General features: G+C 45.2%; 3 protein-coding genes and 1 pseudogene across 6 annotated transcripts; 1 reads left to right on the top strand and 3 right to left on the bottom strand.

Annotated features, from left to right (window-relative positions):
• Nucleotides 1-26,043: 26,043 nt before the first annotated feature.
• Nucleotides 26,044-41,082, top strand: P2rx4 (purinergic receptor P2X 4). 2 transcript variants are annotated; one of them, XM_026386021.2, is made up of 12 exons: nt 26,044-26,696; nt 30,314-30,461; nt 32,997-33,068; nt 33,177-33,249; nt 33,792-33,888; nt 36,936-37,016; nt 37,120-37,261; nt 37,357-37,493; nt 39,480-39,573; nt 39,701-39,766; nt 40,003-40,098; nt 40,557-41,082. In XM_026386021.2, exons 1-12 carry the CDS (start codon nt 26,563-26,565, stop codon nt 40,581-40,583), a joined length of 1,167 nt encoding a protein of 388 aa, XP_026241806.1. In that variant the 5' UTR covers nt 26,044-26,562; the 3' UTR covers nt 40,584-41,082. The 2 variants fall into 2 exon arrangements, with proteins under 2 accessions (XP_026241806.1, XP_026241804.1); XM_026386019.2 differs by having other exon boundaries at nt 33,177-33,258.
• Nucleotides 41,083-46,819: 5,737 nt separating this feature from the next.
• On the bottom strand, nt 46,820-89,808 carry Camkk2 (calcium/calmodulin dependent protein kinase kinase 2). Of its 2 annotated transcripts, XM_026386066.2 has the most exons (17): nt 89,726-89,808; nt 73,833-74,358; nt 68,774-68,821; nt 67,662-67,715; nt 66,994-67,045; nt 66,502-66,635; nt 64,464-64,500; nt 60,912-60,933; nt 60,674-60,762; nt 59,344-59,543; nt 58,732-58,785; nt 56,565-56,638; nt 56,385-56,472; nt 55,159-55,287; nt 50,961-51,061; nt 50,487-50,529; nt 46,820-47,114 (listed from the first exon to the last, which is right to left on the bottom strand). In XM_026386066.2, the coding sequence occupies exons 2-17, from the start codon at nt 74,298-74,300 to the stop codon at nt 46,944-46,946; spliced, it is 1,764 nt and encodes a 587-aa protein (XP_026241851.2). In that variant the 5' UTR covers nt 74,301-74,358; nt 89,726-89,808; the 3' UTR covers nt 46,820-46,943. The 2 variants fall into 2 exon arrangements, with proteins under 2 accessions (XP_026241851.2, XP_026241852.2); XM_026386067.2 differs by lacking the exon at nt 55,159-55,287.
• A 9,249-nt stretch (nt 89,809-99,057) lies between these two features.
• LOC144253653 (V-type proton ATPase 16 kDa proteolipid subunit c pseudogene) lies at nt 99,058-99,936 on the bottom strand (annotated as a pseudogene).
• A 542-nt stretch (nt 99,937-100,478) lies between these two features.
• Anapc5 (anaphase promoting complex subunit 5) lies at nt 100,479-139,405 on the bottom strand. 2 transcript variants are annotated; one of them, XM_026385995.2, is made up of 17 exons: nt 139,106-139,405; nt 135,329-135,408; nt 134,096-134,205; nt 133,047-133,239; nt 127,585-127,651; nt 124,232-124,333; nt 122,248-122,438; nt 116,639-116,720; nt 115,924-116,013; nt 114,211-114,392; nt 112,989-113,124; nt 109,109-109,183; nt 107,967-108,088; nt 107,416-107,523; nt 107,193-107,340; nt 101,458-101,620; nt 100,479-100,805 (listed from the first exon to the last, which is right to left on the bottom strand). In XM_026385995.2, exons 1-17 carry the CDS (start codon nt 139,310-139,312, stop codon nt 100,594-100,596), a joined length of 2,268 nt encoding a protein of 755 aa, XP_026241780.2. In that variant the 5' UTR covers nt 139,313-139,405; the 3' UTR covers nt 100,479-100,593. The 2 variants fall into 2 exon arrangements, with proteins under 2 accessions (XP_026241780.2, XP_026241781.2); XM_026385996.2 differs by having other exon boundaries at nt 114,211-114,353.
• Between the last annotated feature and the right edge of the window lie 3,778 nt (nt 139,406-143,183).

Genomic DNA, 143,183 nt, shown 5'->3' with positions numbered 1-143,183 from the left:
CAAGTACTCCTGCAGGCACGTGTGTCCTCTGAGCTGTGAGTGTGCCCGACTAATAAATGGCTGCCATCTACCTGTCCAGCATCGGGCGTTGTTTGCTCGGCTCCCCCAAAACCCCAGGGAGGGTCCCTCCTCCTCCTCACCAGTGGGGTGAGAAGAGTGATTAAAACATCCTTGAGTCCAGGCCAACCAGGAGCCCTCAAAAATCAGAGGCTGGGCCTGCCTCTGCCCAGGCACTGACAGCACACTCCTCTCTTCTGAATGGACTTGGAAACCACTCTCCTCTTGCCCCTTTGGTCTCCTATTTCTCAGTCCCAGAGGGTTATGAATCACGTTTCCTAATAAGTGAGAATCCACAGGGAGGATTCTGCCTTCCTAACATCCTGGGCTCTTTTAATGAATTATCAAGGTCTCGCGAGCCTGAGTCTACCTGCATCAGAGGAAGAGAGGAGGTGGCCGACAAGGTGACTTGCCATTTTAACCAAGTAAACTGTTTCACTGGACCAGCTTGGATAAGGGTCAATGCAAACTGACAGGGCCTGATGACAGCCTGTTAGTGTGGGGTCACAGGGGTTGACATTTTATTTCCTCCAGCAAATGAGAAGCTCCCAATGGCCAAGAACTCATCTTGATTTTGTGTCCCCTATATACCTATGTGAACACACAAGTACAGTGGACACTGGACACAGGCCTCCTGGCTCAAGTCCTGGCTTGGCCACCTAGCATGGAGCCTCGGGTGGCTCATCATGTCTAACTATGTGAGCGTTTATTATCTAGATGGTGCCCAAAGGCCACTAGGGAGCTGCAGACTCATACATCTGGCCAGCTCTGGATATTCTACTCAAATAGTTTAGAGGAATCTCGAACAGGCAGGAGAGAGAAAGCACGGTGTCTGCTCCTTCACCCCACCCTCGTATGCGTGTCCAGAACTTGCAAGTCGCAGTTAGTAGTACAATTGCCATTGGCTCAATTTCCAACCAGAAATGCAGAGCACAGCACCGCCATCCCCCTCCTCCTCCCCATTCCATCAATATTATCAGTTCCTTCAGCAAACACTGACTGACACCCTGGCCCTGGGCAGTGCTAAGGATAAAGAGGAGAGCAAGCCAGGCCCTCCCTCGCCTAGTGGGGCAGACAGCAATCCATGCGTAAGGAAGTGGGGTGAGGATGGCCAGAGACCAAGAATTTCACGGAATGAGCAGTGCATGACAGGAACGATGGAGTTACCTGGTTCAGGGTCAGGGACACTTTCCAAGGAAGGGACCTTTATGCTAGATGTGAATATCAGGAAGGAGCCTGCTGTGACAAACTGGAGGAAGGGCATTCTGGACAAAGGGACAGAAAAGGCGAAGTGGGAAAGAAATGAGTGTGCCCCAGGAACAGTGAGATGCCAGAGTGCCTGCATGTTTAAGACATGGTCCCTGCCTTCTAAGTCCCGCTGAGGGCACGGGCATGGTGATCTTCTTACTGCCTTGTAGACTACATGATTCCCTGTCACCAAAACAGAAGCTCAAAGAAAGGTGAAATCCACACAGTCAAGCATGATCTCGGCAGCTCTGGAAAGCCTGTGAGATGTGAGCGCAGCCTCACCAGCTGAGGAGCCCGGGACATTCAGCAGGATGGGCAGAGGCATGTCTAATAGGCCAGCAGCACAAGCCAGGCCCAGAAATAAATGGCAGAGTAAATGCTGAGACCATACATGGACCAATTCTGCTCCAGGCTGGGAAAACTGTGGACGAGGGCTTAAGAGGGACAGACTAGGAAACCTTCAAAAGAAAAGGGCTGAGGTACTCGAGCCTGTTACAAAGTTGCCAAAGGTCATTCCTGGGCTGACAGGGGACTGGAGGAAAGCAGTGATTTCAGACAGCCGTGGGGATGATGGTCTATCAGAAGTCTGCTGGGATCACATGGGAGTGACTGGTGAGCCCCGTGGACCACTAAATTAGTGTTAGTGATAGAGATGAAGGGAAGAAGCTGGAAAATTACTTTTAAAACTTCCCAAAAGTCCAACAGTAAGAAGTTGGTTAAATAAATGAAGGCACTTCCACGTAACAGAGGAGTACACAGCTATTTAACATGATGCCACTAAAGGGCAATCAGGATGTTCGAGGCAGAACACAACACAATGACCCTTCTGGCTTGAGGAGACTGTGAGCCTTAATTAGAGCTCTGTTTTTCTTATTTGTTTTGTTTTTTAAATTTCCTGCAATGATAGTTGTTAAAAACCTTTAACCCTGAATGCACAATTAAGGAAGACGAGAATCACCTAGCTCCTCATTGAAATATATCATGGATAAATACAAATCAGTCATTCAGAGATGTCAGAAAAGGTTAGTAGCATTTTCTAAAATCCAGAAAGTCAACTTAAAAGCCATCTTTTGAGTTTTCCCCTTTGTGATTTGGGACAGGTAGCTCAACAAGACCTGCCATGGGACTAGCACTATATTTCTCTTCTCCTTAATTGTAACAAATATATTTTGAATACAAAATCTAATGCTTGAGTTTGGCAGTTCATCAAAAGGTTGAGCACAGAATTGTCACATGATTCATCAACTTCATTTCTGGACATATGCCCTGAGGAACTGAGAGCAAGCAAATAGGGACCTGTAGCTGAGTGTTCATAGCCGCATATGGACACCAGCCTAAGGGTGGAAACAACTCAACAGATGAAGTCCATCCACAGAGTGGAATGTTACTTGACCATAAAAAAGAACAAGGTTCTAGCTGGGCACAGTGGGGCACAGCTGAAATCTCAGTTACCTGAGGCAGGAATACCACAAATTCTAGACCAGTCTGACAGCAAGACCCTGTCTCAAAATAAAATTTAAAAGAGGTGGGGATGTAAGCTCACTTGGGGAGTGCTTGCCTAGCAGGTCCTGGGCTCAATCCTCATATCCCACTAAAAGAAAAGAACGGGGTTCTGAGACATGCTACGGCATGAATGAACCTTGAAAAAATGCTAAGTGAAATCAGCAAGATACAAAAAAGACAAATATGGTATGATTTCACTGATATGAACTACCTACCACAAACACATTCAGAGAGGCAGAAGGTAGAACAGAGATGATCAAAGGTGGAGGGAAATGGGTTGGGAGTTGCTCTTTTGTTGGGAGTTACTATTGTTGTTTTACAAACAGGGGATTGAACCCAGGGTCACTTGTATGTTAGGCAAGCACTATCACTGAGCTACATCCCCAGCCACGACTTAGTATGGTTACAGAGCTCCTGTTTGGGATGATGAGAAAGTTCTGGAAATGGATAATGGTGATGGTTGTGTAATACTGTGAATATATTTAATGGCACTAAATTGTATACTTTAAAATGGTTAGAATTGTAATTTCATGTCATGTACATTTACCACACTTTTTTAAATTAAAAAAAAGAAACCCTTTATTGCTTTGACAATTGTGAGATTTTGACATTTTATGTGATGAGAAAAAGATACTGTTTTGCAGTCTTTTGGTCTGTCTCAATTGCAGGCTTGGGACAGTTTGCTGGTCATATTTCCTTGTGTCCTTAAGGCATATTAACATATCTTGTTAAGAAAATATTCCAGAAACCCCACATGACCAGAAAACCAGGAGAATTTGCCAACAAGAAGGCATAAGCCAGTGGGTGATGGGTATAAATCTAACCTTTGGCTTTCTTAGGGTGAAACGCAAGGCCTGACCCTGCCTGAGGCCCTGACTTTGCCACCACTGCACTATTTCTGCTGACCCGAGGGCAACAGGTCTGCATGCAGCTTCAGTCAAAGTGCTAAAGGACGAGGACATGAAGCAGGCTTGCATGTGGGAGGGTGCCAGCCCCTGTGCCAGCCAGAGTTCGAGGATTGCCCAGCAAAGCCCCTGGACTCGGCCTTTGCTTGCTGTTTCACCTGTGTTATTAGCTCCCATGTCACCCTGAGAGCAATGGGGCTCTGCCTCCAAGGAGGGTGTGTGGGAAACCTGCCATCGCGGGCAACTTACTGGTAATTACTGTGAGTACTGTGCCAGGTGGAGGCTTTTGAAGGTGTCACAGAGGCCCCATCAGAAAAGGGCTGGAACAAGTTGTCCTGGAAGGGAAGGTGGCACCTAAGGGAACTCAGCAAGGGCTGAAGGAGCTGCCTCACAGAAGCAGAGCCAATGTGGACAACAAGCAAAGGGCAAGAGACTAGACAGCAGAGAGCTTTAGAAGGCAGGGTATCCCTGTGGGAAACCCACTTTAGGTAAGCTGATCTAGAGCGACTTGCAGAATAAGTAATGGATGGGGGTGAGTGGGTTTTGCTTTACAAAGGGACTCATAACAAGGTAAGAGTCCTTTCAATAGCATTTGAAAAATTATAAAAATCAAGTCTCCTTTTTTAGGACCTTCTCTACCAAAGAGACAGAGGGATGTTCACAGCCCAGCTAGGAAGCTGAGACCACTCTAGAACTCATCTTATCTTTCCTGTTTGCCAAAGAAAAGGATTGGATACTCTTAATCCCAAGATGTTCTCTTCACTGTATAAAATGAGATCAGTGTGTACTTGATATTAAGCTCATGCAAACTGCTTAGCATACTATCTAGTAAATGGATGCAGTATGTTAGGTAAAATCAAAGTCCACGCCATGACCTTGAAGGCCCAATTTGATCACCTCTGACTACTCCTCAGGACCTCAGCTCACACCCCTGCTCCTGACCCACTATGCTCCTTTCATACTGACCTTCTTTCTCTTCCTAGAACATATCAAGCTCTTCCCCACCTCAGGGCCTTTGCATTTGCTATTCTCTCTGCCTGGAATACTTTTCCCTGAGATTTTTCAGGAAAAAAAAAAATGGCTCTTTCCTGACATCCAGCTATCAGCTCAAATACATCTTTTTTAAAGAAAGCTATCTCCAAGCTAACAGATACACAGAGAATTCAACACCCAGCCAGGAAGTCCCTTCTCTTAGAGTACACATGGAACATTTATACAAACAGACTTGCATGTATTTCCTCAGTACATCCCCACATATATTATGATACAGAACAGGTTATCCAACCACAGAAACTAGAAATAGATTTTAAAATGTTGGGAAATTTACTAGATACATTAGATATTGCTAAATGTCTCTTGGAAATATCTAGAACAGAACAATGAAAATGTTACATGTCAAAACTGGTGGGAGGTGGGTAAATAGCACCTCAAAGAGAGTGTATAGGGGCTAGAGTTGTGGTTCAGTGGTAGAGCACTCGTATCGCACATGTGAAGCATTGGGTTCAATCCTCAATTCCACATATAAATAAGTAAAATAAAGGTATTGCATCCATCTGCTAAACTAAAAGAAAAATTTTAAAAAGGGAGTGTAAAGGGCTAGGGTTGTGGCACAGTGGTAGAGTGCTCGCCTAGCACATGTAAAGCTCTGGGTTCAATCCTCAGCACCACAAAAAATTAAGTACTGTGTCCAACTACAACTAAAAAAAAAAAAAAAAAAGGAGGAGTATATAATATTATATACATTTGTCAGGAAACCAGAAAAGTCAGAAAAGAAATAAGTTAAGCATTCAATCTAAAATACTGGAGAAAGGATAATACAACCAGCTGGGAGAAATTTGAGGAAAATAATAAATATTAGGGCAGAAATCAATGAGATGCAGAATACATGAAACAACTAACAAAAGTCCTATGAAAAAAATCAGTAAGTTGCAAGTCTTGCCAGAGATGTGTCTCAGAAAAAGAAAAAAAAAATCAATAAACTACAGAATTAAAAGACACAGCACAACTCTAGTTAAACAGAATTTTTTTTAAAGACTATTACAAACAATTGTGCTAACAAATTCGAGCAGCTTCCTTGACTGCCCTCTTCCCTTCATTGTCTATTGTTGCCTCTTGGCTTGGAATATAAGCTCCCGAGACAAGGACTTTGCTTGGCTCACAAATAAACACCAAGCCCCAAGAACGGAGTCTTGCACAGGTTCAGCCTGAACAGCTACTCATGAACGCAAGGGTCAACGTCCCCAAGGAGCTGGCGCTGTGAGGCCAGATAAGTCCTTCCTATCGAAGACTTCTGATTGTCTTCATTGGATCTGCTAAGGTGGAAGGACGCCTGCAAGCCAGACCTGAGAGGAATGGATCTGATTGAATCGATGGCTCAGTGCTACCCCGAGGCTACTGCTGGAGCTATTCAAAGAAACTAGAAACTTCTGCTATGTAATTTTACATAACAGGAAGAAAAAAAAAGAGAGAGAAGAGAGAAAAGTGTCATAGAGTGGGTAGAAAGAGGTGATGGGAGGGGAAGGGAGGGGAGGGAGGAATAGGAAGGGTAGCAGAATACAATAGACACTAATATGGCTGTATGTATAAACGTGGCTGTAAAACCAATGTGATACTGCAATCTGTACACGTGGAAAAAAAAGAATTCATACCCCACTTGAATCAAATGTATGATATGTCAAGATCATTGTAATGTTTTGAGCAACTAATAAAAAAAAAAAAGAAGAAGAAACTAGGAACTTCTGGCTCAGTGAACCACACCTGTGCACACAGCCCGGTGTGAAGAGAAAGAAGAGAAACGGTTTGACAGTTCCTCAAAAATTCAAACAAAGGATTATCAGATAATCCAGCAAATCCACTCCTAGATACAAACCCAAGAGAACTGAAAACAGGGATGCAGAAACCTGCACACTCATGTTCACAGAAGCACTGTTCACTACAGTCGAAGGTGGAAACTGCCCAATGTCCATCAGCAGGTGAAAGGATAAACACAATGTGATATGTTCATACAATGGAGTATTATTCAGCCACAAAGGGGAAGGCGTACTGATCCATGCCACAGTGTGACGAACCTCCAAGACAGTATGCCCAATCAAAGTAGACGGACACAAAAGGTCACGCATTTTATGATTCCATTTATAGGAAAAACCCAGGGTAGGTGGTTCCAAAGAAACAGAAAGCTAGGGGCTCAGGAAAAGGTTTGTGAGTATAAGATCTCCTTTTGGGGTGATAAAAATGTTTTATAACCAGCAGAGGAGGCAGCTGCATGACACTGTGAATGTACCAAATGCCACTGAACTGTTCACTTGAAAATGGTTAATTTTCTACTTAAAAATTTGTTGAGCCAGACATGGTGGCATATGCCTGTAATCCCAGCAGCTCAGGAGCTGAGGCAGGAGGATCGCAAGTTCAAAGCCAGCCTCAGCAAAAGCAAGGCCCTAAGCATCTCAGTGAGACCCTGTCTCTAAATAAAATACAAAATAGGGCTGGGATGGGGCTCAGTGGTGGAGTGCCCCTTGGTTCAATCCCCGGTACTCCGCCAAAATTAAATTTGTTGAGAATAGATCTTATGTCAACTCTTGAAAAAAAATTAATAAAAAGGTTAATTTTATGTTATGTGACTTTTACCTCAATTGAAAGAAAATTAATAAATGAAGAGTAAAGTAGTACTAAAACCCACATTTGGCCAGATTACTTGAGTGTTATAATCAACAGCTAGAGCTCAATATTACTATCCTAGAATAAACTGCCATGACACAAGAATAAATCTTGAAATTTTCCCCAAGAGTTTAATTATTACTTTAATTTTATTATTATTTTACAAACCAATTATTTCAATTTGACTTTTCTCATTTAGGAGCATTAACTCCTTAGCACCATCACCCGCTGGACCGCTCCTGGGATGGCTCACGTGAACATCTGGATACTGAGGAGACGCTCTTCCAAATGTTCTAATGTGGCACTAAGAGGTTTGGTTGGTTGGCTCTGCCAGGATGGGACATCCCTGATAATGATGTGGCCATTTGCTATGACTGTTATATGTTCCCCCAAAATTCAGGTGTTACCAAAGTGATAATATCAAGAAGCAGGGTATTTAAGAAGGGATTGGGCCAGAAGGGTACCTCTCTCATGAATAGAATTGAGCCCTTACAAGAGGCTTCACACAGCATGTGGCTGGCTTGCCCTTCCAGCTGCCACTACTCCAGCACTCAACCTTCAAGGCGCCATCTTGGAAGAAGAGAGCAGCCCACACAGATCCTGCCAGCACCTTGACCCCACACTTCCCAACCTCCAGAACTTTGAGAAATAAATGTCTGTCCTTTAAACTACCCAGACTGTGGTATTCTGTCACAGGAACGCAAGTTTTCCTTTCTGCTAGACTGTACCTGACCATGGTAAAGACCTGCTTCTTCTTCTAACTCCATACTTGAAAACTGGATTGATGGTGATGATGTAATTTCATTTAAACAATCCAACAAATTGAAAGCTTTGCACCCTGCTTGAAGATATTTTCTGAACATTTTCAAAAGCAATTTGATTTTTTTTCATATTTTAAATTTCAAATATCTTTGTATCTATTGCATTATAATTATTATGTATTCAAAAAAAATCTCTCCTATGTCTGTCAATTGATTTTTCTATCAAACTGTTGGAAAGTTCCTAGATATTACTTTGAAAATAAAAGTTTCCCATCAATTTTTGCTTTTTTCTATTTTAACAATAATAAATCTAAATGGTATAAACTACTGATAGGCTTTCAACATATAAAGTACCTAAGAATATATTTTTTTCCCACTGCAGTTACAACTAGAATGCTCACCTACATTAGAAAGTGAATGTTTATATATGGAAGAATCTAGTGACAAGCCTTCCTTACATGGATGCTCTGACTAGCAATGACAGTTACTTACATGATGCCCAATCACTGCTCTCCCACAAGTTCAGAGATGCCAACACTGAGGTTGAAGCAGACATGTGACTACTTGACCTCCAGAGGCTGAGTCCAAAACCAAAGCCAAATGGCAGACTTGGGCCAATCAGGGGCTTAGGCTGATTGCGTTTAGTCGCTGGAGGCAGGCAGGGAGGAGGTGAGCATTCTGCATAATTCTCAGGGTAGGAAAGAGGCAACTTTTACCCCTCAAGTGACCCAAAGAAAGTGGCTGCAATTTGTCATCCTTCTTCCCACTGAATTTCCTGCTGGAGAGAGTGGAATTCACTGGGTGGAAAAAAATAGAAAAGGGGAAGTAAACAAAGAAAGGGTCGGGGTGCTGTGCTTCACAAACACTTCCTGCTGGTTGTGCTGAGAAACTGCCTACCAGGCAGCCTGTACAACTCAGCACAGTTCCAGTCACATGAGCCTAACACTTGAGAGTTATAGAACTACTCAGAGGACAGTGTTCTGTTTTTTAACAGCTCCATTTAAGGGTAGAAAAGAATTGGGAAAACACCCTAGAGAATGCTTTGTGATTTGCTTATGTGAACTTAGATGTTATTCTTATCAATAACACCTCAATAGTTTGGGAGGCTGAAGAGTCTTGGGACCCTTCTCTCTTCAGAGAAGACTAATAACAACTATCATCCACTATTTTTGCATGGTGGATAGAGGGACACACGGTGAACCAGGAAAGGTGAGGAAACTTGCAGAATGTTCTATTGGAACTAATGAGTTTGAGGGTTTTTTTGTTTGTTTGTTTGTTTTGTTTATACCTTTATTTTATTTATTTATTTTATGTGGTGCTGAGGATTGAACCCAGTGTCCTACACGTGCTAGGAAAATGCTCTACCTCTGAACTACACCCCAGCCTAAGGAGTTTATGACTTGACTATATAATAGGATTCATTGTACTACTCCCATACAGGTGGTCTTCAAAACAGAAATTGCTATTCAGAGCCAAAGAAACCTGGATCTCCCATTGGCTAGGATTGAGAGCTGCTGGAGACTGTTTATTTGAATAATAATTCAGTAATTGTGGAGGAATGAAAGATCAACATATTAACAGTCTATGTTCCATTACAAGTCACATAAAAGGCATGCCTCTGACTCCTTCTGTTGTTTTGTTTTGATTAAACTTCCCATAAGTTACAACATCACAAGAAATGTAGCTGTAGAGGCCACATTTCTTGGAAAGCCCCCCTGCTTCTTGCAACAGCCCTTTATCCTAGCAGATCCAGTTCAGGTTGAGTTGGTCCAGGGTTAACTACCATCTTGAGGGAAGTGTGGATGGGTAAGAGGATGAGGGGTGGGTGTTCACAGCTCTGGACCCCTACTGCCATATGCCTTCCTGAAGCCAGTCAGCTTAATCCTTCTAAAGTTGGCCAGCTCATCCCGTTTGCTCTGGACTTTCTCAGGGTTAGCACTGGAACCCCATAGCCTAGGAAACTTCTGGGTCACTGACATACCAGATGGCTGATGACCTGTGTGTTTACTTCCCCTGCTTGAAGCTGTACCACATACAAAAGGCAAGCCTGAGTGGCATTAGTCCCTCTTCCTCTTCAGGCTGTCACCTGTCATGGCCTCAGTCTTTCTACCATTGACTAGGATTTGAACCTAGTTACTCCAAAAAGTCATTAAGAATGAGGTGAACATTTTTATACTATATTTAAAAAATCTTTATTTTCCCATTTTTAAGAGGAAAATGTCTAAATTCACATGAATTAAAGTTCTTTCTTAAGCTGGCACTATAGATTCCTGTTGAAAAGTTAAGTATGCATCTATTTCCATCTTATTTCTATCTTATGAAGGTAGACAGGCTATTTTGAAAAGAAGAATTTCAATTAGAAGATAAATTGAAGAATTTCAGACATACAAATATGTATATTAACTCAGTCTTCCTGACTTACAGCTTCTAGATGTTTTTCTATCTCTTTTTCATACACATCACATTTGAGAACTAGTTACTACAATCCTATAGGAGGAGTTCTGAAATTTTGTACAGGTATTTTAACTATGGTTAGAGGGTGTTCAAGCACTTAGGTAGGGACCAGAGATATATTCCACGCATGAATTGAACATCCTGCAAAAAGAAGGGCTATCCTATATTCGGCTCAACTTTCTTTCTTTTTTCTTTTTTTTTAAGTTTTTTTTTAACGTTTATTTTATTTATTTATTTTATGTGGTGCTGAGGATCGAACCCAGTATCTCACACATGCTAGGCAAGCACTGTATCGCTCAGCCCCAGCCCCAGCCCCTTGGTTCAACTTTTGAATGTCCACCAGACATTCATGTTGGTTTAAAACAAAACAAAACAAAACCCCAAAACAGCTTTTTCAACTTATTTAAACCTACAACCTAATTCCATTTAATTTTAGTCACAAATGTAACTATCACAAGAATTTATAACTATCATATATGTCCCGGAAGTGCTATACTATGTTTTGTTCAAAAATTGATAAGAAAAAAATTCAATTAAATTTTTTAAAAATAAAATAAAAAACCCAGCAAACTTAACTAAGAACTGTTACCTTACTTCAGGAAATCACATCACCAGCAGCAATATCACATTTAAGTCATTAAGAAACATCATATTTATGTCACCAAAAAACACATTTGTAACTGTTATACATGAAGTTATTAAGTGCAAATATGTAACACAGTTTTGAGGATTTTCTTTTTCTTTTTCTTCTTTTTTTGCATTAAGCATTGAAACCAGGGGCATTTTTACCCCTGAGCTACACTTCCAGTCCTTTTTTGCTGCTGCTGTTGTTGTTTTGAAGAGGGGTCTTGCTAAATTGTTGAGCCTGGCCTTGAACTTGCAATCTTTCTGCCTCAGCCTCCTGGGTAGCTGAGATTGCAGGTGTGCATCTCCATGCCCATCTTGGGATTATTTTTAACTAATTTAGACCCCAATACTTTGAAATGGATGGGAGACCTATGAAATATAGAGATGTTCCTAAATTTGATTAAAAGGGTGTTTCTTAAATGTTAATAAGCTTAAAGAGAAAAGTAGAATACTACAATATGCTACATTTTCTGTAACAACAGGGATTGATCTCTCCCATTTGTGTGCTTTTCTCTCTCTCTCTCTCTCTCTCTCTCTCTCTCTCTCTCTCTCTCACACACACACACACACACACACACACTAAAGTATTTGCAAAAAGAAATCCCAAAAGGATAAAAACAATAAAAATGGCAACCACTGGATGGAGGGTGACAACAGAATGGCAGGAATGGCAATGTAACTTCTCTGAACATCTCTTTTAAATAGTTTTAAACAAAATAAAATCTTTTTAAATTAAAAATAACTTTGAATAGTTTGCCTTTGGAACTACATGTTCAACAAACTGAGTAAAAATCATATGTAATTTCACTATACAGTATTGCAATCCTATATTTAAAACATTTTTGTAGCTTGATGAAATCTGTTGTGCAAATCACAAAAATTATTAAATTTCAGTTACTCCTAATTTTCAGTAACACCACTCACTCACCATAGGGCTAATGACCTCCCCATTACCTCTTATACTCAGTCTCTTCCTCCATCCATCCTCTATTCTGCTTTGCCTATCAAAGGATGTGATCTCTAAAGTTTCCTTATATCCTAGAGACTGAAGGTTGAATGTGCTGGGATTTCAAGGCACAGTTATAAAAATAAGTCCAGCTTATCTGCAAGAATATTATCCTTCCCATTTTTTCTATTTCAGTAATCTACAATCCCTCCCACCCACAAGGTAGGAGGAAACATTTGCAGCTCCTATATCTCATGAAGGACTTGTATGTAGAGTATATAAAGAATATTTACAGCTTAAAATAAAAAGACTACCCGATGAAAAAAAAATGGGCAAAAAATCTGAACAAGATAGATAAAGAGCCAATAAACACATGAAAGGAAGCTCAACATCATTACTCATTATGAAAATGCTAACCAAACATGTATCTACACATATACACACACATATTTTAAGTACAGGGACATTACATTTCATATTAATTTATTTGAGGACAACTAAAAGGATGTTAGAAAATATTTACTTTTGCAGGGAACAGTGGTGCACATAATTCCAGGTCCTATAATTCCAGGACCCTAGAAGCTGAGGAAGGAGGATCTCAAGTTCAACAAGGCCACCTTGGGCAACTTAGTGAAACCTTGTCTCAAAATAAAAAATGAAAAAGGCTGGGAAATGTAGCTCAGTGGTAAAGTGCCCCTGGACTCAATCCTCAGTAACACATACAAATTTTTATTTTTTTTAAAGAGAGAGAGAGAATTTTTTAATATTTATTATTTAGTTTCAATGGACACAACATCTTTATGTATTTGTATGTGGTGCTGAGGATCGAACCCAGCGCCCCGCACATGCCAGGTGAGCGTGTTACTGCTTGAGCCACATCCCCAGCCCCACACAAACAAATTTTTTTAAATTTATTTTTACTTTTTAAGAGATATTGGGTCTGCTGGGTGTGGTGGCACACACCTGTAATTCCAGCAACTAGGGAGGATGAAGCAGGAGGTTCGCCAGTTCAAAGCTAGCCTCAGCAATTAGTGAGGCACTAAGCAACTCAAGTGAGATCCTGTCTCTAAATAATATACAAAAAAGGGATGAGGATGTGGTCAGTGGTTAAGTGTCCCTGAGTTCAATACCCCGTATCAAACAATAAAAGAGAGAGAGAGAGAGAGAGAGAGAGAGAGAGAGAGAGAGAGAGAGAGAGATTGGGTCTGACTTTGCAGAAGAATTCAATTAATCAACAAATATATGAAAAAATGTTCAACATCTGTAGCAATTAGAGAAATGCAAATAAAAACTACACTGAGATCTCATCTCATCCCAGTCAGAATGGCAATTATCAAGAATACAAGCAACAGTAAATGTTGGCAAGGATGTGGTGGGACTGAAAACTGATGCAACCATTAAGGAAAGTGGTATGGAGATTCCTCAGAAAATTTGGAATGGAACCACCATTTGACCCAGCTATTCCACTCCTCAGTTTATACCCAAAGGACTTAAAATCAGCATACTAGAGGGACACAGCCACATCAATGTTTACAGCAGCTCAATTCACAATAACTAAACTATGGAACCAACCTAGGTGTCCTCCAATAGATGAATGGATAAAGAAAATGTGGTATATGTACACCATGGAATATTACTCAACCTTAAAGAAGAATGAAATTATGGCATTTGCTGGCAAATGGATGGAGCTGGAGAATTTCATGCTAAATGAAAGAAGCCAATCCCCAAAACCAAAGGCCAAATGTTTTCTCCGATATCTGGATGCTAATTCACAATAAGCGGGGTGGAATACGCTACAGAAGAATATAGGAACTTTCGATTAAACAGAGAGGGATGAAGGGAGGGGAGTGGGTATGGGGATAGGAAAGATAGTAGAATGAATCAGACATTATCACCCCATGTGCATGTATGGTTACATGACCAGTGTGATATAGAATACTCCATTTTTGTATGATGTGTCAAAATGCATTTTATTGTCATGTGTAACTAATTAGAACAAATAAAAAGAGATATTGGGTTTGACAAGACTGAGATCCACTGATCTAGCAGGAAACACAAAGATGATTATCTGATCAGCATTTGACCTTTTAGAGTCAGAGTTTCGTTTCTGTGTTTCACAAAATATTCAGTCAAGGACTCATGGAGAAAAACAGAAAATAAATTTATTGATGCATTGTAATGATACATAATAGAATTCACAATGCTATATCTGTAAATGCATGTAGTGTGATCAGTGTCCTTCCCCAGCACCTTCTCTTTCCCTCCCCTTCACCCTCCCTCATCTTCTCTACTAATCTACCTTCTATTATTATTATTTTAATTAGTGCATTTGAATTCATATATACATTAAAATTTTTAAATATTTCTCACTTTTACTATCTCCTTGTTCTTTATTGAGATGTTCTATTTCTGGGTGTACAGGTACACATATATTTGCACATGCATCTGTCATTATGTTATAAACTGATACATTTCACAATATCTGTATGCCATATAAATGAATCTTACCTTTTTAAATGCCTAAACACGTAAACAATTTTTGTTGAAGACATTCAGGAACAAAGAACATGATCTCGCTGGGCTCTTATGGCTAAAAGCCATTGTAACACACATCAGTCTTTAATCACAATGCCACAGCTCTACAACCTAATGAAGCCTTATGAACAGTTGGGTCTGTCAATGCTGGCCTCTCATGGTCTAAATGGTCCTAGACTGATAAGCTTTTTACAGTTCTCTGCTCTGCTTTTTATAGGGACTTCATTCTTTTTATGGGCCATTTGTTTATTTATTGCTGCTCTTAGTGGCCTCTGGAAATGCCTCTCATTTCATTCTGACTTCCTGCATTCACATAAACATTTGTTTTAATGACTACACTACTGGTGACATTTTTTTCCCATATTTTTTATTGGTGCAGTATAATAATATATATCCTTCTGGTGACATTTTTCATCTGTTAGATCCGAGCACCACAGATGTGGTCTTTTCAATTCCAAGTTTCAAAAGGTACCAGTGTAAATAAATAATAAGTAAGTCTATGTTATTATTAAGGAGTTATCTCCAAGGCAAAGGTGAGCCAGGGGTGCAGAAACAGGAACTGGAAAAAAAAAAAAAAGCAGGATCCCTAGAGGCCCTTTTCTTAACCTCACTCACCTCTGCAGCTCTTTGTCCATCTCTTCCATTTTCTCTTCTGTAGTCTCTTCTGGCTTCCTCATGAGCAGGATGATTACTGTTCCAGTCACCTGCAGAGAACAAAGAGCTGCTTTAATCACAATGCCACAGCCAGAGAGAATCAGACTGGCTGGGTTTAAACCACAGACTGGTTGCCACCTGGTCTAATCAGCTATGGCCAGGAGGATAATGTTCATTGTTTTGTTACCAAAGTTTTATTACCAACTTTCTTCTCCCTGTTTACTGCTACTAGGGAGGTGTCAATCACATGCTAAAACATTTGCTCTTTTAAGATGTACAGTTCAGCAACTATCACTGCTGTTTCATTTCCAGAACATTTTTCATCACTCCAAAGGAAACCTCCCACTCATTAGCAGTCATCTCCCATCCTTCCTTTCTCCTGGCCTCTGGCACCAATAATCTACTTTGAGTTTCTATAGATTGGCCTGTCCTGGATATTTCCTATAAATAGAATCTTACATCGTGTTGTCTTTCTTTTTTTTTTTTTTTAATATTTATTTTTTAGTTTTCGGCAGACACAACATCTTTGTTGGTATGTGGTGCTGAGGATCGAACCCGGGCCGCACGCATGCCAGGCGAGCGCGCTACCGCTTGAGCCACATCCCCAGCCCCTCGTGTTGTCTTTCATCTGGCTTCTTTCAGCATGTTTTCAGGCCCACTCATGGTGTGGCATGGATCTGGACTTATTCATTTTTGTGGCTGAATAGTGCTCCAATGCATGGACAAGCCACATCTTAGCCATTTACTCATTAACAGACATTTAGGCCATTTCCCCTTTGGGGTTATTAAGAATGTAACTGTGAACATTCAAGTCTTTATATGAACGTATCTTTAAGTCTCTGAGGTACAAACTTAGAAGTGGAATTGTTGGCTGCTATGGTAATGTTTAACATTTGTGAAAATTATCAAATTGACTTCCAAAGCAGCTGCACCACTGTGTATTCTCCAGGGATATGTAAGAGTTCCAGTTTCTCTACACTCTTGCTATCTTTTTTTATTGTCCACCTGTTTATTTATTAGAGCCATGTTAGTGGGGATGAAATGATAGCTTGCTGTGATTTTTGATTTTCACTTCCCTAATGACTAATAAGATCAAGCATCTTTTCAGGTCCTATTGACCATTTATATATCTTCTTTGGAGAAACATTTATTGAATTAACTTCTGCCCTTTTTTTAAACTGGGTAGTCATTTCATTGGTGAGTTGTAAGAATTCTTAGGGATTTAAGGTATTAGACATTTATGAGACAGATTTGTAAATATTTTTTTCCCATTCTCTGGGTTGTCTTTTTACTGTCTTGACAGTTTCAATGAAGAACAAAAATTTTATTAAACTTTAATAAAATAGTACAATTTTTTCCTTTAGTTACTTGTGCTTTAGGCATCCTATCTTAAAAAACAGATCTTTGTAATCTAAGGTCACAAAGATCTGCATCTTGTGCAGATCTTCACTGAAGAGTTTAATAATTTGAACTCTGATATTTAGGTCTTTAATCTGTTTTGAGTTAAATTTTTTATGTGGCAGTAAGTAGGAGTCCAACTTCATTATTTTGCATATGAATATTCAGTGGTTCAATGCCACTTTTTTAATATTTATTTTTTTAGTTGTAGTTGGACACAGTACCTTTATTTTACTTATTTATTTTTATGTGGTGCTGAGGATGGAACCAAGGGCCTCGCACATGCTAGGTGAGCACTCTACCACTGAGCCACAACCCCAGCCCCCAAAGCCACTTGTTGAAGTCTATTCTTTCCTCATTGAACTATGTTGCACTTTTATTTTTTATTTTTTTGCACCTTTATTTAAAGACTATTTCTATTAGAACTAAATTCCCAAAGTTGTTCAACAACTGACTGCACTCAATAGAGCAAGCAATAAAAAAGCAACTAAATGAGATTAGGATATGTACATTTGAAAAGCCACGTAATCAGTTCCTTGTATTTTTTATACATACCATTATACTGGCTAGTATAATGGATATGCTGATTGGGTTATGCCAAACTTGCCAAAATGTATACTTTAAATGTATGCAGTTTATTGTTCATCAATAATACCTCACTAATGAAGTTTGGTTTTGGTGGTGGCATTTCCAGCACTGGGGATTGAAACAGGGCCCTGTGCATGCTAATCACTGAGCTATAATCTCAGGCCCTAAAGTGATTTTTTTTTAAAAAAAGGTAAGCCAAAAAGGATGGTGCATACCTATAATTCCAGCGGCTGGGAAGGCAAGAGGATCACAAGTTCAAGGTCAGCCTCAGTAACTTAACGAGGCCCTAATCAACTTAGACCCTATCTCAAAATAAAAAATCAAAAAGGACTGGGGATATAGCAAGAGTGTAAATTAAATATTTTATTTCCCTAATCATTTTTTCAGGATCAGCTTCTTGGGACTCGTGATGTAACCAATGAGTGATTCTTGAAAACTTTTATATTTCTTTTAACTGATCTTGCTCCAAAATATAAACAAACCACTTGAATTCAGGATTTATAATGCTGGGGTTAACTCATTACTATGGGATAAATATTAATGAGGGCTGGACATGTGTTCCGATTCTTAAGGAAAACCATTTTTAAGTCATCTCTCAATGAGGACTTAGAAAATGGACTAATCTTTTTCTACATAGAACTCCCAAGTGCACCAGCCATTTTGGCAGAGACTTCAGCCATCTAGCACCTCCATATCCCTAGCATCAAGAACGCTGCAAGCACACAGCATGCACTTAAATCTATCACCATCTTTCCTGGGACCATTTTGGATTGAGACAGGTGGCATCTTTGTTCCTCCTTCTAATTTAACAATTCTATGTACAGGGGCAGATGCTATCTTTTGAAAATTTTCTTACTAATGCACCTTTTTATATTTGGAAAACATGGTGGTATGGCTTAGGAATCTTCCATCCAAATAGTGAACAAAAATTTCTGTCAAAAATTTTGTACAGAATCTACAAACTAAAAAGCAATTGGACTTGGGATGGAGCATCTGCCTAGCATGCACCAAATGTCAGATTCAATCTCCAGCACTGGGAGAGACCCAGGAAGTAAACACATGGGAACATTTAGGGGAAGCATGGCACACTGTTTGGAAGAAATAGTGCATTGATTTAAAATGATCATTATAAGTCTACAGTGACATGGAAATTGGGAAGTATGAATCGGAAAATGAAAAGGACTTTGATTACAAACTAAGAAATTACCTGCTAGAATTTGCACTGCATGAAGACAGGATGTTTTGCTTGTTCTGTTCCTGGTCAGTACCTGGCACCTGGAAGATACTTATTAATATTTGTTGAAAGCATTAGTGAAACTAAATGTTAAACATTTCTGAAAACAAAGCTGAAGGTGTAACAGTGGTCCACTTTATCTTTTGAATATAGCCCTCCTTGCTCTGAGTCTTATTTTTAAAGGGACCTGTGCTTTTCTCTCTTCTCCCCTCTTCCCCTCCCTAACATGAGGGAGACAGTGTTATCTTTTCTTCCCTTAGTTAATTGTCCTTGAACACACCCATTACAGGAAGGAGATATCTACCAGAGGATCTAAGAAGTGAATTTCAACACACCTTCAGGTTGCACCTGGGATCCCCTGTCAGGACACACCTGGAATGTGGCCTTTTTTGGGGGGAGGGGGTGGGGACAAGGATTGAACTCGGGGCACTTGATCACTGAGCCACATCCTCAGCCCTATTTTGTGTGGTCTTTGAATAGCTTCTTTTAAAGCCCAGTTCTCCCTGATAGGCAGAAGCATAGCCTCAGGGACAGGAGATCCCTGTGTTTCTCCTTTGCTAGCAAAGCAATAAATCTTTTTTCCTTTTTCTCAAAACTATATCCTCATTATTAAATTGACGCTAGGAACCAGGACCCAGCTTTCCAGTGGTTACAAAGGGAAGAGACAAACATTCATGTGGAAAACTGTAGTCCCAAGGCAGAACTATGGTGCTTCCCTGCTTGCCCTCTATTCTCCAATTCTCCCTAAAACTGTTCTCCGTCCAAGGATGGCCACAGGAACACCTCTCCTGGCCCTGATACTTTCTCCTCCGACCTGCAAATAAGGAAGCATGTGACTTGGAGTAGGGATGTTGGTTTGGCTTCAATTCCAGCAGGAGTATTTTACTGGGCATGAGGTTCCAGCCTGGGGCTCTGAGGACACCCAATACTTAGTCTTTTCCCCCAGAGGCTTAGAAAGCAGCTCTGCCCCTATATAGCCTCCTGGTAGGTGCTGTTCTCTACGCCCTGGGTCCTCTATGGATGTCACTTTTACCTAGGTCACTAAGGGATCGGCCGTTGCCCCTGAAAGAAGAACCGATGTGAGACAAATCATGGGAGAAGTTCCACTTTATTTCAAAAGGCTATGTGCTTATATAGATCTAAGGATAGGAGCCAGGACTTAGGTAAACGACGGGGCACTTGTTTATTGGTAAGTTCTTCCAGATGTCAGTTCCGGAGCCTATGAAATTAGTTCTTATTGGGCTGGGTTTTCTGCCAGTGTAATTGAAAATTGGCACCAGTGGAAACAAAGACACAGGAAGAGAAGCTGCCTGGGCACCATATTAGATAGGGCATATATGACCAACATTCCCTCCTCTTTTGTGTTGTTTTTGGAACAGGGACGTCATTCGACTCTGGCTACTTCCTGCTGAGTAGGGGTGGTGTGGGGCATTATCCCTGGATGGAGGAGGTCATTGGGGTTGGTCACCAGCCATTAGGTCTCGTAACAAGGGCTCCAGGAAACATCGGGAGCGCCAATGTCATGTCAAAATAGCGCTTCCAGTATTTCCTAGTGTCCCTGTCATAAGGGGTGTCACCAGCACCTGAAGAAGATCAGAGCAAACAAGAACAAGATGAAGATAAGAATTAAAACAAAGGTCAGTTTTCGGCGGGAGTTCCATGCTGGAGGATGACAGAGAAGAGGCCAAGGGCCATGAGGAGGCTTAAAAGGACATAAAGGCTCAAAAATCCCGGTTGACAGGCTAAGAGATCCTCTGCCATCCTGGATTTTTGTCTCCCGCTGTCCGATGTCCGTTGTTTTTCATTGTGCCTGGTAGTAAGCTTCAGCACTGAATGAGCTGTTCTCTTGAAGATATTCGGGGTTCATCGGTCATCAGAGGCTGGTAGTTCCTAAGCAGAAGCTGGTTGAAAGTTTGATTAGAAATATTCTGTAATTGGGTTTTAAGGAACTTCATTATGCAGGGCAAGAGAGAGCAAAAAAGGAGTATCCCAATAAGGGGCCCCAAGAAAGGTAGCAAGTACGTGGCGAGAGAAGATTGGAAGAACCCTGCTATGGGATTAGGGGAGGTAGTTTTGAGCAATTGGGTCGATAATTCCTCCAATTTAACAACATTCTTTTTTATTAGCCCAGACTCATTGATATAGTAGCAACATTCCTCTCTAAGGAACAGGCATGAACCCCCTTTTTCTGCAGTGAGGAGATCAATCGCCCACAGGTTCTGTAAAGCCACTTGTGCTAATGAGGAAACCTGCCGCTGCAAGGAGCCCAGAGATTCAGCAGTGGTATCGAGCGCTTCTTGCAGTTTTTGTTGAAGGTCATTGGATGCCCATAGAGCATGACCTATAGCTCCACCAGAGAGTCCGAGACTCGCCACTGAGGTTGTTAATGTGAGGCCTACCAGAACCAGCAGAAAGACTGCCCTACTGGTGTGAGAAGGTGGGACCAATTGTTGGAATTCAAAGACAGCTGAGGAACTACAGTAACCAAGAAACAGGTGCCAGAGACATTGGTTGTTGCGGAGGTGGGACAGGCCTCTATCAAATTAGTTATGAGAGCCGAATTAGTGATCATATTACCTTTGGTGGTAAGTAGACCTCGCTCCTTCCAGATTGGAGAATGGGATAATAGAATATGGAAGACATATTTTGAGTCAGTATAAAGGGTGAGGGATTTGCCCTGCACTAGAAGGCAGGCACGAGTGGCTGCTACAAGTTCAGCCTGTTGGTTGATGGTTCCTGAAGGCAGAGCTTTGGCTTCTATAATCTCAGTGGCCGAAACAATGGCGTATCCAGAGTAATGAGTGCCATTTTGCCTAAAGGAACTGCCGTCAGTGAACCAGATAAGGTCGGGATTGGTGAGTGGTCCCTCAAAAATAGAAGAATGACAGGGGAGGAAATCATCCAAGGTTTCTAAGCAATTGTGAACTGGAGCGTCAGGTGTGGAGGTCATTGGGAGCAGGGAGGCAGGGTTCAGTGTAGGGCAAGAGAGGAATGTTGGGGTTTTCCAGAAAGGAAGTGAGGAGTGACAGAACTCTGGATGGCGGAAGGGTTTGAAGGCCCTTATAAGCTAAAAGATCCTTCAAATTGTGTGGGGAATGGATAGTTAAAGGGGCCCCAAAAGTCAGCTTAGAGGCTTCTTTGTGTAAGATTTGTCCAGCAGCCAGAGCTCTTAAGCAAGGGGCCCACCCACGGATGGTAGGATCTAATTGCTTGGACAGATATACCACAGGTGCGAATGTAGGCCCATAGGTTTGACCCAAGACCTCAAGTGCTTGTCCCCCTTTTTCATGGACATATAGATGAAATGGTCTTGAAAGATCGGGAAGGTGAAGGGCAGGTGCCTTTAAGAGGAGTTGCTGAAGTCTGAGGAAGTGGTGGGGGGGGAGGAGGCGAGAGGTTCACCAGGGGGTCCCTTTACTAGGTCATACAAGGGTTTGGCTAGAAGAGCATAATTTGGGATCCAGGCCCTAAAATATCCTGCTAGTCCTAGGAATGACAGTATTTCGGCTTTCGTATGAGGCACCGGAAGATTAGAAAGGAGTTGCCTCCTATCTAGTGTTATTTCCTTTTTTCCCAGTGCAAGGCGAAAGCCAAGGTAGGTGACAGTAGACTGGGAAACCTGGGCCTTGTGGGGAGACACCCTATACCCCTTATCTGCCAGGAAATTGAGAAGCTGGGCGGTGTGGGATTGAGACTTTTCCCAAGAGGAACTACATAGAAGAAGATCATCGACATATTGAAGGAGGGTAGGGGTGGAAGGATGTGATGTCCTGGGCAAGAACCTGGCCAAAGAGATGGGGACTATCCCTGAATCCCTGCGGAAGGACGGTCCAGGTAAGCTGACGAGAATGGCGGGTGTGAGGATCAGTCCATGTAAAAGCAAAGATATTTTGAGACTCTGAAGACAAGGGAATAGAAAATAAGGCATCCTTTAAATCTAGGACTGAGAAGTAGGTAGTGGTAGCAGGGATCTGAGAGAGAAGGGTGTAGGGGTTGGATACTAGCTGATGAATGGGGACCACGGAGGAGTTGACGAGGCGAAGGTCTTGAACCAATCCATAGGACCCATTGGGTTTCTTAACTGCCAGAATGGGGGTGTTGAAAGGAGAGTGCATAGGCCTGAGATACCCCTTCCGTAATAAGTCCTGGATGATGGGTTCTAACCTGAGGAGGGCTGTGGTTGTAAGTGGATATTGTGGTAGATTAATGTATCTTGAAGGGTCCCATAAAACAATATGAATAGGACTGCATTTAGCCACAGAGGGTGTAGTTGTGTCCCAAACCTCGGAGTTAACTGGTTTAGATAGTCATGGGAAAGTGCATGATGGATGTGTATCTGTCCCTAGGATCATCATGAGGAAATGAGAGGCGGGGGAGGTGAGGGTGATATGTGAATGGTGACCTTCAATAGTGAGAGTATGTCCCTTCCCAGAAGGGGAATGGAGCAATGGGTCATAATGAGAAAGGAGTGTGTTAAGGATAAAAGGGATCCCTGCATATAGCATGATAAGGGAGGAGTTTTTCGAGGGAAAATCTGTTTACCTCCTACCCCGACAAAAGGAGTTTTTGAAGGCGTGGTAGGGCCCCAATACTCCCTCAAGACCGAAAAAGTGGCACCAGTATCCAAGAGGAAGGTAATGGAGCGTCCATCCACCAGGAAGGTGACCCTGGGCTCTTGCTTCTTGATGGTTATAGTTGGGAGGAAAGGCCTAGGGATCTGTCAATCCTCCTCTGCCAAGCCTAGGAGAGGCTGGGGTTGCAGGGCGGCTGACCAGCCTCCCCTCCGGGTTGTTGGACAGTCTGACTCCCAATGTCCACTTTGGTGGCATTTTGGGCAGGGGGTGGAGGGTGTCCTTGGCGAAGGACAAACCTTGGCCCAATGTCCCTCCTTACCACATTTGAAGCAAGCTCCAGGGGGCGTCTTATTAGGACGGTGTGGTGATGGCCTTCCCTGAATGACCTGGGCCAACATTTGGAATTTGGCATTTTCAGCCTTCTGCCTGCGGCATTCACTTTCATCTTCCCTCCCATGGAAAAGCTTGAAAGCGACCGTGAGGATTTTGGTTTGAAGGGTAGCAGGGCCCTGTTCAAGCTTCTTAAGCTTGGCCTTAATGTCAGGGTAGCTTTCGGCCAGAAAATATGTCATTAAGACATGGCGACCGTCAGGGGTTTCTGGGTCGAGGTTTGTGTACTGTTGGAGGGCCTTAGTTAGTCTATCCAAGAATTCTGAAGGTGTTTCTTCCTTCTTCTGAATAACCTCCTGCACCTTTTGAAAATTAACGGCCTTGCTGGCAGCCTTCTTCAGGCCCACCAAGAGGCAGGATGCAAAAAGGTCACGAGAATGCAAACCTCCAGGGGTGTTGTAATCCCATAGAGGATCCTGCTCTGGGACAGTGTGTGGGCCCGAAGGGTGATTGAGATTGGTTCTATGATTTTCATCGGCCTGGGCTAATTCCCAGACCCCTCGCCTTTCCTCAGGGAGAAGTGTATAGGCCAGGAGCATGTAAATGTCGTGATGAGTGAGGCTATATGCTTGCAGAACCCATTGAAATTCCTGAATGTAAGTGATGGGGTCAGTGGTAAATGAGCCTAGCTTCCTTTCTAGCTGCATAAGGTCCGACATGGAGAAGGGCACATGTACTTGGATAACACCCTCGGGGCCAGCAACCTCATGAAGGGATGCTATTGTCATGGGGGTGGGAAGGGGTCCCTTGGACCTGGTAACAGGAGAGCTGAAAGAGTCGGTCGGCGAGGGACAGGAAGAAGAGGAAGGGGAAGAGGACGAAACAGAAGGCTGAGGATCCATGGGATCAGACGAAGGAGGAGGAGGGGATGTTGGGAGAGGAGGAGCAGGTGGGGCTGAGGGATAAAGTGGGGGTTCGTCTGCCGGGTCAAATGAGGAAGAGTCCATTAGGTCAGGAGTGGAAGTAAGGGAAGGGAGGGGTTTTCGAGCAAGGAGAACTTGAGAGGGAGAGCAGGAAAGGCAGAGAGCAGGGTGCTATTCAAGAAGGCTAAAACCTTCAACGTAGGGAATCGCCTTCCATTTTTTCAGATGCTGGCAGTAGTTAAAAAGGTTCCAGAGAAGATTTGGATCTAATGAGCCTTCTAGAGGCCAATGATTGCCATTATCCAGAGGATATGTAGGCCAGTCTTGGGTACAGAATTTGATCAGGAGTTTGGGCTTGATGTCTGGTGTGAGAGAGAGTGTGGCCAGATTTTTTATGAGACATTTGAGGAGTGAGGTTTCAGGTATGGATGAGGAGGTGCTCATGTTCAGAGAGAGAGAGAGAGAGAGAGAGAGAGAGAGAGAGAGAGAGAAAGAGAGAGAGACAGAGATAGTGATAGACCCAACCTGATCTTTTCTTAAAATTGGGAGCCATCTTGCCACAAAGCCATGAAAAGATAATTTCGGCTTTACTATAAATTACTGCAAATTCTGAACCTGCTTGGAATGCCTGCCCGTGCCTTGAACTCACCCATGCCTGGCTCTCTGACCAGGTAACAGCCCTCTCTGAAACTTACTGACACCTCATAAATATTGGCCTTCCCTGGCCAGACAACGACCCTCTCTGAGGCTCTAATGGTCCTCATAAATTCTGATGTTGGGGCCAGCAAAAAATGTAAACTAACATTAGTGTGATGCTTGTCAGAGTTCTGTTATCTGTAACCCCCCATTTGTGTAACTTTCTGGGCTATAAAGCTGGGCTGCAGGAAAGCTGGGAGGCTGTCTTGTTCCCGCCCTTTCGGGAGGGAGAGGCAGCCCAGCAGGTCGAAATTATAAGCTTGCTTTAATTTGATTTTAATTGGAGTCAGTGGTCTTTTCTTGCGTCCTGGTCTAACAATAGGGAAAGAGAGAGACTTCAGGATGAAAAACGATCAGCAAGGGCTAAAAGGGCGTCCCCTTCTAAGACCTTGGGGATCGTGGAGACTCTAGGAAGAGTCAGAAAGGAGAGGCAGTGAGGGTCTACACCCAAACTGCAGCTCTCCAGGGGCAAAAGCCGGAGGCCACGAAGAACCTAGTACTAGGATTTACTGGTTACAGAAGGAGAAGGAAGAAACAGAGAGGTCTCTCACCTGAACCCAGAAGCCTCACACCCCAAAAGAAAACGGGTTGTCAGAGAGTCCTCAGAGAGTCCACTGCGGCTGTAAAGGCCTTAGTGGGGTGGGTTCTCTCCCCTCTATCTGGGCGTCAGGAGTGTGCCAGACGATCAGGGTCCCGGTTCTTGCTATAGCCCGTGGAGGGTGACAAGCCAGGAGGGGAACTTACCTAAGCCGGATCAGTGGTGGGTGTAAAGAGCCAGCGCCTGAAAAGGTGAAAGAGATGTCTCCTGGAGCCGGAGATGGGGCTCTGTTAAAATGAGCTCACCCATCTCCAGGGTTTGGGGAGACAAATCACCAGAGAAGTTCCACTTCGTTTCAAAAGGCTATGTGCTTATATAGCTCTAAGGATAAGAGGCAGGACTTAGATAAACGGGAGCTTGTTTATTGGTAAGTTCTTCCAGATGTCAGTTCCAAAGCATACGAAATTAGTTCTTATTGGGCTGGGTTTTCCGCCAGCGGGATTGAAAATTGGCGCCAAGAAACGGAGACACAGGAAGAGAAGCTGCCTGGGCGCCATGTTAGATAGGGCATGTATGACCAACAGCCCCTACCCGACCTCAGCCCCCTTGTGGGGTGACTCCTTCCAGAAAGAGGACCCTCTTCTCGCTGGCCCCATCCTCCAGGGGAGGGACTCTCATTCCATCGAGCCCTTCCCATGGGTCACTACCCACGCCCGCCACGCTGGAGGCTGTCACCGCGCCCCTGCACCCGCGCCTGCGGTCACTGCTCCCTGAGAGGGAGGTAACCCTTTCCTCCATCCCCGAGGGGCGGTGACGCCTCCCCGGGCCCGCGCCGCCTCCTTCCGGGCCCTCCCCCGCGACGACGGACGGCAGGGCCTCCAGGGCGGGACTCCGGCGCGGGGACCAGGCGGCGGGGCGCGCGGCGGCGGCCGGGGCCATGGCGGGCTGCTGCGCGGTGCTGGCGGCCTTCCTGTTCGAGTACGACACGCCGCGCATCGTGCTCATCCGCAGCCGTAAAGTGGGGCTCATGAACCGCGGTGTGCAGCTGCTCATCCTGGCCTACGTCATCGGGTGAGCGAGCGGTGGGCCGGCGGGGCCGGGGCTGGGGGTCCCCGACGGCCGGCAGCGGCCCGGCACCGTGAGCCGCGCGGGCACCCGCCCCCTTCGGCCCGCGCGGTGCACCTGCCCACCCTGGCCACTTGCGCCGTGCACACACCCGTGCTCGGGCCACCAAGACGGGCTCTGTCCGGGCCTCGGCGACGGGAAGCTGCTTTGATTCAGGGTGCTGAAGGGAAAGCCTGGCTAGACCGTCACCTTGCACGTTTACCTTTCAACTTGCTCCTTGATGGCCCTGGGCTGTGGGAACTTTGCCCTAAACGTCTCAGTTTCCTCTCTTCACTTGCCATTCCGATGACCCACTGACAAAACCAAGGCTTGGGGTTTCCATTTGGTTCCTTCTGAGTCTGTGGCTTCCTCTCCTTTCCTTTGATCACTTTGCGGTAACCCAAGATAGTGGAAAGGTCGCACTTCCCAAAAGTGTTTAAAGGACAGTGACTGTTTTACAGCATTGTTTGGGGCGGAGGGTGTGGATACCTGCTTTAGCATAGTCATTCCCCCATGAGCCGCTTGTGTTTATATATGCCCTGCAGCCTCGCTAAATGTTTGATTTAATTGAATGCACCTGTTATAGTGTAATTCAACCCAGGGGAGGAGGTAGCAATTACTTTACCAGCTGGGCTCTCTTTCAAGGTGGAGCATTATGGTGTCTACAGATGCTGGGTTGACAGATACATTTACTAGGTCACTTTCCTAAAAGGCCTAGAGTAGTGGTCCTCAAACTGCTCATTGGAACCATTTGGGAATCTATAGAAAATATTGATTGATGACTCTCATCCCAGACCTTCAGATTCGGCTATAGAGTATGGCCAACTCCCCAGCTGGTTCTTATGTTCAGCAAAGTTGGTGATCGGGTGACCTGGTGTTTTGCAAATTTACCTGATTAGGAAAGATCATCTGAGGAATTTTTGAAAAGTAACAGATTCCCCCACCTTGGGATGAAGTTTGGAATCTGTTTACCCTGCCCAGGGGTATTCACATAGTCTGGTAGTTTTGGCTTCCAGCATCAATCAGCCCTGCATCAGCTGGTACTGAGTGTTCATGAGTATGTCTTGCTGGGGTTCAGTTCAGTGGTGAAGTGCATGCTTAGCATGCATGAGGCCCTAGGTTCCATCCCCAGCACCTAAAAAGTTAAAAAATCCAGGTAGAGACTCAACATAAGAACCTCCTGGGCTATACCTGGGTTTGGACTCATTAAGTCTTAGGGATGAAATAGTTCCAACATGACCAGCATCTCCCCCACAATGGTTGTGATGCACTCCTGCAGAATTTGGGATCAGAAGTTCTAGGCAGCTTTTAGGTCTTAACTTTTATTCTCATGAGAAGATCGGTTCACTTCTACCTTTGGGTACTTGTAAAATTCTTACACCTTAAAGAAGCCACTAGTCACAGATGGCTATTGAACACTTATCCATTTCTACTCCAAATTGAGATGCACTGGAACTGTAAAAATATACACTGAATTTTGAAGAGTACAAGAAAAAGTAAAATATCACATTGATACTTTTTGAAATTGATGACTGTTAAAATATTTTAGACATATTGGGCTACCTAAGAATTATTTTTTTCTGTGTCTTTCTACTTTTTAATGTGGCCTCTAGAAATTTTTAAATCACACATGGGATTCACCTCATGTTTCTAGTGCAATTCTAATTGCTTCTTGTCCTTTTGACTAAGATCAAGTGTAGTGCAGTTCTGTGGGGTTCTTAGAGAGTGTTGTCTGCCTTGATTATGAGGGTTTTTAAGCAGCAGTGCCTTGCTTTTAGACATTTTGCTATAATCAGAGCCAACTCTGTTCTGAGGAATGGGCTTTTAAAAAAAAAAAAAACTTTTTAAACTTCCTGATCTAGTTAATCTTGGTGAAACTGTGGTCTCTTCTCCCAAACAACTATTCCTCATAGAGACTGAACCCACAGTCCCCAGTCATCTAATTCAGTTATCAGTCACATGATGAGGAAATAATCACATGATAATGACTGGTATGAAACAATCTGTCTCTGATTTCGAAACTCCCTGTACTTGGTAGTAAAATAATGATGACCTTCCTATTGAACGGGAGCTTTCCAGCAGCTGAATTTCTAAAAGCCCCAAAGAAGAGGACTTGTCAAGGGCAAAGCCCATCTCTAGGATGGGCAGTGAACTTGGAGATTCCTCAGATCAAATAAACCCATAAATAACCCAGTGTCACACAGCTGATGAGTGGCAGAGTCAGGATTTGAATTTGAACCAGAAGCCCTTAAGCCATGGTGCTCCCTCTAGAAAAGAGAATCCCACCTTAACCTTTCAAGGTACTTTTTTTTTTCCCACAATAACTTTATTTTATTTGTTTATTTTTATGTTGTGCTGAGGATGGAACCCAGTGCCTCACACATGTGAGGCAGGTGCTCTACCACTAAGCCCCAGCCCCTCAAGGCACTTTTTATAGTAGTTTGTTTCTTTGTCCCAAGAATTCAGGTCACATGTATGATTCTCTTTTCTGAAATGAGAAGGTTACTGTTATTTTGAGTGATTAAAAATGCGAAAGCATTTGTGGGTTGCGGTTAGGACACCAAAACATACTTTGGAAATAGAGTCTCAGTTCACAGCTCAGCTTGGCTCTACCGCTCACTAGGCATAACTTTGGCCAAGTGGCTAAACCACTCTGGGACTCAGTTCTTCCCATCTATCATATGGAAATGGTCATAGAGCTTCACCACTGTTATAGAATTAAATGATCTAGTGTATGTCACATGCATAGAGTAATGTTTGTTTCAACCCACCACTGGAACGTTATAGCAACCAAAACTCCTCCCCACCAGAGCTACTAAACATATGCCACAGACTATTACTACTATTATTTCTAGAATGGAGAAGTGTTAGGATCCACTTCCCTTCCTTAGAAGTACTAGATGCTAAGATTTCAGAATTCACTAGTTTGGGTTACTTGTGGGTTCGTTTGATCAGAGCAGTCTCCAGATGGACTACCCATCCTAGAGATGGGCTTTTACCCTGAGGAGTCCTCTTCTTCAGGACTTCTAGAAATTCATCTGCAGTAAAGCTCCCATTCAATTCTAGTTTGACACATGGATGCTCAGGGCAGGTTGGCCACCTGTGTGTCTCCATTCCCTCCTCTGTAAATTGGAGATGATATAATAATGATACTTGCCTCATGAAGTGGTCAGGATTAAATGAGTTCATACATATAAAATGAGTTTAAAGCTGTGCCTGATCCTAAAATCACTCAAATGGAAACTATTCCTATCACAATGTGTCATCTCTTGGTCATTCCCTTAGGCCCCAGTGTATTGAAAATGCTCAAATATCCAATAAAGACAGTATTCATCGAGCTTTTCCTCTGTGATACTGGTGCTTTTCCTACACCATCTCATTTATTTCTCACAAAATAAATAAAGGGGCCACTTTTCCCCTCTTGCACAAATGGAGGTGGAGCCTCCAGAGGTTAAGCAGCTTTTCAAAGTCGCAATTAGTAAACATGGTGGTACTTTCAGCCTCTGGCTGTCAGAGGCTCCCTGGCATCCATTCAGATTCTCTGGATCCTAATGGCCACTTAAGAGGCCTGTGTTATTTTATAGGTGGGTGTTCGTGTGGGAAAAGGGTTACCAGGAAATGGACTCCGTGGTCAGCTCAGTGACTACCAAGGCCAAAGGCGTGGCTGTGACCAATACTTCTACACTTGGGTTCCGGATCTGGGATGTGGCTGATTATGTGATTCCCGCTCAGGTAGGTCTCCTACTCTGACCTGTCTGATACTGAAGCCTCCAGGTGTCACTTTCTCTGTACTAACTTGTCATGCCTGCTTAGTGATTGGTACCCAGGGTTCTACCATCTCTGATACCCAGACCGGTTGTTTTAGCCCCAGAAAGCAGCACAGCCATGTCTCTTTTGGGCTTCAGGTCTAAGGGGTATCATTCAGTCAGCTGTGGCTCTCCTCAGCTGTGGCTGGCCTCAGATGTCCTTCCATGTGGACATCTTGGTCTGTCTCAAGCTCTAAAAGGTAAGATAGCGAACGTCTTAAATCCTGGGAGAAGTTCACGGGGAAAACAGCACCTTCGCACATTTTGCATTTGCTTTATTATCTTACATCTACAAGGTCAATCGTCTCTGTCAGTGTCTACCACAGTTAGAGGACAAACCGCAGACCAAAAGGAGACAGCACAGGATTCCATCAGGAACAAAGTCAGGGGAGAAGCTGATGGTGACATTCTAGTCTCCAGCCCATTAAGCTGCAAGTTAATATTTTGGTCTTTTTTTTTTTAAGGCGTTGGGGTTTGAACCCAGGGCCTCAGTAGGCAAACACTTCACCACTGAGCTACATCCCTAGCCTCAAGCTGCAAGTTAAATATTGACTCTTTAGCTATGTGCCACATGGCCAAACCCTACCATACCCCTCCAGATGGCTGATGTGTGCAGTGCCCACAGTGGCCAAATTCAGATGAGTTGCCAACTCTCTTTTTTTAATTGGTACACAATTTAAAAAAGGGAAGCAGAGGCTTCAGCAGCTCTCCAATGTGTCCATTCCCCTGCCTTCTCAAGAGAATGGTCTGGTGGGGTCCAGAGAGAGGCCGGAGATGATGAGCTTTAAAGGTGCAATGGAACGGGGTGGTCCTGGGGACACCTGTCCATGCTCTCTGTGGAGGCACGGCCTCATCCTGGCAAGCTGTGGGACTGTCCTGCCCAGTCTGCTGGGCAAGGAAAGAATGAGCCCTGCTTCTGCCCTGAGTGGAAAGGACCACCCAGCAGCTCTGCCACCTGTCACTCATGGGAGCTGGGGCTGTGTGAGGCCCATGGGGCTCTCTGCTCTGTGTCCTCGGGCTTCTCCATTGAGGGAACCCAACCACTGCATCTACTTAGCTCATCTTCAGACTGAAGTTTCCCTAAATTTGAAATAGATCAGAGGAAACAAAAAGTAGACCACACTGAATTGTTGGGAGTCCAGCTCAGAGAGGCTCAGGAGCAGCCTTCCCTCAACCTATGACAGGAGTGTGTTTCTCTTCGACACTTTGGGGACATGACCGGGTATCAGGAGAGACTCCCACCTCGGGCCTCCTCTTGTGGCCATTTCCTTGTCTCTGCAGGAAGATACCTACCATTTCTAAAGCTTTTACCACCTTGACATATTGGGGGGTATCCACAGTGACCTTGGTCCCTGAGACGGCTCCCAGAGCTCACTGCTCTTTTCAGGAGTATGAAATGAAATGCTGGACGCTGCTGGCATCTCTTTAAAAAAAATGCCCGTGCCCAGAGGAGGGGAGGGGTCCAACCAGAACCTTCTGGGGTCTTTATCTTTAATTCCTTATATTAGGTCCTTATATTAGGAGATCATAATTAGCAATTTTTGTTTGCGGCAGTTCTGGGGATAGACCCAGGACTTGCACACACAAGGCAAGTGCTCGACCACTGAGCCACAGCCCAGCCAGTACTTAGCAACCCTTCAGTATCAGCCCCAGCAAGTGGCTTTCCAGAAACTGGACCAGTGCTTTGGCACCTCCAGATCTACAAGGAGAAAACAGAACCTTGTCAAGGACAGAAATGTCAGAAATGCCCCTGAACTTCTTCTCTAGAATGTTTTATTTCTTTTCAATTATAGTTATAAAAGAAAATAAGTCAGGAGGATCTCAAATTCAAAGCCAGCCTCAGCAATGGCAAGGTGCTAAACAACTCAGTGAGACCCTGTCTCTAAATAAAATACAAAAATGGGCTGGGGATGTGGCTCAGTGGTTGAGTGCCCTGGTACCCTCCCTGCTAAAAAAAGAAGTCAAGTTTGAGGCCTTGGGGGCTTTGTGTTTTAATACCTCAGAAGTCATTGGTTGACAGAGCAAGTTTTGAGCTACTATTGGCTCTTTTCCTTTAATAAGTCAAAATCTGTTGAGGATCTGTTTTAGATTGTAGATTCTTTAAAAATTGAGGTAAAATTCACATAACAGGAAAATTAAACTTTTTTTGCAGGGGTGGGAGGGCTTGGAGATTGAACTCAGGGGCATCCTTTTTACTTTTTTTTGAGATAGGGTCTTGCTAATTTGCCAAGGCTGACCTCAAACCTTGCAATCCTCCTTCCTGAGCCTCCTAAGTCACTGGGATTACAGGCATACACTGTGCCCATTAGAGTCCCCATTAGGTTATAAACTCTCATGGGAGACCATAATATTCGTTTTTTTAAATCATTCTATTAAGGAGATACCTAGCTTTTTTAATGTCCCAGCCCGACTCCTCTGAGGGTGATCTGACAAGGCTCCCTCCCTCTCGCCCTCTCTGCAGGAGGAAAACTCCCTCTTCATCATGACCAACATGATCATCACCATGAACCAGACCCAGAGCATCTGTCCTGAGGTAGGTGGCTCCTTGGGAAAGCCCTGGGCCTCACACTCCACTCGCCACAGCCCAGAGTGAGTGGCTGGACCACATGGAAATTGTTTTCACTCGATCTCCTTTGTTTAGATTCCTGATAAGACCACTGTGTGCAAATCAGATACGGACTGCACTTCTGGGTCTGCCGACATCCACAGCAATGGTAGGAATGGTTAGTAGTGACCCCTCAGCAGATGCTTAGCCCCAGGAAGGCAGCTCCTGACAAGATCACTGTCTCCACACAGCATCTCTGAAAGAGAATTCTCAGGGATAAATAAATCCTCCCTATGCCCAGCGGACTGGGGGTGGAGCTCAGATGTAGAGGTGAGCTTAGCATGGCTGAGGCCCTGGATTCAATCCCCAGCACCAGAAAAAGATCCCCCCACCATTCTCCAATGCCACGCAACCCCGGGTGAGCCTGATGTCAGAGGAGGCCCAGGGACCCTGTGTCATTTGAGTCCCAGAAGCCAGCCCAGATCTTGCTGCATTCTGTGACTTGGTATCACTTTGGTCCTGAGATTGCAAAGCAGAGATGTGGCCAGCACTAAGGCAACCACCTTCCAGTTCCAATTTCTGGACACCCTAAGTCCCAGAATTAGAATTGTTCCAGACTGGCTACATAGGATGTTATGAGGGGCTTACTCCCTACCTCACAAAGGGAGGAAATAGCCCCCTGTAGGCCTGGCTCCCCATCCTCCCCCACAGGAGTCAAGACTGGAAGATGCGTGCCGTTCAATGGGTCAGTGAAGACCTGTGAGGTGGCAGCCTGGTGCCCGGTGGAGGATGACACACATGTGCCAAAGTGAGTTCTGCCTGAGAGCGCCCCCAACCCTGGTTCTACACCTTGAGGGAGGCGGCAGGGAAGGTTTGGGGGCCATCTGTGTGCTCTTGGTGTCTGGGACAGCGCTCCTTAACCACAGAGCATCAACCTTCAGTGGTGAGGTGAGCCCCAAGTGGTCACTTATGATAAGGGTGCAGTTTGACTTATTGTATGTTAGGACTCCGTTAGTTGCAAATAACTGAGAAGAGACAGATCTCAGTGCTTTATCATGGGTGTGTATACACACACACACACACACACACACACACACTCACACACACACAGATCAGGGGTACTTCATCATTCAGCTAGCCTAAAAGACCTAGCAGGGCTCAATCTGAGGCTCAGAGACCGTCTGTCCCACATCCAGCCTCTGTCTCTTTCCATGTCAGGTTCATTTGTTGGACCCCTAGCATAATCCCAGGGGGACCTCCTTCCTAGCTGTGCGGAGTCTAGACCTGTCCATAATCACGTTCTGGGCTACATCCCTTGATCTGTCACCGTGGCTGGGGGACAGTTTGTTTCTCAGCATGCCTGGGTCACATGTCCACCTCTAGAGTTCGGGCTAGAGTCAGCCTCACCCAAATGACCCAGGCTGAGAGTAGGGGAAGTGTGACTTCCAAAGGAAATCTGGGGTTCCATTACCGGAAAAGGGGGGACAGGAAAATAATAAAAATCTGCCAGAGGGTATTCTATAAACCAGAGCAGGTTGGGGGTTGCCCTAGGATAACATCCTTCCCAGTTGCAATTTGCTGTAGTTTGAACGGGTGGAGTCTAAGACCTTCCCTTGAGAATTCCTGTTGCCTGGGGCTTTGTCATCCAGAGATCAGACTGAAGGCCAGGGGAGCAGGGAGCTTCTGCAGCTCATCCTGGGCGTAGAAGAAAACATGGAGACTGCTGATGTGGACTAACGAGTGCAACACTGAAAGGAAGGGAATCCTAGCTTTTCAGAGTCAGAAAGATCTCCCAGAGCTGTGCTCTCCAGCAGGGGAGCCACTGGCCAAGTGTGGCTGCTGAGTACTTGAAATGTGGCTGGGTCTTCTGTTGGTGTGAAGTACACTGTAGGGTCTGAAATTAATTATGAAAAAAAAAAGAATATAATATGTACTTAATATATTGGTTACATGCAGAAGTAATATTGTGGATATTTTGGGTTTTTATATAAAATTAATGTTGCCATTTTTATTTTTAAATGTGGGTACTAGGAAACTTTTCATTATAATGTGGCTTGTAGTGTGCCTCACAGTACATTTATATTGGATAGGGGTATAGTAGATCTAAGTCCGTGTGAGATGATTTTTAAAAGCAAACCGATGCAAGAAATTGCATTGAGTCACATGATGAGAAAGATATTCCTATTTCCATTTTGGGTGGAGTGTCTTTATTACCTGTCATATTAACTACATGTTTTAGTAACATTGTTTTTATTTCATTATATTTATTTAAACAATGACCTCTGACCTGATGTGAGTGATTTTTGTATGTGTGCAGTGCTGGGGATTGAGCCCAGGACCTCATGCATGGTAGGCAAGTGTTCTACATCCCCAGCCCTTTTTAAAAGATTTTTTTAAAATCTTGAGACATGGTCTTGCTGAATTGCCCAAACTGGTTTCAAACTTGTGATCCTCCTGCCTAACCCTCCCAAGAAGCTGGGATTACAGGCACATGCCACCACACCCAGCACAAGTGATATTTTTATGGTCATGAGGGAAAGTTTCATTTCAAAGTAAATATCAATAAAAAAAATGAGTTAGTCTTAAAGGTGGAATCAACCCAAATGCCTATCAGCAGAAGAATGCATAAACAAATTTTGGTGTGTGCATAGCATAAAATATTACTCAGCCTCATAAAAAGGAATGAAGCACCGACACCCCCTTACAACCTGGGTGAATCTTTAAAACATCACTGAGTAAAAGAAAACAGACACAAAGGCCGTATGTTATTTGATTCTATTCATATGAAATACCCAGAATAGACAGATCAGTAGAGATAGCAGAGTGGGGTCTCAAGGCACTAACTCCCTGGTGGATGTGCAGGTCCTCTAGGGTGATGCAAATGTTCTGGAACTAGATAGAGGTGACGGTTTCCCAACATTGCAGATGCACTAAATGCCACTGAATTGATTGATTCTTAAATAGTGAATTTTATGTCGTGAATTCCACATCGACTTTGTTTTAAAAGGTGAGTTGATCTTAAGTATTGCAGACAGGGTGCAAAGATGTAGCTGCAAAAGCTTTGAAATGGAAAATGGCAGATGTTTGCAAAGCTCTGCAGAATCCCTGCCTCTTGAGGGAATGGGGACATGGAGCCTGAGGGATGTGCATTGCTCAAGGCCTTTCCTTGGCAGTGGGGACTCAGCAGCCTTGTCAATGGCCTTGCTCCTGTCCCTCCACTGAAAAGACCACTGATGTCACTTGTAGCTCTGCAATTTACACCTGGCTCAGGGAGCTGCCCCAGCCCCTCCACAGAGGACTTAGCCTTGCGGTGCCAGATTCTCCCATAGACAAATCCACCAAAGAAACAGAGTCCCCTTGGGACAGGTTCACCTGGTAGTCAGCTGGGAGTCCAGGTGGCACCATTGGGAGGAGGCAGGTGTGCCGGCGGGGTGGGGGGGCAGTACTTGTGTACTTTTCAGGTGAGGCTAGGACGCAGCCTGCAGGTGAACTCACCTGTTCTGTGACCTGTAAAGTCCCATCTTTCTAGCATCCCTTCCCCAGAGTGAGCCTGAAACTGGCAGCGGCCAGGAATGATTTCCAGGGAGGCTGTGAGACAGCAGCCCGCTTCTCAGTCCCTCAGGTTCTCCATCGGCCTCCCAGGGGAAGGATCCAGAAGGCCAGCTTAGACTCAGCTCTAGACCTAGTGCTTCTGCAGAAGAGAACAGAAAATGCTGGAAATGCTGCACCTCACTTTTGCTTTGACAAAGTGACACTGTAAATCTTGTCTGTGTGTTAGAAATATTACATAGCTATCTAAATGCATTTTATTTTTTACTTCTAGTAACAGTATGTTGCCTTCTTTTTTTTTTTCAGGCCTGCTTTTTTAAAGGCTGCAGAAAACTTCACTCTTTTGGTTAAGAACAACATCTGGTATCCCAAATTTAATTTCAGCAAGTAAGTGGTGGCCGCTGTGTGAGTTCACCAGTATCTTGGAGAAACTTCTGGTCCTTCTCCGGGGTTTTCCTCACAATGGATTTCTGCTTCCTTCTGGCTCTAGGAGGAACATTCTTCCCAACACCACCACCACCTACCTCAAATCATGCATTTATGATGCCAAGACAGATCCCTTCTGCCCCATATTCCGTCTTGGCAAAATCGTGGAGAACGCAGGGCACAGCTTCCAGGATATGGCTGTCGAGGTAGGTGCAGGCCCTGGCTTCTCACAGTCCTGGACATTTCTCGTATCCAAGCCGGCTCTGACGAGAGCCTGGGTGTGTCTGCTTCTGTCCCACAGGGAGGCATCATGGGCATCCAGATCAACTGGGACTGCAACCTGGACAGAGCTGCCTCCCTCTGCCTGCCCAGGTATTCTTTCCGCCGCCTCGATACCCGGGACCTTGACCACAATGTGTCTCCTGGCTACAATTTCAGGTGGGCATGAGCTTAGACCGTCACTCACTATGAAGGGGGGCTGATGGATGAGTTATTCCTCCGTGGGGGCATCTGTGCCTCCAAAGACTAGCACACCGGCAGCACCCCAGGGCAGGCTGTGCAGGAAGGCATGTGCTTGGGAGAGCGCTCAAAGCAGGGTCTTGCTCTCAGGTTGAGCCTGCCCCAGGCTCTCGAGGGTGCAGTGGGTGCAGGTTTTAGGCCCAAGAAAGGCCTTTGCTTGTATCTCCTGATGAAAATGCTGTCACAGTAGTTTCTCTGGGCTGGAGTAACAGAGCTGACTGCCTTGACAGAGATGTGTTCTCTAGGTTCTGGAGGCCAGAAGTCAAAAATGAAGGTGTCTGCAGGGCCAGCCCCCCACTCCCAAGGCTCTAGGCAGGATCCTCCCCATCTCTTCCAGCCTCTGATGGCCCTCAGCAATCCTTGGCCTACAAATGTGTTGCTTCTGTCTGTCTTCACGTGGCCTTCTTCCCTCCATGCATGTTTCTGTGTGTCTTCTCGTGAGAACAGTAGTCATATCAAATTTAGGGCCCACCTGAATCAAGTATGACCTGATCTTTACTAATTGCACCTCCAAGACCCTATTTCCAGTTAGTTATTTACAGTCACATCCATAGGTTCCGGGTGACATGAATTTTCAGGGAGGCACTATTTAATCCAGTGCAGCTAGTTATCTGATAAGAGGGCCAGGAGCGTATTTTCCATTTCCTCGAGGCAGCAAAATCTGTAGCTGTGTACTTTTTCATATGCTCCTTAAGGAATTTTCCCCAAACGCACTTGCTCCTAAAACCAGGCCCTGCAAGGAACACTGGAATGGATCAGAAGTTTTTTTGTTGCTCTTGTCTCCCTCTAGTGGTGGCATGTGGTATCAAATGCGCATCGCATTGTCAGAATCTCTGCAGATCCACAGTCCCTTTGAACCATCCCACTCCCTGGTGGATGGCAGGGAAGGTATTTGAACTCTTCCCTAGGAGTTAGGTTTATGTTGCTCTCTCTACCAGCACACAGTTCTTGTAGAAACCACAAGCTTGGATCAGAACCCTAAAGCAGAGAGCAGCTGGTGGAGCCTCTGCCAATACCAGCCCTGCTGAGTCTACCAGCCCCGGACCTCAACATGGAAGCCATAAACCAGCCAGATCCCAGGCCTCAGGTTTAGGCCTCGGCTCCTGGAGGAATGGGACCACTCTCAGTGATTCTCCCCTCCACCATTCCTTGCTGGTTTTCTGTTTCATTTGTATCTTTGAATTTTATGGCTGAATTAAGACTACTCTGTGAGCAATCACCCATTAAAGTCTAGAATCCAGTAATTTTTATATATTTACACATATGTTCAACCAGTCAGTTTTAGAACATCATCTTCAACTCAGAAACCCCGATCCCTCTAGCTGTCACCCCTCCCACCCCGCAGACATAGGCAACTACCTGTCTACTTTGTGGCTTTGCAGATCTGGACTCCTCTGTTAATGGACTCATACACCATGTGTCTCTTCATGACTGGCTTCTTTCATTTTGCTTCATGTCTTCAAGGTTCATTCATGTTGTAGCAGATAATAAAGCTTCACCTCTTGTTATGGCCAAATAATATTCCATTGTGTGGATGGACCACATTTCATTTCCCTCTTCATCTGTTGATGGATCAGTGGTTCTTAGTTCTTTTTACTTTTTAAAGGTGATGCTAAGTTTTGTGACCACACAATGCAGTCTTGGAGATTGCTGCTGGCTGGCCACATTCTCAGTTAGTGGCCAAGTCCCCTTGAGAGAGGTAGGGAGGTCAGATGTATCAGGAAGGACACTGAGAGCAAGGATATTCAGGCTTATGCTACCTTGTGGAAGGAGAGGGTGAAGACAGAGAGGGGTCTACCTGTGCCTCCAGCACCCTCCCTCTGTAAGGGACTCACTGCATCCTGCTCTAACATCCCTCTCCCGGGACCCTGTGCCCTTTCCCTCTGACCTGCCCTATGCCCACAGGTTTGCCAAGTACTACCGGGACCTCACTGGCGTGGAGCAGCGCACACTCATTAAGGCATATGGTATCCGCTTCGACATCATCGTGTTTGGGAAGGTAGGCCTGCCGCCAACTCCCTGTTGGCTGTTGTGGGGACCCCGCAAGGACAGGGGTGTCTTTCTACCTTGCATCTGCTCTCCCCTACCCGTCAGAGCTTTTCCTCTTCTTCTCCTGTCACATGCAGGCTGGGAAGTTTGACATCATTCCTACCATGATCAACATCGGCTCCGGCCTGGCGCTGCTGGGCGTGGTGAGTGGTTGGGCCTCCCCAGCAGTCAGCAGCACTTTCTAGTCTAGAGCCTCCAGGCTTCTTTCCTTGCCCACCCCCACCGTCCCTCCTCCCTCCGGGCTGGGCCGAACTTCACCCCCAGAGATGAAGGTGCTTTTCCTTCCTGTAAGAGATTCCAGACTTCAGGGGGAAGTGCACACACAGAGCAGCAGGAGCTAAAGCACTGGGCTCATCCTCTCTACCCTTGCTATGTGCAGGCGACAGTGCTGTGTGATGTCATAGTCCTGTATTGCATGAAGAAGAGATACTACTATCGGGAGAAGAAGTACAAATACGTGGAAGATTACGAGCAGGTGGGCACCTCCTGTGCTCCCTGCAGGCAGGGAGCCTCTTGTCCTGGGGAGGGAAGCCCGGGTCCTGGGCCGCCTGGTATGGCCATTGGACAGAGGCTGGTGCTGCTCTGGCAGCTGACAACTCATCGCCTCAGGCTGGCAGTCAGATGCCAGCCTCGACGCCTGCTCTGTCTCTGGACCACCTGTTCTAGTATTTACTTCAGACTCTTCAGAACCTACTCTGGTTTCGATTAGTGATCTCTTGAGTTAGTCATGATAATGGGACCACCTACATCCTCATGGTAAATTCACCCTGCTTAACAAGAAGGGTTAGGTACCCCATTCTAGAACCAGCTGGAGTCCTCTTGTGAAGGGCTGTCCAGAAGCCCTCAGGAAAAGCTCCCTATTCCTGCCTGCCTCAGATGGTCCAGGGGCAGTGACAGGTGGGTGGACACTGACCTCCTTATCCCTCTTTGCAGGGTCTTGGTGGTGAGACAGGCCAATGATGCCTACCCGACACCCGGGCTCCCCAAAGCCCTCATCAAGCACAATGAGAAGGAGGGAGAAATGGCTGCTATGTCACCCCAGAGAACATTCCAGATTCTGATTCACTCTCCATAAGTACTCAGGGTTGCCTGGTAGCTCCTACATTCTGTGTGTGGGGGTTCATTTGTCCCCTGGGCACAGTGGATTACCAACCAGTGTGTTGTTGGCTGGGGCGAGTTGCTGGGGCCTTCTGCAGGCCCTGGGGCCAGCTTTCCCCAGAAGCTGCAGTCTCCAGCCCTCGCAGACGGGGCCAATCCTGTGAGCCAAGACAACACCGTTCAGGCACTTTGTAAGGAAAAGAAAGCCTCTAGGCTCGTGCTCCCTAGACTTTAACAGGCCCAGGCTGCTGCTCCTCTCCCCCAAACCAGGAACATTGTCCTTGCAACCGTGGTACAGAGTTGGCTCTCTTCCTCTGAGAACAGCTGTGAAGAGATGGTTGAAGATCAAACATTAAAACAAGTGGTTTTTCTTACTCCTCGCATGCTGTCTCCTAGCATGGGCTAGAGCTCTCCTTCCTTCTCTTACTTCAGGGAAGTTAATATGGGATGGGGGGAAGGTGCCCACATATTTGCCTGATGACAAGAACAGTTACCGTCGGTTCTGCCCACATGCAACCTTGCAGCGAAGGCCACTTCCTGGAACGGCCAGCCCTAATGGCAGCCTCACAGCTCGCCTCTCCAAAGAACCCTCCTGGCAACGGCTGCACACACGTCACAGTCTGCGATAAGCCCCTGCCACCAAACAACTTCTGTTTGGAAACATCTTGCCTGCACTTCTCCTTTTTAGTCTTGCTCCCCTGGGCCTCAGCCCCCCAGCCCCCCCAAGGCCATGGCACACATAGCCTGGGTTGCAGTGACTCCTGAATAAACCCCTCTGCTGGTATTTCAGGTTGACAATTTCAAGTAAACCCATTTGTTGTCCAGCTCTGTCCTCAGGAAAGGTCTCTTGAAACAATCGTCTCTGCAACTCAGGCATTTCCCCTGCCTGGCTTTTCTCTTAAAGCCTAATTAAGCGTTTTGATCTTCACTAAGTTTTTTTTTTTTTTTTTCCTAGTGGCATCTCACCTGTGTTGGCATTTTTTACATAAGATGGCAGTAATACACTGTAGGTGGCACAGTTTTAGGGAACATGGAAGTGGCTCATCCCCTTCTGTTTTCTTCCCAAGCCTCCAACCCAAAGCAGGATCACCTGCACCTCTCGGTGCACGTGTGACATGGCAACGGAGCTACTTCCAGCTGTAACTTCAACTTCGTGCTTGATTCTGCATCAGGGGTTCAGGATTCCTCCAAGGGGGGCAGCCTGCCTCTCCCCTTCCCCATGAATCACTTCATTTCCAACTACTCTGGGGAATACTTTAGAAGTACTCTGCTTCAGCGGGAAAAAAATGATCCACCTGGACTTTTCTTTGGGGGTGGGGGTTGCTAAATACTTTTCAACAATGTCGTGGTTTAGGCCAGGTGTGGTGGCACCCGCCTGTAATCCCAGCAACTCAGGAGGCTGGGGCAGGGGGTGGCAAATTTGAGGCCAGTCTCAGAAACTTAGTGAGACCCTGTCCAAAATAAAGGGCTGGGGTTGTAACTCAGTGGCACAGCATGGTTGGGTCACTCTACAGTACCAAGGGGGTGAGGAGCTGATTCATGTGGCCTTTTTTAAAATGCTCATTTGGCACTGGGGATGTGGCTCAGTGGTAAAGCGTTCCTGAGTCCAACAATCCCCAGTACCCCCCTCCAAAAAAAAGTGAGCTAGAATCTTTAGGAATCATGATATGATCTAAATGTGTCCCAAAAAACTCATGTGTTGGAAACTGAGTCCCCAGTGCAACAGGACTGGGAGGGAGACTGGGTCATAGTCCTCATAAATGGAACTAGGTGCCATATAGAAAGGGCTTGACGAGGAGCTCATCCCCTTGCAGCCCTTCCATCTTCTGGGCACATATGGAAGCAGGGAGCAGCCCTCACCAGACCCCAAACCAGCCAGTGCCTTAATCTTAGACTTCCGAAAAACATTTCTGTTCTTTGCAAATTACCCCATCTCAGGCATTCTGTTATAGTAGCACAAACAGACAAGACAAATGGTTTGTCTATTACCCTGCAGCTGAGGAGTGATGGCAGTGGTCTTCTGTATTGGGGGGCTGCATTTGACCTTCTCTTTTCTGAAATGGAATGCAAAGGCCAGTTGGGGTGAGGGATGGGTGTTGGGCAGCACTGCTGATTTCACTCACCAGTCTCATCTTGCTTCTGACCATGTCCCTTCTCACTGGCACACCCTGGTGCCATCAGGAGTCTTCTGTGCCCCTGGAGCTCTGCTCCATGATGCACCTGTGTGCACCCCTCCTCCCTTCCCTCAGATTTGCAGTGGGGTCTTGGGATAGCAGCCCCTTGCTCCTGAGTCTTGAAGGCCTGCATTTCAATGCTTTTCTGCAGCAGTGGAATGGGGATTTGTTAGACTTTGCCTGCTGTCCCCTAGTAACAGAAAAATGAAATTTAAAGCCAAGAGAGCACCTCCAAGGACTAGAGCCACACTTGAAATGCAGAGACTCCTCTGCCTTTGGCCTGGAGGAGCATCCAGATGCCATCAGAACCAGCAAGCACCAAGACTCAGGACGCCAAAGACCAGGGGCTTTGCTGACAAATTCCAGCCCTTGGACAACCAACTTAACTTTTCTGAGCCTCAGCTCACAGGTGATGATCCTCATTATGAGTTTAATACCCACCTCCTGGGGCGAAGTGTAACAGAGCAGGCCTGGACTACAGGACACATTCCACATGATGGAACTACTCACCTGTCTGGCCTCTGCCAGAATCTTGCCCTTACCTGTACACTAGAGCAGGGCTTCTCAAACTTCAACCTGCAGGTGGGTCACCTGTGAGTGTGTTTTTTTTTTTTTTTTTTTTTTTTTTTTTAAATATTTATTTTTTAGTTTTCAGTGGACACAACATCTTTTTTTTTTTTTTTTAAGAGAGAGTGAGAGGAGAGAGAGAGAGAATTTTTAATATTTATTTTCCAGTTCTCGGCGGACACAACATCTTTGTTGGTATGTGGTGCTTAGGATCGAACCTGGGCCGCACGCATGCCAGGCGAGCGCGCTACCGCTTGAGCCACTTCCCCAGCCCCGCCTGTGAGTGTGTTTAAGCGGGGCCTGGGCGTGTGCATTCTGCCCTGCTCTCAAGTGCTGTTGACACAGCTGGTCCTGGAGTCACACTGAGCAGCAGCATATGAGGACATGCCCTAAATCAGGGGTCTGCTGGCTACATTAGCATTGACTGGGACATGTAACCTGCTGTTCACCTAGGGAAGGAGAGCAGACACAAGGACAGAGGGACAAAATAAACAACCAACCCAAAACAAAAAAAACCCTGAGGCCCAAACTTTGCACCATTTTGCTGTCTCTTTATTTCAAGTTTACAGAGAAGCTTAATCATTTGTGGAAAAACACCAAAGGCTTATCTTTCTCTTAAGTTCATGTACTTGTGATAAATACACAGTATTTAACTTTGTACACCTGATAAAAGGAAAATGCATAGTAGAAAGGATCAGGAATAAAACAGAAGCATCGGGCATCGAAGAGATCACAGAATAGAAAAGTCAAAAGTCCCATGAGACTCGGCCCATGAAGCTGAAGAAAAGATGGGACCCGTGACTATGAGACCTTCCCTAGCACCTTGGAAGCAAGTGGGGGTCCTGGTTCCACAATCAGCAATGTGAAGCTGCCCTCGGAAAGACGGGTGAGGGCCACAGCCTGGCCCAGCCTCCCCCTGGGCAGGGGTTCTCCTTGTTCCAGAAAGGCTTTGTGGACAGGAGCTCCACCCCATGGAAAGGCCAGAGTAATGGCCTCCACAGGCCCAAATGCCAACAGGGGGCTCGATAAGGTTTCTGGGGACCACTGGCCACCTCTGGAATGGACAGGGGAGGTGGAAACAGGCAGAGGAAAAGAAAAGCATGTGGGAGGCTTGTGCTTTCTCCCAGGCCACAGGTGCAGGCCGCAGGGCTCACACCACACTGGTCCCAGAGGAGCCAGCAACTCGAGGAAGCACAGGCATCCTTTTTGCCCACTGGAAAAAGCTGCTCCTGACAGCTTCTCCCTTTTCCTGGCCAAGCTGGCTTTTAAAAACTCCACGTTTGTGCTCCAAGAGTGGTGGCCCTAGTGACAGCCATGTCTACTTATGCTTTCCATGAGGAGAGGTTCCTTTCCACAGCTTTCTTTGGTGTTTATTTTAAAAATTAAATAAATAAAAGTTATGGTGTGGACCTCCCCCACCCCACCCACCCAAATGGCTAGGTGCTACCTGGCCACTGGGCTTCCCCATAAGACATCTGGGATGACGAGTTCATCGTGGGGATAAATGGCATTGCCCGATGCGGCGTGTAAACACGAGAGGAGTTCTGCAGAGCTCTGCATGCAGCCTGCCCTCCCCCACTCAGCCAGGCAGAGTCCGTGCACGCGGGCTGGGGCTAAGCCTAAGGACTGGCGACTTTAACCACTGCAAGGTGCTTATTGCAAACGCACCAGACCCCATCTGCTACCAGAAGGGGTGGAGCTACTGGGTCATTTCCCCTAAATTTAAAGCAGTGGGGAGACAAGCGCAAATACTAGGTTACAAAGACAAAAGCAAGCAGGCAAGACGACCCTCCTTACACCGGAGTCTGTGCTCTTTGGAACCAGCATTCCCTAATTCTAACTGCTTCTACAACAGCACTCGAAACCTGGCTAAACTACAATCAAGAGCTTAAGAAAATCTATGGAAGCCAAGGAATGCCCAGGCTTTGTGAATGGCTGGGAGGGGACACAGGCTTTGCTTCTGTCTCTGTGCAAAGTCCTTGAACCAAGGCTTATCAAACTGAAACCACAAAAAAAGCAGTCTTCCAAGGCCCGGCACTGAATTTACCTCCCAGGACCAGATCTCAAAGTCCTCCCAGCACAAAGTCCTCCCAGTTTCCCACCCCCTTGAACTTCACACTCACCAGTGTGTGGCTCTGAGCAGAGTCACATGCAAACCTCAGCCAAACATCTCAGCATTGGGAAGTTTCTTTTGGTTGGAAGTCAAAAGATCAAATTTTCTAGCTACAAAAGGGAACATCCCGTGCTAGCACCCAGTTCCTCCATATCTCAAGGAATACTCTGAGTTTCAACAATCTTTCTCTAAAAGGGTGATCCAAGGTCACTGTGTGGACCCTACCAAAGCTTTGATGCTAAGGATGATCATTCGTGTCTCAGCCAAGTGAGAGTATTTCCCTCAGAGCCCTCCACAAAGCAGGTAAAGTGTTTGGCTGACTGCTGCGAGTGAATGGTTAAGATGCAAACTGAACCTCAGCAGGCTCAGGAATACACAGGTCATAAACAAGCAGAGCTGCTAATATACAGGCATTAGATTTCATTGGCTCTCACTCAGATCACACGGGGAAGCTGTGGCGTGTCCTGGAAGCTCTAAATAACCTCTGAACTTCTCTAGAGTTCAGTCTAGTTAGACAATTGAAAATATTTTTGTGTTGAATCATAAGCCATGTAATGTACATGGAAGTGTAGGATTTCACCCTGAAGTTTTTGTAACTAAACAAAGAGATTTACTGGAGCCCAGCCAACCTTTCCAGAAACCCACTTTGAGTGGCAGGTGTAAGGGCGCGCATTCAGTCCTCCAGGCAAACCTCTCCCCCACCCCGGCTGCTGAAGGCTCCTAGGGTTGGCAAATCCCCTTCAAAAAGCAATTAAACTTCAAGCCCTTTCAGTTTTCCTGACTACAGTTCTACCTATAAAAAAATTTAAAAGTCCTTCTTGCAAATAAGTTGCATTGATGCTCTCTGCAGCTACTGAGAGCTAGCCCTGCTCATCCACGGTTCTGGAAGGTGCCTCGATTCGGGGTTTGCAGAAGGAGTCGCGAGAAGCCTTCCTTCCACTCCTCAAATGCAGCATCTGCTCCTTGGCCCCAGTCCTGCTGGAGTCTCCTGCTCATTCCTCTGCGCTGTTCAAACCCCGCACACATTCATTCCCTTGGTATATCTGACATGGTTTTGAAGGATTTTTGGCATAAAAACATTTTTAAAAAGCAATTATCCCAAAACGCACGTGGGTTTGGTCTGCAATTTCTCACACCCGCCGGTCCGGCCAGCCAGCGGCCAAGGTCGACGTCACGGAGTCAAGTCTTTTTTTTTTTTTTTTTTTTGTCCCCTTTAAAACAATAAAGGAAAAACACATAACCAGAGGTGACAGTCAAGGCTCTACACACGTGCTCGGTTTCCGTAGGACATGCTGCTATGGAAACGCAGGGTGCAGCAGCCCGTGCAGGGCAACATGGCCAGGCATGCGAGGTCGAGCGTCCAGGCAGCTACTCCGGCTCCAGTGCCTCCTCAGGCTGCTGTGGAAGCACATGTGCGGGGGAGCTGGGGCCGGGGGCCCCCCAACTTTCCACGCAGGGACCACCTTTCACAAGAGCACTTCCTCCTCCCCCACGGGGGCTGGCTCGGGGCCCCGGAGGCTGTCTTCGCTGCCTTGCTTCCTGCTCACCGAACAGAAAACCAGCGTTAAGGCCTGGAGAAACCATGGCAGGGCCCTGACCATCGCCCACCTCGGGACACCAACCGCCCAGGCGTGCTGCCTCGCACCACCTGCAAAGCGATCACGTCACCTGCCCTTGATCACTTAAATTTTTCCAAGGAGATGCGTCCTCCATAAATGGGGAAGCAATGCTTGCCCAAAACATAAAACTACAGCAGATGCAAGCAGGAGTTGGGCCCCTCTGTGGGGTGTCCCCGAGGGTTGATAATCTTACCACCCCCTCCCAAGGAGGCCAAAGCTCATGCAGGGCAGGAACTGTGAGTCCCTATGGTGAGCTCCTGGTGGGGCAGTGGCGGGGCCTGCCCAATTTGGACTGGCACCTAGTGGCATTCTGGAAATGGCCACAACATTGGCCCTAGTTCCCTATACCCAGGCTCAAGGGAAGACCACCTGGGAGGGAAAAGATGGCCCCTCCCTTCTCAGAAGAGGGAGGAAGAGCCCTTCTGTCCCTGAAGAGCCCCGCACCTCACTGGAGCTGCTTGGTGTAGCTGCTGTGGGTTGAGTCTCAGGTCGTAGGAGGGGAAATCTCTAAGGAAGGGCCCAAGGCCCTCAGCATCCTCAAGGTGAGCATGCCACTCAAAGCTACTGTCCATCATTCCCAGCGAAGACTTGTGTGTCCCTGGCCAGAAGGGAGCCTCTGTCCCTGCCCAGGGGCTGGGAAATCACGGTGCCTATGCATCCCTAGGAAAATCACATTTGCTGGCTTCTTGTTTCTGACAAAGAACAAGATGTAAAGTGCCCAGGGAGGACAGAGCTGTGACTAGCTGTCTGATGAGACCCTTGCTTTCTGCCCTCCGTGCCACCTGCTGACACCAGCTGGGTCTCACTGCAGACAGCAGGCAACCCGTGGTCCAGGACCCCCAGCTCTATAAGCTCCTAGAGCAAGACGTCCTGCCCACAGCTGCCAGCAGGCAACTCCCAGGGTTTCTAGCACCAGAGGTGAGGAAATGAAGCAGCAGCAAAACACCAAGGGCTAATCTCAGTCTGTTGGTATCTTGCAATTATGAACTGAAACAGAAAGAAACAATAGAGCCAGGCTTGGTGACGCACGCCTATAATCCCAGTGGCTCAGGAGGCTGAGGCAGGAGGATCCAAAGCTCAAAGCCAGCCTCAGCAACTTAGCAAAGTCCTAAGCAACTTAGCAAGAGCCTGTCTCTAAATAAAATTTTAAGGGCTGGGGATATGGCTCAGTGGTTAAGTGCCTCTGACTTCAAACCCTGGTCCCCTCCACATCCCGGCCCCCCCAAAAAGGAAACAACAGACTTGCTCACAGAGGGGAAGCAGCCTTACTTTTGGCAGACCCTAAGAGGGAGACTAAGAAGAGAATGCCCAAGGAAAAGTCAGCCTATTAGGCTTCTACTATCACACTGTGAGGCTCAAACCAAAGGCCTGCCTAGTCACCGGGCTTCTGGGATATCTGGGAACAAGACAGGGTCTCGGGCAGCCTTCTGGGGCTGCTGAAGGTCGGACCTGATTGCTAATGCCAATGTGTTTTCCCTGCTTTTGTCTCAAAAGCACATCTCCAAAGCAGGGCCCCTCCTAGATTACTGCATAAGCACCTGGCTCATAAGTCAACTTCCCCCCTTATATACAACTGCATGCAGCATTGTTCACTTTTAACAACTAAAAAATAGAAACAATGTCCATCAATTGATGAATAGATAAACAAAATATGCTCCATCCAAACAGTGGAATATTATTCAGTCATAAAAAGAATTGAAGCACTGATCCATGCTACACCAGGGAGGAACCTAAGAAACATGAGGTTAAGTGAAAGAAGCCAGACACAGCCAGGAATGGCAGTGTGACCTGTAACCCCAGCTACTCAGGAGGCTGAGGAAGGTGGATCCCAAGTCTGAGGCCAGCAACTTAGCAAGACCCTGTCTCAAAATAAAATTTAAAAAGCAGAGAATGGGGCTGGTTTTGTAGCTCAGTGGTAGAGCACTTGCCTAGCATGTATGAAGCACTGGGTTTGATTCTCAGCACCACATATAAATAAATAAAACAAAGGTTCATCAACAACTAAAAAAATATTTTTAAAAAATGGGGAAAAAAATAAAAAGAGTCTACGCACAGGCAGGCGGGTGTTACCTTGGGCTTAGACAGGGGCTCCCACTCCCTGGTTGTTTTTTAGGTGGAATTGCCAGAGGGAGGGAAAAGGGAAGTGAGAAGGGGCCACTGGGATACCACCCCCCGTCCCAGGGACAGCAGCTCAGTGGTGAAGAAGTGCTTGCCCAGCTTGTGTGAGGCCCTGGGTTCGTTCCCCAATACCAAAAAAAACAAAACAAAACAAAAACAGACTCAAAAGCATTTATAGAAAATGTCCAGAACAGGCAAATCCATAGAAAACTGCAAGTAGATTAGCAGTTGCTGAGAAATGAGGGAGTTGGGTGTAGACAGCTCAGAGGTACAGGGTTTCTTCTTCTTGGGCTCATAAAAATTGATTGTGGTGATGGCTGCATAAGTGTCAATACAGTCAAAGTCATTGAACTATATACGTGTGTGTGTGTGTGTGTGTGTGTGTGTGTGTGTGTTTGTATTCTGGGGATTGAACCCAGGGCCTTGCACATGCTGAGCAGGGGTCCTACCGCTGAGCTGCACCCCCAGCCCCAATGAAGCTATTTTTAACTGCTTGGAGCTGCCAGTGGAGAATCAGGTGGCCACATCAAGCCTGTGGGAACGACACTGGGGTCTCCACGGTGCTGCAGGTACTTGGGGAACGAGCAGTGGTTCTGCCAATCAAAGCTTCCAGTCTTCTAGGGACAAGAATTCTCATTTGTCCTGGAAGATGCTAGTAACATTGGCATGGAAGTGTGTTTGGAGGAGGGTCGGCCATCCCGGAGAGGAAAAGGCTGAGCTCCTACTCAGGCCACAGGATTCTTATGCCCCTTTGCAACAGGCAGAGGGGACTTATTTTCTAGATCTTAAGCCAGCAGACAAGTCACAGGGCGTAGCAGGCCTGACGTGTGCTCTAACCATTGCGCTCAGTAGCGGCAGCCCTGGGCCTGTGACAGAGCTTCAAGGCCATTGCCGTGCACTGAGTATGCAGGGACTGGGTCTAAAGACCAGGGTGAGTTCACGGGCATTCCGGGCGGAGCGCCATGCACCCGCAGCCCCAGCCCACATGCAGGACCCGCCAATGGGCCCAAGCCCCTCGAGGCCCCTAGTTTTATCCCCAAGTCTAGAGGCCCAAAGTGAGGCTGAGCACAGCAGCCAGGCTGGAAGGAAAATGGCCTGGAGGAGACTCCCCCGTGCTCTGCACCTGCCCCCCCCAGGCCCCCGCAGAGGCTACGCACAGGCAGGCAGGCGTTACCTTGGGCTCAGACTGGGGCTCCCACTCCCTGGTTGTTTTTTTGCTGGAATTGCCAGAGGGAGGGAAAAGGGAAGTGAGAAGGGGCCACGGGGATACCACCCCCCGCCCCAGGGACAGCAGACCCCAACGCCTACTTCACATGGCCAGTGCCAAGCAGGTGAGCAGACAGCTCTCTGCATTAAGACGCAGAGCCCCAGGGCAAGGCCCAGTGCTCACCATTACACAGCCTAAAACCCCACCCTCTGGGACTGTGCTTCAGGGCAGGGGTGCTGGTTATCAGGAGACCCCCAGTGAAAAGGCCAGACCTCAGTCTGGAGGAGCTCCCAACACAAGGCTGTGGGCTGAGCAACGGGAGGAGACCCAAGGCAGGGAGCACAGTGTGCAGGGCGGGTCTCCTGGCCTTTGATTTTGCTTCAGGGATACCCAGGCCTACCCTCCAGCCCCCACCCTGAGAGGAAGGCCGTGGACACTCACAGGAGCAGGTTCCCAGGGGCAGACTGCGAGCGCTCCTCCCGCCGGCTGCCCTCAAATGGGTTCCCGAAGGAGCGTTTCCGAATCATGGTCTTCACCAGGATCTGAAGAGGGAGAGGAGGTGGCAGGTGACTGCTCGGTTACGTGGGGAGATTTCAGGCAACAACCTTTCCCTTCCTTCTCCCAGGCCCCCATCAGCTCTCTCAGCTCTCCACGGACGGCAGGCCTTTGTGGCGGCCCCCAACATACACCAGCCAGATCCATGCCCATGTCCCATGGGTCCACTCCCCGGTTCCTGGAGGCCAAGTTCAAGTCCAGACTCCTTGGTCTAACATGCAAAGCCTGTCATTATCTAATCCCAGCCTACCTGATCCCACGGACCCCAAGCTCCAGGACAGCTGGCCTGCGTGTCCCTTGGGGCACACCTGGCACCATCTGTCTCACCTGAGCTGTTGCTAGGTGGTCCTCCCAGCCCATCAACCTGTCTCATCTTCAAGCCCTTCTTTTCAGGGAAGGCCAGGTGTGACTGCCCCAGTGACAAACCAACCATGTTTCCCCAGGACTGCTCTGGGGGTGGCGTGGGGGAGGGTGCTTTTTTAAAACTGAAATATAATTCACATGCCTTAATTCACCATTTTAAAGCCCAGGAGCATCAGCTCAGAACACGCCCCACACCAGCTCCGGAATGCTGTGGATGCTCAAACCCCCTCACATAAAACAGCTCGGCGTTTGCACATCTACACACACCCTCTTGGTAGGCTTTAAACCATCTCTGGATGACTTACACCTAACAGAATGGAAATGCTACGTAAATACTGATCTCACCATACCGCTCAGGAAAGGACGAGGGGAAAGTCTGGACTATGTTCAATACAGAAGCAACCACTTTCTCTGAACATGTCTGATACATGTTTAAATTCACAGACGTGGAACTCGCAGCTATGGAGGGGCGAGTGTATACAATTCAGTGGCTTTTAGTATTTTCACATCACCATTATCTAATTTTGGAAAAGTTTAGATTACCTCAAAAAAACACATACAAGCCTGGGGTGTAGCTCAGAGGTGGAGCGCTGCCTGGCAATGCAGGGAGAGAAGGAGGGAAGGCCAAACCCGGCAACAGCCACTCCGGGCCCCGACCCCCAGCCCTTTCGGTGTGGGTGCAGACCAGCTCTTCTGGACGTTCCTTGTAAAGGGAATCCCACAATCGCAGCCTCTTGCGTCTGCCTTTCACGGGGCTTGCCTGTGTTGTAACAGGCATCAGTCTCTTTCCTTTTCATGGCCCTATAATGTTCCCGGTGTGGATGGGCTGCACTTTGCTCACCCACCCGTCTGCTGGACATCTGGACAGTTTCTGCTTTGGGGCAGATGCGGACGGTGCCAGGGTGGACGACTGAGTTCATATTTGTGTGAACGTGTTTTCCTTCCTCTTAGATAGGCATCTGTAGAACTTCTGGATCCTGTAACTGTACTTAACATTTTGAGGAACTCCCTGAGTGTTTTCTACAAAGCCCGAACCACTCTACACTCCCCCGGTCAGGCACAGCAGGAGCGATTTCTCGGGAGCCTGCATTTTAGTTGAGGATGAGAAACACCCCAGGACAAGGAGACCACCAGTTCACAGGCTGGTGTGGAGTGAGGGCTCAAGGGCACAGAGGCCCTGGAAGGTCCCACTGAGCCTGGGAGTGGCTGAGCCCTGGCCCAGCCCCCTGCCTTGCCCACTCTAGCCAGGACTGGGTAGAGGCTGCCTAAAGGAAAGGCCCCTCCTGGTCCCTCAACCTTGCCCAGCTTCTTTTCTCTGCTTCTACTGCCTTGTCTCCCCTCATCTGTCCCCAGCTTTCTTAAAGCCCAGCTGGATCCCCTCAGCCCCTGATTAAGAATCCCTCATCTATAGGAAGTTGGAACTTAGCCTGTAACCATCCAGGGAGCCCTGGAAAGTTCCTTACCAATCACCCTTGGATATTGTCAAAGGAAGCAGGGTCACTGAAAGGCCGGGCTCACGCTCTGGAGCATGGTGCCTCTTTAAGCAGGATTATGGATTGACTGAGCTTCTGATTTTTTTAAAGGGTTTGTTGCTAATAATAATATTTTAAAAACACTAATTTATCAAAAAGTGGCCAATGTCCATTAGTTGAAGAACAGGTAAACAAAATGTGGTCTACCTATACAATGGAGCATTACTCAGCCACCTGCTGCAGCAAGGATGAGCCCTAAAAAAGGCCACATACACGTGACTCCATTGACATGGAACGTCCAGACAGGACACCTGTACAGAGACAGCAGATCAGCGGTGGCTGGGGAGGAGGGCTGGGGAGGGAGTTCAGGAGTAAGAGGTTTCCCTGAGGTGATAAAATCGCTTCAGAACTATCAAGGTGACAAATGCACAACTCTGTGAACATCATAAATGCCACTGAATTGTTCACTTTGATATAGTTAATGGAACTTCTACCTCAATAGGAGGAAAAATGGAAAAAAGAAAAAAAAGGCAGCCGGTTTGAGAATGAAGGTCTCGACCCCAGCCAGGTTCCCACAGTCTAGCCAGGTGGGCCTAGACCTGCCCACCACCTCCCCTGCCAGCAGGGATTCAGACCCTTCCTACCCTTGGGGTCAAGATTTAATTCTGTTGCACTGTCTCTGCAGTGCCTTGCTCTGCTTCAGCAGCCCTAACTTTCTAGAAGCTTCTGGCTGGTTGAGCTCCCTCCCAACAGGGGACAGTGCCTGTACTCTTCCCTCTTGCTGGACTGCCTGCCCCGCTACCCTCTCTTGGCCGGGTCAACACCCTGCCCCTAACTTGATGCACTTCCACTACTTTCAGGAAGCTATCTCCAACCCACCACCTGGGCCAAGTGTCCCTGCTCCAGGAGCAGCCCCATGCCCCCATTACACTGTGCCTGTATCTGTTGTTGGTCTCTCCAGGATGGCAGGGGCCATGGTAGGGGCCACATCAGTATTGTTCATCACCATGTCCCTGCCTGAGAAACCGCTCTTAATTTTTAAGAAGTGGTTCCTGAATGGCTAATGCCTACTCCAGACCCCCGGGATCAGGGGCTCTCTCTCAAGAATCTGCAGGGGGAGGGGGAGGGGTCAGGGCAACAGCCAGGAACAAAACCCACAGTAGGCACAGAGTCCCACACCAGCTGCCTCCCAGGCCACAGGCACGAGATGGGGTGTGGTGCGTGGAAGGGTGGATGAGGGAGAATGGGTGAGGATGAGGGAGAGTGGGTGCGAGTGAGTCTCTACGGTGAAGGTCATGCAGAGGACTAGGCGGGAGGAGACATAGATAAGTGTCCTGGGGCTCAGGATTTAGAGGGAGACAGGCAAAGTGGGAAGCAGAAGAGAGCAGTGCAAAGCTAGAAGAGGAAGAGCCAGCATCTGGACTCCCCAAGCGGGGAAGCCCCTCCAGGCTGGACGCTGGCTTTGCAGGTTCTCAGGTCTCTCCCAGAGCCCAGGGTCCCCTGGCCTGCTGGGGCTGGAGCTGGCCAAATGCACCAGGGCTTTCAAGGTGGCCACAGAGGGCAGCCAGCTAGGACTGTTGCCTGGACCCCAGACCCCTGGATTCTTCCTGGAGCCAGATGCTCAGGGGCAGAGGCTTGGCGACTGGGCAGTTCCCACAGTCTCCAAGGTTAAGGCTGAAGAATTCACATTCTGCTTCCTTCTTCTTGTGTCGGGACCCCAAAATCAAGGCCACAAAAGGGGCTCAGTTCTTCCCAAGCCAAATTGTACCCTCGAGAGTTGGGAAGAACTTTCTGAGGTATGCAGAGAGGAAGCCCATGTCCTGGCTGGGGAACAGCCCACCAGGCCGACGTCATGTGCTGGGCTGTCTGCTCTGGAAACTGAAGCTCCAGACAGATGGGAACCACATCTTATGAGACCTCGGCTCCAACCCCCATTCCTGGCCCCTGCCCAGTCCTGCTCCTCCTCCTGGCTCCTCTCCCCTGCCATGCTCTGAAAGCAAAAACTCAGGAGGGGCGGTGTGGTCTTGCAGAGGGGCTGCCTCACTCTGGAAACATGGGCCACGGGGCCTCACAGGAGACCGAGGCCAAGGTTGGCAGCTGTGGGCCAGGGGCAGCTCCCGGCCGCTTCCTGACTCTCGGGCCCCACATCTGCTTCCCAGGCCTCCGCTGTGTCCTGGCCCTGTCCTCGCCGCCAGCGCGCCTCAGGCTGTCTTGGGCCCTGCTCGTGGTTGGTGGTTCATCTGCCTTACCACGGTCGCCAGGCTGGGAATGTGTTTGACAGAATTCTCCACCTCCTCTTCGGTCACCTCGACCAGCGTGCAGTTCTCATCCTCCGATGGCAACGGCTCGGCCCCGTGCCTCGTGACCCAGGGGTGCAGCTTCAACGAACGACAGGATGGGTGAGGGGCAGGTGCAGCCACCTCCCAGAAGGTCCTGCCAGCGAGCGGAGCCAAGAAAGGCATGCAGGAGGGAGCGGCCGGGGCCTGCGGCCAGGCATGCAGAGAGCTGGTGGGCAGGCCGAGGGCGGGAGTGAGATGGAAGGAAACAGGCAAAAGCCAAGACAAGAATGGGAGGGGCCACGGGGCTGAGAAGCGTTTGGACCCCGCTCTCCACCTGGTCCCAGATCTTGTGTGGCATGGAGGTGACTAGCGCCCATCACTCTGACTGACACCTAGAAGCTCTGCTCGGAGCAGGCGCCATCCTCCGCACTGCACTGAAGGGAAAATGGTGGCCTGGGGAGGCAGTGAGACTAGCTGGAAGGACATGATCAGGAGGACCCAGGCCAGAGTTGTCCCCGGCCCTACTCCTCAGGTCCAAGTCCTTCTATGTGACCTTTTGAACTGCCCTCTCTTAAGACACCTTTCAGTGCTAGCCCCCAGGTGCCTAGAAGACCTCAAAGCACATCTCAGGATTCCTAAAGGGCCAGATATGTGCTCGTGGCATTGACAGGCGGGTGGCAGATGGACACAGGTTTCTCTAAAAAGCTTTTTCTGCAACAGGGTAGAATCTGGCAGGTTGAGGAGGTGGAAGTGCTGACAGATTCCCTCCCACTCTCACTACAGTTCCTCAAAGGGACTGGCCCACATCTCTACATTCAAGGTCAAGGAAAGGACCCAGAGTTTTAGCAGCCAGTGTATGGAGCATATAAAGTCCCTATATCAGTCTGCACAGGGTAGACGCCCCATCAGCCCGAGCCAGTTGGAGCAAGAGGAAGGTTGCCTGGTTGATTGGTCACAGAACCCACAACACAGTCACAGTGAACAAAACCCCCAGAACCTCCTCATTACCCCTTGCCAACCCCAGCAACCCAGAGGCCCAGGGCATGGGAGGGCTGCGGTATGGAGGAGGGCGTTGTGCTGTGGACAAATGGGCACAGGGCTTGGCCAAGGCGGGGTGGAGCCAAACAATTCCAAGCACAGGACGCAGGCTGAACCCAGGGTGTCAGCCTCGGGGGCCAGCAGTGGCTCCCAGGTACCTTGATTTCCGGCACCACAATCCTTGACTCCGGGTTCTTATCCAACATACGGGTGATCAGGTCCTTCAGGTCCTCAGCTATGTCAGGCCTGGGGGAGGGAGACATGTCAGGTGTGGGAGATAAAATGCACAGGACCACAAGAAGACTCGAGGAGAGGAAGGACGGATAGGCAACACTCACTGGTCTGGGAACTCCAGGGCCTGACTCTTGATCTTACTGTGTAAACACATGATCCGCTCATCCATGAACGGGCACTGTGAAAAGAGGCCGGGGAGAGAGTAGTGGTGACCAGCTGCCACCTGTGTCCTTCAGAGGCCACCTGTGATGTATCATTCCCTGTGAGTTACAGGACAGAAGTCAACAGCCATGGCCCAGTATGGGGACGGAGCGTTCCCATCTGCCCAGGGATGTCCTAGGAGGGACAAAAGCAAACATTCTGCTCCCCCCAACAGTAACCCAGGCTCTGCGGGAGGCCTTGTGACCAACACTTAATCCACTGTCCCCCCTACCCAGTGTGATCTTCCCAGGGAAACTTGCATGGCTTATTCTCTCTGTAATGCAAGTGACCAATAAACTCACCTTCCCTGTCCACCCCCACCCCTGCCAACCACTCCCTGTCAGTTCTAGGAGGGCAGGGATTTGCATCTGTCTTGCTCACTGTAGATCCCCCATGTCCAGGACATTCCTGACTGGAAACAGGGCCTCAGGTCATAAATACTGGATTACCTCTGTCCATCCCCTCAGAAGCCATAAGGAATAATAAAGTGCTGGGATATAACTCAGTGGGAGAGCGCATGCTCAGCATGTGTTCAAGCCCCAGGACCCAAAAAGGAAAAAAAAAAAAAAACAATAAGTATTCTTTTTACTGAGGATAAAAACATTAGTTTAGAGAGGACACGTGCCAGCTCAGAGTGGGCTCTTCACCTCAATGGGACTTTGCACCACCTCCCAAGTGATAAATCAACTCTCACCAGGTGGAGGGCCTGATCCCATAGAAGCTGGTTGTCTTTGCTGGTAAAAAAGAACTCTGGGGCTGGGGATATAACTCAGTTGGTAGAGCACTTGCCTAGCATGCCCAGGGCTCTGGGTTCAATCCATAGCACAGCACACTGGGAAAAGGTAACAAAGTCACCTACTCCACTCCTGTCCAAGAAAAATGATCTCTATAAGAGCAATGTGTGGGCAGCAGCGTCCGCTGGGCAAAACTCATTAGGAACATAGCACATTTCATTGTATGTAAGTTGTATCTCCAAGGGGGGGGTGGGGGAAGACCACAGGTAAATATGGAGTTCTAGCCAATGACTGCCTTCTAAAGCACTTGGAAGAACAGTAGAGGTACTGGCTGGCCATCTTGCAAGGCACTAAAAAATAAGATGGGTAGGGGAATGGAGAGCCACACGATAAAGTAGGCATAGTGAGATAGTCACCGTAGACTCCAGTGGCGGGGGGGAGGGTGGTGATCCTGGGTGTTTATGCAAAATTTTTTCAATTTTGTCATGTGATTGAAAATTTTCCAATCAAATGCTGTGTGGGGGGGGGGGAGCTACAGACTCCCGCTACACGGGATCAGATTCTTAAGCTTTCCTCAACAGGAGCACAAACTCATGGAAGGGAAAATTTCACATTTTTAATTGCTCACATAATCAAACTGAACTTCACAGTTAAAAAGAGAAGCCTCTTGGGGCTGGGGATGTGGCTCAAGCAGTAGCGCTCGCCTGGCATGCATGCGGCCCGGGTTCGATCCTCAGCACCACATACAAACAAAGATGTTGTGTCCGCCGAAAACTAAAAAATAAATATTAAAATTTAAAAAAAAAAAAAAGAGAAGCCTCTAAACATCAATAATATTGAAACCACCACTACAACAAGAGTCACAATGACAAAAAGGCAGATTAGCACTCCCTTTGTCAAAAAAAAAGTCAAAGGGACTTTTAATTCCCATTCCAATTCTGTCCCTGACAATAGAGTCTCAGCACACGCTGAGGAAAAGAAGCTCAAAGCAATATGTGGCAAAGGAGAAATAAGTGCAGCTATTGATTAGTGATGTCTGTCTGGGGCCCAGGAGTGGGAGAGGTGGTGTGTTTGTTGAGCTTGCCCTAAACTTGGCAATACCTCCAAAATCCAGAGTCTCTGCCAGCCCTTCTGTTCTATCAGACTCTTTTTCAGAAATCTGAGTGTCATATACAGATCTGTACTATGTCTAGGTGGGCTTTCTTTTCCACATTCACGTCTGGCCACAGAGATAAAGAAATTTCAGATGAATAAATGCTATCTCTCTGCAAGGATGACCATTAGTCCAAAAGGTCAGCCAGCAGCACTCAGGAGACAGGACACCCCACCCTCTTACCTGGCCAAAGACAAAGCAGTACAGCGTCACACCCATGGCCCAAACATCCAAGGCCTGCAAGGAAAAGAGAGCTTGGCAGGTGTGGCCAGGGGCAGGGAAGGGCATCTCCTGCTTTTGCCTGTCCAGCACCATTTAGAGAAGCACCTCTTCTCAGTCCACATAGCTGGGGAGGGTCAGGTGTTGGTCCCCCAACCTTTTTAGAGAGCACATGACCCAGGCATGGCCAAGGAGAGCACTATTCCCCCAATCATAGGATGGTCCAAGGACAGGCACATAACCCACACTTGGCTAATCACAACCAGCCCCAGAGTTCTTGCTCTGCTCTTTAGAAAAAGGAATGCTCTTGCTACTGAGGTTGGTCAGCTGAAAGTAGCTTGGAGCTGCTGGTGCCTGATCCGCCTGCAGAGGAAACCAACTCAGGAAAGCAGCCAAAAGCTGGAGAAAGACAAATTCCTGTTTGCATAACTGGCTGGCAGAGCCCAAAGCCACACATGCCCACTCCTCAGCTGCACAACCCCAGTGCATTTGCTATTTAAGTTGTATTTGTATTACTTACAACCAAAGGACCCTAACACAGGAAGATCTCAGCGGTTCAGACAGGTCCAAACCTACCTTCCCAGAGAAGATCTTGCGGGTCTCCGAAAGCGACTCGGGTGCCATGAAGGCAGGTGTGCCGACGGTGTTAGACAGGAGGGCATCACTGCCTTTGAACTCATTGCTCACACCAAAGTCAGCGATCTTGATGTGCCCATCTTCTCCAACCAGGAGGTTGGAAGGCTTGATGTCCCGGTGGATGATCTTCTGGTAGTGTACTGGGTGGGATGGCACCCAGGGAACAGAGGGGGCAAGAAACCCCTGTGAGGATCTGCATATGGCCACACGGCTCAAAGACACAGCGTGGCATCACCCTGGTACCTCCTCTGCCATGGCCCCTGGTCTTTCCCAACCCTCCCCTCCCAAACCTGCTGGGCACCTCTATCCTCTAAAAGGTAAGGGGGAAAGTGTCTTCAAAAGATACTCATTCTCAAAAGGACTCGTTCCCAAAACAGTGACTGCCTACAGCCATTCATAACCACCTGTTAGAATGTGTAACCCCCATGTCTGTGTGGTTACCAGCACACACGGAGTTTTCATTGGGTTTAGTACCCTCCTAAGAGCCTCAGGACTCACGCCAGTCAAACACAGCTTCAATTACCAACGGCCAATACTAATTCACCGGAGCAACGATGACCAGAGCAGGCTGATTTGAAGTGTGAACCAAAAAAACAGAACTGAGGACTTGGCTCATCATTCCTGTCTGGTGTCAGCCAATGGCAATGGGTGGTGCTATGGTCTGGAAACCTAGGTGTAGTTTCTGGGGTGGTGATGACGATCATAGTATCAATGAGTACAGAGGGTGTCACTGTTGGGCACCCAGTCCTGGGCTTAGCTCTGTGCTAAGTGGTTCACATTTATCCCAATTAAACTTCAAAACAATCTTATGTGATAGGCAGGGATAAGAGTGGAAATATTTAACAACCAGGAGCAGAAAGCACACCTGCCAATCAGAACCACTGATATAACCACTCAACCCTGCTGAGAAATACTTTGTCTCCATTTTACAGATGAGGAAACTAAGGTCCCGGGAGGTTAACAGGGTCCCCGTCCCAGGGTCCTTGGGAGGAATGAGAGATGACGAAGGTAATGCCCCAAACAGTGCCTGGTTCACACGGAATTCACTGGAGAAATGCTCATAACTACTATTGCTCTTCATTTTCTCTCTGTGGAAGGAAGAGCAGCTTCTGCTTGCCCCCGAGACTGCTCTCCGAAGCCAGCCCTGCTCTGCACTCACACAGTCTGCTGCCCACTGCCTTGCACACCAGGAGACCCTCCCACTCCCACCCACCAGCTGGGAAGGCTGATCACCACCAGGCATGAGGATCCTCCCAGGGGCCTCACTTACGGTACTCGATGCCTTTGATCAGATCCTGGAAGTAGAAACGGGCCTGGTCTTCAGACAGGGGTTTGAGGGTGGGCACATCCATCACGGGCCTGAAACGTCAACATGTATGACACACAGATCAGCCCTCGCCCTCTCCCCCCAGCAGAGCCCAGCACCACCTCCCTCAGCCTCGAAGGTCACAAAGCCAAGGGCATCACACCTGGGAGCGGGGACCATGCCTGGGAGCAGGGACACTCACCCTTGGTTGACAAGTTCAAACACTATAAGGAAGAAAAAGGGGTTAGGGTTAGGGGTTAGGGGTCAGGGTCAGGGTCAAAGAAGAGAAAGGGGTCAACTGTTACACTGGGAAACTGGAAAACTCCCTCGGGGTGCTCCCCATCTCCCATCCACCTCTAGAAACACCAAGAAGCACACAAACTGACACTGGGAGACCAGAGAGAGAGAGTCTACAGCACCCAAGCCACTCAATGTCCTGCTTTGCCGAGTTCCCACTGGGAGGCCAAGGAGATTTCTGTCGTCCCCAGGATCCCAGCCTGGCTTTTTTTACCTCTAGTGCTCAAAATGGCCAAGGATCCATTGGTGAAGGAAAACAAGGCAGGGGAGAAGGGGAGCAGGACAGGGGCTCCTGGGCTCCCTCCTGTCCCTCCACTTGTACCTTGGAGGTTCCAAGAGATAGGACTGACACTCAACTACGTCCTCTGGTCACTCCCAGGGATTCAGGCACCATAAACTTGAGTTAAGATAGACCTGCTGCTGGGCGCAGTGGTGCACGCTATAATCCCAGCAGCTTGGGAAGCTGAGGCAAGAGGATCGTGAGTTCAAAGCCAGCCTCAGCAAAAGTGAGGCCCTAAGCAACTCAGTGAGACCCTGTCTCTAAATAAAATACAAAATAGGGCTGGGGATATGGCTCAGTGACTGAGTGCCCCTGAGGTCAATCCCCGGAACCCTCCACCCCCCACCCCTCAAAAAAGACACAGCTGCTGCTGCTTCAGGCTGTGGTGAGAAGCTCCGGCCTTTCCTGCCTCGGTTATTTATGTCTTAATTTGCAAGTTTCATGATTTCTGCACCTTCCTCCCACCCAGCCAGCACCGTAGTCAGCCGGCCTGGGGGAGGCTGGCCTGTTGGAACAGGTTTATTTTCAGTCACCACAGTTCAGCTACTCTTGGGGTTGAATGGTGGGTGGGAATTTCCTCTAGAAATACAGGCCGCACAGTCTACCTTTTGAAGGTCAGACCTGTGGTTCAAGTCCCTTCTTGAAACCTATCATCTGGCCCGTCTCCTCAGCACGCACGGCCGTAGCTGGAAAGTAAAAGTAACCTCGTGGGAATTTTCCCAACTGCTCGACAGCCTGAGCTAGCATGGCTTCTCTCCCTCTGTGGCCTCGGTGGCGCTGCCGCCTCACACAGCCTGGGAAACTCCTCTGTGATGCTTGGGCCACACTCTGTACCCATTCCTCTCTCCAGTCTGCTCAAAACCCCACAATGGCACCCTCCCTGCTAAGAGCTCAGAGTCAAAGCCATTTTTGTTGTTGTTTTTTGTTACCAGGGGCACTTAGCCACTGAGCTACATCTAGCCCTTTTTTTATATTCTATTTAGAGACAGGGTCTCACTAAGTTGTTTAGGGCCTTGCTAAATTGCTAAAGCTAGCTTTGAACTCACAATCCTCCCGTCCCAGCCTCCCGAGCTGCTGGGATTAGAGGTATGCACCATCATTCTTACAATGGTATAAAATGCCCTCTGACACCTGGTCCCCACTGTCCTGCCTAAATGTCCCCTCAGAAGCCATTTGAGTTCCCATCCCCCTGACCTGGAACTCCCAGCTCCCCTCACCCTGCTAAGCATTTGTTATTTTTTTATAGTGTTGTCACCTTTAAGGCCTACACGTAACACTTAGGTAAATGCCAAGGATGAGGAGTTTTGAGTTTGTTCCTGACAAATTGCAATGTTTACTGAATGAACAAATGATCTCCTCAGAAACAGCCCAAAGCCATTTGGAGTTGGGTCTGAGAAAATTACACCAGGGGCACCATTCTAGGCACAAACGACTCTGTCCTATTTCCCTGACCTGCACTCGATCACTTACTAGGTGTACAACTTGGCCAAATACATATGCTATGTAAATGATTACATATTTAACTTTTTTTTAATTAACTTAGTTTTTAATTTTTTGAGGTTGTTGTAAGTAATAACATTCATGAAATCATGAGTTTAGTTTATTGGTTATAGTTTTTCCTATAGAGTTTTAAATTAAATGCAAAAAAAAAAAAGTTTTTTAAATGTTTTCTATGTGGCACCCAAAATTATCTCATATGCTTTTTGTTTGTTTGGTCCTGGGGATTGAACCTAGGGTTGCTCTACCACTGAGCTACACACCCAGTTCCTTTTTATTTTTTGAGACAGGGTCTTGTTAAGTCACCCAGGCAGGCCTTGAACTTGCAATTCTCCCTCCTCAGCCTCCCAAGTTAGCAAGCATTACAGGAGCGTACCACTGCACCCAGCGTCTAAATTGTTTCCAAAGGAAGTCTTTAAAAAGTTGTAAGATTCAAATTTGGGCCACATTAGATGCTCTCAAGGAACAGGGATAATTCCATTTGGTTCTGGGACATGTACAAGAATGTCCTTACTTTGAGATGCACACTGAAGTATGCAGGGACTGGAGTCCTGAGGTGTCTGCTACTTTATTTTTGAATGGTTTGGCAAAATAAAGAGACAGAGATGGTTGGAAGACAGCAGGGTAGATAAAGTCAACTGCTGAACCTGGGGCTATGTAGACAGTGATTCACCAAACTACACTGCCTTCTCTGTAGGCTGAGCTACACCGCCTTCTCTTAGGCCAAGCATTCTCATAATAAAAACCTGGGGAGGGCAAATGAGGAAAGAAAAAAATGTCCTAGGCAAGAACAGCATCCTTGGAACTGAAGGGCTGCTGCCTTAGGGGAAGTCACACCCTGAGCTCTGTCTTCAAACCAGACTCATTACTTTATGAGCACACCCTGTGTAGCCCAGGGTCACTGTGTGGCCATCCAGGTGGCAGGCCTGCCACCTCCACTGCCCTCACCTCCTCAGCCACTCCCCAGGCTGTCCTCTTGTGCACTCAGAATGCACAGGCTCATCTGGGCCCACCCCAGCCAGGAGTTCCTGGATACAAGGCCTGTCAGTCCATGCCCCTGGGCCTGACAGTCTGCTGACAGGTCTCGGTGGGTCCTGTCCTTCCTCCCTCATCAGCATTTAGGAGAGCTGACAGGGCTGGCTCATGTCCTGTTTTTTTTTTTCTTTTTCTTTAATGGGGTCTCTGAGGACACACCTGAGTCCTTTTATTTCTATGTCCAGTGCTCAAAACCTTTGGTGCCCCTGGCTAAGGCCCCAGGTGTCCCACCCTGGCCTCTCCCTGCTCTACTCAGACTCAGCCATGTTTTCCTTGAACAATATTAATCTCCTGTAGCCTCAGGGCCTTCCCATGGCTGGTCCCTCAGTCTGGAATGCTATTCTCCAAAGGTTACAGGGCTATGTCCTTGACACTCAAATGCTGAGCGGTCATCTCCTACATGAGGTGGCCTGCCCACCACTCTCTCTACACTGTCTTCCCTGACTACAACAGCTTCACTTTGAACTCGGGGTGTGGCCTTCTGTAGGGCTCACTTCGGGGCCCAGCTGGACCAGGAAAGGAGAAGCTGCCTTTGGTCAGATGTGACTGGGCCATGGCTGGGCCCTGGCTGCCTTGAAAGGACGCCTGGACATTGGCAGGTGCGGTTGCCTGAGTGAGAGCAGCAGAAGGAGAGGGGTCTCTTACCCATGTACAGATGGTCCTCATTGGGGTCATCCAGGACCTATTGGCACAGCCACCAGGAACAGGCCAGGACACGAAGTAGAGGAGAGGACAGAGAGAACCGACATGAGCAGGGAGGAGGCATGTGAGGGTCCCTCTTCCTAATCAAGATGGAAGGCCCCCTCCCTCTTTCTCTGTCTCCCTCTCTCCCCTCTTCCTCTCTCCCTCCCTCCCTCTGCCTCTCTCTCCCTCCCCCTGCCTCTCTCTCCCTCCCTCCCTCTTCCTCTCTCCCTCCCTCCCTCTGCCTCTCTCCCTCCCTCCCCCTGCCTCTCTCTCCCTCCCTCCCTCTCCCTCTCTCTCCCTCCCTCTGCCTCTCTCTCCCTCCCTCTCTCTCCCTCCCCCTGCCTCTCTCTCCCTCCCCCTGCCTCTCTCTCCCTCCCTCCCTCTCTCTCCCTCCCTCTCCCTCTCTCCCTCTGCCTCTCTCCCTCCCCCCTCTCCTTCTCTCCCTATCTCCCTCTTTCCCTCCCTCTCCCTCTCTCTCTCCCTCCCTCCCTCTCCCTCCCTTCCTTTCCCTCTCTCTCCCCCTCCTTTCTTCCTCCTCCTTCCAAAAAAAAAAAAAAAAAAAAAAAAGATGGAAGGCCCAAGAGGACTCCTCAGAGCATGAGATCCAAAGAGTGGAAAGTAAGCACCCCCAGCCCAGTCCTCGAGGTTCCCAAGCACCCAGAAAGGAGGTGACCACAGGGAGAGGCAAAGCCTCCTCTGGCACATGTGGGTGAGAATCCAGCCCATCTCCTAGGAGAGACAGAGACTGGTCTTCAAGATGAAATTCAGAGCCCATCTGGCTCTAGTGGCACCTCCATGAGGTGGCCCTGTCCCTCCCTACCCCAGCAGGAAATGACATTTCCCTGTCCAGAACTGCCTCTCACCAATGGACAGCACAGGGGTAACCACCTCCATTATGTCAGTGGTGTCTGAGGCAGGGCTGGGCACACAGGAGGTGCTCAGGGACACCTCAGGAATAAACAAGCCAACAGACCAGATACCACAGGACACTAGGGAGAAGGGAGACTTTGCCAGGACTCAGGGCCACTTGCAAACCAACTGCCCCTGGAACTTCCTCTAAGATGGCCAATTCCAGCATCAGGGAGTCGAGAGCATGAAGCTTGGAAGCCATGATGGAGGGAGTGACCTGCAGCTGCCATTTCTCTCCTTGGACAGACTAGGCCTCCCACCTCTTCCCACATTCTCCAGCCACCGAGAATCACCAACAGGCTTGGGAAAGGTGTGCCCAGGCAGAGCTGGGCTGCCCATCAGGAGCCCTACGCCCCTCCCTGTGGGCAAGTCAGACCCGGGCCTTGCCCACCTAGGGTTTAGGGTCTGTAGGTCCTGGACAAGGTATGGCAGTGGCCTCCCACACACCAAAGGCAGGGATGTGCTCCCCAGGGACCTCAACCTTGTAATCCTCCTGCCTCAGCCTCCCAAGTTGCTGTGATTACAGGCATGCACCAGAGCACATGGCAACATTATTGCTGTTTTTAAATCAATCAATAAATAATTTTTAAATGTCTCAGTTTATATTCTTAGAAGTAATATGAATAAATACAACCTGCATAGGCCACAGTCATTTGGGCCTTTCAATCATCTTTAAGAGCATAAAGGAGTCTTGAGATTAAGATTGTAAGTACTGCTGACTGCAGCAGGGGTTGGCAAACGTCAGCCTGCAGGCCAAATGCAGCCTGAATCTGTTTTTGTAAATAAGGTTTTCTTGGAATTTATAGCATATGTGTTTCTGCTTCTGTACCACAACCACCCACAGGAGTGAGCGAAGGCAAACCTGAGTGGCCCTTGACCTCAACATCTCCATCTGTAAAATGGGAATAAGGAGGGGTGACAGTGACACAAAGTAACAACAGTTAGGGAACCTGAAGCAAAAGACCACTTGGCTCTGCAGTGCCAGGTGGTGCGACCTGGCTCGCCCTGGAAACCGGTGGCTTCGAAGCATCTGGGTATTCACAAAGCAAGGCAGGACCTCCATGCCTCCGTCCTCCACACCCCACCTCACCTCCACCAGCTTCACCACGTTGGGGTGGTCCAGCTTCTTCAGGATGGCGATTTCCTGGTACACCTGCTCAATGGGGCCCCGGGGCTGGATGCAACCTCCAGGGGCAGGACGGGTGCCTCGGGGTGGGGGGCGACCTGCAAGGAGACACAAAGGCAGCCTAGGTCAGGGCAGAGAGACTCCCCCCTGCAGAGGGCAGCTGTTTGGGGGGGGGGCGCAAAGGTAGAACTTAGCAGGGTGGGAGCAGCTGCTGCCACCAGGGGCCCTGCAGTGAATGCTGGTGAAGACTCAGCGACAAAGCACCCATCACGCCACAGTGTGGAAAAGCTCACGGGAACAACACCTGCGTCACTTCAGTAAACATTCTTAAATGAAAGTGAACACAGAATGTCTGCAGGAGGCCTGGCACTGTCCTCAGGGGAAACTCTGGGGAGGGAGGGTCCTTCCTCGCCCCAGCGGCCACCACAGGGTGAAGGCCCCGCCCACCGCACTCACGTGGAAAGCCAGCCTGTCGGATCAGCTTCTTCTTGGACAGCACCTTCATCGCCTGCAGAAGAAAAGGCCCCAGGTCCAGTTAAAGCAGCAAGGAGCAAACGTGAGGAAAGGCTCCCTCCACCCCAGGCCTGGCAGACCTCCTGGCACCACGACAGCCTCGGGACAAGGCAGTGAGCTCCCCATCAACACAGGGGCCAAGCAGCCCTGGGTTCCAAGGAGGCTGGACCCAGAACACAGCTGGAAAACCTCAAGCCTTTGACTCTCTGCCCCTGAATCCAAATGTGAGTGGGCTGCAGGGACGGTGAGACGGGCTGAGGAAGGACGTCACTGGATGCTCTACACGGGGGAACTGAGGTGCCAAGGAGCACCCCTTGCCAAGGGCACATACTTGGCACCCGCTAGAGCCAGGTGTGAACCCACATTGGACCACCTCCACAGGGGCAATTTGCCCAGCTACTGCCCTTTTCTCAGTGCCACGGAGGAGGCAGAAGCTGCATTACTTCACCTTCCCATCTTGCCCTCTGTCCAACGGGCACCCTGCTTCCTCCCTAAGGTGCTACGAAGAAGATGAGCCCACAGATCTGTCCACCTTCCAGGAAAGTGAGCGCTGGAAAGAGGGCTTTGCATTGGATAAGGAGGGGCCCGGGGAGGGGAGTGTGGGTACTCACATAGTACGTGTTGTCGTTCTCATTGTAGGCCAGCTTGACCACACCATAGGAGCCCTGGATAAAGGGAGATGCCAGTGACACAGCTGCACAATGAGGACCCTGACACACAGGCTGCAAACCACTGCCTATTGGTCAAACACCCTGAAACTGTATTTTGTTGGATCTGCAGTTTCTACAAAGTTTGAATTTAGTTGACAATATTTGAAAAGATTTGATATTAAAAACCCACATTTCTGGCTTCTTTTGAAAAAAGCTGGGAGGTCTAACCACATGTAGATATCATTTCGCTAATGTTCATCATTGATTTCACTATTTCCTACTTTCATACCTAGCCTGCCTTGCTCAGGAGCCCTCATTTCCATAATTTAATGCTTTGCCACAATCCTCACTGCTCACTAGTATCTTCCATCTCATATCCACGCCCACTTATATTACTGACTCATTCTCTCCTGGCATTTGAGCTTTTGACCCTGTAAAAATACTGCTCTTTGGCTGAAACAAAAGAAAAATACAGATGTGAGAGTAACTTCAGGGGGTAAAAATCTACTAATGGATGCATACGATCAGCACAGCAATATGGCATTGCTCTGGAAGCTTTCTGAGCTTTTGCAGAAACATTTAATTTTAATATACAAAAATAGAAATACTAGACCATTAAAAAAATACACTAGACTGCCATCCATGGGCTGAGTGGGGGCTATGTTGCACACAGTAGCCTAATGAGGGGATAAGTCTGGCATTGGGAAACTCCCGTGGCACCCCCACAGGGACTGTGAGCCTGACGCAGGTGCACTTCCCCCTCAAACTCTGTCAGAGATCCCACACAGAATCTGAGATGGGTGTGGCCTGCCAAGATGTCAATAAACCTGACTGAGACATCACAGGCAAGACTCCGCTCTTGAAACCTTATCCCTGCCTTTGTTGTACCCCCTTAAATAAATGACGGGAGCCATCTTTTCTCTGTCCAGTTGGTTGCTCCTATTAGTAGAAGCCCCCATCAGCCTTGCCTCCAAAGACTCCTCTCTCCGCTCCCAGCTCCAATAAGCTCCTTCCACAGTGTCTGAAAGTCCCTGGACAAGGTGGAAAGCCAGCCCAACTCCTGGGGTATTTACCTTTCCAATTTCATCCTTCAATGTGTACTGATTCAGCTGCACACAGTCCTAGAAAGTAAGTAATTTAAAATTTGTAACAGATACATTTTCCACAAACTGAACCCCCCACACACAAAACCAGGACCCAAATCAAGAAAATAAAAACTCCCAGCTCCTCAGAAGCACCTCCCAGGCAGTGTCCCTTCTTCAGAATGACCTCTGTCCTGACACAGATCTTCCTCATTGCTGTGCTTTGTCCAACTGTGATCACAAAGGGCTGGAGGGTGCAGCTCAGTGGGAGAGCACATGTTTATTCAGCAGGGCCCTGGGTTGGATCCCCAAACCACCCACACAAAAAAAGGTGGGGGAGAAAGCATATAATATGCAGTCTTTATATCTATTTTTATAAGATCGTTCACACTTTCAAAAAGTAAATTTTAAATTTAAAAAGTATTCATGTGTCAGGTGCAGTAGCACATGCCTGTAACCCCACTGACTCAGGAGGCTAAGGCAAGAGGATTGCAAATTTGAGGCCAGCCTCAGCAACTTAAAAGAAATAATCATGCGAGCTGGGGTTGGGTTCAGTGGTAGAGTGCTCGCCTAGCATATGTGAAGGACTGGGTTAGATTCTCAGCACCACATATAAATTAATAAAATAAAGACCCAATGACAACTAAAAAATATTTTTTAAAATAAAGAAAGAAGTAATCGGGGCTGGGGATGTGGCTCAAGCGGTGGCGCGCTCGCCTGGCATGCGTGCGGCCCGGGTTCGATCCTCAGCACCACAAACCAACAAAGATGTTGTGTCCGCCGAGAACTAAAAAATAAATATTAAAAATTATCTCTCTCTTTCTCTCCTCTCTCACTCTCTCTTTTAAAAAAAAAAAAAAAAAAGAAAGAAGTAATCATGCCTACATTGTCATGCAAAAATACAAAGGGGTAAAAAAAATCTCTGCAAACTTGGAGGTAGACAAAGGTTTCTTAGATCATACACAAAAAGTACAAAACCCAAAAGCAAACAAATGATACTTTTGACTTCACCAAAGTCAAAACTTTTGTACCTCAAGACACTATTTTAAAAGGTCTGGTGGTGTAGCTCAGTGGGAGAGCACTGAGCATGTGTGAGGCCCTGATTTCTATCCCCAGAACTGGGGGGGAGGGGGGGTTGGAGAAAAAGAAAAGCCAAGGCCCACACTGGCTGAGAGGATTCATCACACATACATTAGACAAGAAATGAAATCCAAAATAAAAGAACTCTGGGGGGAGGGAAAGAGAGAGAGAAGGGAAATTGCATGGTAAAGGAAGGAGACCCTCATTGTTATACAAAATTACATATAAGAGGAAGTGAGGGGAAAGGGGAAAAAAAACGAGAGAGAGAAATGAATTACAGTAGATGGGGTAGACAGAGAAGATGGGAGGAGAGGGGAGGGTGAGGAGGGGGGATAGTAGAGGATTGGAAGGGCAGCAGAATACAACAGACACTAATATGGCAGTATGTAAAAAAGTGGAATGTGGAACCGATGTGAATCTGCAATATGTATCCGGGGTAAAAATGGGAGTTCATAATCTGCTTGAATCAAATGTATGAAATATGATATGTCAAAAGCTTTGTAATGTTTTAAACAACTAATAATAAAAAAAATAAAAGAAAATTAAAAAATAAAAGAACTCTGGATCCTGGACTGGGGATGCGGCTCAGTGGTAGAGTGCTTGCCTACAGTGACGACGCCCTCTGTTCACTCCCAGCACAGGAAAACAAGCAAACTAAACTCTATGACTCAATAATAGTAAGTCCAACAACCCAATTAAAAAATGGGCAAAAGTTCGAACAGAAATTTCCCCAAAGAAAAATAAAACAAGTGGTCAATAAGCACATGAAAAGACTATTAGTCACCAGGGCAATACACACAAAAGGCATAGGGAGAGGCTGGCAAAAATCAAAACTGAGCAGACCAAGGCTCAACAAGAATGCAGGACAGACAAAAGCCTTAGCATTTGGCGGTTTCTTAACACACACCTACCATATGACCCTGCCATGCTGCTCCTGGTCATTTACCCAGGGGAAATGAAAACATGCTTCATTGGTAATGCTCAAAAACTGGAAGTAACCCAAAAGTCCATCAACAGGTGAATGGACAAACTGTGCCTCATTCATATGATGGAAGGATTCTGCATAAAAAGGCACAACTGATCCAGCTGTCCCCTCTTACCCACAGGAGATTGATTCCAGGACCCCCTGCAGAAACTGAAATCTGCAGATGCAGAAGTACCCTGCATAAATGGCACAGCTTTTGCATGTAACCTCCCTCTTATGCTTTAAATCATCTCCAGGTTGCTTATATGTTTAATGCAATGTAAATGCTATGGAAGTAGCTGTCATGTGGTATTGCTCAGGAAATAATGACGAGTAGGGGGTGGTAACACACTGAGTGCAGATGTACTTTTTTCTTTACACATATCTTCTACCCCAGGTTGACTGAATCTGCAGCTATGGGGACCGTCACTATACAGAGCAACATGGATAAATTACAAAAAAACTAAGCTTAAAAAAAAAAAAGGATGCATACTAAATGATCCCACCTCTATAAAATTATAGAACTTGCAAATTAATCTCTAGTGATAAAAGAGCAGATCAGCAGCTACCTGGGAAATGAGAAGTCAGGAAGGGACGGTTGCAGGGCATGTTAGAGAAGCCCAAATGACTGGTTGTGCTGATGGTTTCATAGGTGAAGTCATGTATCAAAACTAAATTTTTTTGGGGGGTACCAGGGATTAAACCCAGGGACATTTAACCTCTGAGCCACATCCCCAGACTATTTTTGTATTTTATTTTAGAGACAGGGTCTCACTAAGTTTCTTAGGGCCTGGGTAAATTGCTCAAGATCCTCCTGCCTCAGCTTCCTGAGCTGCGGGGATTACAGGCATGTACCATCTCACCTGGCTCAAAACTAATTTTTGTTCATTTGAAACGTGCAGTTTTTTATTTTACCCTTCACTTCCCTCCCCCATGATTCTAAGCCTTTTCCCAAACCTTGATACAAGTTCCGCATCCAAATTTGCAGGCCTTTTTTTGGTAAGATGCCCTGTAGAAAACAGAGTATTGCCTCAGGGAGGAGCTGGGGCCATAAATAGTGGCATGGTAGTACCCCATTTCTCAACTTCCTTTTCTCTCTCACTGAGAGGGTCCTGAGATGGTCCTGGTTTCTGGCCTGCAAGTCACCTCCAGGGCTCGTGGAGCCCCTCCCAAGGATGGAAGCTCAGGCTGCTTCCAGCTTCCTCTCCTGTGCTGCTTTCATTCCCCTGAGCCCTGGAGGGATGTGACGGGCAGTTCCAACAGTCCAGCCCTGGCTTCCTGCCACTTCATGGCTGCAGGCTGACTCCATGGCCTGGCCTTCAAAGGCCCCTAAAACTCTGACCTTGCACAAGGCACTTAGTTGTCCACCAAATACTAGTTTTCCCCTTTCTCCTTCTAAACAGACCTCTGGGAGGCAATGTCCCATCTGGCAAACTTCACTTCCAGCTTATTACATCTTAGGGTGGCTGCGTGGCTGTGTTCTGGCCAGCGGGAGACAGGCAGGAGTTGGTGGATAGAACTTGCAGGAAAGAGGACTACCTTAGGAGGCAGCCACTTTCTGCCCTTCTCCCCAGCTCCCTCTTCCTGCCTGGAACACAGCTGTGAAGGCAGAGGCCACCACCACAGAACCACCACACCAAGTCCCCGAATGCCTGGCACCAGATTTATTCTGCATGATAAACATGCACTGTTAAAGCCACTTAAAACCACTGTTCCGGGAAGGGGAGTGTCTGTAGCATGGCACCCCTCATCATTGGCCTTATACTCCAGCTAACTAAACCCCTCACTCCCCCCACCATACCTTCCACCCCGCGGCCTTTGCTCAGGGTGCAGACTTCCCTACACTGACCTTTCTATGTACACATGTCCAATTATGGAAGCTCTACCTTGCCTTCAAAATGCAGTCCCTATAGCCAGGTTGCTCCTTTAAAACCAGCCAATTAAGAGTTTTCTTCTAATTCAATTATTATTGTTAATATTTTATAGTAGGGGGGCTGGGGATGTGGCTCAAGTGGTAGCGTGCTCGCCTTGCATGCATGAGGCACTGGGTTTGATTCTCAGCACCACATAAAAATAAAGATATTGTGTCCACCTAAAACTAAAAAATAAATTTTAAAAAATATATATTTTATAGTAGGGATTGAACCCAGGAGTGTTCTACCACTGAACTATATCCCAGCACTTGTTAACTGTTTGAGACAGGGTCCCACTAAGTTGCCTGGACTGGCCTCCTGCCTGAGTCTCACAAGTCACTAGGATTACAAGCACTGTCACCATACCCAGCTTTCATTCTTTTTTTTTTGTATGTGTGTGTGTGTGTGTGTGTGTGTGTGTGTGTGTGGTGCTGGGGATCAAACCCAGGGCCTTGTGCATGTGAGGCAAGCACTCTACCAACTGACTACATCCCCAGCCCCTCATTCCTTCTTAATATGCTATGTTCAAGTTCCTCCTGTGCACCAGTGCCTGGGCCAGCTGCTGAGGACCCAGCGGTGTGGAGGCAGCTCTTGGGGAGCCGCAGCTCCAGCCTGGGGGAGACAGGCAGTAACAACCAGAGAAACACACAGGTCATGAGAGGCTGAGGAGCACATGAAGAAGAGAAGGCAGGGCCACAGGAGAGAGGGCTGGGCTGCTCTGGAGGGGACCCCAGCACCCCCAGCCCTTGCCTCTCTTGGCAGAGACCCCCTGGCTCTGGAGATGCTCTGGTCACCCTCACACAGGTGGCCTCCCACCCCAGTGTTCCTCACAAGGACGGATGGCAGCCTGAGCAGAGCATTTGGGGCTCCCTCACCCTAGGCTGGGCATTGAGGCTGCTGGGCTGCGTGTGCCCAGGGCTCCCCGAAGCGTCAAGGCCGCTGCCCACGTGCCTTTGCGGACTTTCTTCCTTCCAAGGCAGACTCATTCCTCGCCACCCTGCCAGTTTCCTGGGGTTCCCTCCAGCTCCATGGTTGCACGGGATCCTCCTGGGATGCCCAGCTGACCCAGACACTGCGGTGGCAGCTCACGCACCTGCATCCCTGTGATGGAGACGTGGTGAGACTCCACGGTGGGCCGCCGGGGCAGCCGCGGTGAGGACTGCGGGGAGCTGACGGGCGAGTAGGGCAGGGACGGGTAGATGCAGCGGCCGTTCATGTCTAGGTTGCTGCTGGCCGCCGGCCCACCCTGGGACTGCTCCTGCAGGGACAGCTTGCGACCTGAGAGGTGGAGCAGGGCCTGGGGCCCCGAAGCGTCAAGGGGGGCCTGTAGGCCATCGGCCTCCAGGGGCCGGTCCCTGGCCAGGCCGAGGTCCACAGCACCGCCCGGCTCACAGTCGGTGACCACGATGAAGGACTCCATGCCCAAGTGGATGCTCAAGGACGAGAGGCCCTGCAGGGCCTCACAGGGCTTCTGGCTTTCGCTACTGCCGCCCCCGCCCCCCAGCTCATCCTGGGGGGCGGCCTGGTCGCTGCTGAGCTGGCTAGTGACACATGATGACATGGTGCGTGCAGCCACTTCATCCAAGGGGCCCGGGCTCTCCCATTCGGCAGAGCGTCACCTGCAGAGAAAGAGAGAGTCAGAAAGCAGGGCGTAGGGGCCCAGGCTGGGGCCTAACCTCTGCCTTGGATCCACATCCTAAAAAAACAAAATCCTGCAAAACATGATGTGATCTGACCTCTGCACTTCCTCCTGATAGGCCCTCCTCATGCACCTCATGAGGAAGGAGTCCAAATTCAATTCCTGCAGGAGCCAAGTAACCTCCAAGAGAGCACGGGCCCTGCAGAGCTGGCAGCTACTTCTGGCTCTACCCAATTGTTGTTTCCTAATTATTTCAAATATTTTTAAACACTGGGTAGGCCAAATGAAACACTTCCACCTGACTGCATCCTTCCCAAGGCAATGATCCAGACAGCACTTTACAGTTTACATGTATCAGTATGATGTCATAGCACCAGAGGTTGTGAGTCTGCTGTTATACCCCTGTGTTGAGGAACTGAGGCCCAAGAAAGGGAAAAATATTTGTCCAAGTACAAGCAGCTGTCTGGTCTGGCCTAGCCTCAGCAGATGATGCTCAACTGAGAAGTGGGGGTCAGGGTCTCATCAGAGAAAGGACAATCACCAAGAGAACGGTGTGTGAGCCAGGGGAGTTGGAGGCTGAGGCAGGAGGATTGCAAATTCAAGGCCAGCCTCAGCAACTTAGCAAGATCCTGTCTCAAAAAAAAAAAAAAAAATTAAAATGGCCCTGGGATGTAGCTCACTGGCAAAAAGCACCCCAATACCAAAAAAAAATTAAAAAAAAAAAAGCCAGTGGCGAAAGACTTTGACTTGCATGATTCCATTGATATGAAATTTCTAGAACAGGCAGATCCATAGAGACAGAAAAATGAATAGTTGCCTAGGGCTGAGGAGAACCTGGGGAGGAATCAGGAGTGGCTGCTTAATGAATGGTGGGGTTTCCTTTTGGAGTGACAAATGTTTTGGATCTAAACAGAGGCAGCAGCTGCATAATCTTATATAAGTGCTAAATGCCCCTGAAGTTTGCTTTAGCTCAGTGGCAGAAAGCTTGTGTAGCATGAACAAGGCTCTGGGTTCCATCCCTACCACCACACACACACACACACACACACACACACACACACACACACACAGATTACTTCCATGTTATGTGAACTTTTATCTTGATTTTTTAAAAAAGAGAATGACACTCTCCCTTAGGCTGCCAGCTCCCTCCGTCTCTGGGATAGAAATATTAACCTTTAGTTCATGTGTTTGACAAATTCTGCTGGACAAATGTCACAGGCGCCGCTGGCACTCAGTGAGTACATCACAGCTGTGGCGGTGCCATGCTCATCGCCCACACTGGCGGTGAGCACACACAGGAAAAATGCAAGGGTGGCAGTGCACTGTCCCTGGGCCCTCGTGAAATAGTCCTTCCTCCTGAGCGGGGGCACATGGCAGGGAAAGTCCAGTGAGAAAAGCAGTGAGGGAAACAGCCTCGTCCCAGCACTGGCACACACAGCTCCTGGGGAAAGAACCTCAGTGAACCCAGGCGTGTGCCCAGAGGCTCAGCCTCCTTTACAGTAAGTGGAAATTCAAACTTGCAGCGCAGTGGCTGGGTGAGCTGACAGAGCCACTCCTCTCCCTGTCAACACACCCAAGAACTGAAAGCAGGGATTCAAAGGCTCATAAGTCAATGTTCACAGCAGCGTGAGCGCGACCTACAATTGCCAAAAGGTAGAGAGAAGGCAGTAAGAGTCCATTGATGGATGAATGGATAAACAGAATGTGGTGGAACCACCCGAGGGCCATAAAAAGGAAAGAAACTCTGACTAATACTAAGAATCCTGAAGCCACCAGGCTCCACCAAACAAGCTGGTTACTAGGTGAGCGGTCTCACTTCCATGAGGCACCAGCAAGACTCTAGTTGGCAGAGGAAGCAAGCAGAACGCAGGTGACAGGCTGAGCAGGAAATGAGTGACTGCCTCAGGGGCACCAAGTTTCTTCTGGAGATGTTGGAAAGTTCTGAAACTAGATGGTGATGGCCACATGACACAGTGGATATAGTTAATGCCACCAAATTATAACACTAAAAGTGGTTAAGAGGGTAAATTTTATGTTCCATGTATTTTAGTAAAATTAAGAAGAAAACTAGCCGGGCATGGTGGCACACACCTATAATCCCAGAGGCTTGGGAGGCTGAGACAGGAGGATCACAAGTTCAAAGCCAGCCTCAGCAAAAACAAGGCACTGAGCAACTCAGTGAGACCCTATCTGTAAATAAAATGCAAAATAGGGCTGGGGATGTGGCTCAGTGGTTGGGTGTCCTGAGTTCAATCCCTGGTACCCTCCCCCTAAAAAATAATAAAACTACAGTTAAAACACATTTCTTTCATCTATCAGATTGGCACGTCTGGCTCAGCTGCTGGGAAGTGGCCGCTTTCATCCAGGGCTGCCAGGGTGTGAACTGGTACCATCCCTATGGAGGGATATACGTCAGTATTTAAAATTCCAAATGCACACACCTGGGACCTAGGAATCCTGCACCTGGGTATTCCCTCCATAGACAACCTTGCGCATGCAGAAAATGATGTAAACACAACGTGATGTTGGCAGTGTGGTTTGAAATGACCACCCCCGGCCAACAAAATGAGGTATACCTATCCTGGGAGAAAAGTGTGCATTTTAAGACAGGTGGTTCTATGCATCTTGTGTGAATTAGTGCCAAGACACACTGTTACAGGGAAAAACCGAAGCACTAGTGGCTACTGCTGGCCCAGGAGGAAAGGTCCACATGCATGTCTAGGATGGCACATGCACTGTGGATTTCTGGAAAAATACACAAGAAGACAGTAACAGGGGTTCCAAGGAGAAATAACTGTTTTGAGGGCAGGGGTACAGTGGGAGGGAATGGCTTTTCACCATCCTTACTTTTGTGCCACATGTATACACTCAATATTAAAAAATGTATTTTTAGGGGCTGGGGATGTGGCTCAAGCGGTAGCGCGCTCGCCTCGCATGCGTGCGGCCCGGGTTCGATCCTCAGCAGCACCACATACCAACAAAGATGTTGTGTCCGCCGAGAACTAAAAAATAAATATTAAAAATTCTCTCTCTATCTCTCTCTCTCTCTCTCCTCTCTCACTCTCTCAAAAAATAAAAAATAAAAAAATAAAAAATAAAAAATGTATTTTTATTGTTATTTTTTGGTACCAGGGATTGAACCCAGGGGCACTTAGCCATTGAGCCACATCCCCAACCCTTGTTTTTGTATTTTATTTAGAGACAGGGTCTCACTGAGTTGCTTAGGACCTCGAGAAGTTGAGGTTGGCTTTCAACTTGCGATCCTCTTGCCTCAGCCTCCTGAGCCACTGGGATTACAGACATGCACCACCGTGCCCAGCTCAAAAAACAAAAACAAAAATTTTTTTGGGGGGTGCTGGGGATTGAACCCATGGCCTTGTGCATGTGGGGCAAGCACTCTACCAACTGAGCTACATCCCCAGCACTCAAAATTGTATTTTTAAAAGAAATCATCTCCACAGCCCCCACTGTTATGGCTCTGCATATCCTTTTTATGATCCATCCAGAAGAGGAAAGCAGGGCCCTGGAGTCACATAGCTTGGGATCCTCCTTCTCCTGGCTCACCTTAGCCTTCGGCAACCTGAGTTGTCTTATCTCCAAAATGGGCACCCACCACTGGTCAGAAGCTTCACACAAGCCAGACACTTTGAACCGCTCCTGGCATAGGGTCAGATGCTCGAAAGCTGTTCTCTCAGCTGTACCTGCTGAGCGCCTACTACCCGCTGGGCTGTGGTCACATGTTCCTGTGATATACTAAGGACCTGGAGAGCCCCCTGCTCCTGTGTGTGCTCCCCAACCCCGGCAGTGTGGTCCTTCCTCCTGGCGGGGCCGGTGCCTGTCTCCCCTTCCAGAGCCGCCCCTGACAGGCCACCAGCATTCCTGAAAAGAAGACAGCCTGGCAGCACCTGGGAAAGTCAATGGAGAATTTTTTTCCTTGCCAACAGAAAAACAATTGCTTATCGATCTCCACTCCAGACCAAGGACACAGAGCCACCCGCCCATATCCCTGGCAAGCCAGCGTCTGGCCTGGGCCTCCCTCGTGGCCTTTGACGTAGCCTCAGCCTTCAAGGGCTGGAGGAGGGAGAAGTGCCAGCTCACACCTGGGTCAGGGGCCACCGTGCTGGAGGGACAGGGGTGTCCAGGCCTCAGGACCCTGGCCTCAGGCACTCACAGGAGACATGTCCAGATGAGACAGCTCCAGCCCCACAGGGTCTACACCAGTGTTAATGACTTGGGGGTCACAGATCCTATGAGGATCTGATAAAAGCAGGCATGGTAGCACACGCCTGAAATTCCAGCTGCTTAGGAGGAGGGCAGGAGGATTGTGAGTTCAAAGCCAGCCTCAGCAATTTAGCAAGGCCCTAAGCAACTCAGTGAGACCCTGCCTCTAAATAAAATATAAAAAAGGGCTGGAGATGTGGCTCAGTGGTTGAGTGCCAGGAGTTCACTCCCCGGTACAAAAAAAAAAAAAAGAAAGAAAGAATCTGACAAAAGCTATCAACACTTTCCTCAGCAGAAAAATGTCATACAAAATGACAATAGTGGGCTGGGGCTGGGGCTCCGTGGAGCGCTCACCTAACATGTGTGAGGCACTGGGTTAAATTCTCAGCATCACATATAAATAAATGAATAAAATAAAATCCATCAACATCTAAAAAAATACGGAGATGCCTGTCAAAACATACTTATTACAAAAATGTCAGGACTGAATGTCAATAAAATAAAAGAACTGGGAATTCTTTAAAAAAAAAAAAGACAATAGCATGAAAACGCAACGCTGACATCACGCTACTGAGCACACACAGGATCAGGCACAGGGCTGACTGCTCCGTCTGGTCAGGTAACGCTCAGAGGACGGCCCTTGGCAAGGGACCAACAGCAAACAGAGTGTTTGATTTCAGGGGGTCCAGGGTTAAGAAGTCCATTCTGCAAAACTGTGTGGATGTGACAAAATGCTGAGTCCTCACTGCTGTGCCTCCTGTCCCTCCCTGGTCCTTCCCCCAGGAAATCTAAACGAGCCCAGCTCGGAAGGCCTCCCCATGACACTCAGTGTGAGCCGCCAGACCCTTGCTACAGCAGATGGACCGGACCCCAGCCAGGACTAGAATGTTCCTTCCTCTGCCAGGAAGCCAAGTGGCACAGGCCTCCAGGAAATGCTTTCCCATCTCCTGGGGGCTGCTCCCACCCTGTGCCTGCTGCCCTCCAACCGCAGGGCTCCAGGGCAGAGCTCCCGGAGCTGCAGCACAGCAAGAAGCTGGTGGTGTGTTGGGGAGGAGACCCCACCCCAAGGGCACCTTGCTCAGGATCCCTAGGTCCCCTCGTCCCAGGTACTACAGGACAACCAAGAATTCAAAACAAGCCGGGCATGGTCCTGCTTGCCTATAATCCCAGCGGCCTGGGAGGCAAAAGGATCTCAAGTTCAAAACCAGCCTCAGCACAAGTGAGACGCTAAGCAACTCAGTGAGACCCTATCTCTAAATAGAGTGCCCCTGAGATCAATCCCCAGTACCAAAAGAATTCCAAATAGCTTCAAGGATCCTGCCAAGGCCAAGGACGACACTCTCCTTTGAGATAACAGGCTCAGCCAGCCATATCTTCTCTCATCTGAAGAAACTGAGGCCCAAAGAGATCCTAAAAGAAATTCGCTCATTAATTTGTGGGATTTGTTTTCGATCTTGGTTGGTTTGTTTTCCAGTACTGTGGATTGAACCCAGGGCTTCATGCATGCTAAACAAGTGCTCCACCACCAAGGTCCATCCCCAGCCCTTTTTATTTTTTTATTTTGAGGAAGGGCCTGGCTAACTTGCCCAGGCAGGCCTTGAACTTGCGACCCTCCTGCTTCAGCCTTCTGAGTTGCTGGCATTACTGATGTGCTCCATGCCCAGGTCATTTGTTCTTTAACAAGTCATTTTGGAGGACATACTCTGTGCCAGGAAAACCAAACAGAAGTAGTTTCTGCCCTACAGAGACAACAGCCTCTGAAGTAGACAAGCATTTTAAAGAAGGAACACCCGTGATTCCATGAACAAACCCTGGGGAAATGCCCAGGGCAGGGCAAGGGGCCCAGGGCAGTGTTTCGGGAAGCAGGGGAGGGAAGGCCTTTCCTGGGGAAACCAGCAGCCCAGCAGGCAGAGCAGGTGCAGAGGGGGCAGAACTTGGTCCAGGCAGAGGAAACAGCTTGAATAGGCCCCACAGCCAGAGAGAGGTGGGAGAGTGGAGGGACCAGAAAGGGGCCAGTGGGGCTGGACAGGAGCCCGGGAGCAGAGCCAGAGAGGAGAGGGAGGCCGGCAGGGCCAGAGCTCGTAGGAAGCCGAGGAGGAGAGCAGAGGGGCAGTCAGGCAGAGCCACAGTCACCTCTCAGACCTTGCCATCAGGTGACTGTGTCCCCTAGAAAAGATATGCTGGAGCTGGAGCCCTCGGTCCCTCAGAATGTGGCGGCCTTACAGGGAGGCAGGTATTTACAAAGGCATTTAAGTAAAAATGGGGGCCTCTGGATGAGCCCTAAGCTAACAGGACCCAGGTACTCAGGAAAAAGGGGAAATGCGGACAAAAGAAGGGGGGTGGGGGGATGCTTCTGCAGGACGAGATGCCGGAGACCACGAGCACCCACCAGAAGCAGGACAAGGGAGGACAGGACCCTCCCTCACAGCCCCGTGAAGGGACAAACTCAGCTGCCGCTCAGACCTCTGCCTTCCAGCCTCCAGCACGGGAGACAGTGCACTGCTGCTGCTCAAGCCATCCGGGCCTCGGACTCTGTGTAGCAACCCCGGGACAGCACCAGCACCCAACCTGCCCAGGGGGCCAAGAAGCTGGCTGCCTCCGCAGGGAGACTCGAGCCTGAGAAGCTTGGCCATGTCAGCTCGGGCAATGGTGGAATATTCCAGGTTCTGCACCCTGGTTCAGAGTCTTATCCAAGGGCTCATGCACCTTCTCTCCTTGAAACACATTTGTTTTTTTGGTACCAGGGATTGAACTCAGGGGCACTCAACCACTGAGCCACATTCCCAGCCCTATTTTGTGTTTTACTTAGAGACAGGGTCTCAACTGAGTTGCTTAATGCCTCGCAGTTGCTGAGGCTGGCTTTGAACCTGCGATCCTCCTGCGTCAGCCTCTTTAGTTGTAGGGATCACAGGCCTGCACCATGGCACCTGGCTCCTTAAAACACTTTTGAGTTGAGGGGCACCGAAACTCACAGTGCCCAAAGACAAAGGCCTTCCCACATGAGATAGCAGGAAAGAGATCTCTGGCTTTTGAGTGCACAGACCCATCATGGTCCCTAGAGCACAAATAATGCAAATGATGACTCTTAAGTGACATCTGGCTACTGATATGTTTTGCTTGGCATGCACCATGTTTAAAACTATTGGATTGAGAAGGCCAAAATTCCAGAGCTAGGAGATTTCAGATAAAAATCAGAATTTCCAGAATCTAAGGCTAGAAATGTAGCTCAATGGTAGAGCGCTTGCCTGGCACGCATGAGGCCTTGGGTTGGATTCCCAGCACTGCTAAAAAAAGGAGCAAAACAAAATTTCCAAAATCTCTAAAAGCATCAGACACTCTGATAGTACTAGGCTGGGTCCCAGCTCTTGGCAGCTTTGGCCAGAGAAACACTCACCAGAGTGTCACAGAACTTACATCCCCCAGTGCCCCACCCTAATGTCAGGCTGCAGGCCACGCCCTGTGCCCTTTCCTTATCCTAGGTCCCTTGACCTTCCTTACAGGTTTCTGAGTCTGCAGCCCCTGCTTTGAGGGTCACTGGATGACAATGTTATAGGGGCATGTCTCCATGGTCACCTGCCCCAAACATCTCATTTTGCCGATGAGAAAATGGAGGCTTGTGATGATTTACTAATTTGTCCAAAGTCACACAGTGGTTCCAGGCAGAGTAAAATTGCTCTGAGTTTTGTTTAGTTTTGTTTTGAGGTGCAGGGACTTGAACCCGGGGCTTCGGGCATGCGAGCCAAGTGCTCAAGCAGTGAGTTACTCCTCTGTCCTGGTCTAATTTCTCAGGAAAGGACTAAACATTACAGGGACAGTCTGGCAATGGCCACATATTGTACCCTGAATAAATCTCAGGCTGGGTCAGAATCCCCAACCAAGGGAAACACGTGGCCCACACCTCTGTCTTCCTGGGACCTCAGCTTGTGTCCAAAGGGGAAAAAGCAATGGTGTCCTGCCTCAATAGCTCGGAGAAGGAACGCATAGGAAGAGGCAGAGACTCCCGAGTAACTGGAGAGAGTGTGGCTTTGTCTCTTGTCTATTGCTGAACTCCAGGGCCTAGAACTTTCTAGGACACCATTGGCATTTGATAAATATTAGCTGGAAGTTATCGTATATTTCATCTGTCCCAAGGCCACTCAGAAGGTCAGAAGTGATCTTAGCTGGCATAGAGTCTACGTTCCAGTAGTCTGATAATAGCAGCCCCATTTATGTCTGGGGACCCATCCCTCCGTATGAGAAGTGGCCTGTGGAGCTGACCCCACCACCAGCTTCAGGATTCACACATGACTCAACCCTGGCCAGTCTGGCACCAGCTCTGGTCAAGCGATTGAATCAAGATTATATATGTGACCCAACTCAAATCTATTGGGTCTTATTCTGGGATTTTTTGGGGAAGTGTTGAAAAGAATGTCCCTCTTTCTACAGTAACCAGGGGATGGGGAAACTCTGCCTCAGAATGAAGTCAACAGGGAGAAAAGAGAGGCAATAGATGGAGAAGAACTGATTTGGCACAGACACGCCTGAAGCCCATATATCCCAGGAGTTTTTAACTGCCTAAGCCAATATATTCCCATTTTTGCTTAAGCCTATTTATGATTAGCTTTCTGTCATGAACCAAGTTCTTTTTTTTTTTTTTTCCCCCCTGGTACCAGGTATTGAGCCCAGAGGCGTTTAACCACCGAGCCACATTCCAAGTCTTTTTTAAAATTTTATTTAGAGACAGGGTCTTGCTACATTGCTTAGGGCCTTGCTAAATTGCTGAGGCTGGCTTTGAACTTGCGATCCTCCCGCCTCAGCCTTCCAAGCCACTGGGATTACAGGCATGCGCATCTGCACCCAGCAGAAACCAAAGATCTTGACCTACAAGTGATAGAGTTGATTGACAGAAAAGCTTCTTCACTAAGCTTCCTGCAGACATTCAGTTCCTTACATCCTAAGCCCCTCTTTAGGCCAAACTGCTAGGCGTAAGCAAGTTTCTTGGCAACCTAGGGACAACCTTCATCTTGACAGGCAGAAGCTAATACTTCCCAAGACTTTTTTTTTTTTTTTTTTTTTTTTTAATCTTAAGGAAAAAAAGAATTAAGGTTGCAAAGGGAAGGGCTGATAAAGAAAATGAGGGAAAGGAACTGGCTAACACGCTCAACACTAGACCCCGTGGTCATGGCAGCACGGCATGCCACGGCTGTAGATGTAGTTGTGGCTGACCCTGGTGGCTGCTTGGGGCTGTTCTAAGCCTCTATCACGGTAACCTTCTGAGAGTTAGACACTGCTATCATCCCTGTTCACCAGTGAGGAAGCTGAAGCACAGAGAGGCTGAGTGACTAGCCCATGATCACCCAGCTAATGTCTCCGGAGGTACAGGTGTGCTCGATCACTAACCAGAACCCAAGAAAGAACTTCAGCAGGTATCAAGTCAAACCTCCTCAACTGGTTTTAATTTATATTAAAACAAGTTTGGGCTTTTTAAATTTTTAATCCCACCACGCTAACTTAGCTCTCTTCATCTCTTCAAACCCTTGACCAGATGCATCCCTTGTTAGGAGACCAAACACGTCGCATGCAGGTAATCTCACACCCTTGCCTCCCTGTGTCCCAAGAACCTTCACGCATTCACACAGCTCCTGCAATCGATGCACCAAAGGCCAAGAAGGGACTCTGAGACCTGAAAAGGGGAGGCCACCTGGCCAATGCACTGGGCAGGCCCAGGGCTAGGCCCGACAACAACCAGGGGTACTGACCCTGCAGCCCAGTGCAACTAAGGACACTTGATTTGGTCTATAATTAAGTATCATTGAAAGAAGGGGCCAGTCTGAGTCAGGCATCAAAAGCCAGGTATGCACAGGTGGCCCAGCCTTGATGATCCAGGACGCAGGACTGAGTGGCTGAGTATGGGAAGGGAGAAGCAGTGGGAGGAGGGGCCCTTCCCATGCCTTCCACTTCTCCCACCAAATTCCTCCCTGTCTTCCACGGAACCCAAGGAAGCAGCAGAAAAACAAATGGAATTTCAATTTGTAATGGAAAGAAAAAGACTTCCTCTCTAACATTCTGCAACTTGGCAAATCAGAGACAGAGGGGGACAGCCTGGCGCCCACGGGCATCCGTGCCTTGCCCACCCACAGGCCCTCTCCCTCTCCTTCCCTGCCTTTCGGGGGTGAAGCTTAATCTAGATCCTTCCCTCCCTGCCTCCAGCACAAACTACCCCAGCAGAGAGGGCAAGGAGGGCCCTGGAACCAGATCTGCAGGGCCGACTCCATCCCCCACACCTAGAACTGGAGACCAGAGAAAATGTCTGGGAGGAACCTAAGTAAATTCTCTACCCAATGAACCTTGAAAACAATACCCCAGGTTTGTTTGTTTTGTTTTAATATGGTACTGGGAATTGAACTCAGGGATGCTCTACCATATCTCCAGTCCTTTTTATTTTTTTATTTTGAGAAAGTGTCTCCGGCTAAATTGCTTAAGGCTTTGCTAAATGGCTCTGGCTGGCCTTGAACTTGCAATCCTCCTGTCTCAGCCTCCAGGGCTGAGATTACAGGCAGGTGTCACCAGGCTGGGCTCCCAATGCACTTTCAACAGCTCAAAGGGGAATGTGCTCCCCTTCTTGCTCCCCACACCTAACCCCCTTTAAACTCCTCCAACAGAAGTGTGTGTCACACACCACCCACCAAGCCCTCCCCCATGGGCTCAGTTCCTACCACCTGCCAGAGACAAGGGGGCAGAGGGGTAAGATCTTGGCCCCTGCTCCACCACCCCCATTTCCTCAAGGAACCATCCATCTCCTTTCCAGGTTGGAATTAGCATTTTTATCTCTGCAACTGCCATCTCTCAACTATTTACAGAAGCCACCAGGATAAAAGAGGCAACATAAAAATAGCGGCTTCCAGGATGGGGTGGGGGTGGGGGCACCACAGAATCTTCTAAGTTTCTTTCTCTCCTTGTCCAAAGGGAAAAGAGGTTCTTTTTTTTCCAAAGGGCTCTCCAACAATTCACAGACCACTAACCTGGAAGCTCCTTGGGGACAGGGACCAAGTCCCAGTATGCCTCAGTTCCCCAGGGCAGAATTTGGTCACCAGACCCCCCAAATAGAGGCAATTGACTGAATGATCATGGATCATCATCAAGGTTCCAGAGCCAGGGCTACAGAGAGGCAGCACCCTGCCCTGCCCTGCCTGCCCCTGTCACTTCCTGGGCTCTGTTTAGTCTTGCAAAATATAAGCCACTCCAAAAAACCAACCCAAACAAAACTCTGGCTTTTTTTCACTGCTTAAAATGTTTCGTAATTGGGAAAAAAAAAAAAATCAGCAACAACAAACATGACTAAAACCAAAAACAGTGGTGGCTAAGATGATCCCTTCCCCATTTTGATCACTGACATCCAGGCAGGGAACCAGGGGCCTGAGGGCTTCCCAAGTCTCAGCGCTAGCCTCAGTTTAAAGAAGGCTTTTTGGGCTGGGATTGTGGCTCAGCGGTAGAGCGCGCATCTACCACAGGCGCGACCAGGATTCAATTCTCAGCACCACATAAAAATAAAGGCATTGTGTTGTGTCCATCTAAAAAAAAAAAGGATTTTTGTCATTATCGAGGCCCATCAGGGAGGAAAGAAAAATAATAATCTAAAACCTTATTTTTTTGAAAAAAAAAATTATTTATATATATATAACAAAATGATGTAAAGATGGTCCCCATGCTTACCTCCTGGCTCCACCCGAGAGAAAAAGACATGATCTACCAGCATAAGAAGCCCAGGCAGCCTAAGAGCTCAGGATGGGAAGAGGTGTCAGCAAATTACACAGATCCCGGGGGACCTTGCGCCCGTAGAGTAGCCCTTCTCTAGGAAAGTGCCCAGCACACAGAGACCACCACGCAAAGCCACGGTCCCCCTTCTCTCTGGGACCCCTTCCCATCTTCACAGAAGGCCCGAGGAGCAGCCTGGCCTCCATGGTGTGGTCCTGGGGCTTCCATGGTGTGCCTCCCAGCACCACCACCTGGGAAGACCCAGGACACTCCACACCTGGCCACAGCTCCTGGCACTGGCCATCTGGTGAGGTTACTTCTCTGGAAGAAGTCTCACGAAATACAGACCCACAAAATCACTGAAGGAATCACCAGGATGGAGTGAAATCTGAGTGTCCTGAGAAGGCGCACCTGAGGACTCAGGGGGCCGTGGGCTGGAGGGGGCTGGGTTCTCATGGACAGTCACCAAGTACAAGAAGTTATATGATCCACTGTGTGAAAAATCCAGAACAACCAAATCCTAGAGACAGAACGTGGGTCGGTGGGGGCTGGGGCAGGGGCACTGGGAACAGGGAGGGACTGCTCTACAGTACAGGGTTTCCTTTGGGGATGATGAAAATGTTCTGAAACTACACAGGTTGAGTGTCTTAAAGTGCCACTTGATTGTTCACTTTAAAATGGTTAAATTTATGCTACAGGAATTTTTCCTCGTTACTTTTAAAAGAGCCGGGGATGTAGGTCAGTGGAAAGAGCGTGGCTTAATGGGAGTGAGGCCCTGGGTCCAATGCCCGGGGGAGGGGGAGGAGAGGGGGGAGGGGGAGATGCCATTTCCCAACTTCCAAGAAAACCATGGGGTGAAGGTCACTGCAGCGCTGAGCTGCCCCCTGAAACCACCTCCAGCTTCTCTAACCCGCCCGAAGGGGAGCAGCCACGGAAGGAAAAACATCCAAGGAAAAGAGGCTCTGACTCAAAGGAAAATCTGAAATAGCATTTGCCCTAAATCCCCTGGATGGCGAGAGGAAATGAGATCCACATGCTTCCCCCAGTCACCAGGAGGAGGCGTGTTGGGAGGGAAGAGGGTGGCAGGTGACCCTGAGCAGGTGACCCTGAGGGTGGCAAGTGACTCAGCCTCTCTGAACAGGGTGACTATAGGGCCCATGTTAAAATTTGAGCTAAAATGCCATGAACTCAGGCTTGCCTGCCCCACCCGGCGCGGCTGTTCCCATTGCAAGTTGCCTGGGCAGCTCCTTCCTCATCCAGGCTGAGGTCCCCAAGTTCTACTCTGAACCAATCTCCACTTTCCAGTCCATTCTTCCAGATTCAGTACACATGACACCTTCTTCAGGGAGCCTGCCCAGATTCACACCCAAAAGAAGAAATTTCTCCAGGACTCCCAGGGCCCCTGCTCAGCCCAGTCCCCCAGTACTTCTTGTTTGTGGTTTCTCAACCATGGAGTTACTGCCATTTAGAGCTGGGGCACTGATCTGCTTAGGGGACAGTTGGAATTCCCACTTCCTGCCTACCAAAAGCCAGGAGTGCTTGGCAACATTCTGACAACCAGAGGTCGCCCCCACACTCCCAGATGCTCACCAGGAGGGTGGCACCACTCCCCTGATGAGAACTACTGCATAGTTATTAGCGAATATATTTGGCTACCGGCCCACTAACAACCTGGAGGCAAAGACAAGCCTGAGGCCACAGGTATCACCACAGGACCTGCTTAGATCTGGGTCCTCACCTGCTGCTTGGTAAACAAGTCTGGCCTACTCACATCCAGGAAGTCTTGTAAAAGACTCTGCTCTAGAATAGGTGGTAATCTTGATATACCTGCATTGGCTGTGTGACCCTGGGAAAGTTAATTAACCTCTCTTTGTAAGCTTCAATTTACTCATCTCTACAATGGGAATAAAAATCCCTGCCTTGAAGGATTTGGGTAGTCAATACATGAGATAATGCAGGCAGCATGTAGCATAGGATCTCGCACACAGCAAGAACTCAGTAAATGTTAATTATCAGGAGTGAGCGTGTAGCTTGGTTGTACAGTGCAAGTTCAGTTTGCTTCAACCCCTGGGTTCAATCCCCGGCACTGAGAGAAAAAGTTATTAACATTATTATTATCCTAGGTGGGGGCTCACCAAATGAAGTTATTAATCTGGAAGGAGGGTCTGGGATTCACCCGAAAGCTGTTTATATGGTATGCATTCTATTCATTCTGAAATTGCAGGTTTTGGTTTTAATTTGTGGTGTCAGGGATAGAACTCAGGGCCTCCTGCATGCTAGGCAAGCACTCTACCACTGAGCCACATCTCCAGCCCCTGCCCCTTTCAAGGAACAAAGGAGCTTCAGGGACAGACACCTTCCCCCTCTTCTCAGGGGACACAGCCAGGGGAGGAAGAGTAATGGAAGCACAGACCCAGGGCACCTGAAGTTTCTGCTCTAGGACTAGGGGGCCAGGCCGAAGAAGGCAAAAGTTGTCTGTAGGCAGTTGAGCACTGCTTGTCCCATTCCAGGCCAGTCTGCCCCTCATGACATGCCCCTACCCAGGCTCCATCCAGGAGGGGCCCAGGTGCCACATCTCAGCACCAAGTGAGTGCAGCCACAGCTGTGAAAACACCCCACTCCCCAAACCCGGCAGGCAGCGGGTGGGGAAAGCCAGAAAAAGCTGCACCCGGGTCACTGAGACCCAGTGCAGAGCCCGGCTGGGCCCGGTGCCCCGGACCAGGAGGGTGCCGGGGTGGGCGCTTCTCCGCATTCACAGTACGCTGCAGCTCGGAGGTAAATTTAGGTCAAAAGGACCAATTCGGCCCGTGAGGTACCGGCTGGGATGGGGATGGTCAAAGAGCGCACTGAAGAGCAGCAAAGGTCCCCCGGGACCCCACCACAGCTGGTCTCTGGTTCTGCCACCTGGCGCCCAAGTCACCAGGGCCTGGGTTGCCCACGAGACCTGTGAGACCTGCGGGCTGCGGGGGTGGGGATGCTGCAGGTCCGCTGGCCCCCTCCCGCCCTGCGCGGGCCGGGTGTCCCCACCTGTCAACGCGAGGCGGGGGCCTAGGCCGCCCCCACGACCCCGACAGCCCCGGCCCGGTGACCTCAGCACCAAACTCCCGGACTGCCCCTGCCACCGGGACAGGCGCGGCCCAGACAGAGGCCACCGAGGCCCCGGCCTCTCCGAGGACGCTGGGAAAGGGGCGAGGGGGTCCGCGTCCCTCCACGTGGCGGGACGAGGGGCGGCGCACGTGCGGTCCCCTCCGTGCCGGGCACCCGGGACCGGCCTCCCGCTTTGTCTAAATCCGGGCGGTGGTCCCCGCCGCGGGAGGACGAGGGCGTACGGGGCTGCGGCGGCGGCGTCCCCCGCTCGGCCCAGCCCGGCCCGGCCCTCGCCCGCTCACCTGGGCTCCGCGCCACCGCCTCCCGCGCTCAGCGCCCCCGGCTGGGCTCCGCTCGGCTCCGCTTGCTCGGCGCAGCGGCGCGCTCCTCTCCGCTGCCCGGGCTGGCGGGGCGGGGCGGGGGCGGAGGAGCCGCCCGGCCTGTGCGCGGGCGCGGCGCCGCCTCGGGCTGCGAGCCGATTGGCCGCGGCCGCTGGAGTCCTGCGCGGGCCGCGCGCCCGCCGCTGGGCCACGCGCGGGGAGCGGAGGGGAGGGCTGAGGCAGAGGGGAGCGGAGCGAGGGGAGGCCCGCCGCGGAATCGGCCGGTGGCGCCGCGGGAGCGCGGAGAGGCTAGCCCGGAGCTCCGGCGCGCGGCGCTGCCACCTTGCCCCCGCCCGCAGCGCGCACCTTCCCGGGTCGCCCCTCCGAGACCGCGGCCCCCTGGGCCAGCGGGGTGCGCCCCCAGCGCTCGCTGTGTTCAGCCAAGCGCCCGGACCGCAGGGCGGCGGCCACGTGTCAGGAAGTTTCCCCAGCCCGCGGGGAGACCCAGGGTCCTGCCCTGCGGCCTGGCACTAGGCGCCGGACGATGGATGCGGCCCGGGTTTCGGGGCCCACCCACCCACTGGGGAAGCCCCTTTCCGCAGCCGCCTCAAAACCCACCAGTGCTCCCAGGCCGGCCCTAAAGGCTGAGGGACGTTCTCTCCTAATCCCACTCCACCCGGATGCACCAACTCCAGGCAACCGTTGAAGTCCTGGTTTTTCCACGAGACTATTTAGAAATGATTGTGAAACACATTCTCTTCCCATCCACTCTCCCCTTTGTGGTGCCCGACTTTGCTGGAACCTTAAATGTGTGTTTAATCTCCCAGCTGGGTAACAGCAGGGCCAGGAGAAGACAGCGGGTGGGACTTCATGGGATCCCTGGCCTGCTGGCCTTGGGAGATCTGGCAACCCTGGCGATCCTGCCGAACAGCCGAAAGGGAAATCAAGAATTGGGTTCAAGCAGGGCGCGGTGGCGCACGCCTGTAATCCCAGCGGCTCTGGAGGCTTGTGGGTTCAAAACCAGCCTCAGCAAAGGCGAGGCGCTAAGCAATTCGGTGACACCCTGTTTTTTCTAAATAAAATAATAAGTAAAATACAAAATAGGGCTGGGGATGTGGCTCCGTGGTTGAGTGCTCCAGAGTTCAATTCCCGATACAAAAAAAAAAAAATTGAGTTCAGAGGAGAGTCGAGCACAAACTAAAGGTTCAATGCTCTCTTGACAAGTGGATGGATTTCCAGACCCCTTCTGTTAAGCTTCTCTGGTATTTCTAGGCTGCACAGACACACACACAAAAAAAATTCCAAAGAGATGACAAAGATTCCAACAAGCCTTCCAATGAGATAACCACTTCTTCTGATGCACTTGTTGGTAAGAGCAAAAACCTGGCCACAACCTCCTGCATGTGAATTCTAAGGAATGAATAAACTTCTTATAGTCATTTGGTGGCATACTACAGTTAAAAGGAGTGTGTTAGACTTATCTGTGCCAACAGGAAGAGAGCACACACACCAAAAAAAAAAAAAAAAAAACCACACAATGTTGAGTACAAGAGCAAACTACAGAATACAATATGATGTCACAGCTAGGTGGCCTGTGCCTGTAATCCCAGAGGCTCCAGAGGGTGAGGCAGGAGTTCAAAGTCAGCCTCAACAAAAGCAAGGCCCTAAGCAACTGGGTGGGGACCCTGTCTCTAAATAAAATACAAAATAGGGCTGGGGATGTGGCTCTATGGTGGAGTGCCCCTGAGTTCAATCCCCAGTACCCCCCCAAAAAAAATACGGTATGATGCACAATTTATGTATATATTTTTTAAACCCACACTGTGTTGTTTATGTACATATGCTTACATACAAGATTTTTTTTTTGAGAGAGAGAGAGAGAATTTTTTTTTATATTTATTTTTTAGTTTTCAGCAGACACAACATCTTTGTTTGTATGTGGTGCTGAGAATCGAACCCGGGCCACACGCATGCCAGGTGAGCATGCTACCGCTTGAGCCACATCCCCAGCCCAAGCAAGATTTTCTTGAAAGACAAAAGGAATGAATATTAAATTCATGACAGTCTGCCACAAAGAAGGAAGTACAGTACTGGGGTTGTCACTTAGTGGTCGGACTCTTATGCAGAAGGCCCTGGATTTGATCCCCAGCACCAAAAAATAAAAAAGGTGGCAGGGGGACAGAGAATGGGACAGGGAGTGTGAGGAACATTGTTAAGTTTCATTCCTTTAATTTATAAATGCATATGAAACAAATGACAAAATATTACCAACAATCAGTTCTGAATGGTGAATGCATAATTCTGTATTTTTATTTTTATTTTTTGGTACTGAAGATTGAGCCCAGGATGCTTAATCATTGAGCCACATCCTCAGCCCTTTTTATTTTTTTTAGAGACAGGGTCTCACTAAGTTGTTTAGGGCCTCCCTAAGCTGCTGAGGCTGGCTTTGAACTTGAGATCCCCCTGCTCAGTCTCCTGAGCTTCTGGGATTACAGGCATGTGCCATTATGCACAGCTTATTTTTCAGGAGACAGGGCCTTGCTAAATTGCCCAGGTTGGCCTCATGTTTGAGGTGTTCCTGCCTCAGCTCCTAAGTCGCTGGAATGACAGGTGTGCACAACCACAACTGGCCCTGTGTGTGTGTGTGTGTGTGTGTGTGTGTGTATGTATGTATGATTTTTTTCCCAAAAAGTATGTGTTAGGGCTGGTGGGGAATTCCAACCCTTGGAACATTTATAACTAAGGTAGAGATCAGCAAACCCTTTTCTGTAAAGAGCAGATAGGAAGTATTTCGGGCTTGCAGGCCATATCCAAGGAAATGGCTCAACTAACAGCCACAGATAGTGGTACATGAAGAGGTATAATGGGGTCCCAATAAAACTTTATTTATAAATGCTGAAAGTTGAATTTTACATAATTTTCACGTCATAAAATATTACTATTTTGGAAAGAAAAAAAGTAAAGAATTTACTGTTTTGGTTTTCAACCATTTAAAAATGTAAAAACCATTATTAGCTGGTCTTAAAAAAAAAAAAATGAGTGGTGTGCCAGATTTGGACCATGGGCAAGAAATACTTTGGCAACCATACTTAACCAAAATAGATTGTGGTGTCTTTTCCTGTTATTTGTTAAAATATACAATTCCAGGGGCTGGGGATGTGGCTCAAGCGGTAGCTCGCTCGCCTGGCATGCGTGCGGCCCGGGTTCGATCCTCAGCACCACATACAGACAAAGATGTTGTGTCCGCCAAATACTAAAAAAAAAAAAAAATAAATAAACGTTAAAATTCTCTCTCTCTCTCTCTCTCTCTCTCTCTCTCTCTCTCTCTCTCGCTCTCTCACTCTTTCTTTAAAAAAAAAATATACAGGGCTGGGGATGTGGCTCAAGCGGTAGCGCGCTCGCCTGGCATGCGTGCGGCCCGGGTTCGATCCTCAGCACCACATACCAACAAAGATGTTGTGTCCGCCGAGAACTAAAAAATAAATATTCGGGTTTTTAAATCTTTGCCTTTTCATGCACAAATGTTTATAGGGATAAGAATCATTCGACGTGATGACATATTTAAAAAAAAAAAAAAAAAAAATATACAATTCCATGTATTTACATTATGTTACTAAATGTCCTATGTTTCATTTCAACACTGTAGCTAACAGGCAAGAATATATCTGTATAAACTTAAAAACCAAGTAAGAAAGGATAAAAAGTGCAGGTAAGAATTTAAACCCGAGTCCAAGATTCATTTCCTCTTTGAAGTCTCCTGAAATGTTATGACCCAGGCCCTCCTTGACTTCTCTGTCTCTCTGATCTACTGAGTTAAAGACTGTACCATTTATTTAATGCTCAGCTACCATCTTGATTCTTTCCTTCTTGACTTGTGTTTTTGTTTCTTTGTAGTGCTGGGGTTGGAACCCAGGGCCTCTGCATGCTAGGCAAGTGTACTACGACTGAGCTGCACCTCCAATCTCACTCGGGGTTCTGACTTGCCAATAGAGCTATAAAAATCTGGCATCTAGGCAGGTACAATACCCAAAACATTTGTTTGCTGTCAACATTGTGATTGAAAGGTGTGATTTGGGAGTCAGACAGACAAACTCAGTTCAAATCCCAGATCCATTAGTTACCAGCTCTGTGAGTTTGGGCAAGTGAGTTGATCTCTCCCAGGTTGGTTTCATCTGCTGTCAAATGGGGATAATAATAGTACCTAACTCACAGGCTTGGCATGGGGTTTATTTTTTTTATTTTATTTATTTTTTTAAATATATTTTTTTAGAGAGAGAGAGAGAGAGAGAGAGAGAGAGAGAGAGAGAGAGAGAGAGAATCTTTTTTTTTTTTTAATATTTATTCTTTAGTTTTCAGCGGACACAACATCCTTGTTTGTACGTGGTGCTGAGGACCGAACCAGGGCCGCACGCATGCCAGGCAAGCGCACCACCACCTGAGCCACATCCCCAGCCCTTGGCATGGGGTTTAAATACCAATAATGTGTGTAAAGATATTAGCTCAGGGGCTAGCACATAAGTGCTCAATGCTGCTATTAATATACTTAGCACAGGGCTAAAAATCCCATCAATTTATGTGCCTTTTTATTAAAGTGAATTAGAACAAAGTACAGAACATCATAATTGCCTGTCATTGACATTGAGCCCCTCTTAGGATAGGAATCATCCCACACAAAGAAACCATTTTCTTCTTAGAGATAGGATAATAAAAATTAGCTTTGCTTTTTGGGTCTCCCCCTCCAAGAATACCAGAAAACCCTATTCTAGGCAAACAGATCTTGTTGTCCTGACAACATAGATTGTCAAGAAAATAAGTAAACAAAGCTTCTGAATGTTATTTTTAAAGAAAACTTGAACAATACAGGGAGGGGGCAGAAATGTAAGACTTGAAAATTGTCTCGCCCACTAGGATGGCATCATGATCTCTTGCCCAGGCTTTGTCCTTCCTTCCTGTGCTCTTCTGTGTTCTTCCTCCCTGGCCTTGAACATCCAGAACCAATCCCAGCAACTCAGGAGGCTGAGGTGGAAGGATTGCAAATTCAAGGCCAGCTTCAGCAATTTAGCAAGATTGTCTTAAAATTGGGCTGGGATTGTGGCTCAGTGGTAGAGCGCTCGCCTAGCACAGGCAGGACCTGGGTTCAATCCTCAGCACCACATAAAAATAAAGGCATTGTGTGATGTCCATCTATACCTAAAAAAAACAAATATTAAAAAAAATTAAGAGCTCAGTGTAGAGCACTTGCCTAGCATATGTGAGGCACTAGGTTCAATTCTCAGCACTGCATTTAAATAAATAAATTAAAGTCCATTGACAAATATAAAAAATATTTAAAAGGGGGGGGGGCGGCAGCTAGAGATGTAGCTCAGTGGTAAAGCATCCCTGGGTTCAATCCTCAGTACCAAAACAAAATGAAAATACCCAAAATGTCAGGGCATTCAAACACTCAAAACAAGTATAAATATCTCAGACATTTAGGTGATTGTAAAGGAAGCCCAGTGGTGATAGAGGATCTGTGGAGCCTCTAATAACTACAACATGCTCTTCATTCTGGTCCTTACCCCTAAGGGGGCTGGGACAGGCTATACTTCCAATGCTCAGTTTCCTCACCTGTAAAATGGGGATGGCATTGAGTTTACAAGCATTTCAGATGGTATGTGTGAAAATATTTAACATTTTCTGGCTCACATTGGGTACTAGATAAATGATATTAGATGTTCAACAAACTGAAAAAGAATGTTCAAAGAAACTATTTAGTACTTTTTAAAACTTGAGAAGGCAGCTCCAGGATTAGATGACACATCAAGTAGGTCAGAATCCCAACTCTTCGAGCCACTGGCTCACAAGCTTGAGCAAGTGTCTTAACCTCCTTATGCCCAGGTTCTTTATCAGTGGAATTAAATGCTGTTGCCCACCTCTTAGGTTTGTGTTCATATGGGAAAAGAAAATTTGCAAATATTAGCTATTGTCATCTATCTCAGGACCAGAAACTCTCAACACCAAACCTATTGGGTAGAGTTCCCACCATGCCCTTTGGGTCAGAAAACCTTTTTCTCCTCCTTTGAGGACATATTCTGAAGGTCTCTGGTATAGACCCAAATGCCTACTGGCTAATAAGCTTCAACCAAGCCCTTTTCCCCTTTAACCAGATGATAAATTCCTATACTCCTCCATTAACCCATCCATAATTATACAATTATATAATTACTCTCTTCTCCCACCAAATGTTCCACCAGAAAAAAAAGCTAGTTAGGGGCTGGGTTTGTGGCTCAGTGGCAGAGCACTTGCCTAGCATGCATGAGGCACTGGGGTTTGATCCCAGGCACCACATTAAAAAATACTAATAAAAGATATTGTGTCCATCTACAATTTTTAAAAAAATGCTGGTTAGCTGTCCACCCAGAAAGTTCTGCATTCTGAGGTCACTTTTGATATTTCCACTTTCTATTCAACCCACTATTCCCTCCTGAAGATAGGCTCCGGCCAACAGATCTGTCGACAGCAGGAAACCACAGACCAACTCTGTTAGCTTTGGATTTGAGATTTGCTTCCAGGCCAAGATGAACATGGAGCCAGCTGAGAACATAGATAGTTTGTGGGTGCCAGCCATTTGGAGCTCTGTGCTCTTGAGGGCGCCAATACTTGGCTTAAGACTGTTGCCATTTTGAAATTATTTTGTGTGGGTTTGTGTGTGTGTGCATGCCATATATATGAGAACTTTTTTTTTTTTTTTTGGTACCAGAGATTGAACCTGGAGTGCTTAACCACTGAGCCACTTCCCCAGCCCTTTTTGAGTCAGGATCTTCACTAAATTGCTGAGGTTAGTTCTGAATTTGTGATCCTGCTGCCTCAGCCTCCCAAGCTGCTAGGATTATAGGAATATGCCACCATGCCTGACTGTGAAATTCTCATTTTTTTGTGGGGCAGAGGGTACCAGGGAATTCAGGGGCACTAAACCACTGAACCACATCCTCAGCCCTATTTTGTATTTATTCAGAGACAGGGTCTCACTGAGTTGCTTAGCACTTTTTTTTTTTTTTTAGTTATAGATGGACATAATACCTTTCATTTTATTTTTTTTTTTTAATGTGCTGCTGAAGATAGAAGCCAGAGCGAGCACTCTACCACTGAGCCACAATCCCTGCCCAGCTCCTTGCTTTTGCTAAAGCTGGCTTTGAAATCACAATCCTCCTGTCTCAGCCTCCCAAGCCACTGGGATTACAGGTGTGTGCCACTGTACCTGGCCAAGAAATTCTCATTTTTAACAGAGGCTTTCCTTTGTTCCTCACAAATTCCACAGTTGGTCCTAGTTGGATTTGATGATTTCTGGTATTTGATACCTGTGGGATCAGCTAACAACCTGATTCCATTTCTTGAACCTCATTCTGCAGAGGCAGAGTGGTTACAGCCACTTCTTGGATTGGATCTTACTTAATATGCATTGATCAAAAATAACATCATGGGGGCTAGAGTTGTGGCTTGGCGGTAGAACACTTGCCTTGCATGTGTGAGGCACTGGGTTTGATCCTCAGCAACACAAACAAAATAAAGGTACTGTGTCCATCGATAACTAAAAAATTATTTTAAAAACATAACATCATAGGTCTAGGGGGTATAGCTCAGTAGTAGAGCTCTTGCTTAGCACATGAGGCCCTGGGTTCCACCCCTAGCAACTCCATATCCCTTCAAAAGACACCAGATGAGAAAATACATTTGAAACAATATAAAAAGAACTATCACTAATAGTAGTTATGTCCTAGAATACTTATTCCTATATAGCCTTTAATGTTTTAATTTTTATCACCTACAAACATATAACTTTCAAATAAATGTAAAGAAATATTTTAAACATCAACACACCACATTAATGTTTCTACCTCCAAACTAAATGTTTCCGGAGCAGACGTCTTTTGGCCAGAAAACATTCTAATAGATGCAATTTTTTTTTTTCACTGCTTCAGAAAGAGCTCTGGAGAGAAACTGTTTCTCATTAGAAAGTTTAAATTTAACTGAAAAAGAGGCAATGACAAATCTGCAAATTTTGGTTGGTTGTTCGTTGCTTTATCAGGGCTGTATGGGCATAGCTGCAGCCTTGGACTTGAAATACAGGCATTTTTCTGTTCATACTCAATAGGAAATTTATGAACAGACAGAAGTAACTGGCCCTGCTTGACTACAGGGATGAACTGTAAATTATGCACACTGTATATTTGGTGAGAATATCTGAGCTTTGAAACCTTTCCCAATTTATAATCACCTTTTCATGAATTCCTAGACTTAATTATCAAAAACCCCTTATTTATATAAATATAGAAAAAGCATACCCAATTTTTTTTTTTTAAAAAAAAAAGCCAACCCCTAAGAAATGGTTGAAATAGGATTCTTATCATTGGTCTAAAAACAAATTGGGGGGGGCGGGGCAGAGTACCAGGGATTGAACTCAGGGACACTTGACCATTTGGTCACATCCTCAGGCCTATTTTTTTTTTAAATTTTTATTGTTGGTAGTTCAAAACATTACACAGTTCTTAATATATCATATTTCACAGTTTGATTCAAGTGGATTATGAACTCCCATTTTTACCCCATATACAGATTGCTGTATCACATCAGTTACACTTCCATTGATTTACATATTGCCATTCTAGTGTCTGATGTATTCTGCTGTCTATCCTATTCTCTACTATCCTCTACTATCCTATTTTGTATTTTATTTAGAGACAGGACCTCACTGAATTGCTTAGTGCCTCACTGTTGCTGAGGATGGCTTTGAACTCATGATCCTCCTGCCTCAGCCCCCCAAGCTGCTGGGATTTCATGCATGACACGCCCACCTTAAAAAAAATTTTTTTGAAAGTCATTTTTTTTTTGGCAGTGGTGGGGATGACATCTAGGGCATCCTGCATGCTAGGTAAGAGCTACACCCTTAACTCCCCTGTCCTTATTAATCTCTGGGGTGGACATGTGCTTATGAGCACATGTGAACCACCAGGCCCACTCGGGCCAACTAGAGAAGGAAAATCCGTTCATTTGCCCTTACCCTCCTACCAAACATGCATGTGGAAATACTTTATTTATTTATTTATTTATTTTTTTAACACATCCGAGAACTTTATTGGACACAGCTGGGCGCCAGGGCCTAGTGGCTGGCGTTCTGCCCCCGACCGGGGCACCGGGCGCAAGGGGCGGTTCCATCCAAGGAGTCTCGGCAAGGGGGACCCCACAAGGCAACACTCTACCTAAAGGGTACTATATAGTTGGGTTGCTCCATAGACGCATGAACAGGTCAAATCTTTTATAAATAAACATCCAGTGAAGAGAAAAATGACAACTCTAATTCATCCTTATACACAGAGCACTCTAGGGCGGGGGCTGGAGGCTGGCATCCTCACTGGTCGGGGGCCTGGATGGGAGATGAGTGGGCCCAATGTCCACAGCAGGGGGAGGAAGGGGCCAGGCGGGGAAACAGACAATGGGCACTAGGACACTGCGCATTTACAAGACCAACTACGGAGGAGGGGGTGGCTGCCCGTGCATGTGTCAGGCTGTTCATTCTGGAATGAGGAGGGGGGTGGTCTTTACATCGTGTTCTGTGGCTGGTGAGCTTGAGGGGCTACTTTGTGGAAAGTATGAGGGCCACGATGAGACCGTAGAGGCCAAGCACCTCAGCGAAGATAAGGATCAGGATCATGCCCACAAACAGCCGGGGCTGCTGGGCAGTGCCCCGAACACCGGCGTCCCCCACAATGCCAATGGCAAAGCCAGCTGCCAGGCCACTCAGGCCCACACTCAAGCCTGCACCAAGCTGGAGGAAACTCCTGTAGAGGCTAATACCATCATTCAGGGAGTTGGCGATGAGGACTGCCACCACCAGGCCGTAGATGGCGATGATCCCAGCCATGACCACTGGGATGATGGACTTCATGATCAGCTCTGGCCTCATGACTGACATGGCTGCGATGCCGGTGCCACTCTTGGCCGTGCCATAGGCGGCACCCAGGGCGCTGAAGATCATGGCGGACGAAGAGCCCATGACCGCGAAGAACGAAGCATACTCGGGGCTGTTCTTGGTCTCGGACATGTCTGCGGGCGGGGCGGGGGGCGAGCTCAGCGGGCCGCGGCGAGGTGAAAACAGCAGACCGACGAGCGGGCGCAGAGGCGAGCGAAGGCGACGCGGAAATACTTTATATGCTGCATAAAATTTCCTTCCTCTCAGAAGGAAATCCAAGCCTCATGAAAACCTTTGGGGAGACCCACCCACTCCCCAAGTAGCTCCTCTCTGTTCACATGTGGTAAACAGATTTATATATATAAAGATACATTTGGGGCTGGGTGTGGTGGAACACCCCTGTGATCCCAGTGGCTTAGGAGGCTGAGACAGGAGGATCTCAAGTTGAAAGCCAGCTTTAGCAATGGCGAAGTGCTAAGCAACTGAGTGAGACCTTGTTTCTAAATAAAAAATACAAAAAATAGGGCTGGGAATGTGGTTCAATCCCCAGTAGCCAAAAAAAAAAAAGATGCACTGTGCATCTTTGATCCTCAGCAACACATAAAATAAAACAAAATTTATTGGCAATTCTGCCCAGAGAGAACCTTATCTCAAACACCTGAGCTAACTGGTTGGCAAATCAGCTGTTACATAACAAAAAGTTGGTGTCCTTTGCTACCAAAAGGAAATAAAAAAATAAAAGGGGGAATAAAACAAATACATACTTTCTAGCAATCAAAAAAGACCAACTGATCAGAACATAGTTTATTAACAAGACAGGGTGTCATGGATACACCATTGATATGGTGGGTGGAGCACAAAGTCTGTCTTAAACTCTGGCCATAGACCAGTAAAGATGTGTTTTCTAGAGATGGTTTATCAAAGGCACCCCGTGGGAGGGCAGTTCCTGATGTAGCTGTCGGAAGAGCATTGCACACCGGTTCCTCTCCTGTGTCTTCCCCAGGGTGTGGTACAGTCTGGCCTGGAAGTAAACGACGTCTCTAATTCGCTCTTTGCAGTCAACTTTTGCAAAATAGTTCTTGGCTTCATTGAGGTTCTCGATGGCGGCCTCCAGAGCTGATAGAGAGTGGGTAAAAGGTCATACACATTTACTCAATATTTTTCTTTTCTTTCCTTTTTTTTTTTTGGTACTAGGGATTGAACCCAGGGGCGCTTTACCATTGAGTCACATCCCCAGCCCTTTTTATTTTTTGAGATAAGGTCTTGCTAAGTTGCTTTAGGGCCTTGCTAAATTGCCAAGGCTGGCTTTAAACCTGTGGTCCTCCTACCTCAGCCTGGGATTGTAGGCATGTGCCACCCCATGCCCGCTTGGTAAAGTATTTTTAAAAAATATTTTTAGTTGTAGATGGACGTCATACATTTTATCTATCTATCTGTTTATTTATGTGGTGCTGAGGCTCAAACCCAATTACTCACATGTGCAAGGCAAGCACTCCACCACTGAGCTACAACCCCTGCCCTTCTTGGTAAGGTTTTAAAACAGATTTTAAGCCTTGGAGGTTAAAATTGCCACTCAGTTGCCCCTAACCCTCCTACTAAACATGCAGATGAAAGCACTTTAAAATGCTGTATAAAATTTTAAGGAAATATTTGTGAACACTCAGAACTTACTGTCCCCATTTTAATGTCTTTTCCTCTTCTGAGTCCTAAATTTTAAAAGCTTTCATGAAAATGAGCAATGCCTAACAATCTTTGCACAGTTTCCTACCTTCTGCTTTCTTTGGTGGATCATAGGAAGCTGCTGAAGCCACCTGGCACTTGGCTACTAAGAACATGGCACGGCCTTTGTCCAAGATAGCCCCATCAGCCAGGATGGGCTCGATGGCCATGTGGAGGAGGGTTAAGGCTTGTTCTGGGATTCCAAGGATGAGCTGAAAAAAAAACACCACAGCACTGTACACACCACGCCCACCATGCTGCTGGGAAGAGTGGTTTCTGGCCGTCCTCATGACACTCTAGCTTATTTTCTCCCTGACATATACTGCATTATGGCAGGCACCACACTCCTGCAGTAGGGAGTAGTTATTCACATGTGGAAAAGTTCTGTCTTTACAAAGCTTCAGAATTGATATCCTTTAGATTGGTGATTCTCAGAGTTTGAACTCTTATGAATTACTGGGAGGAGAATAACAACTAAGAAAATCTAACTCAAAAAGTGTAGAGTGAAAGAATGGCAAGGGAATTAAAATAATGAACTAGAAAATAGAAAACATCTATTTAACACAAAAGAACGAAATAATGAAGGAACTGTGGTTCAAAGAAGGTATGATATACAGAAACAAACAGCAAATTAAAGCAAGTCCTTTATTTACATTCAATGACACTGAGTGACAATGAATATAAATGGATTAAATGAATTAAAAAAAATTCACAGAATGGATTTTAAAAATTATCCAACTATATGCTGTATATAAGAGACTCACTTTAAATTAAAAGGCACTAATAGGTTGAAAGTAAAATGACAGAAACATATTCAATGCAAACAGTAACCAAAATAGAACTAAGTGTCTATATTAATAATCAAGCAAAATAACCTAGTTCAAAAACTGCTATAAGAGAAAAAGTCCATTATATGCTCATGAAAGGATCAATTTATCAAGATATAACAACTGTAAACATATATAGTCTGAACATATACAAAATCTAAAAACAGGCAGAACCGGAGGTAGAAATAGACAATTCAACAATAAAAGCTAAAGAGAGCTGGGTATGGTGGTGTACACCTATAATCCCATCTGCTCAGGAGGCTCACGAGTTCAAAACTACCCTTAGCAACAGCAAGGCACTAAGCAACTCAGTGAGACCCTGTCTCTTAAAAAAAAAAAAGAGCTCAGAGTGTGCAATATCTCACTTTTCAATAAAATAGTAGATAGAAGATCAGTAAGGAACCAGACGACCTAAACAGACATCTATCAAGCACATCATCAATGATATCAGAATACAAATTCTCAATTACATATGTAATATTTTCCAGGAGAGACCATATGTTAGGCTACAAAATAACAGTAAATCCCCCCTCCACACACACACACACACACACACTTTTTGATACCAGGGATTGAACTCAGGGGCACTCAACCACTGAGCCACATCCCCAGCCCTATTTTGTATTTTATTTAGAGACAGGGTCTCACAAAGTTGCTTAGGGCCTCACCATTGCTGAGACTGGCTTTGAATTTTCGATCCTACTGTCTCAGCCTCCAGAGCTGCTGGGATTACAGGCGTGCGTCACTGTGGCTGGCACCCCAACATTCCCCTCCTTTCTTTAAATATTTTTATTAGTTGTTCATAGACCTTTCTTTTATTTACTTATTTATATGCAGTGCTGAGAATCGAACCCAGTGCCTCGCACATGCTAGACAAGCCCTCTACCACTGAGCCAAAACCCAAGCCCCCAACCCTTTCTTGTGTGTGGTGCTAGGACTAAACCTAGGGCTTCACTCACACGGCAGACAAACAACTCAGCAAACTTAAAAAGAATGGAATGATGAAACGACTACATGAAATGAAATTAGAAATTAACAGAAGGAAATTAGGAAATTCAAAAATACCTGGAAATTAAACACACCCTTAAATAACCAAAGGAAAACTCACAAGACAAATTAGAAAATGCTCTGAGACATATAAATACACAACTTAACAACAAACAACTTTTGAAATTTATAAGATGAGGTAAAAATTCATGGGATGCAGTTTTCAGGGAAATTTTTAACTGTAAAGGCACACATTACAAAACAAAGATCAAGTAAGATCTCAAATCAACAAGCTAATCTTCCACTTTAAGAAACTAGCAGGAGTAGAGCAAATTAAACTTACAGCTAATAGAGGCAAGGAAATAATAATGTTAGTGGAGACAAACAAAATAGAGAATTAAAAAGCAAGAGAGAATAAAAGTTCGTCCTTCAGAGATTAGCAAAATCAACAAACTGAGATTGACCCAGAAAAAGGAGGCAGCACTGGGATTGATCCTTAGCACCACATAAAAAACAAACAAATAAAAGATTTACAATGGAGCTTTAAAAAAAAGGGGGGGGGGATTCCGCCTTTTGGGTCCCCTTCTTCCTCTCCGGGGAAGTCTTTTACTTTCACTTCTACACTTTTACTTCCACTCTAACAAAAAAAAAAAAAAAAAGATATCTGAACAGACCTACAGAAAGTAAAGAAATTGGAAGAGGTGGAAAAGAAGGAAGAGGAAGTGGTGGTACAGCAGTAATCAAAGAGGCAAGAAAGGGAAGGAAGAAATCGAATCAATAACCAAAAAGAAGCAGTGACAAGGAAAAGGTAGGAGCCAACTCTGCCAAACTTAAAATAAAGATATTGTGTCCAACTACAACTAAAAAAATTATTTTTTAAAAAAAGGGTTAACATCAATTCTTCTCAAACTCTTCCCAAAAACATAAGAGGAAGACACATTTCCTAACCCATTTTGTGAGGCCATTATTACTTTAATGCCAAATCCAGTGCTGCTGGGTTTGGTTTGCTAGTTTTTTCTTGAGAATTTTTGCATAAATGTTCATATGGGATTTCAAAAAATTTTTTAATATACATTTTTAGTTGTTGATGGATCTTTATTTTATTCATTTATTTGTGTGCAGTGTTGAGGGCTGGGGTTGTAGCTCAGTGGTAGAGCGCTTGAGCACATGTGAGGCACTGGGTTCAATCCTCAGCACCACATAAAAAAATAAATAATGGTAATATGTCCATTTAAAAAAAATTTTTATTTTAAAAAAAGAATATATACAGATGGTCAATAAGCTCATGAAAAGATGCTCAACATTACTGGTCAGAAGGGAAGTGATCAGTCCACTAGGAAGAAGACAGCAATAAAAAACAGAAAATGACAAGCACTGGCAAGACTGTGGAGATTACATTCTGACCTTGCAGGTTGGAATATAAAATGATGGGATGCAGTTATTATGAACCAATTAGCACCATTTGTGCCAAAAATATTTTGGTAGTTTCTCAAAAAATCTAACTAAATGATGTGACCCAGCAATTCCATCTACCCAAAAGAACAGAAAACAGGTATTCAAACAAAAACTTCCCCTTGAACATGAAGAGCAGTTATTCAGAACATCCAGAAATTGAAAACAATCCAAATGTCCATCATCTGATGCAGGCACAAACAAAATGCAGCCTCTGCATATCACGGAATATGATTCAGACATTAAGAAGGATGAAGCCTGAGAACAGTCTGCTAAGTCAAAGATGCAAGACACAGAAAGACCACATAGTGAAACGTCTCCAATAGCCAAATACACAGAAATAGAAAGCATTAGTGGTTGCCAAGGGCTGGAGGAAAGGAGGGACGATTCAGGAGTGAATGTTTTAATATACAGTTTCCTTTTTTGTATCATGAAAATAACTCTGGAATTAGACAGTTACAATGGTTGTACAACACTGTCAATATTCTCAAAATTACTGAATTGTACATTTTTATTTAATATTTTATTTTTTAGTTTTAGTTGGACACAATATCTTTATTTTTATGTGGTGCTGAGAATCGAACCCAGTGCCTCTCGCATGCCAAGCGAGTGCTACCACTTGAGCCACATCCCCAGGCCCTGAATTGCATACTTTTAATGGTTAAAATGGTAAATTTATCTTAACTAAGAAATAAGAATCACTGATGAATTTGGCTTATAATGAACAGATTGCTAGACTCTATCCCTAGAGATTCTGACTCAGGAGATCCAAGACAAGCCCAGGTATGTGGATATTTTTAAAATCTCCCCAGGAATTCTATGAACCTCTGCTTTAGCCAATTCCTCAAGTGATTCCCCTCCCCCGGCTTCCTTTCTTTCTTCTGCACCAGGGATTTAACTTAGGGGTGCTTTACCACTGAGCAACATCTCCAGCCCTTTTTCTGATTTTTTAAAAAAATTATATATATATATAATTATATAAAATTATATATATAAAATTATATAAAATAATATACATACATACATATATATATATATTTTTAAGTTATAGATGGACACAATACCTTTATTTTCATGTGGTGCTGAGGATCGAACCCAGGGTCTCATACTTGCAAGGCAAGTGCTCTAAGACTGAGCCACAATCCCAGCCCCTCCCCCACCCCTTTTTTGAGATGGGGTCTTACTTAGGTTCCTGGGGCTGGCCTTGAACTTCCTGCCTCACTCTCCTGAGTGGCTTGGGATTACAGATGTATGCCACCATGCCTAGCCTCAAGTGGGTTTTAAATTGACTGAATTGCTCAACAATTTTACTAGGTATAGGTCCTGCTAGGTATCAAGGGATACAGCCATGAATAGAGAGTCCATCATGGTCTTTACCAGGGGAGAAAAAAAAAAAAAGACATAAAATATAATCTGATTTTGAAAACTGAGGTGTAGCTCAGTGTAGAGTATTTTGCTTAGTTAGCATCTAAGAGGCTCTAACACACACATAAAAAGAAACAAACTTTCAACATATAACTCATTTTCTCTTTTTATTTTTTGCCTAATGAACTTATTGAAATGGGAGGGGTTTTATTTACTTAAATTTGAAGAAATGTTAATATTTGTGTATTTATTATATACAATCTTATTCTACATTTAACAGAGACAATTTTATTTATTTATTTATTTTTGTTGCACATGGACACAATGCCTTTATTTTGTTTATTTATTTTTATGTGGTGCTGAGGTTTGAACCCAGTGCCTCACACATGCTAGGCAAGTGCTTTACCACTGAACCATAACTCTAGCTCAACTTAGATTTTTGGCGGTGCTGGGGATTGAGCCCAGGGCTTTGTGAATGAGAGGCAAACACTCTACCAACTGAGCTGTATCCCCAGCTCCCCCCCCCCCTTTTGCTTTTTTAGAGAGAGAGAGAGAGAGAGAGAATTTTAATATTTATTTTTCAGTGGACACAACATCTTTGTATGTGGTGCTGAGGATCGAACCGGGGCCGCACGCATGCCAGGAGAGCGCGCTACCACTTGAGCCACATCCCCAGGCCCCTTTTTATTTTTTATTTTGAGAAAAAGTCTTGCTAAGTTGCCCAGACTGGCCTTGATCTAGTGATCCTCTTGCCTCAACCTCCAAATAGCTGGGATCAGAGGTATGGGCCACTACACTGGACCTCTTCTCTATATTCACATTCCTTTGTTGCTAAACCAAGTATCACTCTGTGCCAGCTACTAATTACAATGATGGAAGTGTCCTCACTGAAGAGGTGAGTCCCCTTTACTAAATGCACACATCAGGAAAGTCAGTGCTGCTGGAAAGTGTCACCTTGTCAACGGGTTCACAATTCTACAGGTGTCCTTGGAGGGCTTGCACATGGAGGCTCCCTTTCCAGACTCCACCACTGAGCTACACCTCAGCCCTGAAAATTATTAGCCCTCAATATTACTCTTCAATACCAAAAAGTAGTAACAGATTCACCAGTTGTTAAAGCACAAATGTGCTATAAAAACAGAGATCAGCTTACCTGGGCAAAAGCCAAATTCAGCACGGTTTCGGAGGCCAAGTACTGTAACCGATACTCCTTGGAAAGGGCCAGAGCCTGCAGCAGCACAGGCATCGCAATGGTAGGGGAGGAAGATCGCCAATACAGCTCTGCCACCGAAAGCAGGACACTACAGCAAAGAGGAAAACATGGGATGAGAAGATCCACCACACCATCTCCATGAAAGGCACAAGAGACCCCTTACCTGATCACCATTTCTGTGTTCTTTAATTTCTGACAGTATGTCAACAATTTTTGTAAAAGCTTGTGTGCCTCTGACATTTGGTTCTGAGCTTGTAGTACAACTGCTTTTCTGAAACAGATTCAAAATAAACACAAGTAGTTCTACTGATGCTTGCAAGTGTTTTAACTATAACCTCTTCAGGGGTGAGACTCTATTTCCTCAGAGTGTAACCTCCCAAGGGGAAAACTGCCTATTTTAATTTTTTGTTCAAAGAAAAAATACAAACAAAAAACCCTGTATGTGTGTATAAATGTATATGTGCAAGCATATACATGTATATGCACACACATGCATGCCAGAAAAAAGTTTAGAATTACAGTTATTGCAATATTAGTGACTATCTCTGGGACATACTTACTTTCATTTTGTTTATCAATTTTTAAATTTCTGTAAAAAAGTTTTTTCTTTAACTAAAGTAAATAAATCAATACACACAGAAAACAAAACTGCAGTAAAATTAAACCATTTAAAAATTATTTTATTCTAGGATTAAAGTTTTCCAACTTTCTTACCTATATACACCTTCTATGCCATTAAGAGCTGTGATTCCTGTGACAAGTGAATCAGCCAAATGATATTTGCCATCATTCATTGCTCTGTCAAATTGTATTTTTTGATCACATAGCATCCATAACTAATAAGGAAAAATTAAGCATCAAATGACAAATGTTAACATTATTAGCCAATGAGGACACAATAGTATTTTATAAGTATTTACTTAGCAAATATCCTTACTATAATTCACATATTCCCTTTTTTGAGATTAAAGTTTTATAATATTTCAAGCTTGCATAAAAGCATGAAGAACAAAATAACAAATATTTAACAAATATAAAATAATGTGCCACCAATTAACTTTATCAACTCACATATCGCTTTTATTAGCTCACGTATTTACTCCAACACTGTGACATACTATTGGAGTTCTTTGCAAATTCCATTTTCCTCTCACTTTTTCAAGTAGCAAGCACTCAGTTCGGTGTCTGCTATTCCCATTCCTATTCTTTTATAACACATATACTTACCCTTAAACGCTCATAGTATAAGCCTGTATGTTTTTGTTTCTTTGTTTTGTGGTACCAGGGATACAACTCAGGGCCTTACGTACTGAGCCATATCCCCTGCCCTTTGTATTTTTTATTTTGAAACAGGGTCTCACTAAATTGTTCAGGTTGGCCTAGAACTTTCAATCCTCCTGCCTTAGTGCTGGAATTACAGGTGTGTGCCACCACACCTGGGGAGCCTGTATTTTTTTGAGTTTTGTACTAAAAATAAATAATATCACCCTGTATGTGTCCTTTAACAATTTCATTTTTAACTCAATATTATTTTTCTTTCTTTTTTTTTTTTTCCTTTTAGGTACTAGTGATTGAACTCAGGGGCACTCAACCACAGAGCCATATCCCCAGCCCTATTTTGTATTTTATTTAGAGACAGAGTCCTACTCGAGTTTTTTAATGCCTCACTTTTACTGAGGCTGGCTTTGAACTCATGATCCTCCTGTCTCAGACTTCAGAGCTGCTGGGATTACAGGCATATGCCACTGCACCTGGCTCAATATCATTTTTCTGAGGGAACATTGTAAAATATCCTGCTTTTTGTTACAGTGGAAAAACATTGTTTTCAGAAGTAAACCCAAGATCATGATGGTTACCTGGGCATGTTGGGTATTAGGTGGGAATCGTTCCTTCAAGTGCTTTAACACTTCAGCAGCTGCGGCAAAACAGCCCTAAAATCAAAGGACAGGTTTTGATTCAGATGTGTTGAAACCACATCTGAACACCACAGGCAGGTCCACACGGTCCCTAACTCTTGACACAGCCAGCGAGAAGACACTAGGCAGACTGTGGAACTGCATTTCTAAGGGCTGTTCTTTTAAAGATTCTAATGAATTTCGTTCATTTTCAAAAACGTTAAGAAAATTATCATGTAAGATATGTTTTTTTCTAGGAAAAAAATTACAAAACGTGTAAATAGTAAGAAAAGAAATTACTTTTAATTCCATGAAAGCTAATCACAGTTCATGTTTTGGCATACATACCTCCTTCTAAGCTTCTTTTACTCATATACATATTAAATACATAAATATTCCAAAAATACCTATCTATACATGTTATTTTTGTCAATTATGTATAACACTACCAACATGGTAGTCACTCAATAAATAATTTTTAATAAATTAATCTTTCCAGTGTCCATAAATGAAACCTGTACCACCATAATATATTATTAAGCAAATTAATTGTGGTACATCAAAATAACCTTTTAGGTTTGGATATTTTGGTTGCTTTTAATATTTCCATTTAAAAAATATTATAATGAATATCTTGATGCCCAGTTTGCATGATGTCCAATTATTTCCTTAGAATTAAACCAGAGAAGTAGAAATGATGGGCATTTTTAAGTTCTTTGATATAGGTTAGTAATTACCCTCTACAGCCGCACCAGTATTTTTGTAGCAGCATCCTATCCCTTCTTCCCCCCTAATAGTTTTTCATCTTGGCCTGATACTGAAAACTACTATTCCATTGTTTAATTCTTCCACAACTAGGCTGAAATTGATTTTTGGTCATTTAGGCCATTTATGCTTTTTCTGTGAATACTATTCATATTATTTTTATACTCATATACTATCAAACCCCAACTCTTATTAGGTAATGCACACTTTGTAAGTGGATATTACAATAAAGATTGTTAATATTTGTTCTTATGATTTTAACTGGCCAATCTTTTGTTTTGGTAGTAACGGGGATTGAACCAGGGCTGCTCTCCCACTGAGTACAATCCCAACCAGTGTTATTTTGACACAGGGTCTCACTAAGTTGCCCAGGCTGGCTTTGAACTTGCGACCATCCTGCCTTAGCCTGTGGTGGGATGACAGATGTGCTATCACGCTGGTCTTAATTGGCCAACCTCGCCACGTATTTTCATGACTGTCACAGTGAGCTGAACATATGGATAGAGGTGAGCTGTCAACTTCAGGCCAAGCAGAGACACCTTAAATTGTATACCCAAAACACTCCCATTGTGCCCTGCTACACCCAAGGCTAAGAGAGGACCCAGAACTACTCAGAGAACACAAAAGGGGCTGGCAACCTTAGAAAAAGAACTAACTCCACTCCCTCTGGGTTGCAGCAGGGAGCTCCACGAGCAGTTCAGAGTCCCTAACTACTTTTTTTTTTTTAATATTTATTTTTTAGTTGTAGTTGGACACAATATCTTTATTTTATTTTTATGTGGTGCTGAGGATTGAACCCAAGGCCTCGCACGTGCTAGGCAAGCGCTCTACCACTGAGCCACAATCCCAGCCCCCAGAGTCCCTCATGTCTTTACAGGTTCTACCCAAGCACTGCCACACCAAAAACACAGTGCAGCATCTAGTTTATTTGGAGTTCAGTTTAAAAAGCAGACAAAGGAAGTGAAACAGAGACTCATCATAAAGCTGCCTTCTCCACAGTAGGCAAAGCTTAATTTCACAGGTGCAAGTCTAACCTGTGTAATTAAAAATGTGACAGTCATCAGCCCAGGGAGTATATTCACATGCTTCATGTTCTAAAACTAGAAAAGTCTTTCTAAAGCAGGCAGGAGAAGGGGAGAAAAGGACAAGTCTTGAAACAACACTTTAAAGGCGAATTAAATGGCACTGATCTATATCTCAATAGAGCTGTAGATAAAGTCACAGGAGGCTCATGCTAAACATCTGAGTGTTCACTGACTCCCTCATTAACAAGTGCTCCACTTACCCAGGACACAGAATGAAAAACAGTGGTACTGAAAGTTCCAATGCCATTAAGAAGGAAAAAACAAGATGTGGACATGAAACATTCCTGGGGGAAAGTGAACAGCAAGCATTGCTGGTCTGCTCTTTTGACCTGGTATTGCCCAAGATGTGTGGGCACAGGAACAGGAAGGAAGCAGTCCAAGGGCACAGTGGCATCCAAGAGCCAGAGCCCAGCTACTGAAAAGACCAAAATGTGCTCAGCAGAGGGGAAGTGTTTCCAGACTTCTGAAAGGGGTGGAAACCACCTTTCAATCTTCACACTGGGATGAAGGAATACTGAGCATTATGAAACAATCTAACAATAATGTACACCACAAAACTATCAAGAAAAATAATGTGATGTACTTACAGACATAGTATGTTCAGTGAGATGGAACATACACTAAGATGCAGATAAACAGGCTTCCCGATCTCTCTCTAATCACCCCCAAAAAATTTCACCACAGGGAAATTTGCTAGAGCAGCATGAGAGATGCTATAATTCATCCCTTTTAAAGAGAATCAAGTAAAATGAGTCAGGCTCTAAGTCAAGGTTATGCTCAATTGCTACCACTCCTCTCTGGGGTCAACCAGACTTGACTGGAGACAGGACTGACACATACTGGTATCGGACATTGAGCCAACTCTCTGGACCTCAATCTCTTGTTCTGTGAAACAGGGGTAATGATAAAGCTGACTTCATGGGCTGGGGCTGTAGCTCAGTGATAGAGTGCTAGTCTCGCATGTATGATGTACCAGGTTCAACTCTCAGCACTACATAAAAATAAATAAATGGTGTCCAGCTACAACTTAAAAAAAAAATTGCTGACCTCATGAAGCTACTAGAAGGTTCTGTAAGACAATACATAAAATAACAAAGCACTGGCCTGGCACAGAACAAATGTGAACAAACATTAGCTATTATCATTTTTAGCTATCCATTCATTAGTCTCTTCCCCTTTCATTTAAACACAAACCTGTACTTCAGATTTTTTTTTAAAAATATTTATTTATTTATTTTAGTTTTCGGCGGACACAACATCTTTGTTGGTATGTGGTGCTGAGGATCGAACCCAGGCTGCACGCATGCCAGGCGAGCGCGCTACGGCTTGAGCCACATCCTCAGCCCTGTACTTCACATTTTAATGATTCCTTTTTGTTCTATTTTTTAATGGAACTAGCCAACCTCTTACTTCCTATACCAATGTCAAAAAAAGATCCCAACTTCAACACGTCTTGTAGACTCCACCTTTAAATCTTTTTCCATAAGTGGGATTTCACTTTACTCACAACACAACGAGACCCATTCAAGACACATGCAGTGATTTTTTTAAGCACTAAGGGAGAGAAGTGGCAGATCCTCCAGTACTCCAGAAGCATACTGACCTTACCACCTGTGCTACAATATGGACGTGAAATGTCCCCCAAAGGCCTATATGTTAAGAGGCTTGGTTCCCAGCCTGTAGTGCTGCCGGGAGGTGGCAGAACCTTTAGAAAATGGAGCCTAGTGGAAGGAAGTTAGGTCATTGGAGGCATACCCCTGAATGCAACATTTGGACCCACACCCATCTGTCTCTTGGCTTCTCAGCTGCCATGAGGTAAGGTATATAGACTCCTCCGCTGTGTTTCCACCTTGATGTACAGGGCTACTACAGGCCCAAAGAAATAGGGCCAAGTGACCATGGGCTAACCTCTGATGCCATGAACCAAAATAAATCTTCCCTTCTTTTAAGTTGATTATCTCAGAGACAAAAAGCTAACCCAACCTGCCTACCTGCTCTGCGTGTAGCTCTGCAAGATGACAGAGCGCGACAGCAAAGGACTCTGTGTTGTTCTGCTGTACTCCGGAATTCACTGACTCCAGGCTGTTCATGCTCAGCAACATCTGGGCTTGCTGTAGTGCCATAGTGCTGGGTGAGGAGAGGGAACAGGATTTCCCTTCAGACAACAGGCCCAGACTACCCCTTGGCCATAACCTACAGTTATCTTAAGTGGAAATACAAGGAAATTAACCCCTCTGCAGGCTCGGGCCATGTAGAAGCAACTACCTCCCAACACCAACTCTCCGGCCCTCAAGTCAAGGAGAGCAGAAAAGTATCCTAGATGTAAGGCCCCCAGGAAATGTGGAGTGGTTACAGCAGAGCTGGGAGCTCCAAGTTCCCAGATCCCCCGCCCCCTACCTCCCCACCCTCGATTTCCCCTGAGATCACAGAATGCTAATTAGGTTTCACGGGTAAATGCAGACCCGATGCCATCCTGGCACCGGCTGCTCTGGCAATGCAAGCAGTGGCCAGTGTCGGCAGCTGTTTCAGAGCACGCCGTGCCAAAAAATTATCTGAAATACAAAAACAAGACTGGTAAAAGAGGCACTTCCTTTTATTACTGAATTCCTAGAAATAGCAGATTGTCTAGGTAAAAGGCAAGGTAGTGACAGGGCTCCAGGGTTACAATCTAGTTAAGTTTACTTCCAAGCTAAAGGTGGCTAAGTGGAAGAGGAAAAACATGAGGCTAGAAACATTCCAGACAAAACACCTTGGGTAACAGAATAGGTGCAAGGAATGAAGGATGCTCAACTTGCGGGAGGAAGGCCATGCAACCTACAAACTAGAAGAGAGGTTCTTGTTGCAAAGCAAAGGAGCAAAACGCTTGGGATCAGAAGATCTGTGTTTGAGACACTGGTCAACTACATTTGAGATCTTGGGAAAATGTGTGAACCAGAAGGAGATCACCCATCAGTTATTCACAGAGCAGTTGGCAGGAGTAAATAATGTGCATGGGGAAAAAACCTTGCAAAGGTCGTGCAAACTACAAAATGTTTTCAGATTTTAAAGCATTTTATCTAATCCCCTGCATGAACAACTTTCAAAGGTGGTTAAAAAAAACCTTGTATGTCTGGCCTTTCATAGAACCAGTGTGCTAGCTCCTGCTAACCTAGATTCCTGTGAATCTGAAGGATTCACACCACCAAGGTCTTGGCAATGTGCCTAAAAACCTACCTGCGGCCATAAAGTCTCCAGATGGCCGTTTTCTGGGCGATGCTGATATCGATGAGCTCCGACAGGCTGTGTTTCCAGTGCAGGAGGTCAGAGTCCTTTAGGGCATCCATCAGTTTGTTGGCCGTCTTCCCAGCAAAAGCTCTCTGTTGAACAAGGGACTGTATTCCCAGGGAGGCGAGGTACTAAGGGGACAGATATACCCACGACCCAAGATAGAGATTACATGACAGAATTTGCTTTGCTCTTCAGAAATGTGGTGGATTTCACATTTCAGCACATGCACAGTGATAGCTCTACTTAAAAGGAAAGTACCTACAACCTGACCTTAACCCTGACCCATGTGAGATGTGTTGCTGAAAAACTAAGGCTGGAAGAGAAGCAGAGGATACACAGGAAAGAGCCAGGGCTTTGGCATTAGGTGAACCTGGACTTAATCACTGCCTCTGCTACTTACTGTGTGACTTAGGGCCAGTCACTTAGCTTCTTAGCTAAGCCTCAGCTTCCTCATCTGTAAAATGGGCATCAAACCTATCATAAAGAATTGTTGTAAGGATTACAATGAAATAATATGTCAAACAGTGCCGGGCACATTAGGTTATAGGAGATCAAAAGAGGATGCCTATCAAGAGCAACAAATTATCTTCTCATTATCTACTAGTATAATCTTCAAGGATGAAAGCTCAACTAGAAAGAGTCAGCTTAAATCCATAGCAAAAATTGAACTTAAGAAATCTATCATTTATTTCAAGGAGCCACTTCATTTCTGAGAAGTAAATCACACGGATGATTTACAGACTTAAGAAGCATGTGCGCTAAAATGACTGCACATAACCACTTTCGTTTTTACTGAAGATTCTAAGACAGAAGCTAAAGCAGTTCTACTTCCTATGATCCAGTGTGTGGTAAATGTTTCTGAGATAGACTAAGGTTCTTTAAGCAACAGTAATCTCAACTTTCAGTCACTACTACCTCCTGGAAACAGACTATGACCTAGTAATGCCCTCAGTATAGGTCACTGAGGACTATAATTCAGGTCCTTTCCCGTCACTCAAAATGAGAAAGGACAAATTTGCCTGTCAGGTTTACTGGTTCTTGGATTTGAATATGGTTTAAAACAAGGATCAGCAAACTTGTTCTAAAGGATTAGAGAGCAAATAATTTTAAGTTTTGCAGGCCATATTTGGTTCCTCTTACGTAATTTGCTATGTCTTTTACTCCACAACCATTTAAAAATGTAAAACCCATTCTTAACTTGAAGGCAATACATAAGCAGGCAGAACACCATATCTGGCCCACCGGCTGTAAAGTTTGCCAACCCCTGGTTTAAAAATAAAGACATCCTGGACTGGGGATATTGATAAATGCTTGCCTAGCACTTGTGAGGCCCTGGGTTTGATCCCCAGCACCACTAAAAAACACCTTTCCTAAAAATCTTCCTAAGTGTCTAGGTGCTAAGTAAATGTTGCTCAATAAACTAAACAAAGATCTCTTAACAAAGCAATAGAGCTTCCACAGATGATGTTAATAAAAGGAACAGAGAGAAACCTACCAAACAGAATTTAGTAGTTTGATTAATAGTTAAAGTCAGAGAAACTACCACACGTCATAATACCCGTCCTAACCCTATCACTGGTTCATGACAAAGGTGGGTGGAAAAGAGACAAAGGCTCAACACCACTTATTTAAACAATCTCACAGAAAGATGAGCCTTACCGGTAACCCAAAATGTACTGCTTTCTTCACAGAATGCTCCAGCAGAACATAGCTATCGGATCTCTTCTGCCCCAGCACATAAAGCCAGCTCTGGCAAGAGACAATCACCAAATTATATCATAACATGGCTAATGTTCTAGTGAAATATCAATATGGTCACAAGAATTAAAAAGGGAAAAAATAACCCCTCTAAAATACTATCACAAATTATTATCCTAAATGAAACCTATCAAACTGAAATAAACAAGTCACAGCTTCCTTTGATAGTGGCTGAGTGGCAGGTGTTTCAGAGAAAAGCACAAAGCCCCCAAGTGGCCTTTGAGAAATGAGATTCTCAGGTGATCCTCAAATGACTTCTGCTATTCTAGCTGTATTTCATGATTATATTTACAGAAATGTCTCACCCAGTTACTAGGTGTAATATACATCTTTTTGTTAATGCCAACATTAAATGTTAATGCCAACATTAAATGTGATAGTTGATATTTACTTTTATTATGGTAAGTTGCATTAAAATGTGAAGACAGGAAATGCCCCCAAAGCAGAAAAGGTAAACAAACATGGGTTGCCCTTTCTGAACCTCCCACCACCAAAGAAGTTTCCCTTCATTACTGAAGAACTTTGCTCCAACTGCAAAACAACTTGGTTCAAAAGAGGCCTTTGGAAGGCCACCTCGACCCATGAACAAAATCCCAAGACCAGAGGACGGCCTCACCAAACAGTGCTGGAGACACACGTGATCGTTGGACTCCTGGGCAATCCTAATTGCCTCCTGCAGGGCGAGCTCTGCCTGTTGACTAATGACAGACTAAACATTAATAACCATTAACAATTACAAATATGTGCAAACATCGGTAGCAGGAAGTCATCTGTACACAAGTCACTGGAGAGCAGGACTCTGGGCTGGAAGTTATGACTATTTACGGTTGGTTCTCTCAGAGGCGTGCCCCAACCTCTGCAGCAGGAAACACCAACAGCAGAGATACAAAACATGTGCCTTCTAAAGTGAATGTCTACTAAAAAGGGAATGAAGGGATGGCTTTTATGTCTGTTTCTGAGATGTTTCAGTTGTCAGCCACTGAGAGGAGAGGCAAGGAGAGGGGTAATATTTTACTTTTCACTGCATTCCTTTCTGCATTGTTTGATTTTTTTTAATATGTCCATTTGTTGCTTTATTTTTTCTTCAAAATTAGTTTTTAAAAGTGTTTTGAGGAGTCCCCCCACTTTTCTTTTTTTTAATTGTTGATAGGCTGTTTATTTTATTATTTATTTATATACGGTGCTGAGAATGGAACCCTCAGACATGCTAGGTAACAACTCTACCACTGAGCCACAACCGTAGCCCGAAGATTCTTTTCCATGAACGTCCCTGCCAAGTCTGGAATGTCTCTTCCATCCTCTCAATTTCTGTGGACGTCTAGCCAGCTATTCTCAGCTCTGCTGAGCACTCACTTCTGGAAACACCCTGTGTGTTTCATTAAATATTACTATGTACTACCTTCTACTTACTAAACCTGTATTAATTTTATTTCATCAACCACTTTATAAACCTCTAGATGGTAAAAGCCACATCTTAAATTTTGGCCTTCCCAATGGCAAATTAACAGAATAGAAGCTTTAAAAACACCAGGTTACTAAAGATCTAAAAATAGGACCAGAAATTCTTGGGTGTCACTTACTTAAGGAAAAACATACACAATAAATTTTCTTCCAACATTAGCAATAGCTTCACATGAGTAATCTGAATTGGGTAGTGCTGGAATTTTTTTTTTCCTCAATAATTGTTTGTTCAAATAAAGAAACCAAGCAAGGGCCAGTGGCACATGCCTATAATCCCAATGACTGAGGAGGCTAAGGCAGGAGGATTGCAAATTTGAGACCAACCTGGGAAACTTAAAGACACCCTGTCTCAAAAAAAAAAAAAAAAGAGGAGCTAGGCATAGTGGCACACATCTGAAAGAGGCTGAGATAGGAGAATCACGAGTTTAAAGCCAGCCTCAGCAATGGTGAGGCGCTACACAACTCAGTGAGACCCTGTCTCTAAATGAAATACAAAACAAGAGATGGGGATGTGGCTCAGTGGTTGAGTACCCTTGAGTTCAATCCCCAGTACCAAAGGAAAAAAGAGGAAACCAGATACATTTTACCTACTTTGCCCTTCTTTTAAATCCCTTTTAATGTTGCTCTAGAACATAAGCTATTTAAAGGCAAGAAGCATAACTGCACATATAAGTCCTTCACAAATATCAGTTGATTTAACTTCATGGAAAATTGATAATCAAATAATGTTATGCTTAGGGGGTGAAAACACTTTAAGAGAATTATATAGTATTCTAAAACTGGCCTAAAAAGAGATATTTTTTCCAAGACAGGAAGAAAATGTAGATTTACAACACAGAAATGTCAAGAAAGTCAAGACAAATCCTAAAGGGATCTTCTTGTTTTCCATTTCGGTTAATCAAAAAATCCTAATAAGAGTTTTCAGTGAAAGAGAAGAGACAAATTGGTTACAATATCTGAAATGAATGAGGTGTCTGCTATTTTCCAAATGCCAGAGCAGACAGGTCTGTAGCCTCTGAACAAGGGCTTTCTGTGTCACTTAGAGTTAAAGCCAAAGTCCTCACCTGGCTTCTAGGACTGCTCTGATCCTGCCAGCTCCCTAAACATATTCCCCTCCTCCTCACTTACAGGATTCCAACCACACTGTTTGCTCCTCAAATGTGCCACATAAACCCTGCCTCAGGGCCTTTACACATGCTCTTCTCACTGACATGAACATTATCTCCACCACAGAGCATTCTACTCCCATAAATCCTTTAAACCTCTGTTCAAATGTTAGGTCAGCAGAGATCAGAGAAAGCTGAGCTGCTACCTGTTTATAGTGTCCATCTCCTTCATAAGCTCCACAACAGGTTGGTTAGTTTCTCACTTCTATATCCCTAGGAGCTGAACTGTGCCTAGTGCATGGTAGATGCTCCACAAATAAAGATCAAGATTTTCAAGAAATCTCCACAATTCTTTTAGTCAAGTGACACAGATTTATACAGGACCATAGATACAGGAAGGGGGGGGGGATGCCTGGACATGAGTAAATTGAGAAGAATGACACATTAATAAAAACCCTCTGCCAGGCATGGTGACACACGCCTGTAATCCCAGCGGCTCAGGAAGATCTTGAGTTCAAAGCCAGCCTCAGCAAAAGCGAGGTGGTACGCAACTCAGTGAGACCCTGTCTCTAAATAACACACGAAATAGGGCTGGGGTGTGGCTCAGTGGTTGAGTACTCCTAAATCCAATCCCCGGTACCCACCCCCAATAAATAAATAAATAAATCCTTCCTTTTCTCACTTGGATTCATCCAATTTTAGCTGTCTATCCACTGACAATATTGTAAACACAAAGAAATTCTGCAGACCAAAAGTTTATTTGTATCTAAGAGGCTGTATACAAACTTTTAAAAAAAATTTTTAGTTGTTGATGGACCTTTATTTTATTCATTTATTTATATGTGGTGCTGAGAATTGAATCCAGTGCCTCACACATGCAAGGTCAAGTGCTCTACCACTGAGCCACAACCCCAGCCCTGTATACAAATTTCTGAACACCAGTGAAAGCTTTATGTATTTATTTTTGGATACTGGGGATTAAACTCAGAAATGATTTACAGCTAAGCTACATTATCAGCCCTTTTTTATTTTAAAACAGGATCACACTAAACTGCTAAGGGTCTTTGTCAGTAGTCAATTTGAATTTTCCTGCTTGAGTCTCCCAAGTCACTGGGATTACAGACATGATGCATGTGGCAGGAAAGCAGTTTTTAACACAAGTTACTGGTGCCAAGTGTAGTGGCACTTGTCTGTAATCTCAGTAGCTTGGGAGCAGGCTGATAAAGGAGGACCATAAGTTTGAGGCCAGCTTTAGCCACTTAGTAAAAATCTGTCTCAAAAAAGAAAAAGGCCTGGGGCTGGTAGAGTGCCTGCCTCACACGTGTGAGGCACTGAGTTCGATAATCAGCACCACATAAAAATAAATAAAGATATTGGGAAAAAAAAAAGAAAAAAGAAAAAGACTAGAGATGTGGCTCAGTGTTAAGTACCCCTAGGTTCAATCTCTACAAACCTCCCCCAACCAAAAAAAAAAAAAAAAAAAATGCAAGAAAGAAATTATTGGCAAATATTACAAATGGTATTACTATTATTTATGAATATATAAAATAATGATGGGCTGGGGATGTGGCTCAAGCAGTAGCGCGCTCGCCTGGCATGCGTGCGGCCCGGGTTCGATCCTCAGCAGCACCACATACCAACAAAGATGTTGTGTCCGCCGAGAACTAAAAAAAAATTAAAAAAAATAAAAAATAAAAAAATAATGAAAGGTCCTTGCTGCAGGAATGTACCTCAGTGGTAGAGGGAGTGCCATCACACATAGGACACTAAGGGTTCTATCCTCAGCACCACAAAAAAGAAAATACAAGACAGACCTTAATCAAGTGGTTATTAAAGCTAGGCAAAGAAAAATTAGTTATTATAAAGTATTATGGAATGTCACAAAATCAGGGAGTTTGGAGTATCCTAAACATTTCCAAGTATCAATCTGCTGTTTGAATTCCCTTGATGACATTCCTGGCCTAAGCCTGAGTACCCCACTAACACCTTTATCAGGAAGTTCTATATAGAGAAATTTGCACCCCCTCCATTGTGGGAACTAAAATCAAGGCCTCACACATGGTAGGCAAGTATTCAATCACTGAGCTATACACCCAGCCCCTTTTCATTTTTTGAGCCAAGGTCTCACTCAGCCTCTCAAGTAGCTGGAACCACTGCACCTGGCATCTACATAAAATGAAGCACTACACCCTTACCTGGTGCTCATCCCCTCTCAACCTTATCTGGCAGCCATATCTCAATCAATCCAAATCTTTTTCACATGACCTTTCACTACCTGAAGATGTTAACAGATACTTGGCTAACATGTTCTCCAGGCTAAATGTTCTTACATCCTTCCCACGTTATTCATGTGTCCTAGCTTTTAAGACTGTCCCCCACACAAGCTCCAGCTTGTCTACATCTCCTTTGAAACCTGACAACCAGGAAGGACATGGTGGCATGTGTCTGTAATCTCAGGTTTGAGACCAGCCTGGGAAACTCAGCAAGACCCTACCAAAAAATAAAAAAGTTTGAAAGACCTGGGGATGTAGCTTAGTGGTAGAGTGCCCTGGGTTCAGACCCCAGTACCAAAAAATAAAACAAAATCTAACAACCAGAAATTAACAGAATTCCCTGGGTGCTTCCTGGTACTTCTTTATTCTTGAACTTTGAATACCATTCTTCTATTAACACACCCTAATGTCTCTAATCAAAGATGTCTATAGCAGAGATGTACTGGGGATGAATCCCGGGGTGTTCAACCACTGAGCCACATCCCCAGCCCTATTTTATATTTTATTTAGAACTAAGGTCTCCCTGAGTTACTCAGGTCCTCGCTAAGTTGCTGAGGCTGGCTTAAAACTCACAATCCTCTTGCCTCAGCTTCCCAAACTGCTGGAATTACAGGCATATACCACCATGAGCAGCAACAGTTTTGTTAAATAGTAAAAAGTCACAGGGTGGGGTGTATGGGACAATATAACTCATTCAATTAGTAATTTCCTACATTTCACCATTATTCACATCATTTCCTCATTTCCAAAACAGCCTCTGGTGAGTTATTGAAATCTAACTCTATTTACTAAATAATAATTTATTTCCCTATTTTTATACATTAAAAATACAGGTATAGCTTAGCAATAAAATAAACCAGTGTCACCTTACTGGCTGCCTGAACTCCATCCAGAAGCAAACATGTGGCTTTTAGCAAGCATGTGCAGTCTTTATTCCAATAGAGGAAAAACTTCCTTTTCATTTTTTTTTTGGTGCTGTCTGAAACAATTTTTACTTATTTTTACTTAATTCATTTTTGAAAATACTAAAAATGGCTTTTAAAGTCCCATTATTACCTCCAAAAATCCCTGCAGGGGATTTCTGGCCTAATTGCCTAATTTCTTTTTCACTGAATGGCTGTGCTGTTTCTTGGAAGTAATGAATCCAGAGGCCTGGCACTAAGACAGTAATGCTAAATTGTGACACCAGGGGGCGGACTACTTAGGTAAAAGGCTTTCATTAACCTGTGTCAGTGCAAAAAGGTCTATTCACTCTTTGAAGTCAGTGAAAAATTAAGTTGAAGACTCTCTTTTCTTATTTTTAAAAAATACAATATTTTTTAAAAGCACATCTCAATTAACATCGTTTTTTCAATGTCTGCATGGAAAAAAATCTATAAACTTACTAGTGACCGAAGCGGCAGTGCAAAGCAGCCAGGTTCAGAGCAGCATATCTCAAGCTCCGGCCATAGCCCTCTTCCCCGTTACTCTTACTTTCAGCTCCGGTGAGAATCAGGCGGTCAAAATAATGAAGGAGGCTGTGTGTTGAGCTGAAAACATCCTGGACGCGGAGGTTGTTCAAGTAGCTAAGGTAATGCTGAAACAGAAAATAATCCACATTTTTTTTTTAATATTTATTTTTTAGTTGTAGTTGAACACAACACCTTTATTTCACTTGTTTATTTTTGTATGTGGTGCTGAGGATCGAACCCAGGGTCTTGCACAGGCAAGGCGAGCGCTCTACTGCTGAGCCAAATCCCCAGCCCCTCCACATTTTTTAAAAAGTTGCTCTTCCTCTGCTGGAACACTATTATGGAGAGCACCATGGGCTAGACACTTGTTATTTCCCCTACCCTTGAGAAAAGTCAAGATTTATCTTATCTTTTCTCAATAGGAGCTAGCACATTGCTCCAGAGGGAGTCCACGAATAAAAATTGGGAGTGTCATTACTGTTTGTGTCAATTTTATCCTAAACATACATCCATTAGGCCTCTGATTGCATTAGGATCCATGAATGACACACAAGGGCAGCAGGCCTCACCTAGTTCAGGTATTGTGGAACACTGTGAGCTCAAATCTAAATATCTTTTTAAAAAAAAAAAAAATCACTTTTTTTTAAAGAGAGAGAGAGAGGAGAGAGAGAATTTTTAATGTTTATTTATTTTTTAGTTTTTGGCGGACACAACATCTTTGTTGGTATGCGGTGCTGAGGATCGAACCCGGGCCGCACGCACGCCAGGCGAGTGCGCTACCGCTTGAGCCACATCCCCAGCCCAAATCTAAATATCTTAAAACCTAAATTCATTGCAAAGTACAAAACTGATTTTTCTAAATGCCCAAATTAAAACACAGTGAGTTACTAAAATTAAAATTCATTACTTTCTTTTATTTTGAATCACTGAATCAAACTTTTTGCTAATTTACAACAAAGAAAAATGGGCATATTTCCACATATAAACTGATGTCAAACCCAGATACTAAGTCAAACTTAGTGAAGAAAAATTTTCAGAGTTAAAAATCCTAAGGAATTAAATTATTAAAATTTAAGGAAAAAACAGCTATGGTGTTGCTCGCCTGTAATCCCTGTAACTTGGGGGGGGCTGAGGCAGGAGGATCACAAGTTTGAGGCAGTCTGGGCATTCAACAAGACTCTGTCTCAGAATAATATAAACAGGGATGGGATGTAGCTCAGTGGTAGAGCACTCCTAGGTTCAATCTCTATTATGGAGTGAAATAAGGGGGTGATAAAAATGTTCATAAATGGACGCAGCAGTGCACACCTATAATCCCAGCAATTCAGGAGGCTGAAGCAGGAGGAACACAAATTCAAGGAAAGCCTCAGCAACTTACAAGGCCCTGTCTCAAAATACAAAATAATAAAGGCTATGGATGTAGCTCAGTAGTTAAGGACTCCTATGTTCAAGTCCCTAGTAAAAAACAAACAGTAACAACAACAATTAAAAAAAAAAAAAAAAAAAAGCTGAGGAAAAGAGTTTTTCAGCCCCCAAACCTTTTCTTTCTTTTTTTTGGTGGTGCTGGGGATGGAACCCAGGGCCTTGTGCATGCAAGGCAACCACTCTACCAACTGAGCTATATCCCCAGCCCATCTTTTTTCTTCTTTTTCTTTTTTTTTGATCAGTCTATTCTATCATCATCTGTCCAAAGCTCACATCATCAGAGAGATGACAAATGAAAGAACATCAAAAGCTAAGCAATGCTCTACAGCTAGGTGAGGGTGGGAGGAGCTTTGCAACTTGTGCTGTTTCTTGTCAATATTCTTTCAAGAACTTAGGCCAATGTTAAGATTGATCCTCATTTGTGTGGCTATTTAATATACCAAACAGCCTTGACCTTCTTCCATCTCAGCAACAAATTCCAGAAAAGACTCACCGCTTCAGCAAAATCAGGATTAAATTTCAACAAGTTGTTCAATTCTTTCTGCAAGGAAGCTGGAGTGAGGGCTTTAGTCTCATCATTCTTTAACAAAGAAGCCTGAAATTTAAAATGTCAACTCAGTAAAAAGATATGGTTAATTAACACATGAAAATACATACTAACTAGCATCACTTGATGATTTTCTTTTCCACAGAGAGCCCTTAAGGTCCAGTCCTGGTCTCCTCAGTCCTTGCCTTCTGCCCTCACTCCAGGACCTGACTGGAACACATTCTCCTCCTTACCATCCACATGGCTGCTTCCTCTCCTCAAAACACCAAGTGTCCTGAACACCATTCCCCACCTGCAAACCCTTCCCAGGACTAGCCAACTATGCCCACATCTAGCTCACCCTCCAGGTCCCAATTTAGATTTCAGCTACTTGTTTCTATCACTTTCTAGACTAGGCGAGATCTTACAAGCCTTCTGTACTTTCCCTTCCTGTAGCACCTAATAGACTACATTAAAATGGCCAGTCTGACCCTTCCCAGAAAGTAAAAGCTCCTTCCAGGCATGCAACGTGTTTACTTATCCTTCTAACTCCAGTGCTTACTTGCAAAGTGCCCTGTGATATCCAGGTCCCTGTCCCACCCTAGTTGTTTCTTATGGGTAATATCAATAACAATTATACAAATCATGTTGCAATAGTTTGGATGTTAAATGTCCACGTGTTAAAGCCTTGGTCCCCAGGTTGGCAATGCTGCAGGGATACCTTTAAAAGACAAGGCCTATGAATGACTTAGGTCATTCAGAGCATTCCTTTGAAAAGGACAGTAGAATATTGGTCTCTCAGTCTGTTTCCTCAGTCTCTGTTTTCTGGTGAGAGACATGATCACCAGCATATATTCCTACCAGGATGTGCACCGCTCACTAGAATCCCAAACCAATGGGGTCACCTGATCTTGGACTTGAAACTCCCAAACTGTGCCCAAAATAAACCTCTCTTTACCTCCTAAGCAGCCTATGTCAGTTATTTCATTACAGCGATGCAAAGCTAATGCATGTGTAGAAAACTAGTTTCAAACTAAATGCTTAATGAGTTTATAGACAATTTACTCCAATTTTGTCTAGTTTTTGCATAAGTAGTAGCAATTTCTCATTCCACTTTTATTTTTTAATTTTTTTTTTGATTTTTAATGTTTTTTTTATTTTTTAGTTGGCGGACACAACATCTTTGTTGGTATGTGGTGCTGAGGATCGAACCCGGGCCGCACACATGCCAGGCAAGCGCGCTACCGCTTGAGCCACATCCCCAGCCCCCTCATTCCACTTTTAATTCATTATATCATTTATAGAAAATTCCAAAACTATGGAAAAGGTACAGAACAAAAATCTATAATCCAACCACACAAAAATAATATTAATACTCTAGTGTATTTTATCCTATTTTTTCCTGTATGAGATTATGAATGTGTGTGCTCATAAGTGGATGCGCATGCACAACACATTTTTAACAAGATTAGAATATGACATAATTTTACTTCCTGTTCAAAAAATATTAACATTTTAAACTGTCTCATCATCAAATAGTCTTTGAAAATGGTTTCTAAAGAAAAGGTATTCCCTTTCACTCACATTTTATTTTTATTTTTTAGTTCTCGGCGGACACAACATCTTTCTTTGTATGTGGTGCTGAGGATCAAACCCAGGCCGCACACATGCCAGGCGAGCGCGCTACCGCCTGAGCCACATCCTCAGCCGTTTCACTAACATTTATTGCAAATGCTTTTACATTTTGTTGCTTGCCTTCTAATTTTGTTTGAACATGTTATGACACGAAGACATTAATTTTTATGCTGAAAAAGCAAATGATCTTCTACTTGTTTTCTTCCCCAGCTTTTATGTTTAGAAAGTCTTTCCCCACCCAGATCAGTTAAAAGTTAATATGTAGTTCCTACTGTTCTAATTATAACTTTAAGCGTTCACATTTAACTCTTTAATCCATCTGTAATGTAATGAGATGTGAGGGGGAGAGGAGGATACAGCTGACAAGCATTTTTTTCCTTAGAGTTAACCATTGTGTAGGTGAGCTTTTCTAACCTGTCTGAAATTAACCTGCAGAAGTGAGTACATAAATTTTATCTAGATCTAAATGTTATATCTTCCTGCAGAAAAAAAACTCTTGGGGAGTATGGGGGTATTGGGTATTGAACCCAGGAGTGCTTTGCCACAGAGCTACATCCCCAACCCTTTTCATTCTTTGAGACAAGGGTCTCAAACTTGCCATCCCTCTGACCCAGCCTCCCAAATCACTAGAATTACAGGCATGTACCACTGCACATAACCAGAAAAAAATTAACAAAATCAGAAAAAACTAGAAAAATAGGACGAAAAATAAAAATTCTATACTGAAAATAACAGAAGGAAAAATGTTCAGCTTACATTACCAAGAAAATGAAAACACGTGGCTCAAAAGCAGCAAAAAGAAATGTTTGTATCTGGGCTGGGGTTGTGGCTCAGTGGTAGAGTGCTTGTCTACCATGCATGAGGCACTGGGTTCGATTCTTAGCACCACATAAAAACGAAATAAAAATACGGTGTCCACCTACAACTAAAAAAAAAAAAAAAAGTCAAAATAATAATAACAATAATAAAAAGGTATATTAGAAAAAGAAATGCTTATATTAAAGTATACTGGTGTCTGCAACTTGCAATACATCAAAAAATAAGATAAAGCTGGGTGTGGCTGCACAGGCCTGAAACCCCAGCAATTTGGGAAACTGAGGCAGGAGGGTCACAAGTTTGAGGCCAGCATGGGCAACTTAGTGAACTATGTCTCAAAGTAAAAAATATAAAATAAAAAGGCCTAGGGATGTAGCTCAGCTATAAAGTGTCCCTAGATTCAATCCCTAGTACTGCAAAAAAATAAAGATGAAATCGGATAGAGGATGGGTAAATATTTATAATTGGCTAAAAGATAGGTAAGTATTTGGTAAACACAACAAAATATTAACTGTGGGATAAAGGTGATGGGCTTACAGACATTCATAAATTTTTTTGACATTTTTAATATATGAAAAATGTCCATAAAAAACAAATGTTGGGAGAAGGGAAGCACATCTTCTAACTCGTGTGTTTCTGGGCACATATCATTACTAAAGGAACCTTCAATATAAAGTTAATAGAAAAATAAAATCACAAAAAATAAGGGATACATAGCTACAACTACATTGTTGGTGGAAAAGGTAGAACCAAGAGTCAAGGATAATGCAGATTCACTAATAAACCTCTCAACATCACAGGCATATGCCATAATACAGAATGTCACAAAAATCTTTAAAACTTCATGATAATTTGCAGAATTAACATACCTGCTGAGAAAGAAAAAATTCTGCTTGTTTTTGAGATAGAGGTCCACTGCAAGATACCTCTTCTTCTCTGTAAAATAACAAAAATAGTAATAAATTAAACAAGAGTAAAAATGACAACATACACAAAATCAAAGATTTTTGCATAAAGAGTCCAAAAACTTAAAAATAATTCCATCTTCTCAGACATGTAATCGCAAAATGATCCATCAATTCCACTTCCAGCTATACACCCAAAAGAACTGAAAGGAGGGACTCACGCAAGCAGATATTTGCACACCCAGGCTCATGCTGGCATTATTCATTACAGTCAAAACATGGAGCCAACCCAAGCGTCCTATGACAGATAAACAAAATATAACATGCACACACAATGAAATGTTATTCAACCTTAAAAAGGGAATTCTGGCATGTGCCTCAACATGGATCAATGAAGTAAATCAATCAAAAAAGACCAATCCAGCTGAAAGCAGTGACGTACACCTGTAATCCCAGCAGCTAGGGAGGCTGAGGCAGGAGGATCACGGTTCAAAGCCAGCCTCAGCAAAAGCGACGTGCTTAGCAACTCAGTGAGACCCTGTCTTTAAATAAAATACAAAATATGGCTGGGAGATATGGCTCAGTGGTCAACTGCCCCTGTATTTTTTTCCCCCAGTACCAAAAAAAAAAAAGACGAATACTGTATGATTTCACTTACATGAGGTACATAGGATCATCAAAATAGTAAAAAGCAGAATAGTAGTTGCCAGGGATATGGGGGGAAGGTGGAATGAAGGGTTATTATTTAATAGGTATAGGTTTTATAAGATAAAAAGAGTTACAGAAGCTGGAAGTATAACACGCATGAGGCCCAGGGTTCAACCCCAAAACCAAAAATCCAAATCATGGAGATGGATGTTGGTGATGGTTATACAAGTTATATAAATGTACTTAATGTCAGTACACTTTTTACCACTTAAGATGGTCAAGATGATGGGGCTCAGGTGGTGGCTCAGCAGTGAAGCGTTTGCCTAGCACGTGCAGGGCCCTGGGTTTGATCCTCAACATCACATAAAAAAAAACAAAATTTAAAAAAGGTATTGTATCCAACTACAAATAAAAAATATTTTTTTAAAAAAAGAAAGATGGTTAAGATGGTAAATTTTATGTCAGGTGTATTTTACAATAAAAAATTATTGGGGGAAAAAAAAAGGTGATGTTGAATGACCTGCCAAAGCTCATACAAGATAATCATATAGAAATACAGATCTAAATTCTACACAGCTTCCTTTCTAAAATGCAAATCTACCATATCACCTGTGATGTAAAGCCATTCAGGAATTTCCCACCACCTTGCAAACTGAAGCTTAGCCAGGAAAGAGTAGTGCATTAGGTCCTGCCTCTCCCTCCTACCTACATTCTGGCCTTTACAGGCACCTCAATGCAACAAGACACTGACACTGCTTCCTCGGGCCTCAGTGCTCTTCTCCCAACCACTGTTGTACTTCATACACCATCCATCAATCAGTACTAACTCAAAGGTCATATCCTCCAGGAATTCTTTCTACTTGAGCTCCTACCTCTCCTAGTGATGGCCATCATGCCACTTATGCATCACTACCATGGCTATTCCTCACCTGTGCTGCAGGCAAACACCCAGTACACTCTGTGCCTCCACACACTTCAGGCACTCAATGTTTGGGAAATGAATGAAGTTTGTAACTCCTTGCTAGAGAGATGAGATGGTTCTACAATAAAAAGAAGGAAAGAGGCCTTTTCTTGGAAATCACCATTTGTTAGCAGTTTAGATTACACAGAACAGATAAACAAGAAGTATACTATTATAAATCTTGACTCCAGGACTGGGGATGTAGTTCAGTGGTAGAGCACCTTCCTACCATGCACAAGTACCTGGTTTCAATCCTCAGCCATGAAAAAACAAACAAACAAAACAAAAAACATCTAGACTATTTGCACAAATAAAAAAATTTCATATTGAAAGTAAAGTATGAAAACTATCCCTTTGCCACATGACTCTGAAGAAATGTTTCTCTGTACAGGATTACATAAGAAAAAAAAAAAAAAAAAAACAGGCTGGGTGTGTTGCCACACACCTGTAATCACAGCAATTTGGGAGGCAGGAGGATCCCAAGTTCAAAGTCAGCCTCAGCAACTTAGTGAGGCCCTAAACAATTTATTGAGACCCTGTCTCAAAACAAAAAATAAAAAGGACTGAAGATGTAGCGCAGTGGTATAGCACCCTTGGCTTCATTCTCCAGCACGGAAACAAAAACAAAACCTCCAATGCTCAGGTTGTACTGTCCTCCATTGCATCCATGTCAGTTTGTCCCTGTGTCGGGACACCTAGCTCCCAATCTTAAGAGGTCCTCTCTACAGCTCCCCTACCCCAGTCACTCTATATCCCTGTCTCCCATTTCATTTTTTCACTGCGTTGACACTCTCTGAAACTACATATTTATACTCTATTATCTGTTCAATTCCACATAACTACATAAGGAGAGGGACATTCTCTCTTTGCAGACACACAGCATCTAGCACAGTGCCCCACAGTGCCTTCCAATAAATACTTGTTGACTACATTAATGAGTTTGGGAGACTGACATTAAGCCACTGATGAAATACTAGAGAATTCCTACATTTGTGAGGCTCTTGTAAAAACCCACAGAAGAGGTGGCTGGACTAGCCTGCAGCCTACCAACCTTCATGACAAGCTCATGTGGTATAACCCCACAGGTCTCTTCTAGTGCAGTATGCAAGAACTGCAGCATAGTAACAGCAACCCACAAAACACACACACTAACTCTCAGGCTATTTCTTCCATAAATGGATTTTCAAGACACTTGGTAAACATTTATTGACTGAATATTTATCTCCTCACTGCTAAACTAACAGTTGTATTCTCATTTTCAAACAGGAATAATTTCATTGTGAAATGGGAAATCAGCAAGCTATGCAATATTACTTAATGTGCATATTTTTTACCTTTTTAACTTGAATACAAATTTCTAAAGCAAGAAAAATTATTTCCCTGAAGAGCGTTAAAAATATTCTAATAACTATAAGAACAAGAGGGAAGGAAGGAAGGAAGGAAAGACTTTCTCAAAATGCAATAAAACATTAGAAAAGATTACAAAAGGGCTAGAGCACTTGCCTGGTACACATGAGGCATTGGGTTCAATTCCCAGCACACACACACACACAAAAAAAAAAATCACAGAAAGAAAAAACTGAAATCTTCCTTCTCATACAGTTAAAAAAAAAATCTCTAGGGGCTAGGGTTGTGGCTTAGCAGTAGAGCACTCGTCTAGTGCAGCAAGGCCCTGGATTCGATCCTCAGCACCACATATAAATAAATTAATTAAATAAAGGTATTGTGTCCAGCTACAACTAAAAAATAAATATTAAAAAAAGAGGCTTTAAAAAAATTCTCTAGCAAAATAATGTTTTGGACAAAGAACAGTACTTGTATTTATATTCAAATAATACTTCTTTAATTTTCATGATGAAATTCAGTTTCCTAAAGGTACTCTATTTTCTGAAAACATACCTTTATAGTAATTATTATGTTCATAAATGAATTCTTTTTTAAATATTTATTTCTTAGTTGTAGTTGGACACAATATCTTTATTTTATGTAATGCTGAGGATCGAACTCAGGGCCTCGAATGTGCTAGGCAAGCAATCTACTGCTAAACCACAATCCCAGCCCCATAAATTCTTATTTTATTATTATTATTTAATTATAGGTGGACACAATGTCTTTATTTTACTTTATGTGGTGCTGAGGATTGAACCCAGTGCCTCACGCATGCTAGCAAGCACTCTACCTCTGAGCCACAATCCCAGCCCCCCCCCACTGTAAATTCTTAAATAGGGAAAAACAACAAAAAGATGTAGTTAAACCTAATTGAATTAGCACAGGGGGCACACATCTGTAATCCCAACAACTCAGGAGACTGAGGTAAGGAGGAGCCAAAGTTTAAGGCCAGCCTGGACAATTTATCCAGAGCCTGTCATAGAATAAAAATAAAAAGGGCTGGTAATGCAGCTAAGTGGTAAAAGCACTCCTGGTGTTTAATACCCGGTGCACCAACTAATTAAATCAGATCAATTTAAGAAAAAGCCAGGGGCTAGGGATGTGGCTCAAGCGGTAGCGCGCTCGCCTGGCATGCATGCAGCCTGGGTTCGATCCTCAGCACCACATACAAACAAAGATGTTGTGTCCGCCGATAACTAAAACTAAATAAATAAATAAATATTTAAAAAAAAAAAAAGCCAAAATAAAACATGAAAAGTTTAAATTAACATTTCCAAAGAAGTGATGCTTCCCTACTCTAAGCAAAGTACCAGAATAAGGATTACACTATAGCATAGAGGCACTGCTTAGGGGAATTGACTGAAAGAGAAGTTGGAATAATAATAATTAACATTTATTGAACACTTTCTATTTACTAACCATAGTTTTAAATACTTAATATAATATAAACTAATTTAATTCTTCTAACACTCTTCTGAGGTGGTATGAGCCCCATTCCGTAGATGAGGAATTTGAAGCACAGAGAAGGTGAGTAATCTGCCCAGGGTCTAAGAGGGAGTAAGCCTCTGAGAATTAAAAAATTCTCTCTTAAAAAAAAATAATAAATAAGTAAATAAATAAATAAATAAATAAAAGGCTATCTGGTGATGAGAACGATGAAAGAAGTAAAGCCGAAAGTGTTTGGGATGGGGGAGACTCATACCTGGTCAGGGAAGGCCTGTCTGAGGACATGGGAGCTGAGTTCTGGATGGTAAAATGAAAAAATCAGGTGAAAAAATCAAGAAAGAACATTCCAAGAAACCTGTGACACAGTGGTCTGGAGTATTGAAAAAAAAAACAAAAGAAAGCCAGTGAGACTGCTGAGAGCCGAGGGGAGAGCAAGAGCAAGAGGTTGGAGAAGAGTGCAAGGCTAAATCAGGCAGGCCTGGAGCCATGGCAAACTGGGATTTCTGTCTCTGAATTCCAAGAACAACCAATGAAGGGTTTGGGAAAGAAGAGTGCAATGACCTGATTCACACTCTTACAGGTTTCCCAGGAACTGGGTGAAGATGGACTGTAGAGAGACAAGAGACCAGTGAGGATGCTGGTAAAGACGTGCAGTAGAGAACTGGTGCTTGACTCTCAGGGCATTAGTGGTGATGAGAGACACGAACATGATCAGAGCATGCTGGGAAGGAAGGACTGAATGGACCTGCAGAGGGACTGAATTTCAGGGTGAAGGATAGGGAGGAACAAAGGGTATCGATAGTTTCAAGTCTGAACAACTAGGTGAGCAGTGATACCACCTGCCCAATGCCTAGATTTTAGGAGGCATTCAATAAAATTTCAGTAAATTAATGATTGTTAATTCACTTTGATATAATGAATGCTACCAGTCACAGCCTCCCAGAGAAGAAACAACACATTGAAATTGCATAATTTCACTTACCTTACAGACACATCAAGTTCTTCTTTTTCCATTTTTCTTTCTCCTTCCTCTCTACTTGTCAGTTCCATCTCAGTATCCTCCATTGTCTTTTTCTCACCATTTTGGAAGTACTGTTGAAGGGCAGTGTATAGTTTAAACACTTGACTGAAAGAAAGTTTACTGTAGGCCAAGATCATGTGACGCAGAAATAAACCTAGAAAATAAGACCACAGACAAGATGAAAGCATTAACTGAAATCCAGCTACAGGATACCAATGACTATGTGGCACAATCCTTCCTTCACAAGAACCAAAGAGACACTTGCAGGTGCTGTTTCCTCCTCCTGGAATGTTCTTCCCTCATTCTTACAAAGCTCATCTTTCCTTATTTGGGGCTCAGTCCTCCCATCCCAGTTACTCCGTTTTCATCCCTCACAGTCTCTATTTTAGTTTCTTTATAGTTGTTTTAACTATCTGAATCATCTTATTTATTTCTTTACTTTTTACCATCTGGTTTCCCCCACCAAAACATCATCTCCATTAAAGAAAAATCAATGTCTACCTTGTATATCCAGAGCCTGGCACAAAGGAGGAGATCAATAAATACCTGATGTTGAGTAACATAAAAATTACCATGCAAAAAAACCCAGAGAGATGGAGCATGGATACAAAGCTAACAGAAAAGCTTAAAAAAAAAATATATATATATATCCGCATTTTATATACTGTTAACAATAATATATTTTTACTTACCTCTCTTCGTAAGTTTGGTTGGTGACCCTCACTTACAGTTGCACAATGCAGGCAAGTGATCCAGAGAACTGTAAGAAAGAGCTGGCAAACCCTAAAAACCCCAGAACCAGGCTCGGACTCTGACTATTACAGAAAAAGCAGAAGGTACTTTTCCGTAATTATTCTTAAATATCAATTCTTCAACAGCAAGGCAACAAATACAAACCATAACATGTCTAATATCCCTACTGTTTGTTCACAGATAAAGTAAAGGTGTCACTTAGAAAGTTGCTCACTTCAATGAAAATACTCTCTGCTCTTCTTAGAAGAGTTTCATACCTACTACACTTGTTTTGTGAACCTCTGGTTCAGTTCCAGAAAAAGAATCTGAAAGGTCATCAAAAAACTGTTCCATATCCTTCAATTCGCCTTCAGCCATCAGTTTGATTCTGAATGAGAAAAGTGAGGTGTATATTTTAGGAAGGCCCATGCTCCATATTTCTGAAGTATTTCTTCCCACTTTCCATATTCCTGAGTTATCTATTTTAAAGGTGATTCAGAGATTTGTATAAAACAGTAACATGTAAAATAAACTTCATAATCTGAAACGTCACTCCCATATTTCTGAAAAGTAACACTGCTGCTTTCTTTTTTTCTCTTTATATATATTTTTTAATACCAGGGATTGAATCCAGGGGTACTCAATCCTGGGCCATATCCCCAACCCCTTTTTAAAAATATTTTTATGGGCTGGGGATGTGGCTCAAGCGGTAGCGCGCTCGCCTGGCAGGCGTGCGGCCTGGGTTCGATCCTCAGCACCACATACCAACAAAGATGTTGTGTCCGCCGAGAACTAAAAAATAAATATTAAAAATTCTCTTTCTCTCTCTCTCTCTCTCTCTCCCTCTCCCCTCTCTCTTTAAAAAAAAAAAAAAAAAAAAAAAAAAAAAAAAAAAAAATATTTTTATTTAAAGACAAGGTCTTGTTAAGTTACTGAGGCTGGCTTTGAACTCTCAATCCTCCTGCTTTAGCCTCCCAAGATGCTGGGATTACAGGCATGCACCACCATGCCCAGCATCATTGCTATTTTCTCGATCATAAAATTTATCCAAGTATCAGCCCATAAAAATAAAATTATCTGCAACAATTAAAAAAAAAAAATGAGGTAGATCCATACAAAATAAAAACTTCAAGGAAAAAAAAAGCTGCAAAAAAGTATGTTTAATGTATCCATTTTCCTTTAAATTCATTAAAGGTACTTAGGAAAACAACCCTTAGAATAAAGATAAAGTTATTTTTTGGTGGTACTAGGAATTGAACACCGGATCTTGCATAGGTTTGGCCAATGCTCTACTTTTGAGCTACAACCCAGCCCATTTTAAGTTTTATTTTTAGGGGGGGAAAAATGTTTTATTTGCAAAAGAGTCTAAGTTGCCCAGCTGATCTCAAACTTTCCATCCTGCTGCCTTAGACTCCCATATTTTACTTAAAAAATTAATTACCACATGCCCTTTTGTAATTTTTATCTACCTTGAAATCTTTTCTGTATATACAGAAGAAAATAAAATTTACCTGATCTGTACTGAATTTGCCAGCTGAGGACAAGAGTCTTCAATTAACTTGTATAGTTTTGACAGTGTAATGTCTGGGCCCTGAGGAAGGGAGAAATAGGAAAATTACAGATAAATGTTAAAGACCTGTAGACTGACAAAGAACTACAAACATAAATTCATTTATCGACCTCTCTCCTTTAACAATCATTTCAAACGTGAAATATCGAATCAGATTTTTCTTATCTACCTAAAACATTAAACTAATACTTCAAAATTGCATATTGTCTTTTAGTCAGTAGAATAGTCTAAAATGAAATTTATTAATTTATTATATGAGGACGTATAATTCCTTCCTTCAAGCTCTGTAATCACGGCAAAATTGTAACTTCTGAGTCCCAGTTTCCTTCATTAGTTAACAGATGTAAAAACAATTATCTTCCTTATTCGCAGCAAAGATCAGATAAGATAATGTAAAGTGCTTTGTAAACTGGAAAACACTATTAAAATGCAGTTACCATTTTTCATAAACATAATCTCATTTGATTCTTTCCCAGACTTGTAAGGCAGGCAGACACGGTATTTGCTAAGACCATTAAAAGTACCATGATGGGGCTGGGGTTGTGACTCAGAGGTAGAGAGCTTGCCTAGCATGCATGAGGCACTAGGTTTGATCCTCAGTACCACAAACAAATAAAATAAAGGTATGTGTCCACCTGTAACTAAAAAATAAATATTAAAAAAAAAAAAGTACCATGAGGGACTAAGAGCATCAAACTTCTGCTATGAAGATTATAATGGGGGGGCTGGGATTGTGGCTCAGTGGTAGAGCATTCACCTAGCATGAGAAGGGCCCTGGGTTCGATCCTCAGCACCACTTAAAAATAAATGAATGGAATAAAGGTATTTTGTGTCCAATTACAACTAAAAAATAATAATAATAATAATAAAGATTATAATTGGGGCTGGGGTTATGGCTCAGTGGTAGCACGCTTGCTTAGCATGTGTGAGGCACTGGGTTTGATCCTCAGCACCACATAAATAAAATATTGTCCATCTATAACTAAAAAAAAAAAAGATTATAATCTAGGGGCTGGGGTTGTGGCTTAGAGGTAAAGGGCTTGCCTGGCATGCGTGAGGCACTGAGTTCAATCCTCAGCACCACATAAAATAAAGATACTATGTGCACCAATAACTAAAAAATTAACATTTTTTAAAAAGGTTGTATCTAGCTGTATTTTAAAAGAAAACATTGAGTCTTCTTTGAGCAAAAACACAGTGTATACACCAAGTTTAGATGTGGATAATCCAGCAAATCTACTTCAGGGGAAGTTATATTTGGCACACATAGTTTGAAATGAAGAAAAACTGAAAAGAACCTGTAAGTTAAAAAAAAGACTTAATTCATTATAATAAAAAGTTAAACTATGTTGCTTATTTTACTATGAAATATACTGCAATCATTAAAAAGAATATTCAAATGTGCTGACATGAAAATATCTCCAAGACTTGTTAAGTGAAAGGAGCAAGCTGTGGAATAGAAGTAGCATTTATATAAAAAAAAGCAAAATGAAATTAAAAGCACACACATATATATTTATATATACCTATAATCATATGCATCTAGACATCTAGAAAGATCCATTCCAAAGTGTTACTCAACAGATGCATGCAGAATTATCATCTTTCCATTGATTTTTGTATTAAATAAAGTTTTTACAAGACACCTTTGTGCATTACTTGAGTGGTTACAATTTAAAATTTGGAGGCTCAGTTGGTAGAGTGTTTGCCTTGCATGCACAAAGCCCTGGGTTCAATTCTCAGCACAACGGAAAAAAGTCAAACAGTAATAAAGTAAACTTTGATTAAAACTACATAGTAGTTAGCCAAGCAAGGAATCAGAAAGAATTGGGGGGCGGGGGGGGGGGGACATATGCTAAGGCAGGAAGATGGGATTAAGATACCAGGATTATTGCTACTTTTCTGTTCTTACTAATTTTAGTATTTTCACTTTTATTTAAAGAACAGGGAGAAATGCACTTATAGTAATGTGGATAAGACTACAGCCAACAAGTTATAGAGATACTGTCCCTTTTATTTAACTATGTTGTCCTTTTTATTTAACTAAGCAAGACACTTAAGCACTATGTCTTAGGTTGCCACCTTTTCCAGTTCCCCTCCCCCACAAATTCAGGTGAAGGGATATTTTATGTTTGTGGTACTGAAGATTAAATTCAGAGATGCTTTATCACTGAGCTAGCCCCAACCCTTCTTTTATTATTATTATTATTTTTTTGAGACAGGGTCTCACTAAACTGGCCTCAAACTCGTGATCCTCCTGCCTTAATAGCTATGATTACAGACCAGCAACACCATGCCCAGCTGTGATGGATTTTCGAACCCCTTATAAGTATACTGTGTGGCAAAAATGCAATTCAGTATAATTTTGTTAAGTTTATCACTTATGATCTCATCATTTAGAGGCCCAGGCAAAGATCTGTTTCTGTCACCACTATTCCTCAACAAACAATTGCTCATACTTCAAGGTCCACCAGCTTAACATTCCATCTTCTCTAAAAAAGGGCAAATCAAACCGGATGCAGTGGTGCATACCTGTAATCCCAGCAGCTTTGAAGGCTAAGGCAGGATTGTTAGTTCAAAGTCAGCCTCAGCAACTTAGTAAGGCACTTAGCAACTCAGGGAGACCCTGTCTCTAAATAAAACTAAAAAGGGCTGGGGTTGTGGCTCAGTGGTTAAGCACCCCTGGGTTCAATCCTCAGTACCAAAAGCAAAAAAAAAAAGGTAAATCAGGCTGTGTGTGGTGGTGCACACCTGTAATCCCAGGACTCAGGAGTCTATGTAAAGAGGAAAGCAAGTTTGAGGTCAGCCTCAGCAACAAGGCCTGCAGCAATTTAGTGTGATCCTTTCTCAAAATAAAATTTTTAAAAAGGTTCAGGATATGGATCAGTGGTTAAGCAACTCTTGGTTCAATCCCTGGTACAAAAAAAAAAAAAAAAAAAGGAGGGGGGAATCACATTTCATTCCTTCCAGGAATAACTTCTCAGGCACTTTACAAGGCTTTGGGGAATGCAAGGGTGAATAAAACAGGGCAAGTATTGTGTTCGGATACAATCTAGTGAGGAAACAGACATCAATCACATAAACACACAAACACATGGAAAAAACTACAATTGAGGGGCTGGGGATATAGCTCAGTTGGTAGAGTGCTTGCCTTGCATGCACCACAAAAAAAAAAAAAAAAAAAAAAAAACACAACTGATATAAAACTGAAAGCGTTAAGGAACTTGCTCAAGTGACAGCTAGTTAAGTTGTGGAGCTCCGTGGCGTGAATCTGGAAAATGAAATAGGGTATGTGAAGTGCTGAACACACAATAAATGTTCAGTCTTTGTTCGTTGCTAGGTTTTATGTCGTTATTACTACTTATTATGGTCCCCTAAAGTAACTCAGCCTGTATGATTCATCTCCGTCTCTGCAAAGCTCAGGACTGTGTAGCTTCACTTTACAAAAGATCTAAGATGATACCTCTCCCCCCGTCACTCAGATAATACTGGTGCCAGACGAGAACCTGCAAAATAATGCACGTAAGGCGCCTAGCCCCTACTAAACGCTCATCAAGTGTTAGTTGGCAGGATTTACTACCTTTATTTTTTCACGTTCCTCTAAAGCAGAAAGAGTTATTTGATGAACCCCGTGTCCCCAGAACAAGGCCAGTGTCCTGCACAGAGCAAATGTACACTAAGTTTGCTAAATGAGCAGGAGCTAGTGGGCGCCCCTCACCTGCAGCAGCGGCAGGAGTAGCTGGTTGAGCTTCCGCCGCTCCAGAAGGCTGACCGCGCCCTCGCCCGTGCGGCCCATCTCGTTCAGCAACACCAGTACCGCGATCTTATATGGTGTCACCCAGTCCTTGATGCCGAACACGCTGGCGTGCACCACTCCATTGGTCATCATTGGATTGAAATAGAGGCTCTCGTGGACGCTGGCCATGGCGGCCCTCCGAGACTAAGTCTCGGAGACCCGCCACGCGCAGCGCCCAGCCGACGCCTCACGGCATACCTCAAGCGGGCCTGCACTTCCGCCCGCCAGCCCGTATTTCAGGAAACTGGCATCCAAGCTCTCGGCGGCATGTGGTCGGCCAATCATAGAGCACAGGGGAAGGCTATCACCAATCAGGATATCCAGTGGTACAGTGAGGGTGGGGCAAATATGGTGCATCAGGTGACTGATTCCCTACGGAAACAGTTGCCAAAGGAGAGCAAATTCCGGGTCAACGTGGGCAGAAAACAAGAATTGTAAAGAAGAATTGGGGCTTGTTGTCCCTGACTGAAAGGATTGAGAGGCTCCCCATTTGTTCATTCAATTTGAAAGCAGTTCAAGTTCGATTTTGAAATGGGTGTGTTTAGAAACAATTGAAATTAGCTGGGCTTGGGGCTGGGGCTGGGGCTATAGCTCAGTGGCTGATCACGTGCCTACCATGTTTTTTTTTTCCAGTATTTCACAAATGCCATTTGCACCCAGCCAAGTCAGGTTACATAATATGTCCTTACGTGAAATAGAACATAAAGAATAACATTGCCTAATAAACTACAAACTTAATAATGTGGCATTCAAAATCCTCCAAAAGCAAGCTCCAGCCAATATTTTCAATCCCAGTTTTCATAATTTCCCTTCATCTGCACTTCTCAAAGACATTTGGTTCTCTCCAACCTGAATTATTATTACTAATCATTTACCATTCCTAATAGTTTTTATGCCCCTTGAAAGAAAAAAGGATGTATTAATTCAACTTTGGCTACACACAAGCATAAACTTGTGCCTAGCTTTTGTTGTCTGAATCCCATTTGTTTATGAATCCAGATGTTAGTAATGAGCAGTGAAATGCAAAACAATATAGCAGGGTCACCCGTTTCTTTGAAATTGCCTTTAATGAACAATGGAGTAACTTGTAGAACAACAACAGGTGTACTAACCTGAGCATAAATAAAGGGAAACAATTAAGAAATACCTGGAGAAAAATAGATCGATGGGGCTAACTTCTGGCAGGGTCCACAGAGGTTAGTGTAGCTGGTGCAAATATCCACGGGAGACAGGTGAGTTCAAGCAGAGGTTTATCAACAGAGAATATCTGCCAGGCTGCCCTTCTGCAAGGCGCAATAGCCTGCTGGAAAAAAAAACTCTTAACTATTTAGTCAAGTACAATGGGGTAGTTAAAAATTAACCCCTCTGGTCCTGAGAGTGTTACCTGGTGTCTTTGCGGTGGTTTCGGTAGTTAGGGACTCTTCGCAGGAGGACAGACGCTGATTTTCAAAATGGAGTTAGTTTGGCCTAAGGACCTAATAGGAGGTCATTGAAAAATTAGGATTTATGGCCATGGGTTTCTCAATGTATTTCAGAAGGGAAATATTATTAATGGTGCAAGATTGAGAAGATGAAGTCTGCCTGGTCATTGACCCCAGCACCCACATTAATATAGAATTGACTTGTATGAAGTCCCCCTGAATAGGAAGGTCACCATGACAATTCCAGAGAAGACCCCAGTTGGTCCAAGCCTCCCCTGCTGGATGTGAAAGAAGAGTAACATGTCTGATTGACAAACACTGTGGAAGGTGAACCCTGGCTCTCAAGGCTAGCATGAAACAGCAATAAATTTGGAGGCAGCATGGTTTCCTTACTGGTTCTCAGCTCAGAGTGTTCTTTGCTCAGGCCTTACTTTCATTTATGATAAAATTCCCTTACTTGATTTTTCTTCCTTCCTTCCTTCCTTCCTTCCTTCCTTCCTTCCTTCCTTCCTTTCTTTCTTTCTTTCTTTCTTTCTTTCTTTCTTTCTTTCTTTCTTTCTTTCTTTCTTTCTTTCTCTCTTTCTCTCTTTCTCTGTTTCTTCTTCTTCTTTTTGATTTAAATCTTTATTTTTCCATATCTTTAGTTTATTTATTTTTATGTGATGCTGAGGATGAAACCCAGTGTCTCCCATGTGCAAGGCAAGTGCTCTGCCATTGAGCCCCAGCCACAGCCACAGCCCCCTTGCTTGACTTTTCGTGTCTGACTTTAAGTTTTCTTTCTTCAAGACACAAAAACTGGGGTTTGGAGCTTCAGTTCCCCATGCTCCTGGGAGGGAGATACCTATGGGCTGAAAAACAGAGAAAGAAAGCCATTGATGGAAGCTAACTTCTATATCTTGAGAACTCGAGATGGCTTTTTGCAGGGAATTAAATATTTAAATAATCTCTTTCTTTGCCTCAGTTTTATTCCCTCTCCCTTTTATGAAAAAAGCAGACTTACAAATTCGCAGCTCTCTCAAGATCTTTTTGCATTTTGTACATAGAATTAAATGAAGTTTGACAAAAGGTATTTGTGGAATAAACGTCTGTCCAACCTGAAAATCCCAAATAGAGACACTTAACAAATGTAAAGAGCCAAATAATTTTACAAAATCCTGAACAATTTTACTACTTGGTAAGACTTCCAAGTCATTCTTTTTTTTTTTTTTTTTTTTTTTTGGTATTGGGGTTTGAACCCAGAGGTTCTTAAGCACTGATCTACATCCCCAGCAGTTTATTTTTTAATTTTTAAAAAAATTTTTAGTTGTTAATGGACCTTTTTTTAAAAATTTATTTGTATGTGGTGCTGAGAATCAAATCCAATGCCTCACGCATGCTAGGCAAGTGCTCTACCACTGAGCCACAATTCCAGCCCTAGGTTTTATTTTTTATTTTGAGACAAAGTCTTACTAAGTTGCTTAGTACCTCACCTAAGTTGCTGAGGCTGGTTTTGAACTTGTGATCCTCCTGCCTTGGCCTCCCAAGCAGTGGGATAAGCATGTGCCTCCAGGCCTAGCCATTCATTCATTTAATCAATAAATATGTGCTGAATTTCTATTGTATTCAACCTCTATTCTAGGTGCTAGGGACCAAAAAGGGGTGAATTTCTAGACTATAAATTGTAAATTGGTGATTTCTGAACCAAATGTGGCCTATTTGACATTTTTATTTGCCATACATAATGTTTCCAACACTTAAAATGTGGAAATTTTAGCTCCTCCCTCTCCAATCTGTATGTCCAGCTTCACTTGAAAATTAGAAAATTTGGCAACATGGTTTATTCCTAAATGTTAACAATTGACTGGACATATCAGTCAAATAAATCTTTATTCAAGGCTCTTATCTCCATCTTGTCACAGTCCTCATCATTCTTTATTGTTCTTTAAGAGAGAACTTGCTTCACACATTTACCCTATGTTACCCACTGACTGAGCTTCATCAGCCACCATTTGAGTTGGTAACTCCTGTTTTATACTTCTCTGTTATTCGTATATACAGTAGTCCCCCTTTATCAAGACCTCCAGTAGATGCCTGAAATCTCAGATACTGCCAAATAAAATATACAAGTACAGTGATACCTTGACAGTTCATCTGGCAACAGACAGCTATTATATTACTAACAGGAAGGTAGCCTATACAGTGTGGATACCCAGGACAATAGGATGATTCATGCCTCCATTGGGATGGAGTAGGATGGTAAGAGACATTATCAAACTATCCAGAACAGTGCACAATTTTAAATTTATGAATTGTTTATTTCTGGAATTTTCCATTTGATATTTTCAAACCATGTTTGACCATAGGTAATTGAAACTGCAGAAAGCCAAACCACAGATAAGGAGAGACTACTATAGCTGATTTTTTAAGAACATGATTAAGGGCCTAGGTTGTGGCTCAGTGGTAGAGTGTTCACCTAGCATGTGTGAGGCATTGGGTTCAATCCTCAGCACCACATATAAATAAGTAAAAGGTCCATTGACAACTAAAAAAAGTATTTTAATAAAAAAGGATATGGTTCAATATTATCAAAAGTCTGAAAA

This window comes from Urocitellus parryii, chromosome 3 (assembly GCF_045843805.1).
Source record: "Urocitellus parryii isolate mUroPar1 chromosome 3, mUroPar1.hap1, whole genome shotgun sequence".
In the NCBI taxonomy this organism is placed as follows: Eukaryota; Metazoa; Chordata; class Mammalia; order Rodentia; family Sciuridae; genus Urocitellus; species Urocitellus parryii.
The sequence above is the reverse complement of the archived record's forward strand: the minus strand, read 5'-3'. Positions and strand labels throughout refer to the sequence as shown.

Excerpts from the sequence above, each read along its gene's own strand:
- P2rx4 (XM_026386019.2), top strand. The coding sequence starts at position 26,563 with ATGGCGGGCTGCTGCGCGGTGCTGGCGGCCTTCCTGTTCGAGTACGAC. Across the intron at positions 37,262-37,356 it reads TCCAGGATATGGCTGTCGAG|GGAGGCATCATGGGCATCCA; the intron begins GTAGGTGCAGGC and ends TCTGTCCCACAG. Across the intron at positions 40,099-40,556 it reads ACGTGGAAGATTACGAGCAG|GGTCTTGGTGGTGAGACAGG; the intron begins GTGGGCACCTCC and ends CCCTCTTTGCAG.
- Camkk2 (XM_026386066.2), bottom strand. The coding sequence starts at position 74,300 with ATGTCATCATGTGTCACTAGCCAGCTCAGCAGCGACCAGGCCGCCCCC. Across the intron at positions 60,763-60,911 it reads TTTGAACTTGTCAACCAAGG|GCCCGTGATGGATGTGCCCA; the intron begins GTGAGTGTCCCT and ends TTGACGTTTCAG. Across the intron at positions 56,473-56,564 it reads GCCCTGGAGTTCCCAGACCA|GCCTGACATAGCTGAGGACC; the intron begins GTGAGTGTTGCC and ends TCCCTCCCCCAG.
- Anapc5 (XM_026385995.2), bottom strand. The coding sequence starts at position 139,312 with ATGGCCAGCGTCCACGAGAGCCTCTATTTCAATCCAATGATGACCAAT. Across the intron at positions 107,341-107,415 it reads AACACAGAAATGGTGATCAG|TGTCCTGCTTTCGGTGGCAG; the intron begins GTAAGGGGTCTC and ends TCTTTGCTGTAG. Across the intron at positions 100,806-101,457 it reads TCCACCAAAGAAAGCAGAAG|CTCTGGAGGCCGCCATCGAG; the intron begins GTAGGAAACTGT and ends ACTCTCTATCAG.